Below are 144,179 nucleotides of genomic sequence, written 5' to 3'. Positions count from 1 at the left end.
GCCCCTATTAAATAAATAAATAAATAAGTTCAAAGAACCAAACGTATACATTTGTGTTATATGTACCAGTGTGTATGTGTGCGTGTGAGTGTGCGTTTGTGTGTGTAAGTGTGTATGCGTGAGTGACTGAGTGAGTGAGTGCAGGAGAAAGATGATGGGAGTCTCACAGCAGGGGGCGGGGCTAATGGACCCCCTCTGGCCTCTACAGAGGAGAGAGACCAGAGACCAAGTGTAGCACCCATGGAGTTTACATCAGTTCTTGAAATGAGAAAATATTCTAGTTCAACATAACACGCGGCATCTAAAGGCTAGCTTTGACTCAAATTTTGATACTTATATCAGGATAGGCAATGTGTCCGTTCTAGTACCTGTGATATTTGAGGGTTCCCTGATATTATTATTGGTCTGATATTGAAAATGTAGCCAATATTTGACACAGATATCTGTTTGTAAGCTGCCCTGAACTCTGTGTGCCCAGGTCAGTTTGTCGTTTGACACAAACATGACAGAAATATCCAAGATAAATAATTTTTTTTTTTGTTTTTTGTTTTTTTTTAAACCAAAGTCAGAAGATATATATTTAGATGCTTTTAATTTTTCTTTGCTACTTTACAATGTGAAAATGGCCTGTTAAACTGACATTTTTGCATACCTTTTAAAATTGTAACCCCCAAATAACTTCATACTTTGTGTTGGTACTTGTACAAAACTGGCTGTGTGTAAATCTCCATTTGTGTGGTCAGTCGGCCTATTGAAATGTAACATCCATCGTCACTCTGGGCTCAGTACAAAGCTGGTTGCCTGAGGCCTGCTGCACAGCTCCACACAGGCCATTAAAGCTACAGTGAGTGTGCCTGTCTGTGTGTATGTTAACATGAGTGTATGTCTGAAGGGAAAGACACTGGTAATGTTTGCCCGGCTCTTGAGTGGTCTAGCACTATTGACTCCTTACATTTTCCTACAAATAAGGGCCTAGCCTCTACAAGTGTATATCAAAACAATCACATCCAGGTTAAAGGGTCTGTATTTTTTCATTTTTCAGCTAATAGTAAATGTAAATGTAAATGTAAATGTAAATGTAAATGTAGTATAACTAAAAAGTAGCACTGTTAGTATTGTAGTTGTTAGTACAGTGGCAAAACTGTGAAACTGATGCTCATAATGCATCAAGAAAAATTAGGAATTATAAGACCCATTATAATTTTAAAAAATCCTGTTTTTAAGACAGTAAAGGTCAAGTATAGCAACTTTAAGTTTAAGATATCCTCAAGGTACTGTTCTCATAGGGAAGTTTGTCCTCTGCATTTAACCCATCCTTCAATGCTGCTGGGGCAACCTGTCAGGAGCAGTGAAGGACCCATCTCCAGATATACCACTTTAGTTGGATTTTACCTATTGTACATGTTCTTAAATTGATAGGAGAAAATTGAGTTCTCAAAGGAAACCCACTCAGACTGATAATGTCAGAGGAAACCGTATTTTTCAGTACATCTTACCTCTTGTATTTTCTCAATAAACATTTTCCTACAGACTTGCATATCCCAATTTCTTAGCAGCAGTCCATTCCCATACAAGCACATATTTAAAACAGACAGAAACATCTATATTTCCAGTCTAGCACCCTATCCACGTCTCCCATTGTTTGTATTCCTCTGGCACTGATTCCATTCAAATCACATTACATCTGAAATGAGCTGTACTTTATGTTACAGGCCCAGTGTTTGGTATTTCTCAGCCTATTACTTTTTAATATTGTGTGAATATTCCCACACAGCACTTCCTCGGCATGGCTGTGTGTGCATGCGCCAGGGGCCTCTCCCAAGGATACCAGGAGATCCAATATGGTTGCCTCCATTTAGACTCTGAAACATTGATGTCAGCCACACTCATGCTAGTCTATGACTGGTTGAAAGATTGTGCTAATTTCAGGTGAGTGTCATAATAGTATAATAATGAGGTTCTGTGCAAAAATGTATAGTTTTATTTTAGCTAACAGAAGTAGTTTTTTCAGTTGTATGTTTTTGAAGGAGCCATAGCAAGCCACCATGTTGAGTGTATACGTTTCTCCACTTATGAATTATGGACACCGTTAGCTCTTTTGTTTATGAATAATTACTGATGCTTCTCTTGCTTCTGCGGGATAGTCAGTGGAACAAATGCATTTACACTCAAAAACCCATCGCATTATTGCCCCTTTTTATTTTCGTTTCTATTGACTCGTTCGGGGTCGAGTGTGAAACAAAACAACTCATTTGAGAAACAGGCTTTTCATTAGGAGGAGACAAATGTTTATTTTAACAGCACTTTGAGAAGGGGCATGAATAAATATGTGGTTTGTCTCAAAGGTAAATAAAACAACAATGCGACAACTGAAGAAGTGCGCTGATTTTCTCTGCAGGCTTGTATCTTGGAAATACGGTATCATTCAGCTTTTTTTTTTTTTTTTTTTTTTTTTAATTATTTTATTTTGTTGAAATTTTGAAATTTTACATAACAAAAACAGACAAAGAAACTCTCACATTACACCCCTCTCTCCACACTCAAAATCTTTTTTTTTTTTTTTTTTTTTTTTGCTAGACTGAAGCTGCCATAGATCCTTTAAAATGCTATGTCATTGGGATGTTAAAATTTCGGGATGGATGCAAAAGCAGAGCATAAGTGAAATAGACCATAACTCAAATTTGAAGATTCATCAGATGTAAATGCTAATGATTTTGAAACTTTATAACATATAATATATAATTTAAGCAGCAATTTAGAATTTCCAGGGACGAAATGCCACTTTGCTATTCTACTGCAAAGGATGGATAATATAATAAAAAACAAGTGTAAACCCAAAAAATATTTTTTTGCTTCAGAAACAATTTAATTTGTGATGAAGTATGTACTATAAAGAAAGGAAGATGAGTGCTTCAGTGGGTCAATTAAGTATCAGTATCATTTTTTTTTTAGCTATCTGTAAGTATGTAATATATCAGAAGATAAAATATAAAACTATTCTTGGGTTAACATTGTTGTAATTATTGAGTAAAAGCCACAAGTATGATGTTTATTTTATTTATTTATTTATTTATTGGATCCCCGTTAGTCTTTACTGAGATAAAGACTATTCTTCCTGCTGATGTTGTCTTCATCATAAATGCAGCTGTCAATCATCTCCTATTAAACATACAAATAAAGTCAAATACAATTGTAAATGTCTTCAAACTGGGCTCTTATTTCAATCACATATATGTGAGTTAATCCAAAAATCGCCATTGAAATTGTATTATGTTCCACTTCACTTCACATCCATGCCTAGGTTATGAAATTTAGGAAGTATTTGTTCACAGACTTTTAAAGGATCTTTAAAAACAATCCTAAATGAAAAATATGATGTGCAAAATCGTTGATGGAGAGGGCGACTGTAGACAGGAAAACAAAAACAGAGTGGTCATGAATATGGAATGCGTTTTTTGATTTAAATATTCATGACATGACGATTAGTATGTCATAACGGCATTATCAGCTCCAGCAGCCCAAAGAAGAAGAGAAAACTCCGGCTTGATTGATCTCATCAGGACATCATCAATAATGGATAACTCCAATCATAGTGCGGCCGTGCGGGCACACAGACACACAGGCTGGCACATGCACACCTCCGCATGCACAAACAATTACAACACAATCCCCTCATTTAAACCTGCCGTTAAATCAGTCGCTCCCCTGTCCCAAACACATCATCGCAACAGGAACCACCTCTGCGCCTGAGAAGCAAGAAAATATTTATAAAAGATAATTCATTTGATCTCTAATGATTGAGCACAGTGTTTTCAATTACAATGGGGAAGTTGGAAAGTACCACACACTTCTCACAGTTAAGGCATTAAGGATAAGTGTTTCAAATACTACAAATGGAGTGTAAGTTTATATTGTAGTCCTTATAGGAGATATTAAACTTGGTGATTAATTCATCCATACAAGAAGGTGCTCCGTACATGGCTGGTGTTTCTGAAAAACTACAGAGGATTTTCAGACAACATGAGATCCCGGTCTATTTCAAACCTACGAACACTTTAAGACAGAAACTGGTCCACCCAAAGGACAAAACACCGAGCCACAAACAAAGCAATGTGGTCTACTCCATTCAGTGCAGTGAAGACTGTAGTGAACGCTACATTGGAGAAACTAAACAGCTACTTCACAAGAGGATGTACCAACACAGACGAGAGAGCAGCAGTGGACCTCAGTCTGCTGTACATTTCCACTTAAAAGCCATGGGCCACTCATTTGAGGACAGTGAGGTACAGATTTTAGCCAGAGAAAATTGGTTTGAGAGGGGAGTGAAAGAAGCCATTTTTGTTAAGAAAAAGAATCCTTCTCTAAACAGAAATGGAGGCCTCAGACACATCTATCTCCTATTTACAACTCCATCCTCAAACCTAATTCAAAACAAACAAGAGAACAACAAGTGTAGCCAGGTCAGGTCCAGAGGTGTAGAAGCTCCATTATGGCCATGAATTGTTATGCTAATTAGAACACACACCCTGTACAGGTCTATAGGCCTAACTAACTAATAGAAACTGTAAACAAGTAGGTGTGTTAGTTTCAGTTAGTTAACTCCTCCCTGCAGATATAAGGAAGTGTCCACCAGCATTCTGACTACAACTGAAGAAGCAGCTTGGATGAGGTGCGAAACGTCTTCAACCAAACAAACTAACAGAATTTTCTCCTCACCGTGGATTCTACCTGGACCACTGAGGGATTCTTCACACATCTCAATACTAAAACTCAATTTTGATACTAAGGAATTATGGGCATGATACTAGATCTGTTGATATCACATATAATACAATTTTAAAACATTAATAGTACTTTCTTTAGGTTGCCATGTGGTCTTATACTAGTTCTGATGAACTCAAGATCATTCTAAAACTGTTCAGGTACATTTGCATCAGGCTTCAGTAGTTTTAATATTGATTTGTATCTGATGTCCAATACTTTTGACAACCCTACTCTGTTGTAGTATCTCCAATAGAAGTTCTAAGAGCTGCACCTTTTTTAACACTGTTGTGAACACTGCAGTGTGGCTCAGTGGTAGAGCTGCAGTGCATATGCAGACTGTATGCTTGATGTGTGTCTCATTCTTGCTGTGTTTTAATTTTTTGTCAGCCTCTTTATCCAGACTTGGGACTGGCGCAATGGCTGCACAGTCCTCTCCTCTTTAATACTGATTAATTGCTGAAATAATTTCAGCAATTTTGTCAGTGATGCTGCAGACAATCATTGATTATGAGTTAAAGGTGCACTATGTAACTTTTTTGTTTGGGGTCTTTCACCTGCTTGTTTCTATGGATATGTAACTGCTCTGCCTGGAACATTCCACAGTATGACATTAAACAACTCTACCTTACATTTATTAAATTAAAGGTGCTTTTATAGCTCAAAAATACCTAGAAAAACAGGCATTCTGACTCTGAGCGGGGTTGCCTCTCTACAGATCTGACTTGTAACTTGCTCTAGTTTGGTCTCCAAGGGAACGCCATACTGTGAAACATTCTAGACTACGCAATCACATCTTCACAGAGAAAAGCATTTGGCAGACACTCCACCAGAAATGTTACACAATGCATCTTTAAGGCTAATGAAATTGTATTCTAAAGTAGTACCCATTTATCTGTATGATAGTGTCTCCTGCAGTACCTGTGGAGCTGCTCTCAAACAGGCTGATCATAGCACAGTTGTGTGTTGGACTTGGGTTGGGATACACTTGGTTCATTTAAAAGTGCTCCATTTGCCCACAGACATGTCTCTCTCTCCCACACACTCTAATGTCAACCTCTGTCTGTCTGCACGCCCCTCCCCCACAGGACTATAGGCACTACTGTACTTAGGCCTCATCAATGTTTAATGAACTCTTTTTAAATCCCAGCATGGAAATTTAAATATAAAGGCTACAGACAGAGAGGGAGCACCACAACACTGTGTTTATTTGGTGTTGAAATGGACTTTTAAATGGAACTGCACATTTTTGCCTGTGTTGCCCAAAGGCGATGGGAGTCTAGCCTCTCCAGCTGGGCCTTTCCACCACACACACACACACACACACACACACACACACACACACACACACACACACACACACACACACACACACACACACACACACACACACACACACACACACACACACACACACACACACACACACACACACACACACACACACACACACACACACTCTGCACTCTGGAAGTGCACATTCAAATTGGTCATCCCTCGGGAAAAATCTCCACAGCTGTAAGCCTCACCTCAAATGGCTCTTATTTAAAAAAGCTCTTTATTTTAGAGATATACCACACTAAAATGTATTTTTAAAGAAACAGTTTATTTTGCCCAAAATGTCTGAATTTTGTTAACAACACAATTCAAATGCACGGATAAAGATAATTACATTCAATCTCAAGTCTCTCTTGTAAGAATGATCTGTATTTTATCATCTATCTTTACAAGCACCTTCCACTGTGAGAATCGTTGCAATATCAAATACTACTTTTATAAACTTCACCGTTTCTAAAGGACATGAATATGCCAGAACAAGTACAGTTTACATAGAAAATATACTAGTATTTTACTGTACATTCTTTATAGAGTAACAAAAGACCAATACAGTATATAATATGTACTTGGTGAAACTGATTAATTAATGATTTCCAGTTTTGTTGCTCTACAAAAAATAACAACAAAGAAGTTGTTTACTTTTGTGGATTAAAAAAAACAGTCCCACCTGGAGTGTTGGACAAAGAGAAATTTTCAGCAATCCTCCAGTGCTCCTCACACCTTTGGTACAATAGTGCAGGTGTCCTGTCTGAGATTACCATGAGATTATCAGCGGGCCTTCTGCTGCTGCCAAATAGTGTATTAAGAAAAGTGTACATGCACAAGTTCACTGGCATCACTGTTACACCAACTCTATTCACTGACAATAACAAGGGAAGCTTCTTTTCCCACTCAGGAGCTATCATCTCTCTCTGCTTATGCTGCTTTTGTTAAGGACCATTATCAGACTGCCACTCAGATTTCCTATTCACAGTCACTACGATCCCACTGTACACATGCATCTCGCAAAATATTTTTTATTTACACCATATTTGTCTAGGTGTGGACTAGCCATGAAAAAAGCAAAATGTACAAGGTAAAAAACACGTACAAATTCCCAATAAGGTTGGGTCAGTTAACAGTACCGTCAGTGTGATTTTACAATACTTCCTTGATCTCCTCTGTCTATTGATAATGAAAGCATTGACATTTAATAGCACTGATATAACTGCTATCACGTCATGGTCACTTTTGTAGGATATTGTTGCACAGCAAGTGGCTGAAATCACAACCTTAATGTATCCCTCTGTGAATGAGTGTCCCCTGCCAAAATGTTGTTGTGGTTCGACCATATTCTCATAAAACTGATGTCACCAAACTCTCAAGTAACATGTCAGTAACAAGATAAATTATATATATATATTATTTTTTTTACAACTTAACTACATCTTAATTAGCCTAAATAAAGCAGAGACTTGAATTATAATGAACTAGTGCCCTGTTTATTAATTTATTAAGAATGATTCAGGCTTATTACTTAAGGGGTGAATCTAAATAAACAATTTGTTCATTAGGAGTTAAGTTCATATTTTAATAAAGCTATTCAAAGTTTTTATAAAGTGTTACAAACTCAGAGTCCTTGGAAACAAAATTAAGTACTTGAAACACATGAATACTGCATATATAAAAGAAACAGCATAACAATATCTACCTGATCATTTTCCTTAAACTGTAATAGGAACTGAGCATGGGCATGCTTCTGGTACCACTGACTCTGGCTCCAGTTCACTTTCTATTGAAAAAAAACATTGCCCCTCTCTCTGTAACTGCTGCTCTCTCTGCATTTTGATCTTAAAATGTCCGTATTAACCTCTCTAACTCTATACGATGTTGTTGTCTTTAATTTTGCTGTTTTGTCTGTAAATCAAAATATGAACATTAATAACAGACAAATCAAGTGCCTTGTTTCCCTGAGGTTGCTCCCATTAGCAGTAGCAACAGGTTTGATTGACAGTGTTGTTAACCTGCTCTCTGCTAAACCAGTGGTGCAGGTGGGAAGGGGCGTTACCTTCAACAGCCTTACTCCGGGTTGGCTGTTTATTTGCTAAGAGACTCATACTCATGATCAGAATTCCAAACATGGGACTCAGCTCCAAATTTGCTGCTATAATTTTAGGCCTCGATGAGCTTCATTTGACTGAAGCCAAACAGTATTGGTGACATCAAACTCACTTAGTTCACTTGTTTATAGAGTCTCTGATAGAAACATGTAAGTGCCATCCTGTGATATAACACATAGCATGTGTGTAAACATGCCCCTCTCTGTCTGGAGTGCTGTACAATAATAACAGTGTGAGTGTGGTCTGTTTGTTTGTTGTTCCTCCTCATGTCACTGTGTGTCATCAGTGCTCGTATCACTGCCACAGCGCCTCTACACTGTGACATATGCAGCCCCTCTGACTGACAGGCCGGTTGCCACGGTGAAGTCCAAAGGATGTAGGAACAAATCACTTCCTCTTCCTCCTCTGATTGACAGAGCGATGGCACTCCTCTTCCCCTGTCATGTATTTTGCTGTAGGACAAGTTCAGATGCCTATTACCATATTAACCTGATAATAACACATCATCACTGCAGCGTCCTTATGACTGGAACTTTCTATAGAATCCAAAGTGAACATGTGCTATTTCAGGTATTATAGTATGAATGAATCCAAAAGCATTAGTGGAACATTGGACAACAGCCTCTTGTTTCACAGGTGAAGTAGTCGCAGGTTTTAGAACTGTGGTGTACTGGTGATTAGTAATGATTTTGTCACCCCTTCCAAACAAAGATACAAATACAAAGAGTTTGACTGAATAGATGTATTCCTGTTTCCTCTTGGTGTTTACATGATTATTCTTTACTGTTGACCTGGTCAGCCTGAATATATCATAAAGTGGCCCTAGATTTCCTTTGGCGGGGGATATCTAAGTATGTAATGAATTTAATATGCAAATGCTAAATACATGTCATGTCTACCTAAGTGGAGAAAGTCAGTAAGCTTCTTCATCAAATGATGATGATGTTCAAACATACAGTTTATTTTAGTTTACATAAATTTGACAATTATGACCATTTATATTCTAAAATATAATTCTCTAGTTGGACAAACAAAAAGCTGTATGAGATTCACAATGTCTGTATACTTTATTTATTTAACAAAATACAGTTACACAACACTCCTCTTCAACATTCCTCTGCACTAATGGATATTTGTCCTCTCTAAAAAGAAAATGTTTATAAGGGAAGACAAAATGTCACCATCCTCACTCCCTTCTCAGGGCATAGTTAGCATTTAAAGCCCCTCCCGAGCTGTTTGCCCTAACATTTATGGGCGCAGAGCGAAGCTATAGGACGCACAGAAGGCTGGTTCCTCCGGGCCTGTAGTGGAGCCGTGGGGAACTTTTTAATTCCTCCACCCCTTATGGTTCATTTGCCCTCCAGAGTTAGACCCCCCAATCCCCCTCATGTGCAGCTCGCGATGACCGCTCATGTGTGCACTGCTGCTGAATTATTAACACAGAAGATGAGGCTACAGAAGGGGCTAAGCTAAGAGAGGACAGGGACTCGGAGTGTCTAGGTGATAGGAGAGAGGAGGTGTGGAGAGGAGGTGAGGAAGAGGAGGATAGTGATGGGAGGTGAGAAGAGGGGTGAAGGTGGGAGGAGAGAGTGATGGAGGAAGAGTGAGAGTGGACAGTGACAAGTGACTTATGGGTGTAAAACAAAGGCTTTTATATAGGAGCACCTCAAAAAAAAAAAAAAAAAAAAAAAAGACCAGTCAGAAAGTACACTACCAGTAGGGCAAATAATAATAATGAAAAGCAAATGTGCACTTTCTTTACCAACACAGAATATCACCTAACCACCACAAAGTTACTGGCTTCATTTTGAACCAGATGCCCTACCCTTTTATCTGTGTTAGGGAAAAAGCCAAAGCCTTTGATAATTGTTGAGTTCAAGTTTAAGCATATCCCATTGAAATGTTTATAAAGCTACATATGTGCATCTTGGCTGTAAATCAAATGTATAGTTAACATTTGGTAAGGGCTCCTTGATGTGAGGCCAAGTACACACATTGTGCCAGTCCGAATCTCAGTTAAACATAGGGCTACATCAGGAAGGCCATCTGGTTTAACCTCATGCCAAATTACCCCATCCGAAACTGATGATATACACCTTAATCATACAAAACAACCAAAAAGCAACTGTAAAAATTTTAGATTTTAATTAAATATTTAAAATAACTCCTATGGTGTTCTTTGGGGATTTATGAAGGATGAACTAATCTTAAGGTCAAAGGTCAGAGTCAAACTCAAAGTAATTTTTAAAGAGTGATGAAGAGGAAATGTCAAACAACTCAAAAGGTCAACTCTGGAGGAAGATGAATGCAAATGTAGATATTGTTGAAATACAAGCAGTGAAGATGCTGACCCTAAGAAGAGACTGTGCTTCCATCTCAATTCCAATCAGTTGTCATGATAAAACCTTAATAAATGAAACACATTTTTATCTAAAATCTAATAAACATTGCAAATATTATTCCTGTTTCTTTGTCTTCATAACATTTTAAGTTTTATTAAATGAAATGCATGAAACATTTTCTTGGTTTGTAGCTTATTTGTTAACAACATTACACCTTATATTTTTTATGCTAAATTTAAACCTATTATAATGTTCTTAATATTAAAAATTTCAATTTGAGTCTCGATTACCAGTACTAGCATAATCCATAGTTATTTATTGAATTGACCTTCAAGGTGCATTGTGTAACCTTTCTGGTAGAGGGTCCATCAAATGCTTTTCTCCATGGAAATGTTATTGCTTTGTCTGAAATGTTTTACCTTACAGGTTCAGATCTGTGGAGAGGTAACCTCGCTCACAGTCAGAATGCCTGTTTCTCTAGGTATTGTTGAGCTGTAAAACCACTTGTAAATTAATAAATGTAAGACAGGGCTGTTTAATGTTATACTGTGGAAGATTTCAGGCAGATTCATCGGCCAGTTTCACTTTATGGAAACCGTCTGACCTTGCAGCATTAGGATTCTTTCGCTTGATGGTAGGCGGATACTTTTTTAATTTAACCAGCCGCCACTATTTGGTCATGATGTGTGTAATGCACCACTAACGGGGCTAACTGGTATATTAAGCTTTTCCAAAATCCTGTAGGAATAAGGGCATTAACGTCTTTCCCTTTGATTAAATTCACCAGACATTCTCTTTGTTTCAGCTTTAAATCCTCGATCATGGGAATCGTCGCCAACACAGAAAGTATGGCTCTTCACTGACTGGCTGGTGCCAGGACTCGCACTTCCAGGGTTCTTGCAAACCATCTTGTGTATTCCAATTCCTGACCTACTCACTGGAGAGAAATGAAATTGAGCGGAGGCACTAGGTGGTGCCAGCCTGGCTAAAGTGACATACCCCCCCCAGAAAACTTACACAATGCACCACAAAATTCCCCTCATTTCTTTCCATTTACTGTTGTCATCCCAGAACCACAAATGCATTTTAATCTGTACTTTGTCTGATTGTTTAAAGAGTGAAACTTGACCGGTGGCTGTCCTGACCTAGTGCCTTTCTGTGCGTGCAGGTCTCATGTGTTCACAGGGATCACACATCTCTATTGTCTCAGTGGGAGAGTGGACTTCAGTAATGCACCGCTGTGAGCCATCAGGAGAACAGAAGTGGGTTAGAGTCATTCAACAGCATCAGCATGTTCACCAGCTATGTGCAAGACACCTCCTGTACTTTCCTTATAGAAGAGAGAGAGAGACAGCAGCAAAGTTAAGTTAATCCAAACTCTGAAAAAGTGTGAAATATGGTGACTAGTCATCTGCAGGCTTTTCTTTTAAATTCATTTGGGAGAGTTAAATCACATACTATATGAAAGTACAAGATGCTGAAAAAGAGACTTCTTTAATTTTTGTATAATTATAAGTTTGTAGTATTTCAGGTCAAAACATATTGATGTCTGTAGAAAACCTGCAAAGTAGTATATATTTATTATTATTTGTATGAGTATTGTATTTTTGTTGCAACATGGACAGAATTCTGGAACAACTTTGAACATAATGTAACTCGGCATTCATGGTATAGACTTTAACCCATTAAGTTGAAATTTCTCTGTTTATACAAAACCCTATATGCAGTTTTATTACTGTATTTTCAAATACATTTTAACCAAGCCTTTGATTAGCTCTTTGGCACTTATAGACTCGTAAACAACTAAGCACTCAAAGCTTATCAGAAAATACCATTCCCTTATTACTTTAATGTCTGCCTGTGCGTGCCATATACTTCTGTGAACGAGGGGGGCATCCTGAGGGAGATGTGTACCCCCCACACTCCACACACACCCACAAACACACAAACACGCACACTTACACACGTGTGCACAAACACACACACATAGATCCACAGTGTCTGGGGGGTACGTACTGTGAGCCCTGGTGGATTTGGGATTGGTGAGAAAGGCCCGGATTGTTCATTAATAAGGAAAGAGTAAAGGTAGGGGGTGGGGGCTGTGGGGTATAGAGGGTGGAAGAAATGCATGAGGAGGGGTGAGGTGTGGGGGGTATTAGACAGTAATTAAATAATCATCTGTGTTTCCCGTTTAAAGCCCCCCCTTTTACTCTACAGCGCCAGGGGCCACAGCACCTGTCACAACCCATCATGCTCTTATGCTCTTATTATACCTAAACTGTCTAAGTATGGACACTGATTTACAAAACTGCTGAATTTAAAGCCAATTGCAGACAATTTCAGGACTTTTTATTTTTTTGTTGCTAAAATTAAAACTTAATTTTAATATGGGTGTTTTATTGCACTAGAAATATTTTAAACTTGCATTCTTACTGTCAGTGTGATTGGCTCTCCACAAACCTGATCTGTAACTTGGCCTAATGGAGGGCATGCCACTCGCTTGTCTCTTTAGACATATTATTGCTTTCCCTGGAATGTTGCACTGAATGGCACAAAACTGAGCATAGAGAATGTACAAGTTTGGCTTTAATTTCCCATTTACGCAGTGTAGAACAGAGAAACAGAGGTTTAAGAGATTTAACACACATTCCTTTGTGTTATACAACTCTAATAATGATACCTTTCCAAAAAGATGCACAAAAATGAACAATGAATACAATTAAAACATAGAAAAAGAAGTTATTGCTCTAGTAGCTGAGGTTTTACAGTTGATTTGAGAGACTGCTGTAATTAAGTTACCCTGTATTGTCCATCTGGCTGTGTGTTAACCACGGGCAATCTGAACAAGCTATAATAATGATATGCCATAACCCCCATAGAAACCCTGACAGAGGAGTGCATTGCATGTAATTAGTGGGCCATATGTCCACAGGAGGGCTGGACACAGCACACTCAATATTGTGTCTCATTGATATAGTATATTTGGGAGTGATCCGCCGCGGGGCACAGACCGGGCACCACTCGTAATCTGGTCTGAGTTAATGAATGAGAGAAGTGTGGCTGTATGCAGCAGGAGGCAAACGGGACTGTGATTAACATCTGCTGGGAACTGCTCAATGATTTGTGTCTGTTTTGGTGCTGATTATAATGTTGCCGGAAACAACTCCTCCTGTTCACTTTAATACAGTCAGACCTTTAGACCTGCACTGGCCTATATTAAAACAACACACAACACAGGCGGCAGGGAGCAATGATTATGGGTTAGGCTCAGATACACTTTTTACACCCAAATGATGGCGCTCATATTAAAGGAGACATGTTATATAAAATCAACTTTTATGAGCTTTTAACTGTTAATGGGTTTCCTTCATCATTGTATTTTGTTTGTATTGTATTTTGATTGATGTTTTAGTAATTTTGCATTATTCTAGCTGTATTTCATGCTTGAGTGCTGTGAAAATGTCTCTATTCATGCTTACATCACAAACCAGGAAGACGTTTAGAAAGACGTGATTACAGCTTCCTACAGGCTTTGTTTGAGGTAGTAAGTCTGACAAAATCTAGAGAAAATAAGAAAATTTCTTTATCTCCATGTCATTCTAGTGTTTTGTTTTGTTCGGCTAATCAACAATTACAATCATACCTCAGTTTTCATAATTTCCCTACTGTTGCACAAACTCCGAGCACACTGGGTACATGGCATTAGAAGAGATGAGGGTGCCAAATGATTCCAAACAGCACATGCGTATGAAGTTTTCATTTTACTTCTGATCACATTTACTTCTGTCGGTTTTATCACAGTTGGTAGGCGAGCCAAATGTCAGTAACTGCAAAAGAAGTTGTCATCACATGTTTACAAATGTCTTCCTGGTTTTTGTAAGTGTGAACATCAATCCTCACACACAGCTCTTGCGAGAAAGTAGACTCCAGGTTTAAAAATCTGCCAATAAAAAAAAAAAAAAATATATATATATATATATATATATATATATATATATATATATATATATATATATATATATATATATATATATATATATATATGTCCACTCCTTGCAAAGACAAATTGCCATGTTACAGTTTATTTCTAAGCACCAGAAAAAGCAAGAAAACTATAATAAACATGATAGATTGTTGTAGCTCAAATGATATTATGGTCTGATTGATAACATTACATTTTCTGCCAAGGCATTATTTGCATTTGTTATTTCTTGGAGAAAAGGTACTGACACAATACACAAACATGTCATCTTCTTTTTCATGGGTAAATTCTATGCAAGCTCAAAACTGCACAACCCAAAAAGGGTTAACGAGAATTGTAAAAATTAACTTTAAACAAACCAAAAATAAGACAAAAAAAGAATAATTAGTCACATGAGACCGCAGTATTCTCCTAAGCATAATTGCATCACTGTACATTTTTTTATGTAATGAGCAAATGTGTGTCCCAGCATAACTAAGCCTTGTATTTAAATATGGTTACTGGTACTGAAGTAGTAGTAAAAGTTCTTTGGCAGCAAACGATCAAACAGAGTGATAAACACATTAAAAGTTACAGTGTAAAAACAAAAAAGCCAGGATGTGATTATTGGAAAGAATGAGCGTCTTCATCTGTAACATAATGAAAAGGAAATATTCATATTAGGGGAAAACAAACTATTGAAACGCTGCTCATTAAAGCTCATAAATAAATGCAAATGGTCTTAATTAGTTGGAGGACCTTGGGTGCCTCTCACTCTTGTTTGTTTTCTTGCTGTTGTTGTTGTTTTTGAAGTCCTTTGGTGTCCCCTCCTCCTCCTCTTCCTCCTCCTCCTCTCCTCGCTCTCTGCTCTCTCCTCCCTCTGCTGAGCCAGTGGAGTCAGAGAGGTGACCCAGGGCGAGTCTGTGTGTACCCCTTAGCACAGGAGAGGGACCTGAGCTTTTGCTGGAGGATGGTGAAGTAGGAGATGCAGATAGAGGGCTCTGGTGCTGCCTTTGGCAATGTTTAGACTACAGTATGGGCCACAGCCAAGTCATCATCAGAAAGATCCCATTAGGGAAAGAGGTATTATTTACAGCAGAATATATCTTCTAGCTCAGGTTTGAGGCTCACAGAAAACAGCAGTGTTGCAGGTTTGGATATATGAATAGTAACATGACAAAAGGCCGTGAGGTTAGCTCTAGAATATTGATCTGGAATAGCAGGGAGGAGGGACTCTCTGGAGTTTTAGCCAATCACAGCAACTAATTGCCATGCTTTGATAATAACACAGTACTATTTTGGATAAATGAATGTGTAGCATCATATCTACAGTTTTTTTTGTCCTTATTACCTTTTTAGTAATTATTACTAAAATGTTTTTATGTTCTGCACGGCATAAACTGGGAGCCATATGGATTCAGAAGTTTGAAATAATGAGTTGTTAAAAGTTATTTTTCTCTTTTGTTTTCCCTTTTTCTTAACATCAGATGCCCTTCCATGATTTATGTTGGACCCACTGTTACTGCAGCAATAACTATTCTTCCTGGGGTCTATTGACTTCCTGTTGTGGCAACATGAGGGCACTGTGCCACACCAGTTTTATTAGTATGCAGTGCTTAAACTTAACAACCTCTGATTGGCAAACCCTGTACACGCTTTGAACCTCTGTCTTTACATTAATATCACTAGACAGGATCTTTTTAGGAAAGAAACTTCTAATTTACATGCAAGTAAATGGATAAAACCATGATGGTGTCAGTGTTCCCCAGGACAACAGAGCTTTGGGTCTTATTGGTTGCCACGTGTCAGAGGTATGCACTGGATGGGATGTCTGTGCTGTTACTTACTACCTGCTGGTGTAAGTTTAGGGACACCTAATTGGTCTCTGCTCTATCTGTGATGTCTTTATGTCCGTCTAACGGAGCCTTTGGTTGGAGGTGACATGGAGAGGAACAGATAATTGGTCCTGCGATGTACACTGACACCAGGCTCAATTTGCAACTTACCCAGAAATCTGGCACCTCTCCGCTTTAACAAGGGACCGCTGTGAGCCCAGAGGAGACAGGGATGGATGCAGAATGCACTCAACGTGATGTGTTTTCATTCAAATGCTGCAACAACACTGACTGCGATAAAGGTGTGCTTGTCTCAAATTGGAAATGTACCATAGTTTAGCACCGCCTCCAACAGATTTCTCTCAACTGTCAGAGCAAGTTGTTACTCAGGAGAGAAAACAGTAAACATGAGCAAAAATATCAGCAACATATGCCTGGAAATGACATCTCTATTGGGCTTTACTGTGGCACAGGCAGCACAATATGTTACCTCTTAATATTCAGTTCAGTGCAAAAGATTAAGGGAAGTATGCACAAGTATATAAATAGATTATTTAGAGTTTATAAGAAGATCAGTGAAATACAGGTCTGGCCTCACAATCAAGACAGAAGCAATGCCTTGCAGAGACCTACAGTTCAAACACATACTTTTTTATTATTAATTTGATTTGACGTAATCCAGTCCTGATTGCTGGGTGGAGAGAGCAGTGATGAGACCTGCGGAAGCATTATGCAACATAATGAGAGGGTGTGACCCCTGGTGTCACTTACAGCGACCTACATACTAGCATGGGCCCCTGACACACACACACTGACACACATAAGACCTGGGCATGTTCAGGTGTTAAACATGTATGACCATCTCACCGTGAGAAAAGTCCACAAATGAAAGCTCCTGCTCTGATGCTCTGATGCTCTGCTGACCCTGTAAGCCCAGCTCTGGTCACAACAGGCACATGCTGCCTTCCAGCTGTTATGATTATTTCAATGTTACAAAACACCCAGTGGAAGGCTAATTAGATTAAATGACCAATAAGTCCCTTAATAAGAGCTCTCTGCTCTGTTCCTCATAGAAGGAGCCCTCTGCCTCCAACGGCACCAAGCGCTTGTGATTTCTCATGTTGTTATTCCCGCTACGATAAATTATTCAATATTTGTTTGAATAAATGAACATGAAAAATAATCTGGGATGGTTACAGAAGGCAATGGTTAATTGGAATTAAAGGAAAAGTTTGAGGCTGGGTTCTGTTGTTGTTGTGCTTCTTTCGCTCACACTCTTGCCTTTTATTCTTCTGTATTGTACCATTGGACTTTTTTCTTCTTTCATGTCAGTTCATTACATTTAATTTATTAATGTCCAATATTTAATGTGCCAAAAATGTCAGATTCAAACAGATGAAAATGGGGCATTTTCTCCTGTTACGAGGGATGCACAAGCTGTTTGCTGCTGCTTGTTGTGACTCTGGGGGCCGAGTGAGGGAGGGGAGGGGCCGGCGCACACAGGGAGAGAGGGAGGAGAGAGAGTCAGACCTGAAGTTTATCTTTAACCAAAAGATCCCAAAGCACAATGCTGCTGGTGCCAAAAGGCACAACTTTACACAAACTAACCTCAAAACAGGGCGAAACAACTTCATGCAAACAAACAAATGCAAAACGTGCACCCTGACTGTAACTCAGAGAAGAGCAACTTTGGGCAGACTAAAGTTAGTGCAGCGCAGTGGCACAAAGATGACTTTTGAAAGGTTTCACATCACTCTGACATGCATTTTTGATCAACTCATGTCTTATACAGATGCACTTAAATATGAAATGTTTTCCTCTAGAAGTGAAAAACAATGGGAGTTTGAAGCTGATGCACAAAGTGGCAGTGCAGCCATTGATCTCCACAGTTTGTCCTTGTGTTTGTCCCAGTGTCAGTGTGATCGATGTCTCATCGACTCACAGGGGAAACTCACACACAGTCACACAGATACACACAAATATACACATACAGACACACACACAAACACACACTCACACACACACACACACAGTCAGAGCTGATGGACGTCATCATAACTGTCACCAACAAACGAGAGGACACACAGGAACTTTGATGAGTCTGCTTTGTGTGTCAATGTTTTAGACAAGAGGTAAAAAAGTACATACATAATTACAAATGTGAATATTTAAATAGATCGGCCTTATACACTGGTCCTTGCACTTGCACTGTAGCAGGTGCAGGAATGTGTGTGTGCGTGTGGTCAGTCCTGACAGTGACAATTATTTGTGACTTTTAATGTGGTCATTACACACAATGGGCATTATCACATTAAACACCAATTTAAGGTTACTATGGCAACTCACACAATTGCTGAATGGACAGGAGGCGGTTTCTCGAACCATTTGCCAATTTGGTTAATTATGTCTTTGTGCCAGTGAATGGGCCCTGACTCCCCTTTGCTTGCCCTGTCACCCGCTCCTCTGCTCTGTCCCGGGATGGGTCTGAGCTAACACACACACACACACACACACACACACACACACACACACACACACACACACACACACACACACACACACACACGCACTCATTTAGTTTGGCCTAGGAGCTGGAATCTGGGAGGGTCTAATAGATGGAGGTAGACACATACAACAGCAGCCCTAATGAGCCACTGGCTGTCAGGAATGGTTAGCCCGCGAAGAACAAGAGGGTGGGCCACAGGGCAGCGCTGGGGCACATTCTCACACACATTAAATATACACACAAAAAGATTGGGAATTATTTGGTCAAGTAAATCTCCCAACAACCGCCACCAACAGTTACACAGAAAGTGAAAGAAGTGTTAGATCATTCATGAGTTTGCTATGGGATTGTGCAGCCATAAAAGTTATAAAAATCACCACTACTAATCACATGTTTCTTCAGTGACTCCTAGTGGCTGGAGTTAAAATGTTTTGCCCTGTCTTGCAATTATCAGTGGTGGAACATAATGAAATATAAGTAGTAAAGTAATGGACTTAAATATAAATTTGAGGTATTTGTATGGTACTTTACTTTTTTAAGTGGATACTTTTTAATTTTACTTCACTATATTTGACAGCAGATATCTGTACTTTCTACTCCACTACATTATTGAACAGGATGGAGAAGTAAAAGTATTTTTCATTATTGTTTGAGACCTGCTGAAAAGGCTGAGGCTTTGTTTTATTTAATTTTTAATTATTATTATTTTTATCACGTTCAGAATTTGAGCAAACAAAAATATAGAAACAGTTTTTTTTCAATTGTTTCTATTGAGCAATCCAAAACTTTATTATAATCAATACATTTGAAGCTTTATTATATCTGAAAATATGACTTAGACTCAGACTTAGACAAACTTACTTAAGCCACAAAGGAAATTACTTTGACACAGTAGCTCACACATCACAATATAATATAATAACAAAGCGACAAACAATACATTATAAATAAGTAGCAAAAATAGCAAGAGAGTGGTGTTTCTAAGGCATAATTATATTAATGTATATGTATAAGTAAAAATAAAATAAAGTAGAAGTAATAAAAATATCTCAGCAAAAATGTTTAAGTGGGTACTTTAATGCTTTTACTTACATTGATTTTTCCATAGGATACTTATACTTTTACTTGAGTAATCTTTTGCCTCTGTACTTTTACACAAGTAACAGTTACTTCTTTTTACACCACTAGCAATAAAAAAAAAAAAAAAAAGTATGTCATCCAAATTTCCCAACTCTGATTTTTCCTAAAGGAGAGTTTGAGTTTGAAGGTCAAATGAAACATCAGCTGTCCCCTCTCCCATGTTAGTACCTTTGTGAGAATTGTATTGATTTTTGAGCTGACTTTATGAACAGGCAGCCCTTACATGATCTCTGTGTGTGTGTGCTCGTGTGCACGCATGCGTATGTGTGTCTGTGTACGTGCACATGAACAGATGGCTGCCAATATATGAGAGCTGGTTCGCACATTCATGTAATAAAGGCAACAACTCACTGTTAACATATGTAGCAGACAGCAGAGCTCAGTGCGGGGAAGTGAGGACTTATGCACTTTTACACCATTCAACAAAAGAGAGATTAACTGTCTTTATAGACAGATAGACAAGATAAAATATGATAACATGCAATAACATGCTGAATACTGTGTTATAACATTTATGGCATATTTTGGTAAATCCTGGAACAAAAATATCAGGGTGTTTAAAGGGCCTATACTAGGATTTTTTTTCTGATCTATGTTATGTTGTTTCCTTTTCATAAACATACCTGGAGTTGTTTTTTGTTTCATTCACACATGTTTAACTGACAAACCCTGCCTATTTAGAGTTCTTCCCTCAAAAGGAATATACTCTGTTCCACCTTGTGATATCATGTGGCAAAACAGGAAGTGCTCCACTGTGTTTTTAAACTGCATACACTAGAATAATTTAGATTATTTCAGCCCTAGAATTGACAGTCTCTACTGATTTGAAGGTAAAAAGTAGCTGTTAACTTGAAAACTACCACTACATGACATCACAAGTTGGAACAGAGCATTTTGATCTTTGGAGATGTGGATAGACTAATAATAAAGGGACGTGTGAATGAAACAAATACATCTCCAAGCTTTTGAGGAGGCAACCGTATTATAACATGGCTCAAAGTTCACAAGAGTCAATTTTGTGTAATATAGGATCTTTAAAGGTGCGCTGTGTAACTTTTCTAGTGGAGGGTCCGCCAACTGTTTGTTTCCATGGAGATGTCTTTGATTTGGAACTTTCTACAGCATGGCATTCAACATATCCACAGTGCCAAGTTCAAGGTCAGATCTATAGAGAGGCGACTATGCTGACAGTGGGTGTGCATATTTTTAAGGTACTTTTGAGCAATAAAAATACCTGTAATTTACTTAATGTAATACAGATACGTTTTCTGGCATACTGTGGAGCATTACAGGCAAACCAGTAACATCTCCATGGAGACAATTAGGTGCTGGACCCTTTACCTGAAACATTACACAGTGCACCTTTAATGTCTAAATAAAATGGCTACTTCTCTGCATTTATGCAATTGTGAACCAAGCCATTGTGACTGAAAACATAACGATTACATGTTAATGTAGAAAGGTGAATCAATTCTCAAATATCTGGGGTCCCTCATTACAGCATTGCTCCTCTGTCTCTGTGGAGGTTGGAGTGTGTCTTGTCTCCGTCTTAGCAGATAATTAGTTGATTTAGTTTATTCATTGTGCTGTGCAGTCCTAACCCCTTAAGATCCACAGCTGTTCCTCTGTTTTACGCTTGTTTGCTGCTCATTATGTGAAAGTTGTTATTGGGTAATGAATATAGACTTTTTGCCATATTGTTTAGGAGGAGATTAGATTTTAAATTGTTCTCAAATTTATGTTATTGCCACATTTAAACAACAGACCATTCTGATTACAACACACAATAAAACTTTATGAAAATGTTGTATGCTATTTAAGTTTCAATATAACGCAATACATGACCTCCCATTCAAGTACTACATTTAAAGTTGTACTTCCTAGTTGGAAATCATCTTGCTAGAGAATTCCATAAGTGTTACCTAGCAAACATGGTCTACAGTGGTCTAAAACTCCTCGAATGTTCACAGAAATCATTATTTAACATATAAAAATAGAAGAAAACACAACCATGCTTAAAATATCAGAAAAATTTGTTTCTTTCGTATAATCTATAAATTGCACCTAGCTTTTGGACAGAATTCTGCTGAGTGTAATGTTATCAATAAGGGACTCTTTAAAGTAGAACTCTCTGCTTCCTGTAATTTTTAACATATTTTTCAACTTTTTTTCACAAATTGCTTCTTTGTGTAAAATTATCATTTATATTTATAACAGGTATTATCCCACCAAATTAAGACAGAATTAGTGAATCATCAAAACCAATCAGCTTTACAATACTTTCTAAGAAGGCCTGTTGTCGGAAATTTGATGGGCCGGGACATGCGTCCGCCTCTAATATAAATTAATAGGAAGAGGGTCCAATTCTGGGCCCCTAAAACCCTGGGGCCTGGGACAGCAGACCCCTTTGTCTTCCCCTGTCTACTGCCCTGTTTCTAAGATCGAAGAAGATTCTGCTTATTGTACCCTTTTCTGTTTTTACTCCATTGAAGTGAAGGCTGCATCAGGCATGTTCTCCTGCCTTACGCTTGAACTGCCCTGGAGAGCAGCTTCAGTGATTCTGCCTGATATGTCACAGAAATTTCCTCCCTGTTGAAATAAAGGTGTTCACAGCTTTGTTTCTATGTTACTTCATACAGTAACAGCAGACCATGTTAGTTTGCTGTGACATATCCAATGGTGGAAGGTAAATAAGTACAAGTAGTAAAGTACTGTACTTAGAGGTGCATTGTGTAACTTTTCTGGTGGAGGGTCTGTCAGATGCTTTTCTCAGTGTAGATGTAATTGCTTTGTTTGAAATGTTTCACAGTATAGTATTAAACCTTTTGAGACCAGACCAATTTATAGGTCAGATCTGTGGAGAGATGAGCCCACTCACAGTCAGAATGCCTGTCTTTCTTTTTGAACTATAAAACCTCCAGTAATTTAATGTAACTGTAAGGTGTTTAATGTCATTCTGTGGAATGTTCCAGACAGAGGAAAGAAGCAGGTGATGGAACAAAACTGAGAACTTCATTCACCACTGGACATAACATAACTGTGAGTGGCAGCAGTAGACTGATGTTAGACTGTACTGACTCTCCTGGGGGCTGTAGGTGACTGCAGAAGATCCCGGGATGGGACACTTCTTTGTGAGACAATGGACAGTGAACACCAGTGGATTAAGACCAGGAGACAGGCTGACACCAGGAAGCCCTGTCAGAACCACTGTGATAATGATGTACAGATGGCCCATAATGCAGCCCTCCCCTCACCATGTAATCTAACAAGAGACCAAGATGTGGATTACCGTTGACTCAGATTAATCTTTAACATGGTGCCGAATATGCGCCGATGACAACAACTATTATAGTCATTACCATAATCATTTAGTGCGTGGGGGTCACGTGGCTCATCCAAAATACTGTACCACAGAGGTTTGCTATCAGTTCATTTGCATGGAGTCTAGACATGGCATCACGTCATCATCCTTTTGTTTTTCATTAACAATATGTAATGACCCTGAGTCAGACCACACCAACATGTAACACCAGCTACAACACAAACACTGCTCTGTCCACCACCAGTGAGGAAAAAACACAACCAGGAAGTTCATTTGGAGGTATTTAGGAATGCATAATGTGGAGAGGAGGAGGAATTATGTATAGGACTCAGGAAATAAATTAACATAACAAAATAGAATTGGATTACCATGAGAACTGATTCAGTAGAATTATCATTAATCAGTGCATATAAGTATCAGGGTAATGTTTTAACTGAAAATACACATTACACTGAAGGGACTAAAATCTGACAGAGGCTAAAAGAGAAACTGTAATTTTTCCCAAAATTGTCAAGCAAGCATGTGTGTGTGTGTTGTGTGTATGTGTGAATGTGTGTGCATGTGTGCGTGTGGTGTGTGTGTGTGTGTGTGTGTGTGCGTGTGCGCATGTGCGTGTGTGCAGTTTGGGGGTCAGGCTGAGTCAGACAGTGTCTAATCCCCACATCCCTTTCTCTCACAACAACAATAACACACAGGAGACACAACATGTTCATTCACTGAAGGTTTCAGTTGTGAATAAAACCTTTGTTTATACTGCTCAAACATTTATACAAAAACAGACTTTTGCTTCTTATAGTTTCTTATAGTTATGTTTTACTATGTTCCTTATGATCTTTTGCATATGGTTTCAACCTCATAGTGCACTAGCTTGTATATATCATTGGTTATTTGTTTTCCAGGACAGATTACAGTTAATATAATGCATATAATATATAATGCTACTTAGTGACACCTCTGGGTGTCTAAAAAAAACTGTCACTGCTCTTGTGTGTCTGTCTGTCTGATAGTGTATGTGAATGCGTTTGTACAAGTGTGGGGACTCCCTGTTATAAGCTGGTCCTGAAACCGCGCAGATTACCCCAATTAAATAGAGTTCCCATCAGCCCCTGGACCACAGCATCCGTGAGACGGTTGTCTCGTCTGAGCAGACGGAGCGGACAACCACACCACACAAACTCACGTGCTGATATTGTTCAACATCTTGGCTTTAGATCAACATATTATATTACTGTATGGAAATATATTTCACATCTTGACCTTTTCAACTTATTCCCATGACCCTTGCACAGAACACATCTTGGACAGTGCAGGTTTCTGGGGTCAGTTAAGGTAAAAAAAAACAAATCTCTCATCATCATTGCTTATAATATGACTTAAATATCTTTAAGATGTTCTGTTTCTATGGATTTATTATGAAAGCATTCTTAGGGAAAGAGTGATACTACTGTGATAGTGTTTTATTGTCTTAGAATCAGGAAGTTCCCTGTTAGCATACTAGTTTTTGTTGGTTTTACTGTGAAGTTTCTGAAAGTTGTGCTTATGAACTCATCTCTGTGGATAATGCTAGAGTGCTAGAAATACATTCAGAAAGTGAGGAAAAACTTTGGTCCTCTGACAAAGTTTTAGAATTAACTAATTATGTTTTTCACATTTCTAGGAAATCTGGTGCTTAAGGTCAGTTTGATTTGATCAGCCTTTACTTTAAAGCACACAATAGTGCATTTGCTCTACGTACAAGATGTTTTACACCAGCCAGGATATGAACTTGCAACATTTGGTTTCCAATTTGAACATTTAAACTGTTACACTGCTATATCAAGATATGATCTTGCTATGGTAAGAAGATTTGCAAGACTGGTAAGAATCTCTGCCATAGCCCTGTTCAGAGTACATCCTCCTCTCACACCAACTAACCTCATCTACATTCCACAAAGGTACAGTCCAACATCTGGATGGTCCTGTCAGCCTCTTTCAGCTATGGGCATCCACAAGTCAAAACCCCTGATATTGAAAAGGGTTATAGATGAAGTAAGACTATTATTGTTGAGGCTGTGTTAATGATGCCAGTTTCATATAATAAAAATGTGTGTCTTATTCTGTTACATCTGTACCTTTCACACAGACAGAATTGCAATGTGTGCAAAGTGTGCTCTATAAATATATTTGCCTTGATTTGGCATGTAGCGCTGGTGTTGTCTGGCTGTCACATCCTTTTCAGCAGAGAAGCCAACAGTGGGCACATCCTGTTTAGACAAGTTCACAAATATTCAAACCTTGCCTAGTATCCAGAACTCACACTTCTTCAATACTTATGAAGGTCACAGTCTCTCTCTGAGTTGAGTTTAGATGGGTGTGATTGACAGATGGATTAGCCAGTCAGATGGTCCATGGTCCACTCATGTATGGCTGTTATGAAGAAAAAAGTATCACAGGGGACTAAGAAATATCACAGATTTCAAGTCAATGAACTCTGTTAATCTGAGGTGAGAGAAATTCATGTTTTTTCTAAATGATGAGTGACCAGTAAGCTCCTTCATTTAACATCCATCACTGAAACAAACAAACAAGCACATCTAAAATCTGTGTTGGACTGGCTAGAGTTGTGGAGGAGGGCGAGGGGATCAGACTGATATAAAAAATACAGAGAGATAGCATTCTGTCCTTCCTTTTCTTAGACAAGCATGTAGGCCCATTGGGAGAAATATAGGGGCCTGGGGCAGGAAGCTTCAAATGGGCCCCCCTAATTCAAATGTCTATACCCCCCCTGCCAACCTTATTATCTTTGTATTTTGATAATCTATTATTCACTTGACCTGTCAGTGATTATGATGTTACATCTTTTCCTATCATTTTTCTTGACTCAACTTTTTGGAATCTTCTAACATATATTTTGGGTTTTAATGTTGAAAATGATTTAGTGCTTGAAGCTACTGTCACGGGGGTTCTGAGCTGTTGAATTAGATTAAGTAAAGCACAACAATTGCTGGTGGGGATGAGCTGGCGTTCTTAGCACTGTGCCATGGTTAAGGCTTTCTCCAGCAAAAGAGGCCTGATACGTGAGCGGTGTGGCTTTCAAGGTACAGGGAAGCGGAGAGGAACTTAATGGCCGCTCTTTTGTCTCACACATGACACATCTACACTTGGATGAATGATAAAGCCAGATAGGTTTTCTCATGTCATGTCAGCAAATGTAATTCAATGCAAAGTGGCACTATGTATTGTACTTACATGACGATTTGATAAGAGATGGAGGGATAGCAACCTTTCACGATTCTATCATTACCTCTGACAGAGATGTTGTCTTATCACCTGCAGGAATTGTGTTGTTGTAAGATAGGGTCAAAGATACATACTGCAGCCTCGAGGGTTCAGTAAGAAATATATACGTTTACAACAAAGGGAGATCACGTGGAAGGCAACATAGGCAGTTCTATCCCTGCTTTCCTGTGAGTCATTAGGCAAGATATCTAACTTATTTTTGTCCCTTATAGCTTTTATTGGGCAGAACATTAAGCAGTATAGAATGCGGGTGAAGAGTAGGGAAAGACATCCAATATCACACACCTCCACTTGACTACCGACAATCTGAGTGCTGTCTTTTTAAAGGTTCACTCTGTAACTTTTCTGATGCCATTACATGCTTGTCTCAGTGGAGAGGTTATTTTTTTTACCTGGAATATTCCATAATATGCCATTAAACATCATGACATCTATCTCTAAGGTGACAAGCAGACGCTGTAACATCACCAGGCCAAGTTTCAGGTGAGATCTGTGGAGAGACAAGTCAGCTCAGAGTAAGAATGTATGTTTATAAGGTGTTTGGGGGCAATAAAAACATTTTAGTTGAATACTATACTGTGGAATTTTGAAAGTATCAACATCACAATGAATAAAAGCAGGCGGTGGACCCCCAGTAGAAAAGTTACAGTAAATTCCAGACTGTAAGTCGCTACTTTTTTTTCACACTTTGAATCCTGTGGCTAATAAAACGATGCAGCTAATATATGGACAGGTTTGTTTGGCACATTGTCCATTCATATATACGGTCTGTGGTTTGGTAACACGGCAGATATGTACAGCCTGAGTGCAGAAAGCACCATTGTTTGTGCAGGTAACACATGGATCTAAAGTTAACATGAAGTTGCTACACTAGCTAGCGATATTGTCAGCGCACTCAAATAGTTTACTGCTGTGCGAAAAAATTAGTTATGATGCTAAATTAACATGTGAGGAGATACGTCTCACCCGTATGCGTAAATGACGAGAAGAAACGTCACAAACTTAAGTAGCTGAACATCCGCTCATACCTGACTGTTAGAACTAGCCTAGCCCCGGGAGAGACAGAAATCTGCTGAAATTCTACAAGACACTGACATGATACCAGACAGGACAGCGGTTCTTTCTGCAGGAAACATGCGCAGAGCGTGGGGGGAGACGGGGGTGATGTGCTGAGCAAGATGCTCATTTGATTGTGTTTTGAAGAGTTTTGCGCTTCATGCACACACTCTCCTCATGGAAAACACACAAAGAAATGCAGATGAAGCAGCTTTTAAGTTAAAGGCGATTGATGTGGCTGTGGAAGAAGGAAATAGAGCTGTTGCACGTGAGCTCGGCATCATTGAGTCGATGGTGAGATTTAGGCAACGGCAGCGTGACGAATTGACTCAAAGCAAAAAGATGACAAAAGCTTTCAGAGGCAATAAAAGCAGATGGCCCAAACTTGAAAACCTTCATGAAGATATGGACACCTGCAGATTATATTCAGGTGCAGCCTATATATCTACAATTTAAAAAATGTTGTTAAAATTTAGTTGATGCGGCTTATATTCAGGTGTGCTCAATAGTCCTGAAAATACGGTACACTGTTACTCTTTAAATCAATGAATTTGTTTGCATTTTGTTTCAATTGTCACAGCATTTACCCATGGATTTGATCATTTCTTTTTGGACAGCCCGTGAACTTTATCTTCACCCTCTGAAAATCGAGCCCTTGCTTTGTCAAACATCTTCTAGTGCTTCTAGTTTGAAAGCGTTTGTGTACTGGAAGTGGTGTTTGGTATGTGGAGAGTCTGTATAGTCAGTGAAGCGTGTGAGTTCATATAGCTGCCCATGTAGAGTGCACTTTGGATGTTTGTGTGGCAGTGACTGATCGGGGGAAAGAGAGGACCCCATTAGGAGCACTGGCCCCAGGCTCCATCCCACTACAGACAGACCCCTGCACTCTCCAGTCCGTCCATCCTCCTCATCTCTCCATCCAGGCCTATGTGCTCCAGCTACTGTCACTGTGCATCTCCTGTTCACTAAATCACCAATCACACATATTTTTACTGGTGATCATCATGACTGTATGTATGTGTATGCTGAATGTATGTATGTTTATAGGAGCGCCCATCACCTGCTTGTTTTTATGGATATGTTACTGCTCTGCCTGGAATGTTCCATCACACAGATCTACCTTACATTTATTCAATTGCAGGTGATTTTATAGCTCAAAAAATACCTAGAAAAACAGAATGTGACTGACTGTGAGTGGGGTCGCCTCTCCACAGATCTGACCTGTAACTTGGTCTGGTTTGGTCTCCATGAAGATAGAAAGGTTTAAGATCATACTGTGAAACATTCCAGACAAAGCAAAAATATCTCCATGGACAAAAGCATTTGATGAAACCTCCCCCCAAAAAATTAGGCAAAGTTGAGTTTGGTCTCCAAGCTTTCATGTGGAAACAACATAATAGTCCACTCTCCAATGAAAGATGTTTTAATATTTAATTTAAACAATTTGCCTCCGTAGTGTTATAAAGGACATTTTACCTTCAAAGGCAGTTTTCTGAAAATGCATTTTTTCCTCATATCGACATAAAGATCACCCCTCAAAGTAACACCTATACACACCAAACGTTACAACCTCGTACTGATTTTAAGAAACATACAGATGGATTTTTTGATCTCTAATTCCAAGTCTGGTTTATTCAAGTTTTAAATCCAAAAAAATTAATAAATGAAAAATGAAAAATTTAATTTTTAGAAACAATTTCAGCCAGATCTCAGATACTATCCAAAACACCTCTTGCCTTAATTTAGGCTTACACTTAGACAAACTGTATTGATCCACAAGGGAAATTATTTGAATACAGTAGCTAACACATCACAATGTATATTCTAAAAACAAAAAGCAAAAATATAAACAGTAATAATAATAAAACACACAAGTAAAAATAAAATATAGAACTATAACAATATAGAAATATAACAATACAAATATATCTCAGCTATATACAAGAGGTCATAAGGAGATACAGTGCTAAGATGAAATAGTGACAGAAGGTTATCTGTTACGTAAGGGTGAGTTGTGCAGTTGTATGGAGTATGAATGTAGTCCTGTATCTCTCACTGTTTATTAACTTAGTCTTAGGCTCATGTAAAAGTGTGCTAAAACATCAATTTATTGGGATACTAAATTTAGTGATACACTATTGATATTGGACTGATATATCACCAGTATGTAGTATTATTTTAATATATATTTTACAAAATTATTTTGTGACAGTGCTACAGTTGTATTGTTGTTGTTGTAGAAGAAAGAATGCTTTCATATTTCAAGTTTACGCCAGTAGTGATTTAACAAAGTAATTCTGTTACTAAAATGTAATTGATTATTTAAAAAAAAAAAAAGTTCTATATTGCAGAATCTCCATATATTAAGAATCATGAGGGCTCCTCATTCCCAGCTCTATGAATGTCTATTTCATCTTTATGTTTGTAATACGCACAAAACCCTGTAGTGGGTGGCACACTCGGTACAAGGCAAATTTACTTTAAAAAATGTAGATAAAAAGCTATCTTGTAAGTTTAAAATGAAAGAACTGCCTATAACTGTTCACAATAATTTATATGATCCTTGTGAGGCAATCGCTTTAGGCCCAGAGTTGCTTGATAACTGCCAAATCATCAAAAATAGGCAAAATAAATTGAAAAAACAAAACAGAACATAAATGAGTAGGGAGTACATTTTATGCTGAAATTGAAACTCTCACAGGCACACAGCTTTTGTGTGTCAATCTCAGTAAACTTTGTAATTATTAGTACAATGTGTAACAATGTTGATAACCACGTGACTAACTCTGTAAGAATCAGATTGAGTTACATTAAAGTCTGTGGGGAAATGCATCTTGGACCACAGAATGGCACAATACCACAGAATGGCATCAATACAGCAATGCAAACAAGCAGAAATGTTTCCCTTTGGTTATACTCATCCACACTAGACCATAAAACTTATATTTCTTTGGAAAATGTTCCACAGTATGCTTTTAACTTCCTATTTCTATGGAAACATGCTCTTGCCACCTTGAGAAAGTGGCATACTGTACTTTGCATGTAGTAGAACTTTGAATGGACCATTCACAATAGAGTCATTTGTTGAATGCAGTATTTATAAATTATACATTTTTCAACTGAACTATAAACTAAAATTTGCATCTGAACTTGTTGACAGTAGCTTATCGACCTATATTATGGGAGATGTAGATATAGTGTTACTAATTTGATTTTTCCTCTTTATGTTAAGTCTAAACTTCACTCCTTACGATATGGGATTATGAGAAACCGGAGAACAGAATAGAGCAGGTTTCTTTTCAAACTCTGCCAAAGAATGATTTTTCATGAACTACTGAAATGAATATGGGTAATATGGACATGAGTTGTCTAAGTAACAATAAATCAACAAATAAGAAAATACATGAATAAATACTTATGCCCTTTAATCCAGTTACTAACAATTAATTCAAATGTAGGTTTAAAACATCTGTATTTGAGCACTGCAATGCACTCACATTTTAAAGATAGCCTACATTTTTAAGATGCATGGGTAAACTTCCTGGGAGCGATGGATGGACTGATGCCTTTGGAGATGTGCTGGCCTCAGTCAGAGGAGCACAGAGCTCTGCTAACTCCCCCGTCAACAACTAGTCCTGACGGGTTGTCTGCGCGTGAGACCAGCCACGTGAAGCAATCCAAACGATAGCCTCAAAACTGCCTGACAGTGGGAGAAAGTGGGGTGTGCGGCCTGAGCCTTCTCCTGTCCTGGCCCTAATGCTCCAAATGAGGCTGTTTGTACATGGGAGGATGGGGGGGGGGGGGGGGTCTCAGCTCAAAGACAGGGGGCTCAAAGACAGGGGCAGAGCTAAGTGAGTCAGCCTCAGAGCCATATGAGCTGGCAGCTTGTCACATCCACAGACATCACATGGACCCCACCACTGCACGTGTCACTGTACACCCAAATAGTTATGACCAGTGTGGATTTAAAGATAGAGATGTGTACACAGAAACACTTTTTATTGTTGATTTATTGATTAGAACCTGAACATAGTAAGAAACACCAAAAATCATATTACATAGAGGATGGAACTGTCTGTTAAACCTGTACTTTTATTTTGAAATTCCTGCTATACCTCACTAAAATAGGAAGCTTACTGCCACATTGATCTGCTGTGCTTGTGTAAAGAATAGTGTAATATATATGCAATAATGAACACAGGCTGTTTACATTGGCATTTGCAACACACACTACAGCCTCTCATTGGAATATTCATGCCAATTAAAAATGAGAATCTAAAAATAGATGGTGATTAGGTTGGAGTAGGATGGTATGAAAATGAGCACTGTGTTATATTAACTATTTATTCTTTAAACATTAAGGTCCTCAGAAGGGCTGACTGTGGAGCTAATGCCCAAATGTGAATTCATGGTGTTTTAGAAGAAGCTAATTAAAAACTTGACTGCCATCAAAATGGAAATTGCATTTTCTCCATTAAATGCAGGGGATTATGATTTTTGAAATTAATATGGTAATTTTACTCGTTTTACTGAAACAGAGAAATCGGAAAAGACAAATATAATGCTGTGTGACTATTGTTGTTCTCAAGATGTCAAATAATTCTTCCTTGAATCTTTAACACTGCTACTATAGGGCTATTTCTAATCATCGTTCATCTTTAGTAACCCTGACCTTTTCTTGTGTCTCAACATTTTCATGTATGTTTTGTGTTCAAAGCCATTTGCTCTTCTGACTGAAAAACACATAATCAAAATCACACATGTGCTCTGACTTAGGTAAGATGCTCATTTCCTCAAAAGCTCTTCATTGTGGGTGATCATACAGATGATAACTGAATGAAATAAATAATGAATAATGATCTTTGATATCTTGGCTTTGTTTCCTACTGTCATTCTTTCTCCTGTCTAGAGTGTCTTCTGTGCAAGAGTAAATACAGGTAGGGATTCCTTGACACTGCCCATTCCCACAGTAGAGCTCAGGTCCTGTGACATGGGTGCTGTCACAGGTAACAGATCTGGCCATTTGCAGTGGAAGAAAATACTGGGCTGCTCCGCTCTCTTGGGGCTAAAGTTACTGTTGGTTGTTGTTTCTTAAACCTTAACACCTCAGTCCATGCATCTCTCTGCACTTCTCCACTGAGCTCTGGTTTCAGCTCCTGTCTCTCTGTGAACAGTAGGCACATGAATCTGACAAGAGCCAAATATGCATTTGATCAGCTCAGTGAGTGCTCAGCTTTGACACAAGATCAGCTGCAAGGCACTCAGTGTGGGGGCCCTGAGCTTGTCCCATGAAATGTTTTTTTCTTTGGCTTCAATATTCCATAATATCACATACAACATTTCCTTCTTTATGGAGAATGTTCCAAAGTATGGTTTTATCTTTGTATTTCTATGGCATCATGCAGGTGATGTTCCACCTTTAAAACTTATAGTGTTGCTTAAATCTGAAAAGGTCCCTTGGCAGATGGTCTCAGTGGCGTAGTGTAGTTGCACAAGGCCTCGGTGCAAGCCTGGCACTCCCTCCAACTAGGAAACTGTGAACTGGGGGGAAGGGGGGGTTATGTTGTTTATGCTGACAGTTGTTTATACTGAGTCAGTATTGGGGAGGGGGGCTAATCCTGCACCGTGATGGGCCCACGAAGTGCCTCAAGGTGCATTGCACTAGGGGCACTGCCGAATGCTAATACTACACCACTGGATGGTCTGAACATGAGTAGCTGTTATCTTTCCACTCAAATATGGGCACGCCCATGACAAAACTGTAATCCTGGTCATTTTTTTATTTCATATAAAATAATAACATCCACATGTAATGGAAATTTCCTTCCCACTCCTTTTCCAATCAAAAAAGAAGCAGTGAAGTATAAAACCCCATATTGAGTCATGTATAGGATGTGAAAGCTATTAGAGAGGCAAAGACAAAGGCCCGATCTGTGGGAAGAGCTGGGGACGATCCTCACTCAAGACACAGAGAGCGGTGTCCATGTCTCTCTTTCTGCAAACAAACAAAAAGTAAACACCAGCGGAGGAAACTACAGTGACACATGATGCTGCCCATGGCTCCTCCACCTGCCCACTCAGGTTTCCCATAAGGCCATTCTGCCGGCCATGGGACAAAAGCAGCGCAAAAAGCCAACACCTCAACCCCCCCGAGGTGCCAGCAGACAAAGGAGCGAGGAAAAAAAGCCATACAGCGTCTTTGTTTGCTCAGATTAAAACATGTAGCATTCCCCGAGCGCTCCCCTCACAGCCTCTCACCAGCTCCACTCCCCAGGGGAAACTCAGGAGAACTCTGCATGCCCGCCTCCATCCTTCATCTCAAAAAATCTGTTTGTTTGTGTATAGTTGTCATTGGGTACATTTACATGACCACAAAAACAAAACAAACAAAAAAACACTCGAATCAGATCACCCAGTGATTAGATCTGATTTTTGGAGTGCGTTTAGAAGTTCAAGATAAACTAGTGCATTTGAAAGGCAAAGTACAAAGACTTTTAAATACCTCTTTTTATCTTTCACATCTGACCATCTCATCTCAACATCTGTGTGACTGCCACATTAGCTTGAACTTATATGCATCATTTGCCTTGACAAAACATGCACAGGTGTGAACAACCAGAGAGAAAATATATAACTCACATCAGAGGTAGAGTTTACAGGATGTCAATAATCTGAACTCCAGAAATCAGATAATGATCCAAATTCTCTCCCACTGAGAGATCAAATGTATCAGTCAAAAAGGCTCTCTGCATGTAAACATGAAAAATAAAACACTGCAATTTCCAAATACAAATGATAAAAGCAATTATTATTAGTAATTAATTAAGTAGAAAAAAATGCATACAAAACCATTTTAAGCATTTGTTATTTCCTCACATAAAACATACCGGAACTTGTATTTTGTTTGATTTAGTAATTATTTATCCATTTTCCATCTATCTTTGCAGAGCTCCAAGTCTCTTCCAGCATGTTCTAGTATACACTTTTATAGCGCAAATCACTCAGATCATATGTCCTTAAAAATCCATTTAAATGCACCTAGAATTAGCACCAGTTTGTACAAGCTGATTTAACTTCCCAGTAAAAGTTTGATTCAGCTAAAACATTTTGTTTTGTTTGCTCAGAACCTGGACTTGAGCTACATCTCTGGAGCAGGCACATGAATGAGGAGCATCAGCATATAGTGGCCTTGCTGATTTTTGGTGACTGAATATGGGTTGCCAAAAAGAAATCCTTTAATCCATTAAAATGAGAGGAATTCATTCATGGAAGAGCTGTGTGGATAAATAACTTTGATAATGTGACATTTTGAGAGCCATATATTTACAACAGTGGACAATAAAAACAGACTTCCTCATGTTATTCCCACCTTGACTCAAAGTTAATACAAGAAAACAAACACATCAAATGCACCAATCTACCACTACACAACAATGTATAGCGTGACAGAGAGGAGGAGGCCCCAGAGACCTGCACTTACTCTGCGGGGGTTTTAGCCAATCTGGCAACCGCAGTAGGAGGTCCCACTCTCATCAGCCCTTAAGATCCAGACCACTTGACTATCTTTTGTCACTCTCTAGTCCTCACTGGCTTGTTATTAAAGTGTACATGTGATGTGCCTGGAGTATGTCATTAACTATACTCTTTGGATTTCTCTTCTAAACCTAACTACTTCACCACACCACAATTGAATAATAATACAAAAAAAAACATGCAAAATATCTTTCAAAAGTCTGACAATATCAGAAAAAACACATTAATGTAAACTTCAAACAACCACAATACTTAAACTGTAATCAAATAGTTTTGTGAATTTGTCTTGATCTGGTATAAATTCTCATGACAATAAAAAACTAATATTTTGTGTTGAAATGTATATTTTATTGCCTAAATTTATTTTCAATTATCATTATGATCTCAAAATGAGTACTATTTTGGTCAGTAGGTAGTGGTAACTAAAAGCTTTTTTGTTTTACTCTCATTTCTTTATCTTTCTAAATCCTTCGAAAACAGTGTCTTCTTGTGACCAGTTAGACTAAAACATACAAGTCCATGTTTAAAGTTCCTCCCTGCTGTACAAACATGCATTAAAATAAGCTCTGAGAAAGTGTGAAGTGGAGGTGTATTGAGGGGCTGTGTAAGCTGGGCTAATCCCCCTTCAGTGCATTTGTTGTGTCATTAGAGCTGTATGGAGCAGGGATCCTGTGACACGGGTCCTATTCACTCCCATAGCCCTCAGCGACTTCACTGCGCAGCGCCAGTGTTGTGTGGAGCCGCTTTATGCCGCGGAGGATTTTCAAAGATGGGATCGTCCCTTTAAGACCACACAGGACCTCTCCCTTAAGAATAGAAAACACAAGAGCACACAAAGGTAAAAAACAACAAACAAATTTTCAAGTTGAAAGTTAAGCTTTATTTTTATGCTTCACCCATCACAAAGGATGTCCTCTGCAAGTAGCTTACTCTTTTGTCCAGTAAACTACAGAATACATTATGACCACCAATAATTTTATGGTAACATGTCTATTATCCAGCACTATGTGAAACCATCAGCATTCTTTCACTACATTAAGACTTATTTATATTTTATTTTAACAGGGACCAATTGCAAACGCATTCATCTCGTTACAGAAGAGATGCTTTACACCAGATTTGGCTAAAGCTAGTTTCCATCTGCAGTTCCTGGGCAGGTTAATAATATAAGATTTGAGCAATTTAACAAAGTACAGTACATCTCAAACACAGTTTCTCTACAGTTATCAGTATCAGTCCAAGCAACATATTTTAAGATTACAATCCAAGAGCTGGGACGCTCTACTTCAGTCGCCACTTTTGGAAGAAAGATGGTGTCAGAATACATTTTTATATACACAGGTTTCAGCTTCCTGATTCAAAAGAGTACCATTTTATATTGAATAGGTTGATGTCATTTCAGATGAAGGGCAGGGGCCTATGCAACTCTATGGGAGATTCACTGGCTTGAAAAATATCAAAATGATCCACAAATGTTAAACCTTATTGTTTGTCAGAAACTGCCTCACCTACTGTCTGAGCCATATTAATGTTATGGCATAACGCTGCTATCAACAGATCGCAGATTGCATTTGTAAATGAAGAAATCCTCCATAAGAGAGACATAAGAGCTGTGCTTTGCAAATAGTACCCTCCCATTCAGTACAGTACATACAGTAGCTGCTGAATTTAGTGTTCCAGTTACAGCAGCCATTAACATGAAAAGTGACCTGATACTGCACCACAGTGACACTCAAAGACAGGCCTTGGCTTTCCTCCCATTCAAAGTGAGAGTACACATCTTTTACATTCAGGATTCTCTCTGTAAAAGCGTCACATCTGAAGTAACATTTATAGCCTGCAGTACAAATTTATACAGCATAGTACCTGTAATATAGCAGAGAAAAAGTTTAACTGTGCATCATCTTATTTTCAGCAGTAAATTAAGTGTTATGGATAATGGCATTTTTGAATGGCACCATGCAGTATGTAAGGCAGAGATACAATGTTCTGAGAGATGCATGTAATAAAGCATAATATATTGAGATGTGAGAACCAAATGAGCCCAAGGAAGATTTTGGCGTATCTATGAGTAGGGATTTTCACCATTTTTATTGGCACAGAGACAATGTTGTGTTTTCTTACTCATCAAAAAGTAATTTGCAAGTAAAAAAAAACAAGTTAGTATACCTAAAAATGTTCCACAAAAACCTAACTTGGGCCCATTTAGTTCTGCTTAAGCCCTCTAAAAATAATCAGTGCTACTACTCAAAGGCTTTTGTCATACATTAATAATATTTCCACACTATTGCCATCAAATCACATAGCAACCACACATCACCATCACCCATGGTACAGTGTATTGTACCCTCCATTGATTGTGTGAGGTAGCATCAATTCACTGTAAACCAAACTTAAGACATAATACAGTACCATGTGTTAAAACAAACATCTGAGAGTAGCTGTATTGCTGTTGCCCGCTTATTGCTGGCATTTTAAAACATAAAATGGCTCAGTGGATAAAAAAGCTTTGAGACTATTCACTCTTACAACAAGAGCTGAGTGCTACTATTAAACGCAATTTTCTCTTTCATCATCAAAATAAATACATTACCTCTTTATGCATTTGCCCAGACAAACAAGCAGCCTCCATGTCACTCGCTCATAAATAAGGCTAGGGAGATGAGGAGTTGTGCTAATTGTGCGGTAAAGTATACTAGTAAATATGGCCATCTCCAAACAAAGGATGTGAATGGCATGGCTAATTCCCACTCAAGAGGGCTCAAGTGGGGTGAAAGAGACCAGCATATAGGCCCTCTGTTCATTTGGGTTGGTCTTTTAGCTGGTGTTCCCTGAGAGCTCCAGTGAATGTGGCGGTCCACACGTGCAGGGCTGTAGCGGCCGACAGAGTGAGGAAGAAGAGGAAGGCCACTTGGAAGCCGAACCAGTCTACGACTCCACCGGCCAGAGCGCTGAACGTCAACTTCCCCAGCACCTCCAAAGTCGCCAAGAAGCTGTAGTGCGTGGCCTGAAAGCAGAGGTGAATAGGTCAATGTTTGAATACTGTCACACAGAGCTCAAATGAACTATTATTTATTCTAGTTGCTTAAATGTGCACTATGTAACTTTTGGGTTTGGGATCCATCATCTGCTTGTTTCTATTGATATGTCATTTCTCTGCCTGGAATGTTCCATAGTTAAACAGCTCTGCCTTATATTTATTCAATTACAGGTGTTTTTATTGTTCAAAAATACCTAAAAAAACCCAGACATTTCAAGAAGATAGAAAGGTTTGATACCATACTATGAAACATTCCAGATAAAGTTACACTATTTCCATGTAGAAAATAATTTGACGGACCAACAGAAAAGACTTTGAAAATCTTTGATCTAACAATTAGGTGTTTTATTAATCTTTTTTTTTTTTTTTTTTAAACTAAATTTGACCCAAATGAGGCTCAAGTGATGCTGTTTAAGGAATATATTCACAGACAAAATAGCTTTTTCTTCAATACTCAATTACAAGCAAAGTAAAGGTTACGTTACAAATGACTTAACAAACTTGATGTTGTAATGATATCTGTAATCTACTTTAGCTGTCAGTGTATTCATTCAGGTGGAAGGTAACTTTTGTCACCTTAGGTCAGGCTGGGAGAAACGTGACTGCCATTCTATCAGAGGAACTCCAAAAGAACACATGAATTCTTATGGATGGGTAAGGTGTGCTGCCCAAGGACATCTCAACAGAAACCGGAAAGAGCAGGATTTAAACTGCTGACTTTACAATTACTAAACAACCACTACATTTTGGACTAAAACAGTATATGCTCAAAATACATAAATGAAAACATACCTAATTAACTTCATGACAGTAACTTAATAATTATGTTACTTCTACTTGGTAGAAAATAGAAAGAAAATAGAAAGTATTAAACGTGAGGTGAAATCAGATCAGGGAAAGGAAAGGTTGGGTAAAGAAAGACAAACATTGTCAGAAAAGGCAGCGTTAGATGGAGAGAGAGATTATGAAGCAGAAAAACTTAAAGAGTGGGGATTGATTCCTATCAGTTGTGCTGCATCACGTGAGCGATACTGAACACTGAAAACAGTTAATAGAAAATGTGTGAAAACTTTAGTTGAAAGCCCCAAAGTGCAGGAGGACACAATGGAAGAGAAGAATAAAGAGGATAAGACACCTGAAAGAGAAAGCGTGAGATCATGGCCCCAGATGCTGGAGAGGCGCCAAGAGGAGAACAGGATCTGCGCAGCCTTTGGGCTTTCCACAGAGAGACAGAGATTACCTAATGTAGCAGCAGGCCTCCTCCCTGTACCTGAATGCACCATGCACAAAATACACTAAATGCATAAAATACACCAAACGAACACACTCTGAATGGACATACTGATTTATTATACTTACTCAATAAAAACAAATCGGAAACAGGATCTGCAATTCATAATTACACCTTTTAGATGGCTTAGAATCTGAATCACAAGAAAAATAATGTATACAAATGTATAAAAATCTATTCTAAGAGCTATCAAGTCTTTCACAAAAAAAACAACAACAAAAAACTGTTTATTAGGTTGGTTATACACAGGTAGAATTATATATATTTTTTAGAATGTAAGTGCACAAAAACATTTTGCTTTAAAGCCTCCACATACCTTTTTAGCCAGAAATAGACATAATTAAAAGCATGCAAGAGGGGTGCAAGTTTTTAAGTGCATCTCCACCTGCTTGTCTTCCTGGAAATGTCCCTTTTGCTATAATATTCCACAATATGACATGACATATTATCTTCCAAAGTACAGTTTCAACTTTCTATAACTATCTCCATGGATTCATGCACATGATGTGCCACCTCTATAATCTATTTATCATAGATCCAGCCATCTCAAAACAAAAATAATATTAGAAATTAACCGCAATTTGTGGCTTGTGGTGTAACTTGTTGTGTTAACACAATTTTTGTCACCGTTTGTTACCGTTTGTCACTGATGAATAAAAACTAACCTCAGAGTGAAGTGGTGTGAGACTGCAGTGGTGCGAGGTGTGAGGCTGCAGCGGTGTGAAGGTGCAGTGCTGCATTTGGGCCTAACTGGAGCCTAGAGTATGGTGTGCAGACAGCAGGAGGGGGCGCTGAGAGAGGCCTATGTGAGCGACCACAGCTAAGTGGAGTGCCTTTATTCTGAGCAACTTGTTTAACAGATTCAGTTTCTTTCTCCTGGGGATCGTTAACAAGCACTCACGCTATCAGCTTTCAGTCACTGGATACACTACCTTCAGTACACACACACAAATGCCATCTACACATGCTGATTCACACACTAAAACGCACACAGGAAATGTGTTGTGAATGCTTCTCAAATTAACCCTGGTTCTCATCATGGCATGTTGTGATTGCTGCACATTTCTCGATAATTTATTTTATTAGTAACAAGATCCTGACTGCTGTGATCCAAGCTGTGACACCCCCTCCCCTTTTCTTTTCATTTTAAACTGACAGCAATTTAGATGATAATTTGTCACTTTGGGAGATTGACAGAGGCAAGTCTGAATGGGTGCGTTAACAGCTCACCCCCGGGCACTTACAGCCCAGTTACAGTCGGGACAAAAGAGGGGGACCGCGGAGGAGGAGAAAGTGTTTAAAAGAATAGAAACAGAGGTGCCATGACGAACAATGGTGAAACATACAGAATCCCCCCATGAGAAGAGCTAGTGGTCTGCAGAGATTTTCCATGTGACAGTGACAGGTGAGGCGATGACAGGCGAATAGGTGACGCTAGGTGTGGTACTGTATGTTCTGTTCAAGCTCCCTTTGAAAAGACATGACCTAATCAAATGGCATGATTACAGAGAGGGAAGGAAACCATTACCGATTACGACATCTGCTTGAAAAAAGGTTTAGACTCATAAATCCGTCAATGGTGGCTCCAGTTTCGAGCTTTTGGTCCATTAAGATGCATCAAACACTATATAGATGTGTGTGTGTGTGTGCCTATAGTGTGTATATAGTATGTGTAATAATATATATACATACATACATACATACATATACATACATACATACATACACACACACATACACATACATACATACACACATACACACACACACACACACACACACACACACACACACACACACACACACACACACACACACACACACACACACACACACACACACACACACACATACACATATATACACACACACATACATATATATGTAATTAGGGCCGGGCACGTTAACGCGTTAACTTTGCGTTAACTAATCAAGTCATTAACGCCGACAATTATTTTAATGCCATTAACGCAGTTTTTATTATGTTTTTATTATTCATTTATTTTATTGTAAAAGCCTGTTTCTCACTGGCTTTTATTTTGAAAAAGTCCACTGCGAGCGTTTCTTTAAGTTTGACGTCTTTTCTTTACACTTTTTTCACTTTTTTCTGAGCACGTGAGATGCAATGGCCGCGGGCTCTGGCCGCGGGCTCCGACTCCGGCCGCGGACTCAGCCGCGGACTCAGCCGCTTGCACCGGCTCTGAGCTGAGCTTATTTCTTTAGTTCAGTGCTGGAGTAACTGATTTACCCAGATACCATTGGAAGAAAAAAATGTGATTGGTCCATTTCCATTCCATTATATTAACCCTTTGTTTCCTAAGAAATATCAGTCCAAGTTCAGTCCAACACTGATCTAGAAATTATTACTAGTGTAGTGTTCATTACTCACAGCATAAAAAATATTCAATAAATATATTAGTAGTACAAATTCATTCAATATTTTTTCTTGAGCCTTCCCTGAATACCTTGAAGGCTCTGAGGGTTTCCCTGTGAAAGAAATGCTGTTTGCGCAACAAATGTATGTCTCTTTCATTTACATTTCCAATAAAAGAGCGCTATACTCTACTTTTTAATTCATTAATTGGTTTTGCGTATAACATGCGATTAATCGTGATAGAGAGAGAGAGAGAGAGAGAGAGAGACGCACACACACACACACACACACACACATACATATACACAGTCATGGATACAATTGTTGGTACCCCACTTGAAACTGATAACTAAATAATGAAACTGGCATGGACAAAAATTATGGTACCCTTAACTTAGTATTTTGTTACACAACCTTTTGAGGCAAACTCTGCAAGCAGATGATTTCTGTAAGTGTCAATGAGACTTCTGCACTGGTCAATAGGTATTGTGACCCATTTCTCATGAGCAAAACGCTCTAGTTGCCTTAGGTTTGAAGGGTTTCTTCTCCAGACATCATGTTTCAGCTCCTTTCACAGATGTTCAATAGAATTGAGATCTGGGCTCACAGATCGCTGTAGAACAGTCCAGTGTTTTGTTTTTAGTAATTCTTGGGTGTTTTTAGCTGTGTGTTTTGTTATCCTGTTGGAAGTCCCATGACCTATGACTGAGACCAAGCTTTCTGACACTAGGCAACACCTGACACCCTGTGTAGGGACAGTGTTCTTTTCTTGGTGTGCTTCATTTTTGCATTTGTGAACATAGAGCTGATGTGCTTTGCCAAAGAGCTTCAGTTTTGTCTCATCTATCCAAAGGACATTCTCCCAGAAGCTTTGTGGCTTGTCAATATGCACTGTGACAAATTCCAGTCTCACTTTTTTATGATTTGCTCTCAACAGTTGTGTCCTCACATGAAGTCCACTTTGGCTCAAACAGTGACGGATGGTGTAATCTGACACCGATGTACCTTGCCCTCCAAGTTCACATTTAATTTGTTTGGAGGTTGTTCTGGGCTCTTTGGTTACCATTTGTATGATCCATCTCTTCAATTTGTCATAAATTTTCCTCTTGCGGCCACATCCAGGGAGGTTGGCTACAGTCCTGTGGACATTAAACAGTCCTGTGGATCATGGCAGGACATCCCCCTACATGGGGCGTACCACTGGAACATAACTGAAGTGGCTGATATCAAGAAATCCTACCAATGGCTTGAGAGGGCTGGTCTGAAGGACAGCACAGAAGCACTCATCCTGGCTGCACAGGAGCAGGCCCTGGGCACGCGAGCAATAGAGGCCCAGATCTACAACACCAGACAAGACCCACGGTGTAGGCTGTGCAAAGAGGCTCCTGAAACAGTCCAGCACATAAGCAGGGTGTAAGATGCTGGCAGGGAAAGCATACATGGAGCGACGTAACAAAGTGGCGGGCATAGTGTACAGAAACATCCGTGCAGAGTACGGGCTGGAGACCCCAGGATCAAGGTGGGAAACACCTCCAAAGGTTGTGGAGAATGACCGAGCCAAGATCCTGTGGGACTTCCAGATACAGACTGACAGAATGGTGATGGCGAACCAACCAGACATAGTGTTGGTGGATAAGAAACAGAGCAGAGCCGTGGTGGTTGACATCGCAATACCAAGCGATGGTAATATCAGGAAAAAGGATCACGAGAAACTAGAGAAATACCAGGGGCTCAAGGAGGAGCTGGAGAAAGCCTGGAAAGTAAGGGCATCAGCGGTGCTTGTGGTAATCGGAGCACTTGGGGCCGTCATCCCCAAACTGGAAGAGTGGCTACAACAGATACCGGGAAAAACAACAGACATCTCAGTCCAGAAAAGTGCAGTACTGGGAACAGCAAAGATACTGCGCAGAACTCTCAAGCTCCCAGGCCTCTGGTAGAGGACCCGAGCTGGATGAGACCTACCACCATGGAAGGTGATAAACACACAGATATAAAGATATATATATATATATATATATATATAAATAATACATCTATATACATATACATATATTATACAGAAAGCAATGATATAAAAATATGACCAGCCGACTACTAAAATAATTGTTAGCCCTATACTGTAATTATATGTTGGAGGATTTTTAACCATTTCAATTATAGAACTGCAGAATAGTTTTACTTTTAAAACTAAATAAAACACATTCAGATTTACCTTCATTGTAATTTCATAAAGTCTTTATTAAAGCCTTTATAAAATGAATGTATAATTTTACTAGGGTGTGTATTTTTTCCTACTGAAACTGGTAGGTTATTGCTGCAGATCTCAAAGCGTCGAGGAGAGACCTACCTGGATGCTTTCCTCAGCCCTTTGAGTACAATGCATCATGGTCGTGAAAGTGAGCGTGGTGATGAGACCACCCAGGAAGTGCTGAACACTCATACTGAGGACAGCCATACCTACAGAAACACAAGAGCCAAATCAAAACCTCACACAAATAACAAGTGGAGCAGCGCTGACTTAAACAATGGGAACTAACTTCTCTTTCTGCAGAAAACTATCAATTTGACAATATTCTGTGCACAGCGCTGCTCGCCTCTGTACTGTATGTCAAAGCAGAGACAAAGCAGTTGGAAACGGTGAGCTGCTGAAGTGTCTCTAACTCCGCTGTTCCCCAAACACATGTAGTGTATCCTCTGAGGGGAAGTGGCAGAAACACAAGAACCACAGAGCCCGGTGAGCGCTGAATTATTCACCCAAGCTGCAGACTTTCTGCCGAATAAGAGTCTTCAGTCAGACACGAGACGAGGAGCCACTGATCAGTCTGGAGGAATGCGCAGTGTTATCATGTAATATTGAAAAATAGGAAAGTGAATGTTTTGGGTTTTTACGCCTGGATCTTTGTACTGTATGTAAAGTGGCGAGGAGCTAGGCCTGAGCTTTCAGACTGAGGGGCTTGATTGGGGAACAGACAGCTCTTGCAGAGATAAATAGCATGGATATGAATCCCAAATGTTTGCGGCTTGCTGTGCAATGGAATAAGACGTGTCATTCAGACACCACTGAATGGCTCTCTGGAGAGACATGGCACCTGTCTATCAATGTCCCAACTGTAGTCCACATTACTACTTAGAAACAACACATGAACTTTTACTTTATTTTAACTTAAAGAATTATATATTTGTTACTTTTTTGGTTTTCAGTGTCACCAGTAAAATGTATTTTGTATTACCAAATCATCTGAAATTTGGGCAAAAGTAAATCCTAAATATATTTTCACAAAATGAAACAAAATCACACATTTAGCTCAACTTTATGACTACATTGTTAAATTAAGTAGTAGGATACTAACAGTGACATAGTCATTTAAACATATGACATACATAGAGAATGATCTAAACATTGTACAATTGCTATTTGTTCAGACAGTGTGGCCTCACCTTTCATGAGAGGTGATGGCTCCAGCACAGTGAGCAGTGAACTCTGAAAGACCATGCTGACGGTTCTCAGCACAAACACACGTCGCATCAGAGCTCCGATGCTGCAGAGACCAACAAACAAAGCACCAATCAAAAGACTCACACTTCAACTTCTCCTGTGCAATATCGATGAGAAGCAGTAGTATCCACGGCGACAAACTTTAAGGCACTGTCAGACGCGCACACATACACACAAACGCATGTGCACGTGAGCTGGTAAACAAGTCTCCAGACACTAATTGATACCCCGTTAGTGCAAGAAAATGGTCCCCCTGTGGGTTTGCTTCATGACGTAATCAATAACCTAAGGAGATCCCCAGCATGAGAGGGGTAATTAATCAGAGTTAAGAGCGCACACACAAACACAACACATACAGGGCTGAACAGTGCCAATCACTCAGAGGACGCCTGCCACTCAAACACTACTGCGTTTGTTTACATGTTTTTTCTATCCAATTATTTATCTGTAAAAATGTAGTAAGAGCCGGGGCCTGTCACATAGAACAATGCCAGGCTTATGCATTAAAAGTGGCTGTAAGTCTAGGACATTAAAGTGAAACTAAGGGTTTATCAAAACAACTAACACCACTAAAGTATCAAAAGTGTATCTATTCTATAACCTTATCATTAAGGTCCACTATGTAAGATTTCAGACAGTGAGTAGGCAACCTGCTTGATCCATATTTTTAGAAAAACATCGATTCTTACTGTGAGTAGTAGGTGACCCCACCTATCAGAGATCAGACTTTTGAAATTTGCCTGGTGGCATCACCTGCTTGTCTTCATTGACAAAGACATGTTGAATGCCATACTACGGAATATTGTAGGCCAAACAATACCATCTTCAAGGTGACATCTGGTGGAGACGACTTTTGTTTTACTCAAAATAATGATTTATATTTATGGGAGAGAAGTGCATGCAAGGGACAAAAAGTCAACTTTTCTAGAGGTAAGAGTGGACTGCATTTTCTATAAAGATATACAATAAAAAAAATAGATATTTTTAAAAATTCAAGTTAAATTGTAAACCTGTGATAAAAGATTAAAGTCAGACTCCTCCACCCCAATATTTTTATGAGATCAACAGGTGTTTTGTCTTTTCCTAAATATTTTCTGGATTTGGATAAAGCACTATGGTCATTCTGCGATATGCTCTACTGTTGACAAGCATTTAGTATCTCGGTGTAGTTTCAGCCACTCTTATTTTCAATCCACCTCCTCTCTCCTCTCCGTGTTTCTCTCGGCCTTCCCTTGCTCCACAGTGGAAAACCAATCCTGCATCATTCACATGCTAAAGACATTCTCCTCAGTGCTGCCTTCTCAATGACACTCTTTCATATCACGCACTCCGGGGAGATGCTGCTGCGGTGTGTGCATTTTAACTGTGTGCGTGTGTGTCTGTCTGTGTGTATGTGTGTGTGTGAGAAAGAGAACCTGCCTGGCTGCCACCTCACACGGGCCGGTCCCAGATAAGAATAGCCTTATTCTCAGGTTGCCACTGGTGGTGGTTGTAAAGGGGGGGGGGTCGCTCACTGACCACTCAAGCGCTTCTGATGGCGAATGGGGATTGGGATAAACCTTCCAAATGAGCTTTTAAAGGTGGGACCCAAGCCTACTTCTCTTTTAGTTCACATGCAACCACAACTCTATTGTATACAATTACAAAATTGAGATTAACAAGTTAAAGCTATTGAAAATAAAATACCACCTAATGTGTCCATACTTAACTGGTCTTATACTCTTACCTCATTTGCAAAATGTAGTTAGTAGTTACTATAGTTATAAAAATAAGAATGACTTTCAGATTTAATGTCATAAAAATACACCATGCAGACTTAACAGAAAAACAAACAAACATGTATATTCTTTATGCAATATGCTTATTTGCCTAGCCTATCTATGGCAAGAATTAAAAAAAAAAAAAAAAACTAAAAACACTTCAGAAATGCTGGATCAAACACTGGACTTTAAATCATCATTAAAAGGTTCATGACAAGTGTTTTTCTCTTTGTGAGTATCTGAACATTTTACCATCCACCAAGTCTTTGAACCGAGATGTGTAAAGAAAGTAAAGAAAATACAAAGCTAAACTATGACAATGACATCTTTTCAAAGCCCCTATTCCCTTAAGAAAAACAGGTCTTTAGAGACTTGCACTGTGTTTGCCAGTGTCACTTTACAAAAGAGAGAAAAAAAACTCTGGAGTCATATGAAAACATAACATGGGACAAAAAGCCTGACACTCGAAAGAGCGAGAAGGAGCAATCATACATGTGAACAAACCAAGAGAACTTACAATTGTCAAATTATGCACAGAGTAACAGTTACATTTTGTGGAAACAACTTCATTTTGTGGCAAATTAAACATTTGCTCAATCAGTCACAAACTTCTAAACAGAATATAATGTTAGATATAAAATGTTAGACAATAAAATGGCCTCATCTAACTTAAGACAATGAAATCAAACTAAGATAGCTAATTAGAGAGTCATACTCCCACCTGCATTTCTGCAAATTTACAATAAAAGTATATACTGATTATTGCATTTGCAAGACCTTTATTTTTTGTTTTATTTATTGTGAGGTTAATAAACAGAACTGACTGCATAGTGCACATGTTTTCTACTACACTTTACAGATCATAAGAGATAAAAAAAAATAAAAAATCTAACTGTAGCTTGCTCCTTTTTCATATTTCCATACAAAACTGCAAATCAGAGGCTGGTCACACAGTATGTAAAGTATAATGTAAGACTCAAACCACGATGCTTCACGATGCTATTGTCGTTATTTTTAGCAAAGCCTTACATCACACTGGCCATAGGCAGAGCTGCGCTATAATGTGATACTTCTTAAAGCAGATGTACAAATCTTACGCATCTCTTATGGAACTAACCGTACAATACCAATAAGCTCAGGGGGACAGGGGAACAGGTAAAACTGGAAAGCATAAATTAGACAGAATATAATGCTAGGAGAAGACTAGGTAATACATTGTCATTTGTAAAAAATTACAAATCTAATGACAATCTAAAAATAAAATAATAATTGCTGCATTAACTACAACTGTTTTAACGTACAAAATTCTACATGTTGTCTACATGATGGGTACATCTACTACACAAGCTGAACTCACTCTCGACAAGATGCTTAAGATCTCTAAGTACTTTGTGTTTAAGTAATAATATTATACACTTACACATATAGTCCACACATTGCAGAAAGTGCACATAAAAGATGTAGAAAGTAAAATGTATGATGTATAGTGTAAGAGCAGCAGTGGAGGGAAAGCAACAATATTATTGAGTGGATACATTTTAACGAAGCTCTATACAACTTGACAGGACAGAGGAAGCAGGAAAGAGGAGGAGGTGATGATGGACTATCTGATGGGATGGAAGTAGTAGGTTAGGTGCTATGCAGTTCTATTCAATGCGAGCACTCGAGGTCTAAGGCTGTCCCTACACACGTATATTTAACATATTTCTCACCATCCATATCTATTTTATGTAATGTGTGTCTACCGTTTAAATCAGTCTTTCTTGAACCTCAACTTAGGGGTACACGAGTTACTGGGTGAATCACTCAGACAAATAAACAGTGTTGTTTTACCCCCTTTCCAATACTATGATAGGCATTTTTACTATTTTACTACTCAGAATAGGTAAAGTTCTGAGGACCCCCAATTTTTGTTTGCAATGGTACCATTTTAGTGCATTGATATAAATGTATATTTCTTACATGTTACAAGTTATACATTTTTTTCTTACCTTGTAAATGATTATTATTTCTTGTATCTGCCTTAATTCTGAATCATTTACTACCATCTATCCTATCTGATTCAAGGGCTGTACCTGAACTGAGCGAGCAGCAGGCCTCCCAGAGATGAGCCGCAGATGGAAAATCCCATGGCAATGATCCCGTTCCAGAAGCCTAGCTCCCGGGCCGTCATGTGATGGTCCAACAGGAAGAGGGGGAACATGGTGACAGCACCCTGCTCACCTGTGTATGAGATTACAACACATAGGCCAAGGTTTAGACACACTTAATTTACAGACAATACACATCAAACAGATGGGGCCACAACACAGATCTGTCTTTAATAACATGTAAAAATCTATTATTCTAACAGTAGACAGGGGGACAAAGGGATCTGTTGTCCTGGGCCCCAGGGTGTTAGGGGCCCAGAACTGGACCCGCTTTCTATTCATTTATATTAGAAGGGGATCCATGTAAGGTTTGTTGCTCCGGGTCCCCAAATTTCTATCAACGGGTCTGATTCTAACAAGATTCTCTTCCCCCTTTTCCTCTCTCAATCTCTGTAATATTTTTCACTGCTTCTACAAAATTGTTATGATAAATGTCTCTGTTTCAATACCTGTTATGTTGTATATGATCATAAAAGCGGGCTACTTATGTGATACGTCTCAGAACAAGCACCAGTTTACAGTACATACAAAAGAAACAATGTGACTTTGAAGAAGGTGCAGTAAGGAAGCTGTTACCTGACGGTTTAACCTGCACGACTAGCATTACATTCTGGAGATGACGACAACAAAATCAAACACAAAACACTTGGGGTCTATTCCTGGAAAGTGTCAATAATAAATGTCTGACAAGAAAAAGACTACTCTCCGTCACTTTATCAAACAGAGACCTGGTACTTTTCCTAAAGCAGTGAAAGAGAAACACAACAAAACACAAAAAACTCGCATAAGATGAAACGGGATGCACAAAGGCCTCTCAGTCAGAATGAAAAGTTTTCCCCGAGACTTCCTGTGTGTGGTGATGAGTGCGGGGGTAATGTTCTGCCGAAACATTACAGTAAAATATTCAGCGTTGTCGACTAGACGCCATTATTATATTAATGGAGAGCGACTTCACAAAGACAGTGGGACCAAGGAGCTGCGGTGACTGACAGCTCGGTTCCCAGACTGCTGTCAAAGTCGACGCAGCACAACCAGCCATCCACTCACTCTGTCAGCCAGGAGACAAACAAAAATAGAGGAAAGGGGGAAAAGAAGACACATGAAACAGATTGGAATAAAAAAAGAGGAAGAGAGAGTCGGGGAGAGAGAGGAGATCCTAGTGATGGGGAGAGTGGCAGCGAGACCGAGGGTGTCATAGAGCGAACACTGGTGTGACAAGCCAGCAGAAAACACAGGTTTTCTCTGTGTAAAACATGTACAAACATGCTAAAGCTGCAGCAGTGGAGAGTGGTGACTTAAAACAATAAAAAATTAGCTACTACTTTTAGAAAACGATTACCAAGTGGTCCAATGATAAGGTATATTTTATTACCTCCACAGGTCCACAGTTGAACCACAGAAAATTATTTGTAGATTTAAATTACATAATCTGGAGAAAATGTGGAAATGATATTAGCAAAAAAATATCAGCAGAGTTCCTCAGCTATCGGTTTCTCTGGATTTTGAACAATTGGCATTGGCCATGAAAAAAAACATATGTACTTCATAAAAGAAAAAAAAAGGTTGTCCAATGTCTTTAGTTGCCAAGACCTAAAAAATGACTAATAAGGATTGAAATCATAGTACTTCCATAGCAAAACACTATACCCGTGTGTCATCCTCTGTAGTAGTCTGCAGTAATCACATTAGTCATAATAAAGTCAACATTGTCGACTCTGGAGCCCATGCTGCTGCTGTTGTTTACCCATGATTCCCTGCTCCTGCGCCTGTCTGCCTGTTGTTTAGCTCAGAGCGTTCACAGTCCTGTCTTCAGCTAATTATTTCTTTAAAGAGAGGGCTGTGGGGAGGAGGCCGTGTAGACAAACACAAGCAGGCTGATTATTCCTTTCTATAAATATTCTCAAAGCAACAATTGTCCATTTCAGTGGGGATTTCATTAGACGTCCACAAAGATTAAATAAGCAGAGTGGAGAGGAAGAGGAGAGGTGTTAGGGGATTTGAGAAACAGGAAAATGACATAAAAGAGACATTATGGTGACGTCAACAATGAGGAGAAACATCTCGCATCACAGGTGTATGGGGAAAACATAAAGGATGTGACACTGTACAATCCAAAATCCACTAAAGCAATTAAGTGAAATTAGGTCTCACCATTGCTTATATTAAAAATCAATTCAGTGACATGTACTGTTAATGATTTATAGATGATAAAAACAAAGAATTAACATAGCTTTAAATGAAGCAGGGCAACAATTTGAAAGATTGCCACTAGCTGCATTTCGGCATGCTGTTTACATATGATGTTTCTCATGAATACTTGCATTATCCAAAACCAAAATACACAATCATTATGATGTATAAATATCTTATATACATGTTGTATTTATATGAGGTGCCATAATAAACCTATAATATTTCAACACTGTTTCTTGGGTGTCCAAACAGTAACGACCCCACTCACATTCAGAATCTATGTTCTTCGAGGTATAGTTTTTACAATATAAAGCCCTGTAATTCAATACATGCTAGACAGATTAGTAAATGCTATACTATGTAACATTCCAAGTAAATCCTCAACATATCCACGGGGGCAAGCATGTGGCAGATCCCCATCAGAAATCATATAATATTCAACTATTTGTGCAGCACATACAATAATTCCCTGATCCCGACTGATTGAGTTGGAGTTGCAGAGTTGGAGTTGGATGTTACAGAGGGAGTGGATGGATGGTATAGAGTGGGATCAGCAGGAGGCGAGGGGGTGAGGGGTGTAAGGGGGTGGCACTGAGGTGTTAGGTCGATGAGGACAGTGGGTTCAAAGTGCACAGATCACAGAGGACAACCAGGACAACCTTATCCCTGCCTGCCATGGTCCTCCCAGTAAACAGAGTGCGCTTCATACATACTACATGCAGCTACACACAGCCACCACACACAGAAGGAGGCACACAAGCACGTATAGTTATCAGCTCATCAGCTCCCCTCAGGACAAAGCCGTAAACAGAGCCCTCTCTTCACACGTTTCCAGAGTATCCTATACATTTGTGGCTTCAGAGGCACGCACACGGCATAGTGAGGGTGCTGCTAAAATCAATACATGTCAAGGGTTTTCTCTTCTCCCCCAGGGACTACAGTAGTCTAAAATCTTCAAAAATATTTGGATCAACTTGAGCCTATTTTGTAAAGTATGCATTTTAAAATCCACATTGTTGTAAAAAAAAAAAAAACTGCCATTTGTGGTAACTAATACCACAAGTATAAATGCCAGGAAGGGCAGGTGGTGCAAATAAATATGTACTTTTTAAATTGTGGATTGCCAAGTATTTTTTTCACTACAACAAAAGCCAAGAATCATCTACCCCAAAGAACATAATTAACACTGGAAAAAATTTTAGGAAGTAAATGATAAAAATATATATTCTAAAAAAGAATTTGGATTTGACCCACATGAATAAAGTAAATCATAAATTCATCATTAGTTATGATGGTTTTTCGTTGGTATTAAAAGTATGTAAATTCCAATCCAATGAAAAAGCAATTTTACACTGTAATGGCATTTGACTGCACGTTTGTCTTGACATGGTCAAATTAATGAGCCATTGCCATTGTACACGTTGTCTTTGTTAGAGCACCATGTGGTGGTTGTTCATTAATTTATTTGCTCCTTCAGCTCTGCTCCCTGCAGTCTTGTCTTTTCCCTCTGGAAAATACTGCCTCTTTTCCAACTTAAGATTCAACTTTTTTTTATATCTCCATTGTCCACTGGACCATGCACCAGCCAGCCATGAAAGAGGTGTGCAGTTTTTCTAAAATCTTTTACCATTACCAATACCAATTTTCTTTAAGCATAGTGTTTCATAATATAAATGGGCAGTAGTACTAAAACACAATCTTAAAACAATGAAAAGTGCGATGTACTACACATGTTTTCAGGATACAGGTAAATTAGTTAAGTAAATTAATAGAAAATTACAGTTGGAACTTGCAGTATGCTGTGTTCTTCAAACAACGCTACATTCTTGACTACTGAGCTTCTGTGTCCCCTGTTGCAATGTTATAAACTTCATGAAAAAGAAAGATGAAAGGTGAACAAGATCTTTTCTGTTTATCTATTCTTCAATGTGTCCAGCTGGTCAATTCCCAGAGAAAGGCAGTACCGAAGCTCACCATCACTCATATCTCCTGTCAGACACTGTAGAACTAATGATGAAAAATGGCCATCTTGGAAGCGTGCAATGGGGCAGAGTTCAAAGTGAATAGTGAGCAATAGATTCTCCGATTAAAAATAAAAATATAACACAGAAATTACACAATGATTACTGATTAACAATGTAACCTTTTTACAGCAAAAAATAAGCATTTAGGGGCCTATTTTTACCCTCCTTCCCTTTTTTTCCAAATATGTCTGTATCTCCCTATCCCTGTAGAGTAAAAAGTCTATTAATTCAAAAATATTCATTAGCTCGCGGCCTTGTGCAATAGCTTAAAAGAGGACAACTACCATTTAAGTAGTAATGGGGTGGTGTTGTTCTATGCTGTACTTAGATTAGCTGTAAGATAATAATACATCTAAAGATAGGTCGTATGACATTAATGTTGTGCAATAATGATATGGACAACAATTTTCTACCAGTGTTTTTTTTGGTATTCATATTTTTATTTAAATAAGAATAGATTAACATATATAGGTGCAAATTTCAGTGAGAAGTTTGGTAATAGTGATAATAGTGTAATATCAGCCAATCTTTTCTTTTAATTTAATATACCTTTTGACTACCTAAAATAATGCAAATATGAAATTTATTGCATTTTTACATTTTAATTGTATGTAATGAATCTGACTAGTGATAAGGCAAACAGAAATCAATGTACAAGAAATATGGTGCTGTAAGCTTTAACTATATCTCCTCTTTTTCGTGTATTATTATCAGAGATTACTCTTCCTCCCCCCTCACTCTGTCTGTCCCTGGAGGCCAGACAGTGCTCCCATGATGCCCCTGCCCTCAGATGGCACAGAGGTCGTAGTTCAGACGTGAGGCTTTCACTGATTGGCTGCTGCGTTGGACACTGTGCAAACTCCACTTCATTAGGGAGAGATCCGGAAGAGGGTGTGTATTGGGAAAGGGGGAGCAGCAGACACCCTGATCACCAGTCGCACACAAACAAAACGCTTGGACAAAAACAATAACGTCTCACATAGTCAATTATGCTGGCAACATTCAGATCTCTTTTAGAAAATTACACAATCATTTTGCTCCCTAAAGGTGGAAAATATTTAGACTTGAACACCAGTAAATGTTAGCAAGGGACAAGGCTATTAATGACTAGTTAGTGAAAACACAAGCAGTAATTATTTTTAGCGGACGGATGAGTGTGTGAGCCCATGCATCAGGGAGAGTGCTTGTTGGGGGGATGCTCTTAGTCCCTAGACAGATTAGGGGTCCAGGCAGGCTTCATATTTGTCTAGTGTACAGTCGTCTGCTGGGACTCATCCGATTACCAGGCCACCCTCACTCAACACTCAAACACACATTGACACAGACACACACACACACACACATTCTTAAAACAAAGGCCATACATTCATATACAAGCTCCAGTGAAAGCTATGCAAATGTGAGGAGACAATTATATTCCCACCACCCACATAAACATCAATGTGGTGCACTGTCTTCTCCTGCAGTTTGTGAACGCCACAGACACAAAGAGACTCTAATCCTTACATAATCCCCTTCTGCTACCAAACACCAAACTCTGGTCATATCAACTCTCTCCCACACATAAACAAAGTAAGAGTTATCCAAAACTACTTTTCTTAAGAGATGTACAAACAAAATACAAATTCAAAACAGACTCCGGGAAAGATTTAAACTTAAGTCTCACAATAGGCATTATGCTAGCAACTGACTTGTACTACTGAGACTTGTATTTTTAATTCCCACAGTGAAAAGCACACCTGCCAAACTTGATACAATGCCTTACAGTGATGACTTTCTTAACAGCACAAATACCAGTCAATCGACAGTCATACAAATACAAAATCCAACAGAGACATCTAGTGGTATGCATGCGCCTCTACATCAAGTGCTTCAGGATATCGCATTACTTTTGGTGTAAGAGAGCTTTTATCTAAAGGAAATCCCAGATAGAAGTATCATTCATGATAATAGTCTTATAATATACCTCTGCTGATACAGTATCATTCATGATAATAGTCTTATAATATACCTCTGCTGATACAGTGCTTTCGTCATACTCACCAAGTTTATATGTTAGCACATACAGGATGGTCCAAGGGGTCCCAGGTACTGCAAGCATCTTTCTCCACACTCTCCATGGCTTTGTAGCTTCTGCTGCCCTCTTGCTGCCATCTGCTGCCTGCCCCTTTACGGTCTCCTCATCCAAGACAGGGGCTCCCAACACAAACAAAGCCACACCTGCATAGACAAACATGAGCAGCACAAACATCCATCCCCATCCTGCTACATCGATGACAGCCAACAAGCCACCTCCAGCGAACACAGAGCCAGCTTTGTAACCAACCACTTGGGCTGTGTTCCCAAGACCAAGCTCTCCACGACCTTTAAGCAAACTCACAGCAGCCCCGTCTACAGCTATATCCTGGACTGAGGCAAATGTGTTCATGGTCAGCAGCGTTGCTGCTACTCCCCATATGTGTGCTTCTGGGGCAAGAGCAGCACTGGACGCACATGTGAGAGCAAGACCAGACACAGTCCCAACAATCCAGCGGCGCTTTGTGCCAATGCGGTCTATAAGAGGAGCCCACAGGACCTTGAGAACCCAGGGGAAATAGAGGATTTTGGTAAAGCTGATGCGGGTGAGTGAATGGCCAGCTCCTCGCAGGTAAACAGGAAGCAGTGAAGACTGGAGGCCATAGGGGATGCCCTGCACAAAGTACAACAGGCCCAAGAAGACCAGCTTGTCATTCATGGTGTGTTCAGTAAGGTGACCCTGTGAGGGAGCCAGTGATGCAGTGTGATGGTCAGGTCATTGTCAGAGACTGTGCTGGTGTACTTCATGCACACCTCTTGATCCAGAACCCTGTACACTCCACTCTTTTCTGAAACACACAATAGAGATGAACAGTTAGAGGCTTGTTGGCACTGTACAGTGTAACCTTGCTGAAAGGATGAGACTCCTGCAGAATGACTGCTTTACTGCTCCAGCTGAGTTACTTCCATGGAGCTAATATTAGCAACGTCAAACGACAGCACTAACCCCTATATCACATAAAGAGACAAACGTACGAGTGTGTTATTTTTTACGTTTAAAAACAACCACTGAAAAATTCAACAAAACAAAACAAACAACCCAAGGTTTGGCTGCCAATGAGTAATTAGCTACTGTTAGCCACTAGCCTATGCTAAACACAATAACACAATCTGTTAAATAGAGCATTGTTACATCGGGTTGGCATTAACATAGGTTGACTAGATTTACAAAGGCACTTCTTATCTGGTTGAAGATACACCTTGACATTCAGCAGGAAAGTTCACTGTGATGCGTTTGCTAACCATATGCTCCGCTCGTTGTAGCAGTGAACTGGGTTGCCAGATCTGAGTATCATTTTTCAGGACCAAGGGTGAAAATACTCAGCTTCATAAAGGGACCTGTATAACTGGTATATATAAAAATAAATAAATAAATAAATAAATAAATAAATAAATAAATATATATATATATATATATATATATATATATATATATATATATATATATATATATATATATATATATACAGTGTTGGGAGTAATGTATTACAGTAATGCGTTGATTTTTGCTGTCACGCAGTAATGTAAGGCATTACACGGGGAAAAATTGTAATATTTTACTCGGTACAAATGTAAGTAACGCGCGTTACAATGCTTTTTTAACCTGGATTGAAGTGGTGGGTTTTTCTTCATAGAAATTCGCTAAAATCACCGTGAAATCAGCAGCGGTGAAACGCCGGAGACGCGGCCGGATAGACCTTCAGTTAACCGCGGGTGAAAGGACCTAACTCTACGCTGTTTAGACCTGGTTTAGACCTGGGTCACTTCTGGTTTAGACCTGGTTTAGACCTGGGTCAGTTCTGGTTTAGACCTGGCTTACAGTCGTCCCTCGCTCTAACGCGATTCACTTTTCGCGGTCTCGCTGTTTCGCTGATTTTTAGAATTTTTTTTGTGTGCAATTTTGCATGCCTTTTGTTTTTAGTGTATGAACACGTATTCCTCCCGCTGTGTCCTGATCGGCTGAGGGACTCCTGTCTCCTCTACAGTACAGAATATGTTCAGCTGCCAAATTTAAATACATGTTCAATCTCTAGCAGTGTGATTCTGAAGTGCTGTATGTCTGCAAGTTTTCTCTCCGACAAAATCCACAACGTCGACGAAATGTTCTGCACCGACAAAGTCTCCTGCGCTCACACCCAAAAGACAGAGGACGATGCAAACCATCGCACAAAAAGTTGGACTTCTGGACACGTTGAAGGAAGGTAGAAGTTACGCGCTGTAGCAGAGTTTTGCACCGGGTCTTGTACCCGCAAATAGTTGCTGAAATCAGGACCGTGAGCCCGAGCAGCAGGGTGTCCATAAAGAGCGATCGGGCGACAGCCGCTCTTACCTCCATGAGGTGCGGAGCAAAGCCGGTCCTTTCTCCTGCGGTCACCTTTGAGCCTGTCCTGACAGTGAGTCCTGTTTTAGTCCTAGTTCAGTTCTGGTTTAGTCCTCCTCTTCAGTCCTGGAATCAGTCTGAGGTTAGTCCTGTTATAGTCCTGGTTTAGTCCTGGTTCAGCTCTGGTTTAGTCCTGGTTTAGACCTTGTTTAGTCCTGGTTCAGTCCATATACGGCTCAAAAGTTCAGCTTTTTCGCAGTTATTTTGGTGAGAGTAACTTAAAGTAATGCAATAGTAATGTAATGCCTTACATTTTAAATGCAGTAATATTGTAATGTAACGAATTACTTTGAAATGACAGTAATAAGTAATAAATAACGCATTACAGTTTTAAAGTAACTTGCCCAACAGTGTATATATATATATATATATATAAACACTTAGCCCACGTTCAGTCAGTTCACTCATTTATTTGGACATATACATACATACATTTAAATAGAAAACAATTATTTAAACATATCAACGAATCATGTGTTCCTGAAATATTTTGTGTCACAATACAGGCAACTTCAATCATTACACATATTTTGTTTTATGTTTACGTTATGGTTTAAAAGTTTTTTAAATTAATATTTTTAAAACACAATTTTTTATTCTAATTAAATATTTTAACTAATAATGGCAATACATAGACTTTGAATCATGCAAAATGCCTCTGTTTAGAAATCCTGGGTTTTATTTCACAAAAATCACTATGAAGCCTACAAATGGGCCTTTGCTAAAGTACTCACCTTAAAACACAAAAATGACCTGACCATATTATGTACAATTGTATTAAGAACATTAAAAGAAAAGTGCTAATTGTCAATAATCTGCTGACAGAAACAAATACAGCTATTTAAATTAATAAGTAGCTAAAAAAAATGAAATAAAATATCGATAAAGTATAAGAGGTCCGATGGCATCAGTGAAGAGAGTAACTATCAGAGTCCCTTAGACTATACTGTGATGTTGTTCTTGTGAATGGCAGTTCTACCACTACAACTTCATTACTAGGGACGAAAAAGCTGTTGAACCACAAAGCCTCACACTCATGAAAGTGATGAGGCAACCTTTTAAAGTGCACTACGTAACTTTTCTGGAGGAGGGCTTGCCTTTTTCAAATTTGTTTTTGAGCAATAAACACCCCTATAATTGGAAAAATGGAAGATACATAAGTTTAAGTCTATACAGTGGAACATTTACAGTTGCATAGTTACATAGTGCACCTTCAAGTAGGTTAAGGCACTGCAGAATCAAAATTATAAAAAGATTATGAGATTATGAAAAGACATTTTTGGCTGATAAAATAACTATTTCTTCTAATCAGATATGTAATACATTACATTGGTAACTCCTTTATAGTCTTATTGAGGGGGCTTGGTTAGTCCAACAGAAAGACCAACAATTAGAGCAACAATGGCAATCAGGATCAGTAGGACAAAAGCAAGGATGATCATTTTCTGTAAATAAAAAAATACATAATAATTATTATATATAATATATATATAGACACAATTTCAATTGTATGGATGCATATGGATTAAAGAAAGTAGACTCACCCTCCTGGACCTCTTCTGGTATCTCACTGCTTTCTTTGTCTCCTCTTTTGCACGACAGATATATTCAGCTGCATTGGCAACATTCTTCTCAATATTGTTCACCATATCTCCCTTTGACAGACCAAATAAGGAAATTTGATTAACTAGCCTATAATGATAAAAATGTTGGAATGCGCTCAAAAAACGTCTTACTTGAGTCTCTACTAGCATGGCCATATCCATAAACATAGTGTGAAGCTCTCTTATGCTTGTCTCCAACCGTATTATGTCCTGATGTCGTGATTCTATTTCATTTAATGCCTCATGTGTTATTTGTGAATCCATGATGATCTGGAGAATAATACAAGCATGTATGAGAACTTTTACGAACATGTTTTTAGGGAAAATAACTTGTATCGTATTTGCATAGTACGATATCTTACATCAGATGTAAAGATAGTTGGATTTCCACTTTCTAACATGTCCTCCAGTTCTTCATTCGTGGTCACTCGCCCAGCTAAAATGAATTAAATGAAAATAAAGTATGTAGTAGTATAATTTCATCAGGGAATAACAATACAATAGTTTTTACTAATAAATATTTGGTTTTACTAATAAATATTTAAAATACTTTAAGCCAAACTTATCCCCTAGGTATCGCCATATCTCCATAGTGCTGATATTACACCAATAATATTAATTCACCCAGGTGGTCTCTAACCACCAGGTGGCCAGGAGGCTAGGAATCTGCATCTGCCTAAAGAAGAACTTTTGACTTTTCCTTTTATTTTATTATTATTTAATTTAGAAGATTGAGAGTGAGAACATAATTTCAATTCTCCATATGTTCATATTGAAAATAATAAACCTTTTGAATCTGAATTGAATTAACTTGAATTTAACTCAATTTTAAAGAGCCATATCTAAATGAAGTCATCCTTGTTGCTTGCTTGTTTTTATTTTGTGGCTAGCTTTCTTAACCAAAATAGGAACAATGTGAGCTACAAAGGAAGGCTTGACTCAAAGAAAAATGGCTGCTTAAAATCTATAAACAAAAGTCTTTCTCTTCCTGCTGCCGCCGCCCCCTCCTCTGCCTGCCCTCCCCAGAGAGACAGATCTCAGTGCAGGTACTGCCACACTCCTCCTTCGGTTTATTCCTTAGAGACACTGAGCCAAACACACAAAAACACACTACTGTAGGAGATTAATAAATGCATATTGCTACAGGAGACACTAACATGTTCATCTACTAAGGGATTTCTGACATACATAAAAGTAAATATAGTAGACATTATACCACTCGGGTATCAAATGAACAAGTTAAAAGGTGGTGAATAGTGTTACTGTCACCGGGGCAACACAAACAGAGCCAGGCGTCTCTAATATCAGCTCTTTGACTGCACTGAGCTGGGTTTCTCATTAAAGCTGCCACTGGTAAAAAAGGAGAACTGTTCTATACTATTTGGCCTGTCTATGCTCTGATTGAGTACTGTTCTGAAATATTATTCCTTCTGGATTTAAATGACTTTGAGCTTTTGTGTGGGCTTCTGACCTTCCTGTATTTATATTTTAAAATTAACTTAAAAACAAATAAAAATATTATTTTTCAAACCACTACATTAGGATAAATTTAACAAAGAACGATTTTTGACTAAGTGTATTCATTTGCTCCTGTAAGTATAAAAGTGATCTTATTACTTGCTGTTATTTATGACTTACTTATCTCCAGTTGTCTCTGTATCCGTCCTTTGCTTCTCTCTCTGAAGGACACTTGTGTCTCATTGTACTGGGTCATGACTTCCACAAACTTCCTAGACAGTACTGTGTGCTAAGAGAACACCACAGTACACCAATGGCACAGTCAAAACAAAGCTCACTTCATCAACAACTTTGATTATTGTTGTTTTAACATGGAAGTCATATATATTTTCCTCATATTGGCTGATCACAATTTTCTAATTGTTTTATTTAAATGGAAAACAAATAAATGGCTTTGAATATGAATTTCCTGAACATAAACAAAACAAATTGTGAATTTTATTGCCATTTAACACAAAAAGTAGTCACCTTTTTGCCTCCAATCCACACATGCTTTTACTCACAGAGAATTGGTTGTAAATGGTGATAATAGATGGCTAAAACTCTATCACATTTGATTAATGCCACTGTCTTACTTTCATGGTCATATTACAGTTATAAATAACAATGGGACTTTTGTCTGACCTGTGTCTTCTGGATCCTGAAATCAACAGAGGACCGATTTACCACATCATCTTTGGGCATACTTTGTTCCATAGCTTTAGGGTACAGAGTAGAGGGAAATATGTGCATTGGCAAACAGTAACAATATAATAATATAATAAACAATTGTGTAATAGCTTCAACTTACTTTTTAGTTTTGTTCGTACAACATTGGCATTGCCTTTAATGTCGTTGGTGAGTGCAGCCAACTGGTCCTTTGTTCCTGTAAACAGAGAAAAACATTACCTATTGTTTGCTGAAAAAAAAATACATATATAAATGCAGCATCTCACAATGGGCCCCTCCACCTGGCTACTGTAAATATTGATTTTAGTGCCCATCATGTAACTTAGCAACACATCTTTATACATTTTCTACTGACAAAGCAGAAAAATCTAATTCTTTATTTCCTGGCTTCAAACAACACATTTCTTAAAGTTTCTCAAAACACAATGTGCAATAATGCCCTATTTATGTAGCCTACTCTGATGACGCTACTGAATTAACAATGTGAAAGGTTTTGACAAAAACTGAAAATGCAATAAAACGAAATGCCCATATAACATTCTCGGTAAAAGATAATAAACTTACTGTCATCAGGATTGGGTGCTGAAAGGATAGTGCTGTGAATCTTCCTCACCTCATCCACTTGATAGGAGATTTTATCAATAAGCCCTCTAACTTCCTCCACCTAATGAAAAGCGACATAACACCAGACTCATAGTTGTATATAAGATTCATATTAAACACGTGTAGGGTACAGTTACCCTTCTGAAAAAGCTCTCCATGAAGCCATCTCTCTCCACTGAGACAACATCCTCGTCTATCGGTGTCCTATTCTGCTCAGGGGAAAACTGCAATTGAGTCGCTTTACATTGGCGTCAATAGTTTGGACATTATTATTAACAAGTTAAAAACTTTCAGTGGATACTTACAGCGGCCAATTCAGCTAGCCGATCCTTCATCACGACGCTTGTCTCCGCTAATTCTGGTAAAGCTGTCAGGTCATGGCGAAAGTTTCCATACGCGCAGCGCCATTGCGACACCTGTTAATTAGCGTATACAATTTATAAGTTAAAATGATGGACCACACAATAAAAACAAAGATTAAAGAGTGTTAATTGGGTTGTTTTGGTTCTATGTTAATAGGCCGCACCTTACAAACGAGAAAGAAGAGATGCGTAATGAGTTACCGGGATACGCCTCTTTTTCTCTCCTTCCTATTGTCTTCACTTTACCCATGGGAAAAGACCCTTATAGACAATGTAAAAATGAGCAAGTATTCATGAATGTTCTGGAAAAAAAAAACAACAACAAAAAAACAAAAAAACTGTAATGATAGAATCAAATATATAAGTCTAGGCCTACACTTGCATGGCCTACATTGGCCTACATAGTCCATATTATTAAAGATGTATTTTATTTGGAATCCCTAGTCATTTTACATGCATCGAGTCTGGTCCCATGTCGAGTTAATTTCATAGGCTTATTGGCACAATAAGTTAATTTGCCTTTGAACGAAGGTTGCCGCATAGGGGCGCTGTTCACTCAAAAAAGCCATAAACCCGCAAGTCTTGGGATTCTTTGACTAAACTTTGGCGGCATTATCAGGCTTTCATCACCTACGAGAATCATCACTACGCAAATTTAATATGAATACAAAAAAGGAAAACGCGGGTGCTCGGTAATTTGCGAAGCCACTTTTTTTTACGTCTTGGAAAGGACGATTGGGTCTCAAAATCCCGTTAGTGCCCATAATAAAGCTAAACGTAGAGAGAGAGAGAGAGAGAGAGAGAGAGAGAGAGAGAGAGAGATATGATCCAAGATGCCCTAATGATGTGTATTCTCTTTAATTTGAAACATAATTAAATCACTACTGTAACGCCTGATCTCATTCAGACCCCGTGCAGTCTCCTAGTGCGCACAAATAATGCCATTTACGCACAGCTCTGACGCCCCTCCTCAGAAGATCCAGAAAAGTGACATCACATTTTGGTATTCCCACGTTCAGAGCCACAACTTGGAGAGCTCGCCTCCTGCTCAAAGTTTGTGTGCCGTGACCAGGGCTTGGAGGCACATTGTTTCAAACTCATTCAAGAAAAAAGTCAAGATCTTTGGATTCTTTGGATTTCACTTCATCATGACAGAAGTCTTCGGTGCCTGATGCTTGAAGAGTATTTTTCCCTGTTTTGTGTGAATATTTTTATTGACTAAACACATGGACTAAGCCCTATTTTAACTTTTTTGGAATAATGCATTTATTTTATTGGATTTATCTAAGCATAATCAAGTGTTAAATAATTCCAAACGTTATGGAACTTAATTTGAAACTTCACATTTTCTCTGCTTTTCTCTCATGTATTAAGGTAAGCAACTGTATTTTCTTTTATATATGTGTGTGTGTGTTTGTCTGAAATGGATGCTTTCAGTCTTTTAATGGTTTTACCTGTTTTCAAAATCATCACTACTACATGGGGACTCTTTTTTTTCTCAACAGGTTCATGCTCAAGTGTCGCAATGGACGCAGCATCCAGGTATCTTGATATTGCTTATCCTGGTAGTTATGTGATTCACATTTGTATTTGTAAGCCTAACTAGACTATTTTCACATTATGATTTTAGATTTACATTATAATTTAATGATTAAAACCATTAACACATTATATTTCTATTCTATCACAGTTTAAACATGCTACTCACTAAAAGTGCTTTCAGTCAAGGTTCTTATAGTAAAACTGTTTACCCATGAACCACAGGCTTGCAGGTGTTGCGCAGTGCTGCACATTATTGGCCCCTCGATGATGTGAGTGGAATCCATGAGCTGTGGGACCAGATTGGGAAGCGAACAGGTTATGTTAACGGCAGTAACATAAGTATGTGTTTACATTATATCACAGTATATGTTTGTGAATGTGCACTTTCAGACAGAGGAGGGCAAAGAGACTAATCAGTGTTTTCTCATCAAATGTGGTTCCAATTGGATTATATACACATTTTATAGTTTCAGACATATCTATGTACAGTACATGTCTTTATATTTGTATTATTTTAATGGGCTGCTAAAATACAAATTTCTTTGGGGCAAAGCGCATCTGCATATATAGTGTATTTATGCACACTGTGTCAGACTGTTATTTCTGTATGGAAAAGTGTGCCCTAAAATAGAATGGGTAAAATAAAGTGAAATATATAGATCTTTGTCTATTGTATTTACACAAATTTGACACGTTCAGATTACACATTCATATGAATTGGTTAAAGCCTAAAATATATCTCTGGTCCACTTCTGTCTATACATGTCTGCATTAGTTGCCTTGAAGCCATATAAATGTTGGTAATTGTTGAGGGATCGGGTATGACTTGAGTTTGATGCATGCTTCTTTCGTGCACCACCATTCACTTTAAGCATCAGTTCTTCTCATACCTGTGCACCATGTCCCTCCATTTGTCGTCTTTTCACCTTTCTTTGTGTCTTGTGTCAGTTTAGGATTGAATCACTGTATGTTTTTGTGTTGTCCAGCACTAAGAATCCACAACCATACTGTGCTCCCCTCCTCCCATAACTCTTCTTATGTGTATACCAATGACTCTGCCTACACTAACATTTCTGCGACTGTAGGTGAGCATCCATCACTGTTGCCTCATTCACCGCTGGCTTCCATTATCATCCCCTGTATCTGATGTGCGTGTTGTCATTTATGACACCCGTTTATACCAGAGATACATCCTCCTTAAAATTATGACATATGCTAACTGTGTTTGATATGCAATGAAGGAACAGTAAACATATAAAACTGAATTATAATTCACCTCTTTGATAAGATGATGACAGAAAATGCTTACACATGTACAATGCAATATCTCTTATCTGTTGCAGACATTGTTGAAGGAATGGTAAACAAAGGCATCTTTTTGAATGGAGATAATGGTGGTACTTTTCTCCACTTTGGAACATTTCAGAACACCTGCATCAGTGATCCAATGCTTTGTGGCCCAGAGGGTTAGTACTGACACACCAAAGAGTCATTCATGTAAATATTGAAAGTTTTAGTTACTGTTGTTTGTAATTGTGTGCAGGGATTACCTTCTCCTTTTTCTGGAAAAACCATGAACCTTCAGCACGGTTTGCTGTTGCGTCTGGAGGAAAAGTTATCTCCAATGGTTTCTCAGTCTACACTAATCCTTTCAGAGGATACGTAGAGTTTTACACAAGAGGGAACAACCATAGGTGGAAGGCTGACATCAGCGTGCCAGGTAAAGTTTATATATAGCGTCCAAATAATTTTCTAATTCTTCTTCTTTCTAAAACAAGTCTTAATGATATTTTTTTTTCTAAAATAAAGTGTATTTTGTAACTTAACATAACCCATAGGTTCTAATTTCTATAGCAGAAAAAACAGACAAGAACAGTATTCACAAAATAAACAGAAACTTGAACTGCTAAGAAGTATGACTAGCATAAGATGAAACTAAAACACAAAGTGTGTTTCCTCTTGCTATAAAATGTTTTTACAAAATTGCGCCTAACAAATGAGACTGTAAGTTAAACAATTACTGCTTCTCAAATATCCTGTGTAATCAGTGTTTTTGCAGTGCTGAGTTAGGGCAGGTCATTGTGTCATAGCCTACGTTAAGTCTGCGTCCGGTTACACAAAATCATCTGGTTTTCATATGTGATTGTGACATGCCACATTTGAGGACATTACCTCAAAATCTGTCCGTCCTTACTCAGCGTAACACAAATGATGAAATGCTGTTTACTTCAGCGATGTTACACAATGTATTGTACCCAAAGTTTTATTTAGATTGATCCAATAGAGAGAAGGGAGTTGGTATCTATTTTTAATTTTACTTAATGTATGCTATATATTGTAGATGTTTATTCACTACTGAAGTAAAGTAAATGAACTGGAGGTGCACGGTAGGATGGTGATTACCTCTCCACTGTGAGTTTTTTGTTGATTTTTTTTTTTTTTTCTTAGAATGCAATTTTATTTAGTTTTTCTCCTTGATGAATATAAGAAAGGAAATGCCATCCGTGTTTTCCTGCAACAGCTTTGTCTGGTCATCGTCCAGTTTGCACAAACCATCTCAAACTGACAATTACTTGGATTAAGCAGGCTATATTAAACAATTAAAGCATAAAAACGATGCACCCATTTGTAAATCTATAATATGATAGTAGTTTTGTTAATACTGGTTGATTGTGCTTAGGAGGAGGGATGTTAAAGGTCAGACTTGACACCAAATTGACTCTTGTGAGCTGTAACCCATTTTACAATGCAATTACCTCATCAAAATAACTGGATTTCAGTTTTGTTTCATTCATATATGTTTGAGTAATCCTTTATTATTAGTCTGCCTACATCTGCAAAGCACACCTTGTGATGTTAGTAAGTGGTAGTTTTCACGTTAACAGCTACCTTTTACCTTTAGTTCAGTAGAGATTGGCAAATCCAGGATGGAAATTATCCAAATGATTCTAGCGAAGATGTATTGAGTTTAAAAACACAATGGAGCACTTCCTATATTACCACATGACATCCCAAGATGGAACGGAGTGTTTTCCTAAATAGCCTAAATACGCAGGGTTTATATGTTAAGCATGTTTGAATGAAACAAAACACAACTTTACGTATGTTTCTGATGAGGAAACAACATTATACAATAGTTCAGAAAATAGTGTAATATGGGCCCTTTAAGCACAGATTTTTAAGGCCTTTAAACAACTCAGTTAAGATTTTGACATACGTTTGAGACATCCATGACCTGTAACGAAGCAAAACTGAAAAAGATGAATAATGCTAATACTTTTTTTCAGGGCCCTATTGGACTCACATTCTTTTCACCTGGACAAAAACTAAAGGTCTGGATGTTTATATAAATGGGACTTTGAATGCCCGGGACGAGGTGGGCAGTTTTTCCGATCACTATGGTGACCTCTATCCCGACTTGGTTATCGGGACTGGCAATGGCAAACCACACGGCCATTATGTTACAGGAGCCTTTGATGAGTTCATTATCTGGGAGCGGGCTCTTTCCCCCAGCGAGATCCTGCTCTACTACAATGCAGCTACAGGTAGGACATTGCAGCCTTCCGCACTTCCTGTCGTTCTGTGAAATCTTATAATGTGAGGAAACAGGGTTAAAAAGCCATTTCCGTACTTTCTGTTTGTAGAAAATGAAGATATTGAATAATACACCTCCCTTTGTAACCTTTGAAGCAACAGTGTCATGACCTGTATCCTCATTAGTGCACAGACTTGCATAGTTCTGCCTTATAAGTATTTTTCAAAATGTATTATGTGAGTGGTTGGGGACAGATGAATCCTATTTTAGATGATATTTCAGATGATGATGTCCCTGAAGTCTGTTACTTTTTTCCTTTTTTCATATATTTATTAGAGAACAAGGAAATAATATTTTTAAAAATGCGCTGTCACTTAAATATATACAAGTCCTCCAAGGCAATCCATGAATTACTAAAAAGAATGATTGAAGGGGACGGTTTTATGATAACAGCAACAACTAATGTAGTATTTTCCTTCTTGGCATACTATTGAACTTTCCTTAATAAATTCATTATAGTCACACCACAACAATTCAAAATTGTATCCTCCTTTTTGCCTTTAGCAAGAACATAACCTCAATGGTAAATGTAATTATTAAGTCAAGCTTTCCATTTAAGCAACAAACAATTGTTTTTACTGCTGCCTGCATCCAATTTCTGTAAGTCTGAGGCTGATTATTCATATTGCAAAAGGTACATTAAATTAGTCCCTGTCTTGCGGTTTATTTTAAGTTGCTATATTCTTGAGGCTGTTTATTTCTGTAGTTAGTAATTTAAATCTGGAAATGGTTCTTGGTTACTCGGTGATTAAGTGCTATTTACTTATTTGAAATATAAAATTGGGCCCTGGTACCTCTGATGTAAAGCAGCTTTTATTGATAGCTGCTTTTGCACAATCCCCCATCCACATGTGTGAACTGCCCTGAGAATAAACTAAAGAGTCTCACGGACATGAATCTCACCCAAAGTCGTAACCCAAAAGCAATATATCCACCAGCCATTACCAGACACAAATACTCTGACTGTTATGGTTACAGAAAAATATTTTTACCTCCACAGAGCATGCATATAAAACGCTTCATTGAACCAAAGAAGAGCAGGACTGGACCTTCAGACTGACATGCGTCCATATAAGGCCATTTTAACATGACCTGCTTTCACTAAATACTAGCAAAGACATAAACGTGTATTTTTAACTTGCACAGAAGCACGGTGACACTTTAGTGAGTTGTGGCCTGTCTTAGTTTTTGTGGTTGTAATCCATCTCCTTTACACCACTGGGTTTGATCCAGACTTGTAAAGCACTTCAATTGCAAGCACATAGATTGCAGCTTCAGTTTTAGCAGCCTGTCTGCGCTATGTTCAGCTAATAATAACTGCACCTCAAAGGCTTTTTAACAACATTATTAGCATCTATAATACCATTTTTTAGCATGTGTTTCTTTTAGGTCAAGATATAATGACTCTCACAACACCAAGTGTCCCTAAGGAAGTTTACACAACATCACCAACAGTGGTAAGTTAACGCAGCTTTACAGAATTGTACTGTATTATTTTTTCAGCATATTCAAACACAAACATTTTTCAAAATAAATTTGGGAATAATATTGTCTAACTGAAAATAGATTATTCCAGCCACAATGTCAGAAACCTAGAAAGAAAAGTTATATAAAGGGCATCTAGCATAAAAGTTATTCAAAATCTTCAAATTTTAGATGCTTTGAGGCTTAGAATTTCCTGAGTTGTTTTATTTTATTATAATAATGTATTCATATTAAATGAAATTTAAAAAAGGAAACACTGTATTTGTGATGTGTGTCCTCTTAAAATCCATTAAGAACACGTGTGAATATTTGTGCTCTATTCTTACTCTATGTATTGAGGAACAGATAGAGACAGGGAAAGTGAAGACAGCTGTTTAGCACCACACTAAATTACTCCCTTTAGATCACAGCGTATGAAAAAAACTCCACACTAAGTCATCTATCCAACAAGTATTTCCGAACTTAGTCAGACTGAACTTCCTGTACATGTTGTTGTTCTATAGAGAGCTGCTGAAGTAAGTCCTCCTGGGGTCAAAGGTGAAGATGTGCAAACTCAAACAGACCAGGATACCATGCCTGTACTGGGGTTCCTACAGGGACTGCCCAATCGGACCATTTCTCAGAACACCGCCAACAACCTCACTCAGGTACTAAAAGCTAGAAATCAAAAGAAATATAATAAGAGAGCAGTGAAATGTATTCTTAAAAATCTATACCTGGCAACCATCCAAGGCTGGGATGATTGCCATGGTCATTTGTGTTAAAGCTCTTAACACAAATGATGAAATGCTGTAAACCTCAACAATGTTATACAATGAGATACTCAATGTTTTGTTTAGATTGACCCTATAGAGGGAAAAGAGTTTACTGGGATCTGTTTCTTTTAAATCATCTATTATATGCTATGTATTGTAGATGTTTACCCTCTACTGAAGTTAGATAAATCAAGTGTACCCCGCACTGTGAGTTGTATTATTTTCCTTTCATAGTCCAGAGACTATTGAGTTTAGGGATTATTTTAACCAAATGCACAGTGCAAAGAAGCCATGATTATAGGTCAAGTTTATTCCACCAAATACCGATTCCTTATGTTCTCACATCAAAACATTGTGAATGAGAAATCAGTCAAGTTCAAATCAGTCAAGTTCAAAGTCCAACAATGCTTAAAGAGTGAATGTATGGTTCTTTATTTCACCCATAAAGCCATCAGTATGGTTTGTTTGTCCATTCATTATGTTCTATCCCAATGACATATATATTTTCTTTCTTTCAGTCGTTTCTCAAAAGTGTAGAAGAGGTGTTGTCCTCTCCTGGGCTGCCAGAGGTAAATTAATTCAGTATGTTATTATGCAATGTATAAATCATGCATTTTTGAGCCTATGTCTTAGATGGGATTTCCTACTATAGTCCCTTCTTCAGATCTCACATGGTTGTTTTTGTAAGATCAAACAGAAACAGATGTGCAAAAATGAAAGCTAATAATTTTGGGAAAAGCAAAGCCCCCAACTCCTCAAGTGTCAGTTTTAACCGCCTATTATCACTTTACTAAAGAGGACATCCAGTACATCTTATTAGCACACCCAATTGATCATGTTTAGAGTATAAGTTTGATTGACTATGCGGTAAGTCACTTTTGCTTAACAAACACTCACATTTGAAGAGCTCTGCTGGCTGCTTTGGTGTTGCAGTACTTAACCTCAGCATCCAACTCACTTTAAATGCAATACTTGTCACAAACTTGGCAATGGTAACTGTAGATGATCATTTATGAAAAACAACACATGGATTCAGCCTTTTTGCATTTATTTTACCCCCAGCATGAAACGTATGATTTATTTGCTTATTTGGCGTACAGTGCCTAGTGCAGTTGTGTTCTTTCTCAAGCATTTTGTGTATGAAATGTGTTTGTAAATTTTATTGTTGATGGTGAATATTAGTTATAAAAGTTGAGCAGTGGAATCGTATTTGCATCATATGACTTTTGGGTCCTCACTGTTTTGCTTTTAATTTTATTTTATTTACTGATACATGATATTTAAACATACCTTTAAAGGTGCACTGTGTAACTTTTTTGGTTGATGGTCCGCCAGGCTTCTTGTCTTCATGGGAATTATTACTGTTTTGCCTTGATTATTCCACAGTATGGAAGTAAATTTGGTAATCACAATGGAGACAGGCTAATGGTCAGATCTATGGAGAAGCAAGCCTGCGCATGGTTAGAATTAATGTTTTTTAGGATATTTTTGAAATATAAAACAACTGTAATTGCACTGATGAAAGGAATATTTGTTAAATGCCCTTCTGTGGAACTCTCCAAGCAAACAAATTTCCATGGAGACAAGCAGGTAGCAGACCCTCCACCGTAGAAGTTACACAGTACCCCTTTAAATAAGAAACATATTAGTAACGAATACAGGACTAACACAATTGCTGCCTTTGGTTTACTTTGCCTCTAACTTCCTGTGGTGAAGCAGCAGTCGTCATCAGTGGTTGGTGGGCTCATAGAGACTGTGGACAGAGTGATGGAGCACATGGCGACCAACCTGGAGCCGGGCCCTAAATCTCTGGTCTCTCTAGGCGGGACGTCTTTTGTAGCAGGTCAGTGTCATGTCACTGTAACAGTTTGCAGTTTGTTTAGACACGCTTCAGGGCTAATAAGATGAAACTTTCAGCTTTTACATCATTAGTTTTTGTATTGGGAGGCCAAACGCAGATTCACTTAGCAACAAACCACCTCCATCTGTCATCCCAAGGGAGCTTTTTTTCACTTCTTAGATAATTTATTGATTTTCATGCAAGATTTGTTTTTGCAAATTGGTTAGTTCTTTGGGTGTGATGTTAGGTGATTGTATTCACAGCAAAAAAGTTTCAACAGAACTTGCATATTTGTTGTTATAGTCATAAAAAAGTGCAAAACGAGTCTCTATATATATTAGACTTGCTCCAGCCTTATTAACCAGAGGCTGAGGGGTATGGTGCTTTTATGATGTTGTATAAATATACTTTACATTACTCTGTGTGTTACTCCTTCAGATTATTCGCTGACGAAATTCCCCCAAAACTACAACCTCCAGCATTACCGCTTCCCAATTCAAGGCAAGAACTACATCTCAGTGCCCGGCGAGGCTTTCACCATGCAGTGTGAGTGAACATATTACAAATGTCCTCTTAGACCTTTTTAAACTCAACTGTTCTGCAGCTTTTCTAGGTTAAGTGTGAACACTATGCCATTAGCCCTGTGCTTTTTTATGCCAGGGGAAAACTGTGCCTCCGGGAAGCTTTTATTATTAGGCAGTAATTTACGATGCTCAGATTTAAGACTATGAGCACAGACAATATACAAGAGTACCACATTGAGGGCCTTTGTTTGTCTTTATAACCAGCTATAGAGACTCAGGCATGACTTTAGAGTTTTCTGCCCAATTAATACTAATGTGTAATAAAAGACATTTAAACACCCCCAGCATATGTATGACTGCCAGTCTGCCATAACTGTTTTTGTGTTAAAGATTCTCAAAGTAGGCAAATAAAGGTGATATGAATATACTTTTGTTATAATGAGAGTCACATGAAATATCTTCTGATCTAATTTAAATTAACTGTGTAAGTTTTCTGGTGGTTGGTCAGCCACCATAACGATGTTATTGCTTTGCCCAAAGCATTATTCAAATGCACTTAGAATACCTTGGAAAAACATGCATTCTTACTGTAAGCGGCAGGTTCACCTCTCTCATTTGACCTGCCTGGTGGCATTGACTGCTCCACTGAGATGGATAAGTAAAATGCCATACTGTGAAACATCCCAGGCATGTCATAATGTCTAGAAAAGCAGATTGCTTTCCAGCGGAAAAGTTCACCTCAAGTGCACTCACTTTAAAGTAACCTTAGTCAATCAATATGTATTTTGAGCATATTGAATTCAGAAAAAAAAATAAAATAAAATAATGTCCATCAATCAATTTTCCTGTTATATTTGGGGTCTAAATTGAGGGATACATCATGGTTTAATATTTTAGACAGGCAATCTTATCTTGGGTTCAGTAACTGCTTCCAACTGAAGCCTGAAGATACGGCACAAAACTTTAAAGTTTGTAGTTTAACTTTGAAGGTAACTGTTCATGTAGTTATTGACAGAAGTTTAAATATATATATATATATATATATATATATATATATATATATATATATATATATATATATATATTATATATATATATATATATATATATATATATATATATACATATAAACTCATTGTTTTAAAACCTTAAAATGCATTCTAAATTTTTTTTTCCTGCCAATTTTATTTGAGTGAAAACGTATTACAGTCTGCATACCTGTGGGTTGTTTTATGCCCTAATTAGGTGAAGGCGAAGAGTGAACTCTTGCATTGCTAATACTTTAGGCTTGACATTTCTCCAGCCCTATACAAAGAAAACAGGCTGAAGTCATGTTAAAAAAGATGATGAAAACATACTTTCTTTAGTGTCAGTATTTATCCAACATAGCTGAACCTTAGGATCACAGGTCAAAAGCAGGATTACCTGTTTGAATGGTGAAGTCACAGAAGATCTCAGCTTGGAGCGTGGTCTGTTCCTCTCTCCCTGGCACCCCTGTGCGACTAAAGGGCTGTGCTATTAGCCTGTCTGTGCCAGCGTCAGACGGCACGATGGCGTTAATTAACTTCTAATGTGACTGAGTATTTTAACAGATTCCTATCACATTCCTCGCCTCCTGTTCATGATTTTGTCTGTGTTTTTATGCGCAGCTCAAACTACAGTTGTTGGCCTCTTCTATCACAATATGCACAAGTACTACAAAGAAATCAGCCCATTCAAAACAAGGTAAGATCTATGAACTCATAACCCATAAACGTATTTAATAGTTTGATGTATAAATGAATTTGATTATGTTGGAATGAGTATATTTAAAAGAAAAAAAATCTAAATGCAAATGATCAAACTTTGAATTATCAGAGCTTTTTAGATGCTTAATAGAATAAATAATAGTATAATATAATGAAATAGTCTAAATAATAAATAGTAGTAGTATAAATAATAATATTGCAGTACTCCTATATAGCACTTTTCCAGAGGCTCACATTTGCAATGCAATTTGGTGCATTATTTATTCATTCCATACTGCCCTGAGGTAGACTGACAGAACAAGGCTGTCAATCTGCCCTTCCAACCACCATCAACACACAGCGGCTGTTTTGCCCCAACATGGCACCTGATATTCACAATGATCTCCCAACCAGGCCCAACCCTGCTTATCTTCTTGACTTGGAGGTTTCACCACAAGTACATTGGAGTATTAACACATTAGACTTAAATTTATGATGCCTGACATTTTGCGCCAATGGTCACTCAGCGGTCATAAGACTTGTTCTTTACTTGATAAAGACATTTCAACTATCTGTATTTATTTATTGATGAAACAAACAACTGTAAACATCTCTTTGTACTTCCTGTGCGGTAAGTCCAGGCTCTTGCATCCTGAAGTACAAAACAGCTAATGTCCCGGGCCACTAGCTTATCTGTCCCTCGTCCTATCTGCCATCTCAGCACCCAAAGGCCTGACTGATACACCCTGCTATTAGAGCTGTGTCCACTGAAGCATGGGTACCCCTCCAAATCTGAACTGTTTATACTGTCCCATAGAGACATGCCCAATTATAAGACACCTTTGATTTGATAATTTCAGTTAAAATGTTAATTGGCAAGGTTTGGGGAAATTACAGTTAATGTCTAGTATATTAGATACTTTTCATTATGTTACATACTTACAAAAGTGCATCAGCAATATTTACCAAATATATCTGAATTTATCCAAATTTCACTTTGTTACTTTCCTCTATACAAGTACAAGTTTTTTGTAATCTACCTTTGCATGATATACAATGTTGTTAAATAATATTGTGGGATTACATGCCACATTCCCAGTCCACTGCATTATAATAGAGAGGTGATGCTTGTGTGAGGCCTGTGCCACATATCAGAGGATCCTGAAAAAGTACAGATACTATTGCTGACTGTGGAAGTATGCTCTCAGAAAGGCCCTGCTGTTGAATCGTGGCTCATGTGTTAAACTCATGTGTCTAGTATGTGTTTGCCAAACAAATTACCTTTATTTGTATGGCTGTAAGCAGTTCAGTAATTCTGGCCAACGATGAATGCATTTGATCACTTTTAGTGCTTGATCAACTTGTAATGGCTGACAGTAGCTCTTGTAAAATGCCCCTTTTGTTCTTTTGGATGCACTACTTAATTCTTACCAAGTCTTGCATACGGTAGATGTAGTTGGAGTAATAATGTGCAGTATTAACATAAACAAAATTTATATACTGTTGAAAACATGACAATTTCACTCATAAATAAAGTCACTAATTACTTTGTCTTTCACTAGTGGTTAACTGGCTTTTCTCTTAAAGGATTTGGGAACATACACTATATATGTCACAACAAAGCTTCAAACTCTTAGAATATTTTATGTATTCACTATTCCAGAGCTGTAGGCCTTTAGTCGTTCATTTGATCTGTTGCTTGATACATGAGTTTTAACTCACTGTCAATGACTGATAAGTTTGTGTTTACACTAAATGTATGTTCATTTGATTTTGTGTAGGATCAATGAAGCCACGGACTTTAAAGATCATAAGATCCAAGTTGCAAGTAACCTGATATCCCTGAAAGTGGAGCCATCTCCTGCCTTGTCAATTAACCTTTCCGGATCCCCGCTAATCAAAATCGTCCTCACCCACACTCTGGTAAGAATTAGGATTTAATACATGTAAATGCAATGCTTTTTATCTGCACAACGCAAAATATATTCTAACGCTACTGTTATTTTAATTTAAATTTTTAAGTATAAAATCTGTGATGAACGATGAACTTGAAAAGTGATTTTCTTTCTCTCAACAAGTCATCCTTTCTTTCCTCATTATTATTTTTGGTACACATAGGTCTAAACATATCGTACTCCATACAGACAGCATTATGGCCATCCCGATTTTTGTTACAGTGGCAACTATAAACCCACCACACTTTAGGGGCGTGAGAGACCAGTCTTATCTAAGGGAAGCAGGGAACTATTTGCTTGTGGCTCTTGTACTTGTACAGCCCATATAAGAAATCTGACAGCTTCTATTTTGGTGGTCATCTCTTATGCAAGAAGTGTCTATCACTGCTTATGCGCTTACACAGCTGGGTTCACACAAGTTGAAAAAAAAGCCTACACTTTGGTTTGCTAGGCTGAATTAGCTGGGCTGAATTTTCCTTTGTAGAGCATGTGGCCTCCAGAAAGCAAATTGATTATGGACTTTGAAAAACTCTGCATGCTTGGGGGCAGTTTGTAAGGAACAACAATATGCTATTATATGAGTAACATATTTTCTCTTTTTTAGTTTATGACAGGGGCTGAGGCAGTTTTCCATGGGAACTCCTTTAATGAGAATCAAGTTTAAAGTCTGTGTTGCATTTGGTTTTGTTTTAAAGTGACTATTGTGCTTTTGACAGCCATATGGTTTAGCAAGTGCACAACAAAACAATGGCAGTGACACAATCATATCAATGAATGGTGCATTGTGTTTTAGTTAGTCCATTTGTGGTAATTAAAAGCCAGTTCCTATTATGTTGTGTTGTTACATTCACAATGATACAATTAGAGAAATCTTGCATTTTGAAATCATGGCAGATTTCTTTCTGTTTTTACAAGAAGGTAAAGCTGCAAATATTGTGTTGGAGCCTGTAAATGATGTACTTTTAAAAGCCAAAGCAACAGGAAAGATTTTACAACTTTATGGGATTACAGGCTCCATAAAATCTCTGTAATGGCAATGGTACTTTTAACTATAATATACATTTTTCTATGGCCCAAACAGACAAGAAAGCAATTTTCCCTTCTAGCTATTGTGTAGCACATCCATTCTTAAAATTGTGGCACTTCTTGCCCAGTACAGTGAATTTTTCCTCTCACATTAAAGCAGTGATTACTTTTAATAAAGCATGGTGTAATGGCTGCACATGCCAAAACTTTTATGCTTAACTTTGCTTCATAACTTTGATGATTTATATTTAGGGGTGGTACAGTCTTTTGGCGTGCAGTTATGTGGGTGAGTATAAGTCATAGAAGTTTGTAGTGGTTTGCTCCATAGACCTGTTGTTAGTCAAAAACAGACTATTTTGGGAATTTTAATGACTTTGGCAGCTGGTGAACACTTATCACCTCTCTCAGATGGAGCCAGGGAGTTTAGTACATGCAGTACAGTATGAGGCAGACCTTTTCTGTCATTGTTTATGCTGCTTTTTAGTGTCTGCACAAGAGTGGGTTTAAAAGTGTCACTCCTGGCCTCAGTTGTGTGCTGATTTGCAACTGTCCTGTCAAGTTGACTTCATTAAAAGAGACCTATAGTGGTTTGTGGCAAGACACCCTGGTTACAGTGACTTGGGGGTGTTGTACAGAAAATACAGTGTCCTGCAAACATGTATCAGCAACACAATGTTAGCATAATGATATGTATAGACTAATAAAAAAAACAACATAAAACTACTCAAATGGTAAATAGACCAAGACCTCTGCATTATGTCATCCCAAAAACAATTTCACTGAAGACAAAGCTAGATGATGTTTTGAAGAAGTGATTACAGCTCTTTATTTTGATTCAGATAAATGTTATGTATCTGTACTTTTGATTGTGCAGATACATAACAATGGAAAAATTTATAAAAATAGAAGACTAAAATTAGAATAATCAAAGGGGATAAACTTTGCCAATACACCAGTCCTAACAGTGTTTTGAATAATGTTTTCATTCCTGACCTCAAACTTTGATCTATGGATAACGGCTGCATTTTAACAACTAATTTTTGCACCGCACAAAAGATTTGTACAGAACTGTACTTCTCTAATCTTTTCCTGTATCTTGACACCTGTCTTGATAACACACATCATTATATGAATTGATGGAGGTCACACTTGTAGATGCAGTGTCCTGGTGGCCTCATTTTGTTGATGAATGCCCAGTTTTGGTCAATGAATCAAACCAGTGAGGTCAGGCCATTCCCAGCTGGTTGACTCACCCGTGTCTCTGTATGTTTGATATGCATAGTTTTATCAAGGCAGCTAAAAACTCACAAGCTTTCTCACGGCATTGGCCTGAGGTGTTGATTAGACCCTGGCTCCATCAGTGATTTATAGCAGCTATCTGAGTTTCGAGATGCCTAGAGAGAAGAAAGAGGAGTTTGGGAGGAGTTGGTGGTCTGTGGTTAAACATTACATACATTGTCCTCCCTGTCTGTGCCCCATCACACTGAAACTCATACTGAAACATACTGAAAAAGACTGAATATTTTTTTGATATTGTGTTTTATTAAAATGTCTCAATGTTTTTGGCATTGTAGATCAGACATGGTGCTAGCATGGATCTATAATAAGAACATGGGTGCCAGGTATATGTTTTTGTTTACTTCATTTTTATTTTTATAACTTTTTTCTATTTTATTTGTAGTTGTACATATGCATTTATATAATCATGCCTTGTTTGACACCAGTCTCTTGCTATTTTTGCTACTTATTTAGAATTTATTATCACCATTTATATTTTTTCTCTTTATTGTAATATATTGTGATGTGTGAGCTACTGTGTCCAAATAATTTTCCTTGTGGGTCAGTAAAGTTTGTTTAAGTCTAAGTAAGTCTAACTTTGAATAAACACACTGTAGTTTGCTGTAATTTCCTGGTACATTGCATCATCACAATTGTTTTTTCCTTCGGTTTCATTCAAAACACCTTCAGTGGACTTTTAACTTAATTTACATAAATTCCAATGTTTCTTATATTTACCGTAGTTGTTTTTTTGTCTTGAATAATCACCAACTCTGACAGTTTATAATGATTACATGGTTCAGTGCATAAACAGTCAATTCTAATGGCTGAAATTATTCTGGTCATAGTGATGTTTTTATCTGCAAAAAAAAAAAAAAAGTTATTATTTATTATTTTTATTATTTAGTTATTATTTAGTTAAAGTTATTGTTGGTAATTTTCAATAATAACACACTTAATAATAATACACTTGTAATATAAAATAATTCAAGCTGGTGTATCTAATTATGAAGTACCTTATATTATTTTATCTAATTTGATGCAGCATGTAGGTGAGCAATTTAGGCTTAAAGCAGAAGCTGTGGTTCCTGAATTATAGGAGAATGTGTTGTTTTGGACATACTGCACTTTATTCTTAGTATTTACAGTAATCTCCCATTTCCATACATTTTGCAGTATCTTGTGGCATGAGGGGAAATCTGGTGGAAGGAAGGGAAAAGGTCAGGCCTAGACACATCTCTTTGTTTCTGGTTTGTGTTTACAAAAATGTCTAGACTTGTTGGAGCTCTTTAAAGCAATACATTGATATAGTAAGATTTAAAAGGTTACAGCACATTCTGATCTTTGAGCTTTAATCATTGTGTTGTGTTTTTGAGAGCCAATAAGATATCAGTTCATTTTGCCACAATAATAAGCACTTTTCATTGGCAGTCTTTTTATAGCTTGCGGCATACGCCCAGTTTAGATGTTGTGGGCAATGGCTCTCCTCTGCTCTTCTACCCCTGCAGACCCAGCATGCGTACAGCTATACACATGCAGCCAATGAGAGCCAACACCCTGATCAATCACAGATGGAACAGAGGCAATGCCAAAAGAACTCTACATTTGGACTTCATCTCTGACCACTCCTCCCATTTAGCACCCTTGTCCCATCACCACTCCAGGACCACCATCTTCTGCTAAAACAAAACAGATATTAAGTCTTGGCCCATTGGAAAATATTTTGTCTTATGCTTGAGTGAAAAGCGTTTAACATCAATATGCAACTACAGGCGGATCAAATTTCACTGGCTCCATTTTACGCCACAATGAGTAATCAAGACGTGCACAAAAGGAAAAGTAATGTTATTTCAAATGGCTAATGACTCATGTAGAAATAAAAGTGACTCTCCAAATAATTTCTTCAATATTTAGTAAATAGACTTCACAAGTTCTGAGTTACTATGGAAAAATGGGGACTTGGGAATTCTTTTAGGTGTAAAGTACTTTTGACAAATAAACACTTTGCTAACATCATACTTTTACTCATACTGGATTCATATATTTTGCGCTGTACAGTACTCTTACTTGAGTAAAAGTTAACAAAAGTTTTATGTTGTAAATGTGATATGATTTTAACATTTGGCTACTCTACCCCCCTCTGTTTATCAGGGCTTATTGCTAACCCAAATCAATAACATTGTTTTCATGTGATATGTGGGAAACGTTTTTCTCCTTCTGAATACCACAACTTACTAAGAAGTTGGTGTATTTCGACCAAAACTTGTAAAGCCTTTATGGACAAAACAAAGACTATCCCTTTATATGTTTATAAAATCAGATTAGCCATAACCACTCACCTCCATCAAAACTAACAAAAGTGCAGCGGTGGTCGTCCCATTGTTTTGAGTGTGTACCTCCAGGACGGAGCGGACCACAGCTGCACCTCTTATGACTGCTCCCCTGACACCATGAGCTCACTCCAGGCTCATATTATTGCTCCACATGTTGTACAGTAAGGCCCAAGTCTGAATGAAAAGACATGGAGGCCTGGACTCCGTCAGGGGCACCTCGCTTGGTCACTTTGGTGTTCAAAACGTGTGACCCACAAGGGGATTTAAGCATGTTTTTTATAAGTTTGAGAGTTGAGTACTGTTATACTGTCTGCCATTGTACCTACCCCAGACATAGCAGTAAAGCATTTCCTTCTTTTTCTAAATTTAACAGAGGTTTACGTAACTTTTGGAAATCTACCTTTGGCCTTTTTTTCTGTGCAACAGTATCACTATTGTGCATCATTGACTACACCACTACCAAGTTATTATTATTTAATGCAACTAATGTAGAATTTAAAAACACACAAAAATGATTTTATGAAAAGGAAAAGCGTCAATTCTTTCATGACATTTTCTACAACCATTACTGCAATAGGGATATTGATCTTAACTTGTATTGCAACAGTAATATACACCAGTCTCTCTTCGTGTAACTCGCATTTTTACTTTAACACAGTACTACTACTATTGATAACTAAGCTTCTAAATATTGGTATAAAATATTAAAATTTACCTAGTAGGGCCTATCTTCTTTCAATCTTATTGTTCCCCATTGATTTAATATTTGTAACAGAAATAAACTGAACTGAACTCGTAAATATCAGCCAACTCATAAATATCAGTCAACTGATGTCTGTACACAATTGTTTCTAACAATGTTATAAAATATATTTGACTTGGTTGCAAATCAAGTCAGCTCCAGTCCCACCAGGCCAGTAAAGAAAGAGTGTTTGTAGTAAATTCTATGACTTCATCAGTTCATCAAACCCCTGTATACATACATTTGTCTCCCACAGTCACTAAAAACATTCACCTCTAAAAAATTAACTCCACATTTGAGTCAGACCTGGTCACTCAATTTCATAATGTGCTCAATGCTTCTGCTGAAGTTAGCTTCCTCCAGAAAGTTTGTTGTTGTCTTTACCTAAAGTCCCACCTTCTTCATTCAGTCCACTCCAACAAAAACAGTCAGTTTCAATTGCTTTGGCGCATTCTCTTAAACTTGTTATAAATCTGGCAAATCTTTTGCACACAGTAAAACTATTCACACATGTTTGAAAAAGTCAACTTTGTGAACAAAATGTAAAAAAAATAATAATAATAATTTTGTAAAAAGGACACTTGGTGGTCAAAATGTAAACAGACACTGACTGGAGAAAGCTCCCACACTTTTAGGCATGTAGTGTGAGGGAGAGAAACCTATAAGACTAGTGTCACACTGTTTCTGATGGTTTGAGGTAAATGCTGTAAATGTGTGTCAAATATTACACAATCAGTTAGGAACAGTATTCTTTTTAGCAGTTGGTATCTGAACTGTGTCAGACAAGCATCTAAATGAAAACCTGGTTCACATAGACTTTCACTACAGAAGTTTTTAAATTATTTCTACATCTGTCTATCTGTCTAATCAGATTGATTCTCGTGTGTTCAGTTTGGTCCTTTGTGTCTTTGGTCTATGGACTTTGTTAAGAGTGTGCAGTATTTAGATACACAGATCACATATAGAAAGAGTGTTGCAATTTGCATTTATTTGTGTGATTGTTGCGTTTTAGGTACATATGTGTTATGTTTTATGTTTTAGGTACATTATGTGGTATGTAGTTATGTAGTGTAGTGTTATGTAGTTTTGATATGCATGATTGCTGAAGTTTTAGTCTTTACAAGTTTTAAAAATTACTTTAGTCACATTTACCTATGTAAAATATAAAAGCAGCTCACACAAAATCCTAAAAAGAATTTTAGTTTTCCTAAACATCTTATCTCACCAAAATGCTGTTTGTTTGTTTTGTCATACAAAGCTGACTGATCATCCTCCAGAAGCAAGCAATTCCAAATGAGCCAAAATCCAAAAAACTGTATGTAATGTGTATGTGTTCTTATACACATTACATACAGTTACATAGCATATATACATAACATTAACATTAAATTTGATATACAGCATACTGTATGTACTATATCTCTATATTCATTCTGTATTGTCTGAGACTCCTCTCCTTGTTTTATGTATGAAATCCTTTGTTGATAGATTTTGGGTCCCCACAAATTGTAGTTTTTGCTGTTATTTTTCTGTTTTGAAAGTGACAACGTGAGGGCCAGAGTACTTCACCATGTGTGAACAGACTTATAGAGTTGGAAAAAAACAACAAGACAAATTAACTGATTATGCATGTTTCTGAATGAGAGCTGTGTCAAATATGCTGAGAAATATTTTGACGGTATCCTGTCGATTTGAGCTACTTGGCACTACAGTGCATGCGCACGACCTCTACCCGAGGCAGAAGGGGAGTAACAAGCAACATTTTAAAACTATATTGATTGTATTGTATGTTTTGATCAGTTAAGCATGTAAGCGACTGCATGTGCATGTTAGATTTGCTGCAGAATGCCTACGTTAGATGATTGAATAGTCTGGATTTCAGAAACATGTTTGAATTCAACAATCACACAAACTCAAGTTTCGAAACATGTGCAAAAATTATTGAAGTTTCCTGGGTTTCATCTCAATTTACACATTTTCCAACAACTATAGCTGCCATTTAAGATCTTGAGAAATTTTGCATTTAGTACAGCTGAACAACATTAGGGCACTAGCCAACTCTGCTACTTTTTTGAGAGTCTAACCCTGACAGACACTGTACAGAGAAATGTAGTGAGATTTCTTCAGTTGTGATGCATTTGCATGTTTACTTCCCTCTTTTTTTGTTCCACAATGGTTATTAAACACCTGAAGAAAGACATTTGCTGTGGTTTAGATCCCAAGATTTACCAGAACGAGCCAGCTAGTGTACCTCATACATCAGCTGTGAAGACAAATGTTGGTCTGTTAAGCCCAGGTGTATGGCGATCAGAAAAGCTGCTATGAACTACCCTCCCCATAATGCTAAACATATTGCTCTTATGTAAGTCCCTATCACATAACGGGAGTGATGGTGAAGCTAATCTGGTCCATGCAGGTTGTATGTAAACATCAGTTGCTTGAAACTGAAGACTTAAGTGTGCTGTTTAAAAGTGCACTGCATAATTGTTTTCTGCAGGAGGGCCTGCCACTTTCGTATTATTGTATTGAATGTTCCACAATGCAGCATTAAACATGTCTGTCTCAAGCAGAGGGCTCACTGTTAGAATGCATATTTTTCAAAGTGTTAAATTTAACACAGTGAAAACACCTGAAAAGTGCATGATAGATAAGTTTAATACCATACTGTGGAACAGTCAAGGCATAGCAGTAACATCTCAGCGAGTCCTTTCACATTTTGCACCCTCAAATGGAAATAATTTTAAGTTTATAATGGATATATATTTTGATGTATTGTTAAAGAACTTTGTGTGTGTGTGTGTGTGTATAATATATATATATATATATATATATATATATATATATATATATATATATATATATAGATAGATAGATAGATAGATAAATAGATAGATAGATAGATAGATAGATATAGATATAGATATAGATATATATAGATATTTTATTATTATTATTATTATTATTAATTTATTATTTTTTTAATGACGGCATTTAGGAGTCATGAACAATCTCCCTAATAATGGCCTCTTTAAATCCTATTGGTTCATACTATGCCACAAATATGACTTCTCTGAGGAAAATGTGTAATTAATCTTCTAAGAGTTACTGTACAAAAAGCCATTGTTTTCAGACTTTGCAAACCTTCACAGCTTTTACAAATGGGTTCCAAACAAAGAAACACTTTTGGTATCTGAAACTTACCAGCATATATCTTGTCTCCACTCGCCTGCTGTCACTCTACATCACTCACCCATCACACGATATCACTGATGTCTTGTTGTCATACATAGGTCTTTCATAATTCTCTAACCTTTAGAAACATTTCAAAGGTTGTGGATGCTTTTTGGTCCTTCTGTTGCTAATAAAAATCTGGAGTTGCAATTGCAGATTTGGATAATAGTTGTTACAAAGGCCTCAAGGAACAACAAAGAGTGCTGAGCCAAAATGTATTTCAACACTACTGGATTGCACATGCAGTTGTAAGGAAGTTTGGTACCAGCATTGCTCACATGTGTAGTGTCAATGTATATAACAGGCTGGATCTGGTCCCTATCACAGGGCAATGTTTAGGGCTTAATGTGGATGATTAGTTTTCTTCACAGAGACATTACCGGTGACACTGTAAGACTGCAGTGTGTGTGAATTTTCCCTTTCGACATTCACTCATTTTGCCATCTGTTTTCATTTACAGCCAACAGGAAAATGTAAGATACATTAGTCCATGGTCCTGGGCTGGTTTCAGCTTCTCTTTGTGGCCGCATTCACAGTGTCGTCAAACATGGCTTTAATCCAATTTGTTCATGTCACTGTGTCAGGTTCATCCCAGTTCAGTATATTTTATACTCTAAAAAGAAAACTACTATCTTAAAATGCAAAACGGAGTGTTAATTGGAAATTGTATTTGTCACAAGTGGCTGCATCCACAAGCCTATAAATTATAAGAATCAGCATTCAAATTTCTTAAATAAATACATGCAGGGCTGGCTATCATGTGACCTACCCAAGTTCCCCAGGTTGTCTCTGCTGAGGAGCCAGGGACAAGTGCCTTATCTGAGCAAACCAGTGTTCATAGTCATAAGTACTTGACTGGTGGCATGCGCCTGGGTAATTTTGAGATTGTGAAAGGAACCTAATACCCCTACACTAAAAATGTGGAAGGAAAGTATGATGGACATTGCTCCATTTGAAAAAAAAATGATGGAGAGGGTGAATGAGGAAGACTGAGCAGTGGGACAGTTTTTGTTTGTCGTTTGTTTTTAAATGCTCAAGTGTGTTCATTTTTATTAGTTTTGTAATGTACTCACCACAATTGTTTCTTTAGTATAAGGGAAAAAATACTTTTAACTGGGTAAACTGCCTGTCAGTTGTGTATGTTTAGAGACTCATAATGCATGCATTTTAGAATTTTACAAATGTTTATTTATCTGTTTATTTTACCATCTAGTTTTCAGCACTACTTCCAAAGCTACTAGTTCATTCTGTTGATTGGAAGTTGGAGTACATGATGGCTTGAGCACTTGCAACAGACAGAATGAGAGCATGCGTTTCCTTTGTAATCGGAGCCTATAGTCAGGACAGCTCGACTGTCAGCTTCACTCACTTTTTCCAGAAGGAAATCGTGCAGACAATTCATGCACTTATGTAGTCTGAGGAGTCGATGCTGGAGGAGGAGTAAGCCTAAGAGGTGTGTAGTTTTCTGTACACACCCAGACTGGCAATTAAAGTTTTTTGAGAGGAGTGATTGAAGAAAAAGGAGGGTAGTGGTCCGAATTAAAAGCTGAGCCAAACCCTAATTACTGCATTCTTATACTTTAGCCATTAGCTCACTGTCTCATGAGAGTCCAAATTGTATATGCAGGAATGACATGGAAAGACTGACATAATCAAAAAAGATACATGAAGGCTGCTGACAGCATTGCTTTGTAATAGTTTAAGTTATATTCCATTATCTAAATAAAATGCTGTGTCCCTCAAGAGCCAAAGTGTGCATCCAAATCTTTGAATCTCTCTAGCATATGGAAGGAAGGAAAGGCACAGGCCATTAAAGAAAGTATGCAGTATATACGTAAGACATAATTGCCTTAGATTTTGTTTCACTCAAAATAAACAAGTTGTGTTCTAAAGGGACACAACTTGTCAATGTAAATGTATACAAGCCAATTCTGTGATCTGTTCCTATCATATTGAAAGAGGGAAAGGTCTCAATTTCTGCATGTCATCACTCTTCCTCAACCAATTTTATTCTGTTTTCTAACAACAAAGCAAAAAGTTTTAATAGGCTCCATTTAACCGTGACCAGCCAAGCAAATGTTTTCCTACATCACATCATTTCACAGATTGGATTACATCAATTTTATTTTTCTTTTCAGACAAAGGAGCAACAGGATCAAGTCTTAAACCAGAGCAATAAAATCTTCCTCTACTGTGCTTTCCTGGACTATAGGTGAGTCATAATTTACACAAAGCTGTTTTTATCTGAAGTGATGTTTTTTAAGGATATGCTGTGCTTGGAGTGGTCAACATGGGAGCAGTAACACTGCTTGAGTTGGATAGGTGTATTTCCTTTTAAACCAGAAACATGTGTTGGTATAAAATATATTCTCTTCAAAATCCCTTTAAATCAGTAAAATGAGCCAAAACACTATTAAGAAGAATAAATTGTATTACTCAACCCCCCCCCCCCCCCCATTGACTGTAACTCTTCAAGGATGACAAATTGTGTTGCGTTGTGTATTGCAGTCACTCATTAGTTTTATATTTTACATTTTTCAGCTCAAAAGAAGGAGTATGGTCTAATGAAGGCTGTGTCCGCTCAGACGGGAACATGACGTATTCTGTATGTCTGTGCAACCACCTCACCAACTTCGCCATCCTCATGCAAGTCGTGCCAATAGAGGTGAGACATAGCTCAGGCATTTTCATTTTTGATAACAGTTTGCAATACTACTACTACTACTACTACTACTACTACTACTACTACTACTACTACTATTACTACTACTACTACTACTACTACTACTACTACTACTACTACTACTACTAATAATAATAATAATAATAATAATAATAATAATAATACATTTTATTTATAAAGCACTTTTCTAAACACTTAAAGATGCTGTACAAAGAATACAATTAAAAAGAGTACATACAAGGTAATAGACAAAATATAGGCATGATTTAAGAGCAGGCTAAACTTTAAAAGCGGTTCTAAATAGATGAGTTCTGAGCAATTTCTTGAAGATGGATAGTTCAGTACAGTCTCGGATTTGCTGAGGTAGAGAGTTCCAGAGGGTGGGGGCAGCAATGGAGAAGGCTCTGTTTCCCCACTACACAAATAAATACCAAATAATAATATGTTAATAGTAATTAATATTACTAAAGAAAGCCTCAAAAGATGACTCGCAGCTAACCCAGTCTCAAGCCTGAAGAAATGCCAGAGATGGAAAGTTGGTGAATATACCAACCAATGCTAAGTCCTGTATTCATTGTGTTTTTGGTTATTAGACAAAGATGGCTTTGGGTCTTATAGCTTGTATAACTGTGTTAAAAAGTGTAAAATTGGTTTACCATTTTTGGAGAGGAAATTGTGGTTTGGCACACAGATTCTGATTAACCACTCCTCACTCTTTTCACTTAGCTTCAGTAAGATACAAGTAATATTTTACTAGTGGCTTTACATGCAGACGTGCGGACAGCTATGATAAAATGTGGCTATTTGGTGTTATTGCAAAGGCCAGTGGCCTGTCTCCCAAACCACTTGAAATGCCCTTTTTTAACATTTGGGACTATAAAATGTAAAATTCACATTTGTTCAAGATTTCGGACAGTATCCCTGACAAGACAAGTTTTGACCAAAATGAAGTTGGCCACAGATGTATTTTAGGAACACCAGTTTATTTGATGCTATACTTTGCCTCAGCCACTCTCTAATTAGTGGACTGCCGTACACCACAGCTGCAGCATCCCACAGAACACTATTCTGGACCTCAGACTCCTGGCCTCATAATGACAAGGCTCACATGTGCATGGGCAGAGGAGAATAGCTGCCAAACACTTGAAATATCTGAAAAACTACAAAATCACTATTACTCACTGTATTAAATAAATGTTGTAATTTTTAGGGCTTTGCTATGAATAATATTATAATCAAATCAAGATCCATAGTCAGAGTCAATCTTTTAACTGACAGGCCTGCAGCCATTCCTCTGTCAGTCTAAGGATGTGGTTTAGAGGAATAAATAATGTCACTATTTTGTATATTAAATACCTGTCTGTATTGTACACAATAAAGTCTGTGTTGTTGATGTTTATAAAAACGAAATTGGAAACCATAGTTAGCCACATTTGTTTTTAATAATAATAAATAAAATCAATTTGAAATAGCAGTTGCTCAATACAAGGCTATACTGTCCAGGCCTGAATTAAATAAGACAAAAACAGTGATATATTATATTAAAATAAAAAGACATAAATAACATTTCTTGTAAAAATTGCTTTACATAATTTATTGAACTATTATATATATATACTATATATAACAGCACTAAACCACATGTTATAAATATTATAATTTTTTTGTGATTGTGTTTTGTTTTATTGTTTTATGACACAAAGCTCACCACTGGCCACCGGGTGGCACTGTCTACCATTGGCTATGTTGGCTGCTCAATATCCATCTTCTGCCTTGCCATTACTTTGGTCACTTTTGCAGTCCTCTCGTAAGTATATCTGAACATATTTGTGTTCTCATTAATAAGATAATTAAGATGATAAGGCTTTTTCATTTTTTTTATTATTATTTTTTATTTTTAGTTCAGTAAGCACCATCCGCAATCAGCGCTACCACATCCATGCAAATCTGTCCTTTGCCATTTTGGTGGCTGAAATCCTCCTACTCATCAGTGCTCGGTTTGAACCAGGCACTGTAAGCATTGCCAACATCCTTTAATCAATGTAAAGCTAATCCTATTCTTGCAGATAGGATATAACGATTCCTCTTTTTCTCTCTGTCTCTGTAGCTGTCTTGTAAAGTCATGGCTGCGCTGCTTCACTTCTTCTTCCTGAGTGCTTTTGCCTGGATGTTGGTGGAGGGCCTCCATCTTTACAGTATGGTCGTCAAAGTATTTGGCTCTGAGGGAAGCAAACACTTTTACTACTACGGCATTGGCTGGGGTATGTCTCCTAGGAATAAAAGACTGTATTTTAACTTTTACATGTATGAGGGCCTGTTCTTGAAAACAAGGAGATTACAAAGCACTTGCACAATTATCCCATGTATTGTAAAAGTAGGGCTTCAGAATTTGAGAAAATACTGAATTATGAACTGCTAAACTAATATAAGAATTTCAGAGCATGTTTGTAGGGGTCTAAACTACAAGATTGTTTTATAAAAACACCCACAGGACAGTTTGTTCTTTATAGTACAGAGAATATTCTTTTATAATTGCAGCCTTTGTGATTTGATAATTGTGCCTACTCAACTTACAATTTTTACTCTATTGTGCTATTGCGCTATATTGTTCTACTCTAAGTGAGATAAGAGAGTACACAAGCCCTAAGAGTACACAAGAGAAACATGTGTGGTGCCAGTCCAACCACTGATTTCACATCACCTTTTCCAAGCAACCTCTAACTTGACCGTATGGCCGCATTTATTATGACTTGGTTAAATATTCCCTTAAAGCAAATAGGACTGACCCGGTTACACCTGCTTTAACTCAAGTTACTCTATAACAAATTTCTTTATGTTTATGTTTTTGAACCACAGCTGAGTGACAGTTTTTAAAAATACAGATCATATTTCTGCCATGTTTGTCTGTTTAGAGAATGCACTCTCTCTCATTCACATGTTAAACCAATTAGTACAAAGGATATGCTTTTTATGACTTTCCGTTCTTCTAGTATGTTTGATGTGGCCAACTGTAAATAATGTGAGAATTATTTTTTTCCCCATTACTGGCTTTGATAATTTATTGGTAGTGATGTAACGATATCCAAATCTCTCGGTAAAATTTTTTCTCAATATGCATCTCAGAGTTTGATATTTATGGCAATATTCTGAGGAAGCTAACAAAACTGTGAATACGCTACTTTTTCCTCTTGAAATGCCATGAAAACACTTTGGTTCTATCATAATCCAAAGAATAAAGCACTGTTTATTTATTTATTTAGCTATTGCTGCACCATAACTATTAATTTAAGCAAAGAGACTTGTAATTTGATCTCTTGTGATAGTCCGTGATATTACTAGGAGTCGTTTTATGATACGATATTTCTGTTATTGTTACATCCCTGGTACTTAAAATATTTTCTTTTGTTGCCTTAGATAATTAAACATATAAATCTTGAGTAAATCTGTCTTGCAGTGCATTATTCGTAGTATTTATGAAGTCTAGACAAAGTTGCAGTGAAAGTGAATCAATCCGCTGTGCAAACAATGAGTTGGGCACAGCGATATTTTGCCTAAATTTATCTCCACCATCTGTGTTGACTTTGTGTGTGCCATCAGGTTCACCGCTGCTGATCTGCGTGGTGTCCATGACTTCAGCTTTAGACAGTTATGGAGAGGTGGATAAGTGAGTATGGCAAAAAAAAAATCCATGGAAAACTTAAGTGGAATTTATTGTGCTTTGGGCTAAACTGTGGCATTGCATGAATGTAACATCAGCTGTGGACTGAAATTGGAATCCTGGCTTGGTGTGACTGGAAGCTTTAACATACTGAATGATGTAATACATATATCAAGAGAGAGAAGAGAGAAAGAGGTGCGTTATTGATCGCAGAAATTCAAGTTGCTGCAGCAGCATTAATACTTCTCAGTTACCTTTGTGTCTCAGTCAAATGTCTCAGTGCAGTTTAACAGGAGGACTGGTCAGGTAGGGTTAGCAGGCCTGTGTCAGGGCAGTTTGAGGAGAGGAAAAGCCAAAAGTGTCCCTACTCTGTGTCCCACAGCATCACTACAGTGTCCAAGGGGAGCCAGGTGAACACAACAGTAAAGTCCTCACTCTTACTACACTCTGGTCTTTGTGTTTGTGATGAAATGGTTCATTCCTTCAAAGAGTTTCTTCTGGAAGCTCTTCTTTGATATTTGCTGCCGCATATGGTGCAAAAATATGCAGCATCTCAAATATCTTTGGCTAGGTCCTTAGCTAGCTCCTACCTCTAACATAGCAAAAATCAAAAGTATACTGTCTGAACCAGACTTGGAGAGACGTATTCATGTATTTGTCTTCAGTAGGTTAGACCACTGTAACAGTCTGCTCACTGGTCTCTCCAAACGAGCTGTAAGACAGCTGCAGTACATTCAGAACACTCGAGTCCTGATTCTGTCCAAGAAGTACAAGCACTTGTGTCCTGTGCTCAGGTCTCTGGCTCCTGTGGCTCAGAGAATATACTTTAAAGCAGCAATGCTTTCTATCCATGGTCTAGCACCAGAGTACATCTTTGACATATTAGTGCCATATGAACCATCTGCACTCTGAGGATCTCAGGGACCGGCCTCCTGCTGGTGCCCAGAGCCAGGATCAAACGTGGACCAAACAAGAACTAAACATGGACTAAACATGGTCTCTGGGAGGCTGTGTTTCATTTTTATACTGCTAAAACCTGGCACAGTCTTCCTGAAGATGTGAGACAGGCCTCTGCTGTGACTATATTTTAATCCAGGCTCAAACTGGCTCTGTTTAGCTGTGCTTGTGACAGAAATATTTTTATTCCACGCAATCTCTTCTCTATTAATGTTCATTTTATGATGATTATTTATGTTTTGATTTGTTTGTATTGTGATTTTAATGTCTTTCTTATTCTGTAAAGCCCTTTGGAATACTTTGTGTATGAATTGTACTATACAAATAAACTAGCCTAGTTTGCCTCCTTGCACGGTCTCCATGGATATGGGAAAAACAAACAATTCATTTCACACAATCCAGCAGTCCCTTACTTATCTCCCTTGAGCTGCACATACTGCAGTTCTTAGTTGGTTAAAATCCTATGATATGATGTTAAAAACTGAGCTCAAAAACCAAAACATTTCGAAAACTGCTCAGTGTGTGTGAGCCAGGTGCCACTAAAGCAGCCAACCACTCTGTTGCCATGGGAGAGAAGGACAGGAATTTAAACAAACAGATAAAACAAAACACTCTTTTTTTGTCAATTCATAGTAAATAAGCGAATCAGCTTTGCTTATTTTTGTTCTTATACTGGTATTTTCAGTTTGAGACAATTGATTGCAAGTTGTAATATACCTCATTAATATTTTACTAAATATTTGCCTCAATCCCATATTTATTTAATTCTTCTTTTACACCCCAATGATTAGTTAACTTAATACTGTTACTACTTAACTGACTGCTTCTTGATTCACAGTGATTTAGAGTTACCCCTTTTATACTGATGGATGTGTATTTTACGTTTCTTTTCTGTTTTCATAGCTGTTGGTTATCATTGAAGAATGGTGCCATCTGGGCATTTGTCGCACCAGCACTCTTTGTTATTGTGGTAAGTAACAACAAAAGATATTGTCAGGTTTTCACAGCTCACAGTTTAGTTACAGATAATAAACTAAAATGTGTTGTGTTTTCTTTCAGGTAAACATTGGCATTTTGGTTTCTGTAACAAGGATCATATCTCGCATCAGTGGAGAGAATTATAAAGTTCATGGAGATGCTAATTCAGTTAAGTGAGTTCATTCGTTAAAAAGTACTCACCGATTTAAATAAAGTGATGAGCAAAGTCAGCATCACCAAACTGTCTTTCTTTGGTTTAAGGCTGACAGTAAAAGCAGTGGCTGTACTCCTGCCTATTCTGGGGATATCTTGGATCTTTGGTGTTCTTGCTGTCAACACACACTCTTTAGTGTTCCTATACGTCTTTGCTATATTCAACTCATTGCAGGTAAGTGACACCTCACGTAAGCTCTAATTGACCAGACAAGAAACTGTTAATCTAAATCAGTTTCTTCACATTTTCTGTAGGGATTTTTTGTCTTTTTGTTCCACTGTCTTCTTAACTCTGAGGTATGTTTTTTAATTTATTTTAAATGTGTAAAATGTTTCATGCTGTAATTTAATTCAGCTATACAAATGTGCTATTTTGCAGGTCAGAGCAGCATTCAAGCACAAAACCAAAGTGTGGTCGCTAACCAGCAGTTCAATTCGTAACATCAATGTAAAACCCTTTCACTCTGATATTGTGCGTTCTCTTTTAACTTAACCTTACTTAACTTATGAACACTTAAAATACCCTTGTGTCTTTTCTTTATTTTTAGATCAATGGAAACAAAGATGGTGTTATTCCCACTAAGATGAACACATGGGACAAAAGTGACAATTCGGCCAATCGCATTGATCTCTCTGCAGTATAGGTCTCATAGATTCTCAGTTTGTCACTGAAGGACTATCCATTCAAAGAATAAAGTGAGAATACTAAAGTAAATGTACAGAATCAATGTACTGTGCCTTTTAATAGATATTTGAATATGTTGTGTGTTTTGTGACTTCTGTGCTCAGTTCAATCCATTTTGTTCATATAGAGTCTAGCATTTAAAAAATATACAAATTTAAAAAATCATCAAGGGTTTTTTATGTTGCTTAGAAAAACAACACTGTCAAAAACATAATATCCACAGCAAATGTGATGGAAGCTTCTCATTAAATCTGTATTTTAGTCCATTTCTGTTGCAAAGAGGAAGATTGCTTTAGAAAGATCATCATTAACTGCTAATCTAGGTAGCCTTAGCTAATGAGTTTTTGGCTAAAATTGTATTTATTTATTATGTGACGTGAAATCTTTTCCTCTTTTCTATGACGTCTGTAGAAAATGTCATTTGTTTATTTTTGTGTGTCATATTTTATATAAATCAACTGATATTTTGTTGTACCTCACTTAAAGCTGCATGCCCTGTCCTTGTGGAGAAAGGTAAATGATTGCTGTGAAGGTCCTGTGGCTATTTGATTTTCACATTTTAAACCTTTGTAAATAAATCTTTTGGTACTTCGGTTCTTTGGTTACTTTGCCAGACTGTTAATATTGTGTGTTTACTGTGAGGAAAGGGACTTATTTACTTATTAAGGCTTACTGTATCAAACAGGCTACAATATCAGGATTCATTCACTGTGACTGTACTCCCTTTCATGTCATACGTATTTGCTTTTTATTTTGAATACTTTCTCATGTCACCATGTTCTTTGCTTTCTTGCTATCATAGCCATTAAAATGTTTGGACTAAAATAGTTTTGACGTTTTACTTTGAAATGGTATGGTCTTCTCTATATTCAACATTAGAAAATAGAAATATATAGTTATTACGTGGATATGTATGTATATTGTAGACTGTATATTTAGGCAAAACCTTTATCTAGGATTAGGCAGCATAAAAATCATTTGGAAAAAATGTATTTAGCAATTTCCCATAGCTGTTGTTTAAAATAGAGCGCTGCTATTTTACGACGCGTCCCTAAAGGCACCGACGTAAAAATGTTGCGCATGCGCAATCGAACAAGTAAATGTTTTGGAAAGGTGAGCAGCGGCTTCCAATATCGGTACAGACTTTCTTAAGTAGTTTCCATGTTGAGACGGGCGAGTATTTGTGGTAGTGTTTATAATGCATTTATTATTCAACAACTGATAAGATTAACTTAAGATTTAAACGTGGGTACAATTTCATTTGTTTACATTTTAGGTACGTTGCTAACTTTCTTACTGTCAACAGCCTCTGTGAATTTTTGTCATGTTTTTCGTGGGATGTTGTGTTTTTCATCAGTGAAATGGAATCAGTCAACATTGTGAGAGTGTCGTGGGACTGTGTTCTTACTTTTCTTAAAACTGCATCCCCGTAAGCCTGCTGGAAAACTTTCTTTGCTATGGAATCTATTGGGAAGTTTGAGTTCAGTAGGAAAGACCTTATTGGTCATGGAGCCTTTGCTGTCGTGTTCAAAGGCAGACACAGACAGGTAGGTTTTTGGATACTTGTGCTACTCTAGCTGTGAATTGGAGTATTAATATTTATAATCTATATTACAAGAAGCGTCATTGGGAAGTTGCCATAAAGTGCATCAACAAGAAAAACCTGGCCAAGTCACAGTCACTGCTTGGTAAAGAGATCAAAATACTAAAGGTAATGTATTTTTTCCTATTTATATATACGAAATGTGTTTGATTGTATTGATGTTTAACTTAAGTTATTATTTTTCCCTTATTTCATTCAGGAGCTTAAACATGACAATATTGTTCGGCTATTTGAATATCAGGTAGGACATATTTATCATCACACACACATTGCTATTTTTTTCAAATCATCAAATTTAAATTATTAGGTAATAAAATGCCACAAGCAAAATCACTGCATGTGTGACTGGTGTTTTTCCCACTTCTCATCTTTCTTAACACTTGCCAAACAGCTAAACATGCGTGAGCTAATACAGCATGTTGCAAACAGGTGACAGCTTGCAGCCGCCCAAACAACAGCTCATAAAACACTTGAATTTGACACGGGTACATGGCAAATGGAAATAACGCAAATGACCTACAAAGGAGACAACTTCTGTATATCCTAGTACACAGTATGACTAGGCCTACTGTGCAAATTATTGACCATTTTAGAATTATAGTGAAACATAATTATGCATGATGCAACCCCTTGTGTTTTTACACATAGTGGAACTGACAGCTCAGGTTGCAAACTTATTCACCCCTCCTTCTGTCACCTCACACTTCGTGTCTTTTTCAATGGAAATCTAGTGCCCTGTTAAATTTAGGAGGGGTCACAAATGACACAGAGGACAAAATGGCGTTTGGTTTCAGACCATTAGTATAACTCTTGTCACCAAGAATCACTGGAAGAGCTGTCAGTGAAGCTCCTGGAAGTTGTTGTTGTGTAACATGATGCACCACAAGTTTACAAAGGATATAGAGTAATTACTCATCAGGCATTATTATCACACAAAATCAACTGTCTATCATTGTAACCACTAAATGGTTTGTTTGATTCAACAGGAGATTGGAGGCTGTGTCTATCTAGTTATGGAGGTTAGTTAAAAACATATTCATAATGGTGCATCCATGTCGCATGTGTTAAACATTGTATTGTTGTTGTTTTTTTTTTTGTTTGTTTCATTTTTTTAGTACTGTAATGGAGGAGACCTCGCTGAGTACCTTCACTGTAAGAGAATCCTATTACACAAGTTTTATCTGTAAAAAAAATAAATAAATCATGCTTTCTCTCTCATTTGCCTTATATAACAGTACTGCCATATTATCACTTCATTACAGAGAGGAATAAGTATACAATAATCACTCAAAACCTGACTTGATGTTAAACAAAAAATATTGCCCCCATCTTAAACCTTATGATATTTATGTACAGGCTAAATTTGTTTTCTTGATGTCATTGTAACCCATTTGTCTTTACCCCATCTGTTGCCAGCTTCTGTCATTACACCAAGTTGCCCAACTTGTGCCATTGCCAAGAGGCACAGAGCAGTTTGCAACACAACACTCAGTCACACTTAGCAGCCCAAAAGCACCCATATGACCTTAAACAACTGCCTCCCCACCCCTCCAGTGTGGCAGTGCTAGATACAAAATTTTGTACTATAGCAGAGAAGTACAAAATGTATCTAAATGTTTTTTTTTTTTGTATATATATATATATATCTAGCAAAGGGCACCCTAAGTGAGGACACAATCCGCATTTTTCTTCAGCAAATAGTTCAAGCCATGAAAGTCCTACAGGGTCAAGGCATTCTGCACAGAGACCTCAAACCTCAAAACATTTTGTTGTGCCATGGTGAAAGACGAAGAGCAAGCTCTCTCAACACATGCATAAAAATAGGTAAAAAAAAAAAAAAAAAATATATATATATATATATATATATATATATATATATATATGTATATGTGTGTCTTATGTGCCTTTCCACACACTGATGTATTTCTTCTTTGGTTTACAGCTGACTTTGGGTTTGCTAGGCACCTCCAGACAAACACTATGGCGGCCACTTTGTGTGGCTCTCCTATGTACATGGTAAGTATTTGTAAAGTTTATTTTTTTATGCCTTAATTTGTGATAACTATGTTTGTGTGTATACAGGCGCCAGAAGTCCTCATGTCCCAGAACTATGATGCAAAAGCAGATCTGTGGAGTATTGGGACCATTGTTTACCAGTGTCTGACGGGAAAGGCCCCATTTTATGTAAGCTCTAAAAAGAAATAAAAATAATATTAGAAATCTTCCACATGAAAATATATTATTAATCCAAAACTATAGGCATGTGTGTTAGTCTTGTATTTAGACATTGGTCTCCGTCTGTTATAGAACACTTGTTTTCCATCAACATTTCATAGTGTTGTGTCACAAGTTCACAACTGACCATATCACTTTCTGCTTTTCACATGGGAGCCGCATCACGCTACATTATTCCTGGAGATCTTCGGGTGGTATTTTTGTTTAGACAGACCACACTGCAGAGCTGAGCTGATCTCTTTTGGCCAGGCTAAATTCTATTCCTTGCTGACAGCTGGGGAAGAACCTGGAATATTTTGTTGATTTGACCCTTTGCAGCTAATTTATGGGATATACTTTGAATGCCTATTCCCTGAAAAGGAAAGGGAATGTGTCATTAGTGTTTCTGTGAAACATTGTACTGAAAATAATGTTTGGTTAGTTTAGCAAATCAGATACTGCATCTTTTGTGTGTAATGTGTAGAGCATATTCCACAATGAAATATTTTCAGTCTGGTATTAACATATCTACTGATTTTGCACATGTTTATATTTTAGGCCAGCACACCACAGGAGCTCCGTCTTTTTTATGAAACCAACAGGACCCTCTTGCCCAGGTTGGTGCTTTGCAAAAACAAACATTCTAACACGTGCTACAAAGATGTATTTATTACTAGGAAGTTGTCCACATATTGTAATGAGTGCCTCTACCTATAGGCTTCTCAGTTTACTAACGATCAATTTACCATGAACTCTGTGACACAAGGAAATGATTAGCTTGGTACATGATCACGTGTCAAACATGCACACAACATGCATGCACATGTAGGGTAACATATAGAGTTTTCAATACCCTATTGTTTGCATGCCTTTATTTCATTTTATTTTATCATAGTTCATATTTACTATTATTATGCATTGTTTTACGTTGCACCATATTGCAGAAGCAAATTCCTAGTTTGTGAATTTTGCTCACTGACAATGACAATAAAACTTATTCTGATGGCAACTGACAAGTGGCATTACCCTACTTACCATAGGAAAATGTTAAAAGGGACCTCTGAAATGTGAACATTAAATAGATCTACAGAAACCATTTAGAGACAATATTGAAGCATTGCGGTATGATTTGCATACATTGCCAAAATACTGGTAAATCCGTAGTTTGACTGGACATTATTTAAGGTAGTAAGTCTGAGAAATTTCTCATTCATCTGTACATAGATGTTTTTCTTTGATAATGTTGCCTCTAGTTATCTTGCTGAAAACAAGATCTTATGATGTTTAAAATAAGAAATAGAGGGAGTTCAAAGTGAAGCGTAGATTGGTTCCCTGCTCTTAATGACTGCTGCCCAGACTTATCTTTGGAAGAGATAAAATTTGTTGTATACCCCTGTTTGTACATGTGTTTGGCCAAGACCGTTGTTTCCTAATCATTTCTATTTATAACCTTTAAGAGCTGCGTGTTAGAGGTTAGTGCAGCTATCGCTTTCCACATGACCCACATAACTCCACACAGACATAAACATGTATCGAGTTGTTGCTCATAGTGCAATAGAAAATGAAGCCATACATATTCATAAAAATAATAGATTTGACAAAGTATGGCAATAAATGTATATGTGTTTTCATAGTATACCAAAGGAGACCTCTAGTAATCTACGACATCTCTTGCTGGGACTGTTGCAGAGAAATCCTAAAGACCGGATAACTTTTGGCAAGTACTCATATCGAAGGGTACTTTTTATTCTCTTTCACCCAGGTCTCACACATTCTTCACCTTTACAGATGAATTTTTCCACCATCCTTTCATGAAAATGGACTCATCATCCAGAAAAAGTAGGCACAATATCTTATAATCATTTTAGTGTAAATCAGTGCCTTACATGTATACATACTGTATTTTTCAACAGGTGCGCCAACAGTGTTGTCATGCCCAAGCAGTGGCTCCTCTAATTGTGGCTCCTTAGCCTCGCATCCTGCCTCCTCTCCAGTTAGTTTCAGACAATTGTTTGTATTCTTTCCTATTTAAATAGATGTGATTTTAAATAAAATGTGTTGAATGGACTTTCACAGGATTCTTCAGGATTTCCATTAACAGAAGGAGCTGAAGATCATAGGAATGTCTCATCCTTCACAGACGAATATGTCATGGTGCCTACCCAATCTCCCAGTAAGACTGAACATATTGAACACGTTGAACACATTGAACATGTTTTAAAATGATCCCTATTTCACTTACCTTAGTCTCTTAAAGGCTGTATAGAGGATTTTCCAAGGAACGAGAAATCCAGCGACTGTTTGTCCTTTTTCAAATGTTGCGCATGCGTGAAACCACCCCCCCTCCCCTACAGCTCCCTACGTAGAAACGCCTCCTCCCGCCTCCTCTTTACGCCAGAAACAGGTTTGTTTACAGCCGGTGCGCTGCACATGACTTGTAAACAACTAACTACAGTGTTGGTTAGGCAAGACGGAGAAGTGAGGAGCGGGGGGAGAGCGGGTGTGCGGACATTTCGTTCGCGGACGAGAAGTGAGGAGCAGGGAGAAGAGCGGAGCAGGGAGAGGAGAGAGGAGAGGGGAGCGGTGCGCGGAGATTCCGTGTCCGGAGAAGTGAGGAGCAGGGGGAAGAGCGGAACGGGCAGCGGGGACAGGAGCAGGAAAGGGGTGCAGAGAAGGTTGCGCGGAGATTCCGTGCGAATGAACTAGCTACAACACGCAGCAGCAAGCGGACTCTTTCTTTGCCTTGAAAATTACGTTTTCAGACATAGGATATCGCTTTTGTGTCCTGAAAAACGTTTGACTAGCTCTTGGAAATAAAGTACGTTTTCATAATAAGCAGAAGTGACCTGTCCAGGAGTAATTTGGCGACCAATGCGTCAGTCTTTAGACCCTGCGTCTGCTTCAGTCGCGCCATCGCTGGAATGAATCTATAAGAATCACCTTAGTTTGGCTTCGCTGCTTTTCCCCTTGTCTTCTTCTTTCAGCGACCTCAAAAACGGACTTTCTTTTGCGGCTAACTGCTCCTGGATTCTTGTCTGCCATTGCAACAAACTTTGTAACTGCAAGGAAGATATAGGTCAAAAAAAGCCGCTAAGAACTGTTGCGTTGGTGGAGTAAACAGCGTCTGTGCGGCTTGCGTCTGTGGACTGCGTGACAGGCGTACGTAAACCACGTACCGGCGGCGCGCAGGCAAGTCAGTTACGCTAGAACCGTAGGGAGATTGATTGACAGCCTGTCAGCTAACAGATAACGAGGCAGTGTCGTTATCTATTGGCAAATGTTTAGCTGGCCCCACCACGTCCAGAGTTGATGAATTTTTATTCTCTTTTTTTTGGTCATCATAATTACAAGGCTACTGCACCTCTATAATGCTATCATTGACAACTTGAAACAAAAAAAAATCCTCCATACAACCTTTAAGTGTGTTGACGCGTATGAATGTTGAGTGTTGTATGATGCCTCATGTAGGTCCATTTACATGCACTGTCCCGTCCAAACTAATTATAGTAATAATGTACTGCCGTGTACCAAGTCATATATTTAACTTCTCAGGTGAATACACAAGTGATGCAGAATCAGAGTCACCTATTGCGAGTTGTCTGATCAACAGTGGGTGAGTTTCACATATACTGTTCACAATTCTATATAACTAGCATTATCTGAAAGATATATTATTACAGAGGCTCCTTGGTGTTAGAAGTCAATAAAACAACAGTAGGCATGACACCACCACACTCTCCTCTCCTTTCCCATCCTTGTACTTCTGACAGGTAAGAAAGCATCAAGTAACTACAACTGCTCTTGGGGTATCTACAAACTCTTGATTGTCTATTTCCTGCTTCTTTTTAATCAGCAAAGCTCTAACAGCCTCTTCTTGCAAGGGCAACCGTTCCTTGCCCATTCCTGTGCCTACTCAGATCCACAATTATCAGCGAATGGAACAGAATCTGCAGCCGGCAGGTTTGCATGGCTCTACCAGGCATGTGCCACCCCATCAGCTATAAAGTGTATCTCTCCTTGTAGTTGGTATGTTATTTAGTTTTTTACTTTTTTCTTTATGTTCTCAAACTTTCAGAGTCAAGCTTTGTTGTGCTAAAAATAGCAGTCTACCTTCAGAGTTCGCCACAGGAGGGGCAAGGCCACAGCAATCGTCTCCTGAAAGTGTGTTAAACATAGTAATGCCTTGCACAGATTTAGGACTCAAAAAGCCATGTCCACTTTGCTTTCAAATTATAACATAAAACATCTTGTTGTAGGTGGAGCTACACCACAGGTCCCTGAGCCGACATTACCACTCGGCACCAGGACATTATTGCTAACTGATATAAAAGATGGTCTACTGGGGGTTTGTATTATTAGTAGAATTTGAATTTGTAGAAAGTCTATGTCAAATTATTCTGGGAAATGAATTGCTTTTGAAAGTAAACTTGTATGTTGTTTCATTTTGCTGTCTTTCATCAGGTCCCCAGTAACTTGCACAAAAGGAGAAGAACAGTTGGGGATTTGCCATCTCTTCGCCAGTTTGTTCCCTATAATAGCAGCAAAGGTCATATTAAAAGGTCAGGGTCAAATATGCCTAATACCTTAGTTCTACAGGCCTTAAATTTACACTAAACAACTGTCTGAATCATTTACAGAGCAATAAGCACTACCAGATTGTCTGATATGCTTCTGAAAGCAGCATATGAAGCTACTGTTTTGGATGGAGGATCACAGGAGAGCCTGTGTGAGACAGATATGGGTAAGAAATGAATCTAGTACCATATGTTAAAAGGACTTGAAAATAAATGGCACGTTGAACTGGTTTAGCACCATCTTGTGGTTAAATGATTTTATTTTTTAACAGATGGCTCCCCTGTAACTGTGTTCACAATAGAGTCCCCAAGACGAGGAAGTGTTCCAGCAGACACAAGGATGCTACCTGGTATGTTTACTGTTCACTGCTATGTATGCTTTTTTGCTTATTATTTATTATTTACTGTCATTTATTTTAGCTGGCTCACCCAATTATAAGAGCTCTCCCTGGATCAGCAGTCGCCCCCTTCAGAGAGGAAATCATAAAAACAGTGAAACTGAAGCTATGGATGACAGTCCTCTGACCAATGTGGTGTTTCATCCTCCACAGCTTCCTGAAGATACACTGATGGAGGTATACAACCATATTTGTTGTACTGAAAGTACTACAAATATTATATTGCTCATCATTTCATTGTTTAAATTGTACTTTGTAACTACACTATGGACATGACTGTATTTGTTTTTTCCAGCAATCTCATACAGATTCGCTGAATAATCTACGTTTTACTCTGGCTTTTGTTCACTGCATTATGGAGTTAGCAATGTCAAAAGATCCAAGTCTGAATACCACCAGCAGCCCTGATGTTTCCTTTTTGGAACAAAGCATGTTGACCGATCAAATCAGCCTTTTAAGTCGAGAGTGGAGGTATAGTGTATATTATGAAAATAGACACATCTTTTTCCTCTGTGCTTTTTTTTTTTTTTTTTTTTTACATATTATTTTGATGTATCTTTGCAGTTATGCCAGTCAATTAGTGCTATACATGAAGGCTGAAGATTTTCTTTCCTCATCCTTACATTCTGCCAAAGAAGATATCAAACAAGGCCAACTCCTCCCCTCTGCAACAGTAAAACAAGGTAATAATGACGAAGGCATTTGAATATGCCTCTTGATTGGTTCCACGTTTATATTTTTGGGATGTTATGTTTCTTTTAGTAATTCGGAGACTTAATGACATGTACAAGTGCTGTGTGTCCAACTGTCGCTCACTCAATGATCAACTGCAAAACTTCCTTCTTGACAAACAGAAGCTCATTGATCGCTTCAATGGATTAACAGCAGAGAAGATCATTTATAGCCACACAGTTCACATGGTAAGCTCATACTGTTTTGTAAACATTCAACACTTTACATGACTTGTTTTAACATTGTGCTAAACGTGTAGGTGCAGTCTGCTGCCCTTGATGAAATGTTTCATTATGGGCTAGCTTCGATACAGAGATACCATAAGGCCCTTGTTCTTATGGAGGGCCTGTCAAGAATCCTCACAGAAAAAAATGACATTGACAGTGTTGAGAAATGTATGTGTTACGTTTATTGTCATAATATATACAATGTTACCTGTTTATTCTCAGCATTTGATTAGAACCTTTTTTTTTTTTTACAGGTAAACAGTGCATTGAGAGGCGGCTGTCAGCTCTTCACACCTTCTGATGTTCTATGTGTATGTCCAGAAATATTTACCTTTTTCTGTCCTTTTGCTGATTGAAGCACTTTATTACAGGAGCTGACCACATGTAGCATCTGTTTATTTCCCTTTTTATGGCTTTTGATTTATATTTTATTATGCTGGACATACTTGAACTCAGCTGGTGTAGCCTAATTATTTAATTACTAAATATGAATCAGGTTAATTATTGTGCTAGATTTGTGTTTAGCATTTTGCACAGGCATACATCTGAGAAAGTTTTCAATGGGGTTTACTTGAAACAAAAATGTTTATTGTACAGTATTTATTTTTAACTGAATTGAGCAGTGGAATTGTACTTGATTGTGTGATTGACTGTGTGTGTTGTCACATTCAAAGTTTGGTAAAATTCAGGTTAACACTGACTCGGGTGGTGTGCTGTTATAGTTTTGTTTTTTGTTTTTCTTACTCTGAAAAAAATACGGTGTATGTGTGTGAAAATAAACACTTTACCCATATTTGTACATTTTCCAGTTTCTCTGTTTGGTATTTAGTTTAATAATTGGATAAGTTGGGTGACAAGATTGGGGTTATCAAAAAGAAGGACAGCGAAAAAATTGGCGATGTTTGTACTTTGTAACCGGTAATTTCTGTTCGTTTTTGAATTTAATATTACAAATGTGTGTCTGGGGTTCTCACCTTGTTACTGTATTTCATTACTTTTTAGAGGTCTACTAAGCTATAGCTCAATAATATAAACCAATGTAACCTATATTTTTAATGAGTTATTTTCCTGACAGTCTATGTCCCCTGTCCCCTGCTCCACGTCACTTCTCACAGACAGGAGGCTTCAGTCTGTGATTGGGAGCAGGACGAACATTAAAGATATCTGGACGTGTGAACACGTTTTTATCTTGTATTTATCATGAGATACCGCTACTGGGGGTGAGACAATTCCAGTTTAGCGTGCCCGCGCCGCAGTTCGGTGCGTCTGAGTTTGCAACAAACTTTGAGCGTGGGATTTATGAACGTATCTCCACCAATATGAGGTCAGTTTTCATCAAATAAGAAGTGATGTGGAGTTTAAGATATGAAGAACTGCGTCATGATCATCCAACCTCCACGGTAGCTAATATGCATTGGTAATACGTTTAATGAATGTTGGTGACTTTTCTGATCACGCATGGGAGCGAGGAGAGAAAGGCGGAGTTCAGACGCACAGTACAGGAGAAGTGCCTGTCTTGTGTGGAAGTGTAATAAGATTTTACTGAAGATCCATGATTGTATCTGATGAGATGAGCAAAGACTGCCTCCAAAACGAAAATAAGTGTCCAACTGATCAACTGATGACATTTGGCATAATTTAGAAATTCTTCCAGAACGTTTTTTGTTTTTTTTTGTTTTTTTTTTGGGGGGGGGGGGGTTCTGGTCACTCTAAGATAGGCATTCACACGAGTATGAGTATTTGTCAAAGCAGTAAAAATACAAAGAAAAGTAAACACAAAAAACATCACAGCGTGCATGCAGAACTACTTCCGGGGTTCACAAAAGGTCGATGCGGTCGCCATGTTGCTGAATGAAATTAGCTTCAAAACATTAGGTAGCCGCTAGCAATATCTTTATTTTATTCAATCTCATAATGACGCTTGTTGCCTCAAATACTCGTGTGTAAACATGACTTGGGACATAAAGAAAGACTAGAAAACTCCTTACTCTGTAAGTACGTTCCCTTTGTATTTTCATATTGCCTTTATTACCCGTTAGCAAAAAACAAGCTAACATCCAGGGCTCTAGTTAGCACGCGCCTGGATTAGGGTTATTGTTTTCAAAAATTTTGAAAATTGCCATTCACCATGCTCTGCCGTGAATTTCAACTGCCTTATATCACGAATTTAGGATTTGTATTTGCATACAGATCTACGACTTGTTTATAAATGTGTTTGAATCGGTTATGTAGCGGCGTTAGCTTATACACCCCCGAGCCCATACAGAAAACGGCAATGCCGTATGATATTAGAATATTCATCGGCTGCAGAATGCTTTTATGCATAAAATTCAGGTTATTTAAAAATTGTGAATGATAAACTCAGTTAATGACATCAATCATTTGTTCAGTTTTTATTTGCGCTGACACATTTGTGAGGTTATTTAATAATTAGCTAGTATTCCGTAAATTGCTTTTGTCTCACAAAGCTAGTAATACACGATCAATAATCGAGAAAACCAAATCAATAGACATTTATTTATTTATTTTGCTTGAGTACATAATTTAGAATATCAGCGTTGCAAAATAGTTGATATGTGGTCAGTTATTTTGTAATAATTAATTATGATAGTGGACTTTCGGTTTATCAAATGCCTGATAAACGACTCTTGAGACAAGTTGCAATAATAAATGACAACATGTGTTGTGTTTAGCACGTTGTATTCAGTGTTGATACTAGCCTATGTTGCAAACTAATGGGAACTGTACTTCTATTTCACAGTTGTGAATAATCTTTACAGCACCAAGCAATGCACCATGGAAGTGGATCACAGAATATTCAACGACAACTTCAGAGATCAAAGTCAGCAGGTGGATCTGAAGCTGAGGAAGCGCCACCGCAGCAGCAGCCTGCCCTGGCAGCTACACAACAGCAGGCTACAACTAATCACCCTCAGTCCCCTGTGACCACATTTACCTCTGCTGCCAGCCCTTCAGCACCCCAATCGCCCAATTATCAGATAATCATGAGCCGAAGCCCAGTTACTGGCCAAAACATGAACATCACTTTACAAAATGTAGGACAGATGGTGACTGGAAACCAACAAATTACTCTAACCCCTGTGCCCCTTCAGACCCCTGCTTCCCCTGGTTTTCAGCACACTACACCACAGTGGAGGTTTGAGCCTGCACAGTCCTCTTACATCCAGGTCACTTCACCTGTGCCTCAGCCCATTCCTCCTCAAAGTCCTACCCAGCACAGCCCAGTCACAGCAGTGACACGCCCTGGAGCTCCGGCAGCAGCCTTAAATGTTTGTGCACAAAGCCCCACTCGCTTTGTTGAAGCTGGTATGCTAGTGCGACAGATCAGTTTAGGCAGTCCTTCTGGAGGTAGTCACTTTGTTTATCAAGATGGAACTGGGCTCGCTCAAATCACACCGGCAACAGCGACTCAAGTGCAGCTGGCTACAGCAGCTACACCAGGCTCTGTGCGGGAACGTCGTCTCTCTCAACCACACTCACAGACAGGAGGCACCATCCACCATCTTGGACCTCAAAGTCCTGTGGCAACAGGGAGTGCTCTCCCAACTCTGAGCAGCCCTGGGCATATTACCACTTCCAATCTACCTCCACAGATCAGCAATATCATACAAGGACAGCTAGCTCGCCCAATGATGTTTGAGAAGACCCCACAGGGTGTGGTTGCTGGTGTAGGTTCCACAGTCACAACGTCTTTCAATATACCACTTCTATTCCACCATCAAGCCCTTCCCTCACCAATGCCACACAAAGTATTCCCAGCAATCCCTTGGGATCCAGCGGCATGGCTGTGGGGGCAATAAAGAAGCAGGCTCCTAAGAAGCTGGAAGAGATTGCACCATCTACTCCTGAGATTGCTCAACTGAGGAAGCAGTGCTTGGAGCATCATACAAAGAAAATGGAGAACCTGAAGGATGTTTTCAAAGAATATCTGATTGAGTTATTTTTTCTCCAGCATCTACAGGGAAACATGATGGACTACTTAGCTTTTAAGAAAAAACCTTGTGTTCCCTTGTATACATACTTGAGGCAGAATGACTTGGACCTTGAGGATGAGGAGGAAGATGAAGAGCAGTCTGAAGTCATAAATGATGAGGTAGTAGTTGTTTTGTTTTAGTGGTTTAGTGTGTGGAAGTGTTCTACATAACTTTTTTTCTTTCAGGTGAAGGTCGTCACTGGAAAGGACGGTCAAGCTGTGACACCAGTTGCCATAGCAACACAGCTTCCACCTAACGTTTCTGCAGCTTTCTCTGCCCAGCAGCAGTTCCAGGTGATAAAGATGTTTTGAAGAAGAATCAATCACAAGTTGTATAAGTTTATATTTCATTCATCTAAACCATGATTGCTTACAGGGAACTGCTGCTGGGGGCATTGCCAGTGCTGGAGACATGGAAGCCTTTAAGAGGCAGCAGGCAATGGTGCAAGCAGGTAGGGCAAGGGCTGCTGACTCCTGTGTCTCTTTTGTTGCTCTGTTTCCTCCCCGTTTGCTTTTTTTGTTTCTTTTTTTCTCCCCTCTAATTGCTTCTGCTTTTAGAATTTTGGCATCATGTTTTAGCGTTCAATTTTCAAGTCTTAACTGGAGGAAGGAGAGGTGACCTATGTGGTCTCAAGCCGGTCATTGCCTTATACCTAGTGCTTTTTTCCGTTTTGAGGGTATTGTGTGTTTTAAATCCCAGATCAGGCTAAGAGGTCCCGGATTGACGTTGGTCGCCATGGGCTGATTTTCCAGCATCCTGGTGTAGCTCCTTTAGGATCACCTGGCGTTCCACTCCAGCAGCTTATGCCAACTGCGCAAGGTAGGAGTGCTACAACCAGGCCACTCTTTGTTCTGCCCGATGCTGCTGGACACATGCCCCCTAAAATCAAAGAAGATCACAAACTGAATCACAGTGTCCTCTGCTACAAACAAGCATCAACAGGCAGATCCCAGCAACAGCTTGAAGTCCTCAGCAGTTCATTCAGGTTTAGTTCTACCAACAGAGTAAATTGGGAAGAAGATAATTCCAGTCTGAAGAAGAGTAGCCTCTCAATGGGAAGATGCCATGTCTTGTGATTTTTTTTTTTAAGCCTTTTTTTTTTTTTCCTCTGCTGATCATCAGTCTTATCCATTTCTTCTTTATAATGTCTTCTTTCTAAGTCTTCTTTTTTGGACAGACCTTCCATACTACTGGACCTTCATCTTTTTTGTGGAGCGGGATCATTGAAATATTTGGAAGCTTTATGGAAAAAAATTAACTCAAACGGGTTAAACCTTTTTCCATTTTATGGTATCATACTGCACATATAATAATTTGGTTTTACATTGTCATCCATTCTCTGATCATTTTTATTCCACATGTATTTTGTAATATTATCAAGGATTCAAAATCCTCATTATCATCATTTGTCTCTCATCCTGCGGATTTTTTCATGTTCATATTTAGTTTCCTGTTCCATGTTGGTCATGGCATTTGGTTCTGACTTGGCTTCTTTCCCTCAGTCTAAGTAGGAGGGGAAACATGTGGAGGAGTTGTTCACGGCTCAGGGTTTTGGATTGTGGTGGTTGGGTGAGTCAGGGCTGTGTTGATGCCGTCTAGGCCAGGTGAAGTGACGTTCAGGGAGGTAAGGCAGGCGCTGCTTTAGTGTGCACAGCTCCGCTCAGGCCTGCTGTCTGCAAGACCCCATGTGTGTCTTTGCTCACCTCTGTGCTCTGTGGCTCTGTGAGGCATTTACATGCCTTGATATTGCTACATTCCTTCATGCATGCTGAACCACATGGTCTTTTAGTGTCTGCTTTGTATTTTCTTTTTTCCCTTTCTCCTCCCTGTCTGTTACTTGTGCCATTTTCCTATGAATCATTACTATTTCCTCCTCTTAAAATACCTTTATTATTGCATGTATAGTTTTTGATGTTGAATTACATTTCTCAACATTTAAAATGCAATATTTTGGTTTTCTGCATTAATCAAAGTAGTATTTTATTTGAAAATGTTTAGATGATCATATTAATTTAATTTCTTCTGTAATCATTGCTGTATGAGTTCCATTAATTTTTGCTCGGATCATCAGAAACTAGTACTTTGCTGTTTATTCATATAGTATTCATATCTATTTCATTAAAGCAACATCCTGAGGAGCTCTAAACAGTCAACAAAAAATCATTTTCAGCTATTTAAACCTAAAATTATATCAAGGGATCAGTATGAAACATTGTAGTAAACCATTTTAGATAATCAGACACACAACAACAAAAGTAAATAATATTACTCATAACTGATTATTTCTCTTTGTGTTACTCTCTTTACCATCCCTATTCTGCCTATCATTTTATTACCTATATATAGGAGGGATGCCACCTATTCCTCACCTATTCCTCAAGCAGTACAGATTGCAGGGCAGAAGCAGAATCAGCAGCAATACGACCCATCCAAAGGACCCCCAGTGCAAAATGCTGCAAGTCTGCACACACCCCCACCCCAGTTACCTGGCAGGCTACCCCAGGGGACCCTTCCTATGGCAAGCTTGCCTTTGGCCCTCTCCCAACAGGCTCAGTTGGTAGATGGGACTGGCCAGCCCGGGGCTCAGCTCCAGGCACAGGTGAAGGTGCAGGCCAGTGGGGCTGTCCTGGCACAGATGAATCCTCACGCTCAGCTTCAAGCTCAACTCCAGCAGCAAATGCATCTTCAGATGCAGCCAGGTCAACAGCAACCCCAGGCAATGCTGCAAACAGGACAGGCAGTAAGTTAAACAATAAAGAACGTTTTTAAACTGTCAAAGCAGTGGTTTTCTTTTCCTATATATTAAAAATTATTTCTTTCAGACTGTGGCGCTTGCTCGTCCAGCAACAGAACCCAATCAAGTCCAGCGGATTATGGCCAACTCCATGGCCAGTGTGTCACCTGTTCCACTGTCAAACGCTGTTTCTGCTGCTCATAATGCAGTCACTGCACGGCCACTCAGCTCAAGCACAAACCCGAGCTCCCAGTCCAAACTCACTGGTACCAATGGCATTTCATCAGTGAAAATGGGAGGTTTTTGTCAAGGTGGTTCTATGCAGACATCACAAGATGGTTCTCAAGACAAGCAAAATGAGCAGGCCAAATTGGTAAGTTCAAAGACAAAACTTATTTTATAGCCTGAAGAGAAGTATGCTAATTTTCTTTTATCGTCCCTCAGGAAAGTCAAGTGCATCAGCGCATCTCTGAACTGAGGAAGGAGGGGCAGTGGTCCTCAAGTAGGCTTCCCAAACTTATGGAGGCCTCACGACCTAAGTCCCAATGGGACTACCTTTTAGAGGAAATGCAGTGGATGGCAGCAGATTTTGCACAGGAAAGAAGATGGAAAGAAGCTGCTGCTAAGAAGGTAGGACATTTTTATTTATGTTCAATAAAGATAAAGCACACATGCACTAACTAAATTGTTTATATCGCCACAACAGCTGGTTCGCACTTGTGCAAGGTACCATCAGGAGCAAAAGAAAACAGAAGAACGATCAAAGACCAATCAAGACATTCACCTTCGTCATATTGCCAGTACCATTGCCAGAGAGGTGGAATTTTTCTGGTCTAACATTGAGCAAGTAGGTTTTAAATTAAATGTGTAATTATAGAAATTGATAATGGCTGAAATTCTTATTGGGTATGTGCTTTTTACTGCAGGTTGTGGAAATTAAACTCCAATTTCAGATGTATGACAAAAGACTTAAAGCATTAAAGTTACAAAATATGTCAGCAAAAGGTATGCTGTTTACCTGTATATTCTTGGAATTATTTTTATTTATACATGCACAAATGGACTTAACTGAATACTTTCCATTTCACAGTGTCTAGTCAACAAACAGGAGAAAATGCTGATAAAGAGGTGGGAAGTGCATTTCTGATTATGTTAAACCTATTGCATTAAAAGATCCTAAATTTCTTTTTTCTTTAAGGAAATGGCATCATCACGCCGGAAAAGAAAATCAAGTTTATCTTTGACAGATGAGGATGGTAAGAAAAATCATGTAAACTGTATTTTATTAATCTGTCTTGTATTTGCTTATTAGTTTGTAATGACAGCATTTTTTTGACTTGTTTTTTTTTTTTTGTTTTTTAGTTGCTGATGAAGAGAGCACTATAGAGGAACAGGAGGCCATGGAGGGCCATGCAGACCACAAAACTGAGCTGGGTGACTTGGCCAAAGAAGGTATATATATGATATATGATATGCATTTTTTTACTATTTACATACATATTTTTGTCATACTTTGTATTTCCATTTCCATTCTACTGTACATAGTTTGTTTGGAATATTATGAAACACCCTGCATTTTTACTTTTCTAGCGGAAATGTCTTTAGATGCTTTGAAGAAACAGTATGCTGGTGCATATGCTGATGGCTTTGAGTGGCCAAAGCCAAGCCCTCCAAAGGATGATGACGACACAGACTCTGAAGGTGCGTTTCTCCTCACCAATGTAACTTCTGCTTTTTTGTCTTCATTTATTTACATTTTTCGGTAGAAACAGAATGTGAAGAGGGCAGTCCACCTGAAGCTGTGGTGATTGACTCCTTGTTGAGTGTGGAGCAGTATAAAGGTGGTGAAAAAGCTGCATCAAGCTCTGATGGAAAATCTGCTAAAGACATTGCTGAAGTAGCGGCTGCTACTGAACTTTTGCTTCCAAAAGGCAGTTTTAGAACCACTACTTCTGTAAGTACTTCTGTAAGACATGTTTTTTCAGTTATGTAGATTTCTAAATTATACAATTTGTTAATATATCTTTTGGCTTTAGACCCGCAGCCCGGCTCCCATTCTATTACATGGGTCATTGCGAGAATATCAACAAATAGGGGTTGACTGGCTGGTTAGTCTATTCAAAAAACGCCTCAATGGGATCCTGGCTGATGAGACTGGCCTTGGCAAAACAGTACAAACAGTTGCCTACATGGCACACTTGGCTGGGCAAGAAGGTACAGAGTATTCTCTGTTGTTTTTCCTCTTAAATGTTTAGATATTTAAATGTAAAATTAACATTCTGTATTTGCATAGGCATATGGGGTCCTCATCTTGTTGTTGTAAGAACAAGCAAGCTGCTAAGTTGGGAGGTCGAGTTCAAGCGTTGGTGTCCTGGGCTCAAGATTCTCTTGTACCTTGGCAACAGACAAGAGCGTAAATCTTTAAGAGAGGTATCTCATTTGTATTTAGTTTAAACATTTAAGCCACAAAATCGAAGACTTCGAGCTTATAAGTGTTGGTCTCTCTTGTACAGTGGTGGAGTGAGGCTAACAGTTTCCACGTGTGCCTGACATCATACAAGCTTCTCATGGCTGACCACAGCCACTTTCTGAGAAGAAAATGGAGACATGTTGTTTTGGATGAGGTTCAGCTTATTAAAGAGATCACTCAGAAACACTGGGAAACCATATTCTCTATCAAAAGGTGGGTTCCCTGTAATAGCTAACCAAAACAACTACATGTATGGTCTTGTGAGTATTTTGAATATTTTGTTTTCTATTAAAACAGCGATCAAAGGATACTCCTCATCAACACTCCCCTACAGAATACCTTGAAGGAGCTTTGGACCATGATCCATTTTCTTTTGCCAGGAATCACACGACCCTACTCAGACTTCCCAGTGAAGGCAGGCACAGACCAAAACCAAGACTACTGCCACAAACTGGTTATTCGTTTACACAGGGTGGGTTTAGTTGCCAGCATTTAAATAGTAAATTTTCACACAACTCCACAGTAACAAACATGCATTGCTTTCAAATGTAGATGATTCAACCATTTATACTGAGGCGCTCTAAAAGGGAAGTGGAGAAACAGCTACCCAAGAAATATGAACATATCCTTAAGTGCCGTCTTTCCAATCGACAGAAGAGCCTGTATGAGGATATCCTCACTCAGTCAGGGTAACATTGAGCACATTTTTCCTACTGATATTGGAAAGTGATGTCTTATACATACCTTGCTTATGATTGATTTTGTTGATTAGGACCCAAGAAGCTCTCAAGACGGGTCACTTTGTTAGCGTGCTACAGGTGCTGATGCAGTTACAGCGAGTATGCAATCACCCCGAGTTGGTGTCTCCCAGAGATGCCAAAAGTTCATTTTTCTTCTCAAATCTGCAATTCAGTGTCCCATCTTTGATTCTTGGAGCAATACAGAAAGATCCAGATATGGTAAATGCTTAGATTTTAGTATGTTAATACATTTTATTGTATTTTTCCAACCCTCTGTGTGTTTTCTTTTTAGACTGCAGACATATCCATCTTTAATTTAATCAACAATGAGAACAAACTGACTCGTTATCAGACTGAAGAGGCAGTACCTAAACTAAAGCTCTCACAGCCACTTATAGAAGAGCTTTACACTGGCCCAGACCAACCTTCTCGACCGAAACCATGTCCCATAAAACCAATGAGGTCTGTTGTAACATAATTTTTGCAGTACTCTAACTTAAAAAAAATGAAATTTCCAATTTTTAAATTGTATGAATTGTGCTTAGATTGTTCCAGCCAGTTTCATATGGGACCAAGCCAGAGGGGCGTCTTGCCTCTTTTACAAGTACGACCAGCCAACGTCCTGCCTTGAACTCTTCTGTTACTTCTGTATCCCCCCCCATGGCAAACCCGGCTGCACAACCCAGGGGAAAGTCCCCTGTCACCACTGGAGCAACTGCCCCTACCTCACATGGTAAGGTTTTTTCAAATGTGGACACACAAATGAACAAGGACAAATCTTCCCCTCTGAGCCTATGATTAAACAGAGAACAAACTGATACTTTGCATCCCACATACATACAGTATGGGACAGAGTTGGGCTCCACTGATGGTCTTGAATGGTTGTTTCAGTTTGTATGTCTTTTCATTTTTAACAACCTCATTAATGACCAGAATTAATAATTAATAATAATTACATGGATAGCTCCAGGATGACAATGCTGCTGTGTCCAAGGTCCCAGGTCTCTTGTGCAGTTTTGAAGGTGTTCTGATGAACATTTGAAGATGAATTTAAATTTATCTAAATTATTCCTTCACCCCATGGTAAATTTCTATCAGTTGTCAAAATTTGAACCTACACGGAAAAACTGTAGTCCTGTTTTTGGTGAAGTCAGTCTTTTTTGTGTGCTTGCTTTATACTGACATCAGTGACCCTGCTTGTGTATTTTCACCCAGCATTTGACCTGCACTGAAGTAAATTATTATGGAAACCTGATGATTTAATTGCCCTTACCCCTAACATGTAGTGGCGTGCCCAATTGCCTTGTTCTTCACAGTGTTTGGAACAGCTACTCAGAGAGCCCAGACTACCTCTCCTGTCAGCAACAGCAACAGCACTGCCGCCTCCACTGTGTCTGCCACTGTGACCAGTGGGCCTGGACAGCATGCGCTGGGGGTTACCTCTGTGCCTTTGGGCCAGAACTTGGGCCATACAGTTGTGGGATCCATGGCTTCAATGAGCCAGCCTGGGGTCTCACAGGTGGCCAGACCCACACTAGCCCCCAGTCATGCCCTCCAGCCCAACTTGCTGTCTCAGAGGCTGGTTCTTACATCTCAGGCCCAGGCACGGTTGCCTAGTAAGTGGCCTCCCCTTCATCCCTTTCAGCATTTCCCCTCTACCTCTGCACAGCAGTATGGGCTGCTCTGATCTGAGGTTTTACTTGGGGCACTGCTGATATGTTGCTTAGGTGTGTTTATGGTTAAAGCAATATCACAAACCAACATGGTACAATATTACAGCAAAAAACTGCTGAAAGCTGAACCTCCATGGAAACCCCCAAATTATATAAAGTCATATCAGCAGCATCTCCACAGCCTCAGGAGTTCCCTGTTTCTTTCTCAAGACCTGCATGTTCACTAGAAACTATATTGTTTTACTGCACTTGGCACTTGAGTTTTTAACCTTAATGAATTTATCCTCCCTTTTTAATAAAGCTGCCTCCCAAACTATTACTAATATTTTTTTCTTGCTTTAGCCCATCTGCAGGAAGAAAGCAACCTGAAACCTTGTCTTTCTTTGTTAATATTATTTTTTGTTTTAAGCATGGGAAAATGGTCCCACATTTTGCGAGTTTTTCTTCCACCAATGTAAACACAGAAGCCTTTTCAAGTTCATGATTTAGAAACCCTGAAAAAAGCCTTGTGTTATTGCTTATTTATTTATGTTTTATGTGTGATGGTATTTTATTTCTTTTGTTATGGTTTTCTATTTGACTTAATGATCTATTAAACCATTCTGAACAATTCACATCTTTTAGAATGGAAATACCATGTTTTTCTTTTTGTTGCCAGCATTTTAGATGATTTAATGGCTTTTATCATATGTGTATTCATCCTACTCTGTTTTACCTGAGGACACATGAAGCAGTTTCTTTACCCCTGAAGGTTCATTATGTTAAGATGCTGTTCTTGTGGAGGAACTTTGCCTCTTTCACATATTAATACACCTTGGTTCTGCATGATACCCTTTTCACTCTTAAACTAACTATTATATTTATTTTACCCTTGTATGTTTATATTGCAGAGGTTCTGGGTTATAGCTTTTGTTGTGGGTAAAGTTTTATTTTCTGTTTTGAAGGTGGTGATGTGGTGAAGATTGCTCAGCTGGCTAATATAGCTGGCAATCAGACTCGGATCTCTCAGCCCGAGACCCCAGTGACCCTCCAGTTTCAGGGTACCAAATTTACATTATCTCCAAGCCAGCTCCGCCAGCTTACCACTGGACAGCCTTTGCAGCTTCAAGGTACACTCGGTAATGTACTTCCCATCATGGCCATCTGTTTTTCTTTTTTTACATTTTTCACTTTTCCACTTTTTTCTCTTTTACACCATCATTTTTGCATCAGACTCAAAAACCCACCCATACCTTTTGATAGATTTCATTTTGAATTATTTTATTTTTTCCAGGAAATATCCTGCAAATAGTGTCTGCCCCAGGACAGCAGATCATCCGGCCACAGAGCTCAATGGTAATGCAAAGTGTACCACAAACTGTAGCTGGCACTAATGCCACATCCACACCTGGCACCACTCAGTCCCCTGCTTCAGCACAGCAAGGTGTTCTTTCAAATTATCCAAATTAATATATATATATATATATTTTTTATTTTTTTTTTTTTTACATTTTATGACATGTTTGCTTTTCCAGCAATGGGTGTTAATACAAATTCAAATGCAGTTTCCACAAAGGTCACTTCAGTCAATTCAACTCCTCAGGTTAGTAATTTTTCCATGTTAATTATACTAACAACAGCCAATAAACTAAATGGCAAATGCAATTTTTTCCCCCTCATATACAGGAGTCATCAGAAGAGAAAAGCCAACAGTTGAAGGACCGTTTGGGCCGCTTGTTTGAAGCCAATGAGCGCCGCTGTAACCGCAGTGTGCTGTATGGGACAGACCTGGTACAGGCCTGTACAGTAAGTTCTGAACCAGGTCACTCTGCTCTAACCGCTGGGGGCTGGCGCTGGGTGGGACTGGAGAGCTGCCTCCGAGCAAAGTCCTCCTTAAAGGGAGCAACATCTGCCTTGAGGTCATGCTTGTTGTCTGTTGAGGATCGCTTGGATGCAACAAAAAGCCTTGCTGCAAGGTAAAATGTTACATGCGCAAGAATAAAATAGTCCATCTCTGACACTCTAAATAACTAAATGCATCTTTATCTTTTTAGGCTGGCATGTGTGGTACCTCCAGCTGTAGCTCCGCCCCCTCACATATATGCAGTCAATCCAACAGTGCCATACCGACTCAAACAGAAGTCCTTACACCGTCAACTGCTTGAGGCCACCTCCTCCCACAGAGCTGATATCCAGCATTTTGCACCAGCACAACTTGTGCAGTTTCCTGATCTGCACTTAATGCAGATGGACTCAGGTGCATCAACATTTTTATTTAAATTCCAAAATATATACTTACTTTTCTTATTGTTGAAGCTTTTTAATATTCTGTAACCATGCTTTGCTTTTCTGTAGGTAAATTAGAAGCATTGGCCATTTTGCTCCAGAAGCTAAGGTCAGAGAATCGGCGCGTTCTCATCTTTACACAGATGGTGAAGATGCTGGACATTCTGGAAACATTTCTGGATCATAGACAGTTGTCTTATGTTCGGGTGGATGAAAGCTTTACTCCAGATGAAAGACGGGTAAAATGCCATGTGTGAATTATTATAGAACACTCATTTCATTATATTTCAATTTTAAATAAGTCTGTATATCAAAGGAATCTGGTCCCCAACTTACACCAGGGCCTCTTATGAATGGAGAGGTTTGGTTTTTAATGGGGTATAATAAACTACTTTCTTCCCTCCCTGCTGGATGCTATTCCTTTCAGGGCCTACAGACAAGTGCACATTTATTATTGTTTTTTTTTTTTTAAATTGTATTTCTCTATAATTTTTTCATTTTTCAAAAGTGTGTCCTCTTTCTGTAGGAGAATATGAAGAGATTTAACAGGAACAGGCAGTTGTTCTGCAGCATCTTGACCAACCACTGCTGCTCCTCAGTCGGTACTGTGTTTGATGCAGACACTATCATCTTCTATGACACTGACCTCAATCCAAGCATAGACTCTTGCACTCAGGAGTGGTGTGATAAGATTGGCCGCTCGAAGGATGTGCACATTTACAGGTGTGTATGGCCTGCTAATTGGATGTGATGTAAATATCAACTGTATATCCAACCATGTCTGACCATGTTTAGGTTAGAGAGTGGAAACTCAATTGAGGAGAAACTGCTGAAGAATGGCACCAAAGATCTTATACGAGAAGTGGCTGCGCAGGGCACAGACTACACTCTGGCTTTTCTCACACAGGTGACCTAAAACACACACCTAGGGTTACCAATAATGTATAGGTTAGGTGGTCGAGATACTCACAAACCTTGTTTGCACTTTTTGCTAATATTGTATTGCTCACTATGTTTTCTGGTATGATTTTATATTTTTAAATAGCGGACCATCCAGGATCTGTTTGAAGTGGAGGCTGGATCAGGAGAGAAAGTTGAGGAATTTGTGGTTCTTCATCAAGAGCCTTCTGCCTCTGAGGCCATCTCTCCCAAAGTGGCTCGACCGTACATTCAGGCGCTTCACAGCATAAACCTGGATGATCTACATGAGGAAGACTACCAACAGATGGAGGAGGAAATTACAAATAAAGAGTCAGCAGAGGAAGAAGAAAATCCAGAGGATCAAATGGAGCCTGCCCAGATAGAGGAGTTGAATGCTGTCATGGAGCAGGTCAGTGGTGATAAAACAATAGGAAAAATGCCTACATTAGTGATGCTGAAGTCTATATTTGCTTCTTTTGCAGCTCACACCAATTGAAATGTATGCCCTGCATTACCTGGAGTACATTCACGTCAATGACGATGAGACAGTTGTTAAGGTAATGGAGTTTTTTGTACGCATATGTACACGTAGTTGTTTGTTCATTTAACTCAACCTCCTGTCTTTGCCCCAGGAGCGTTTGGAGTCATCTAAAAGAAGCTGGGAACTGCACCAGCTTCAAAAACTCAAAGTGGACGAGGAGGAGAGGCAGATGAGGGAAGATGATGAGGATCTGTTCACTTATACCAGAGAGGATGCATACAACATGGTCAGTCAGGACCTGTCTTTATTTACTGCTCATGAAAGATGCACACAGCCCAAACATGTTTTTTTTTCCTACTTTGAATAGGAATATGTATTTGATGCAGAAGATGGTCATACAGAGATCATGCCGGTAAATACTTTTTTTTTTTTTTTTTTTTTGTAGCTTTGCTTCAGCATAGTAGGTCTGTGGTAATATGTCAAAGTCTGAGTTAAAATTTTCCTGCACAGATTTGGACTCCTCCCACACCACCACAGGACGATAATGACATTTACATAGACTCTGTCATGTGTCTTATGTATGATACAACACCTATTCCAGAGTCAAAACTGCCTCCAATATACATTCGCAAAGAGCACAAGCGTCTCAAGATGGACCCTTCAGGTATGTTGGGATACCTCTTACCTTTCGCATTTTTTCCAATGTATTTTAAAAGTGTTAATGTCATGTGATTAATTTTGTTAGCAGCTGCTAGAAAAAAGAAAAAGGGCCATGGAGAGACTGTGATTCCTCCACGGTCTCTGTTCGAAAAGGCCAGCATGCTAAAAGTACGACGTGAATGCAAAGACCAGAAGAAGAACTTCTCTCTGAAACAGCAGGCTCCTTTTGCCAAACCCTTGCCCTCCCTGGCTAAGCCTGCCATGGAGAGCAGCCAGGACAACCCAGAGTGGCTCATCAGTGAAGACTGGGCACTGCTTCAGGTACAAGACAGTATTCACATCAGGCATTTGGAGCTCCATGGAAACAAGCCACAGTAGAAGTTACAAATGTTCATGTTGTGTCTAACTACTGCAGGCTGTGAAGCAGTTGTTGGAGCTACCTTTGAACCTGACGATAGTGTCCCCCGCTCACACACCCAACTGGGACCTGGTCAGTGATGTGGTCAACTCATGCAGCCGTATCTATCGCTCTCCCAAACAGTGTCGCAACCGCTACGAGAATGTCATCATCCCTAGAGAAGAGGGCAAGGTGGGCATTGTCTGCTAGTTTTCAATCCGAGTAGCATCATGAATATTTGATCTGACTTATCATTTTGCTATTTCAGTTGATGTATGAAGCAAATCCCAAGAAGAAAACAAAAAGCATATACAAGGTGACTTTTACACACAGCTCCTGACATTTTGTGTGTGTGTGTGTGTATGTATATGTGTGTATATATATATGTATGTATGTATGTATGTATATGTATGTATGTATGTATATATATATATATATATATATATGTGTGTGTGTATATGTATATAAAAAATATATAAAAATAATAGTGCTTGTTTTCTGTCTCGTTTTAGTCTAAGAACAGTCGTCCTCTGAGAACCTGTCAGATTTACACACAAGATGACAATTCAACACAAATTCAACTCTATAACAGTCGATTTGAGCTTATGAAAATCATTGCCAGCAAAAGGAGCCCACCAATCAAACCACTGTGAGTACCTACCAGGACCAGATGAGGAAGACCTTAATATAGGCTAATAGGATGTTATATTAATCCACAGTATTAATGTTTTTTTGTTTGTTTATTTGTTTTAATTCAGCCTTGGAATGAATCCCTTTCAGAAAAATCCTAAACACGCCTCCGTTCTGGCTGAGAGGTCTGTTCATGCTAATGTTTCTATGACACTTGTCTAAATCCTCAACAATACCTCATGTCTTGTGCTGTTGTTCCAGTGGGATCAGCTACGACAAGCCCTTGCCTCCTATTCAAGTCGCATCACAGCGTGCTGAAAGGATTGCAAAAGAGAAAAAGGTGACCCATCAACACACAAATTTTAGTGTATTAATGTTGTACCTTGGCAGCATTGTGCCTAAAGTAATTTCCTTCTTTATTGTATGTGCAGGCCCTTGCGGAGCAGCAGAAAGCCCAGCAGGTGGCACAACAGGCTGGAGGCCCTCAGACCGCAGTGGCAGCTCCAGGCCAGGCCCAAGTAGCAGCTCAGGTCCCCCAGGCCACGGCTGTCACAGGAGCCGCAGCGCCTAATGCTGCTGTTCTGGTACAGACTGGCAACTACCACTGCTAACATGGTTTTTTTTATCATAATTTAATAATGTCCAGTCTGACTGATGTGTATGTTTTTACAGGCTGGAACCATAAAAAATGCCACAGTGGGCACAACAATTCAGACGGGTATGTTGTATGTGGTTTTCATTACAGAGCTGCTCTAGTGCAGTGAATAATTTATTTATCCCTGTTGCATTCAGCCACTGTAGCGGGCAATGTGATTGTCAACACAGTAGCTGGAGTCCCTCCAAGTCCCTTCCAGGCCAACAAACGCTTGGCATCTCCAGTCATCTCTGGCACCCTTTCGGTGAGTTATGCTCTTCATCAGTTCTTCTTGCTTGGTGCTTGAGACTGTGGTATTATTAGCTTATTGTTGTGCTGTTGTTGCAGCCCGCTGGAGCCCAGGTCGTACATGCTCAGCAGAGACCTGCTGCCGCGCAGGCTCCTGCCGAGGTGGTTGCCATTGCAACAGGGCAGAGTGTTCGAGCTGTCACACCGATGACAGCATCTGCTGTAGTGTCTACTACTCTGAGCCCGGTACAAGCCCAGACCCGCCCACTAGTCCCCCAAGTTACTCAAAGTATGAACAGGAAGTAATTTTTTTTCTTCACTTTGACTGTGTTTTGACAAATGTGTGTTGTGTGTTCAGCCGCAGGAATTACACTGCCGCAGGGCAAAGCTTTGGCTCAGGCGCATCTCATGTTCAGGCAACAACAGCTCCAGCAGCAGCAGCAGGCTGCTTCTCCTCAGATCAAAACGGTGGGGAAATCACAGGTACAGGCATCAGGGCCACACTCGTACACTGCTGTGGTTAGGGCTGAGGATAGGGCTCTGGATGCTTTACTCCTCTCTGATTTTAAGTCTAATTTTGTACATGTTTCATCCATAGGAGCTGCTGAAGATGCACAAGCACAAGCTGCAGCTCCAGCAGCAGCAGCAGGTGGCAGCGGCAGTGGCAGCAGCTCAGGGTCAGCAGACAGCAGGGGCCCAACAGTCCACTCAGGTCCAACCGGCCCCCAGTGCTCAGGCCAGTCCTCAGCTGACCGCTGTAGCCACACCACGGCCCGGAGCTGTGCTTACCGGGACTACTGTGGCCAATCTGCAGGTGGCCCGACTGGTAATGACCATGAGATTGATTATAGAGCAAGGGCATTATTGACTGTTATAGGGATCTGAACTCTAGTATATTTTCTTTAGACCCGAGTCCCAGCTCAAGGCCAGGGACCAGCTGCTCAGACAGCTCAGGTGACCCTCACTAAGCCTCCAGTGGTGTCTGTCCCTGCTGTGGTATCTTCTGCTGGAGTCACTACTCTCCCAGTCACTGTTGCAGGCATTAGTGTTGCTATTGGGCAAGCGCAGAAGACAGGTGTGTTAGCATCACTGTAACCTATAGAATGATTTGTCCTGTGATTTAACATGTGGCTGTGTTTTGTGTGTCAGGGGGCCCTGTGCTGACCCAGTCCTTCCCACAGATGCAGGTGCAGCAGGTGCAGCAGCTGCTGCAGATGAAGAAGCAGCAGCAGGCGGCTGTTCAGGCTGCAGCTGCCGCGCAGCAGAAACAGCCTCAGCAAACACAAGCCACTGTCCAGCAGAAGGTCTGCTACTGTTTACATTGGCAACAAGTGACAGTCTTTGTTATGTAATATGAAACACAACCAGATACATTTTTAGATTGCCTGAAAACTCAAGAAAACAAGAAGAAGGGGCGTAACTAAAACATTTGGCTAATGCTGGTTTGTGACCAGATTAAACTCTGTAGTGACAGTTGAAAGACATTAATATTACCCTACTTCATGAACATTCCACAAGTTCTTTTGAGTTTTTAAATAGAATTCATTTCAAAATATTTTATTAGAAGCTTGGAGGTTACCTTCATTTATCTCCATTTTTAAAAATGTATTATTTTATGTTTTAATTATTGGTGTAGTCATGGTTTTTTCTCCTCTTCAGATTGCCACGCAGCAGGTAACTGTGCAAGCTGCTCCAGCAGGCCAGCAGCCTCAACAGAAAGTAGCCTATGCCGCCACTACACAGCATCCGTCTGGGATAAAGACTCAGATCTTCACAACCTCAATCGCACAGGCCCAGAAACCTGCCGGAGCTCAGCAGATTCAGGTGTGTATGCTCCCCTGTTCCTCTTAACACCAAACCCACATGAGCTTCAATGGCCAAGAACTGTTGTTTATCTGAGACTTTCTTGTTTACAAGGTTGCTAAACTCCCACAAATAGTGCAACAACAGCCGACTGTGGCCAATATTCAACAAATAGTGTCTTCTCCTCAACAGGTAAAGGGAATCGTTAATTTATCATTGGATTTGTTGTTTAGCTACATTGCAAACTTTTTAATATTTAAGTCTCATATCCTTGGCAGTAGTTTGTGGTAGAAGAAAATGTGATTTGTATCCTCTCAAAAACAATATGAATAATACATATTCAGTGCGTCAGTGTAAAATGTAAACTGGGACCGCTTGGGAAAGGAGTGGTCCACAAGTAGCTCTGGAAATAAAATTCCTGATTTATTTAATTTAATGTTTTTATTTTTTTACGTCTTTTTGAAAAGAAATAAGATAATGGTTTTCACAAAACATATCTTATTTAAAAGATAACTGAAATGGTTATTAGCCCCATTTATAAAATGTTCTTCAGCATTAGCAATATTTTCAATGATTACATAAAAAAAAAAGATTATGAAGGATTCAGTGTTTTGTTGCTGATTTATAAAAAAAAAAAACAATAAAAAAAAAAACTGAATTTAACATTTTGATAATACAAGGAATAATCAATGGGGTCTTGTTTTTTTTTTGTTTTTTTTTTGTAAATTTTGTGAATGCCTGATTCGTAAGAAGAAACTGAAAATGTTGCCTATAGAACAGTGTTCACAGAGTAAAATGTTTGTTGTTTGAATGTCGTGGTCAGATCCAGCCTCAGACCGTGGCTCTTACACAGGCACCCTCCTCGGCTCAGGCTCAGGTGCAGATGATCCCCGCGGGCACGGCAGCAGCGCAGGTCGTGCAGCAGAAGATCATTCAGCAACAGGTCGTCACAGCAACGGCAGCATCACCTCAATTCCAGACTCCACCTCCTCACAGCCCAGCCCAACCACAGGCCGCCCCACCCACCACCTCAGAGTCCCCAGTGCAGCAACCTGCTCAACCACAGCAAACCACCAAGGGCCAGGCGAGGCAGGGCAATATCCGGGCCAAAACACCGGCCAAACCCAGTGGAGGAAACACATAGACAAGCATCTGACTCAAAGACAAAAGAAAAGAAGAACCAATGTTAGTAATTTGTAGCCCGCTTAATTGCTGTATTTTTGGCAGAGGAATCTCAGCATTTCTGCTCATATACTGGGGTCTGATGTAATGAACCATCACTTTCAAATCTCTATCTTTTGATCAATGTGTAATTAACAAATAGTCTAAATATTGTTTCCACAGCTGTCAACATAAGAAAAGACATTCATGCATTCAAAGGCATGAGAACTGAGACTGAGGCTGCCTCTTAGATTAAGTGTATCCATTCATAGTCCCTTTTATGTATAATTTCCTTGTCTATAGATGCCATACCAGAGTAATGCACGTTCCTTTAGTCCTTTGTTTTTTATTGCAGCAAACACACTGTAAACATGTACTTTAGTATTTTGTGTTTTCTCATTATTGTCTTTTTTATTAATGTCAAAAGAAATAACTGTAAATATCAATGAGAAACATTTGTACTTGTAAAGTAGTTGTGTTTTCATTGGGTTTTTCAGCCTAATTGTAATAAAGTGTTTTGTTTTTATACACTGAATACATCGTTTTTCATTAATATTTTATTTATTTTCAGCTTGCTCATTAAATCCCTTGTAAGTATTTTGGCTTGTTGATTTTTAATTACACATGGATACACAGGGTGTTTTCAAACTGCAGTGAGAGTACCATGCATGGAACCCACAATGTTTCACTACATATACATTACTGCCTAACTTCAGAAATTAGATTTGCTTTTATCAGTGAGTGCTATTTTTGCACACTTCTATTCCTGTATTTTCCCAGCTCTATTGATTTCTCTGGCAGCAATTGTAGACTGATGATTTGACACACAGCAGACGATGTATTTGATGGATCTTGCCCCTGGTTCTAAGAGAACATTAGGGACCAGAAAACCCTCTCAGCACTGTCTGGACTTGCTGCTGACACTGGTGTTTGAGTGAGTGATTCTTCAGCAGACACAAAGTAAGGATGGTGATTGGGTGTTCGAGTCCACACATTACCCTTTATTATTTCACCTTACTCTTAATTCCAGTGGTGGAAGGTAACTAAGGAAAAATAGTAAAGTTCTGTACTTAAGTACAGTTTTATTAGAATTACCTGTACTTTACTTAATTACATTTTTAAAGTGGATCCTTTTTATTTTATCTTCAATACATTTGAGAGCAGGTATCTACTTTCTACTCCATTGCATTTTTGAACCAGACTGAAACGTAAAAAGTACTTTTCATATCATTTTAAGGGACATTTTTAAACAAACACAGAAAATTCACAAAGAAAATTAAACCGATTCATATCGCAACTGCTAGCCAAAATATGTACCATTATTTAAATGGTAAATAAAATATTTTTACTTTTTACTCTTAAAGTACCTGTTTAAAAATGTACTTTAATACATTGACTTAAGTAGATTTTTTTTTCATGTCATATTTCTACTTTTCTACTTTTGTCATATTTCTACTTTTATTAAGTAAATGAACAGATACAGAGCCAAATGTTACTCAAGCAACAAAACTGAGTATTTCATCCACAGCTGCTAAATTTGTATTACTTTACAACTCCCTGTTCTTCCACATAGGGGCGCTATTGTGTTGTATTGCCATTTGTGAAGACTCCCTTGAATTAGATTTTCCATCTCATTGAAATTTCCTATCTGCTCTTTGGTGCACACCCTGGTGTCAGTGTCCAATCCACATTCACATGAAGAAAAGGCGCCTGCTTGGCAATAACATTTTTCAAACCCTGAATCGCCAAGGATGCCAAAATGAGAAGCACAGTCAGTGTCCATCGCATGGGATCTACTTCCATGCTTCATTGACGTAAAATAAATGATCAGATTAGAATTTGTCTTGAATATTAGAGCTTCAGACAGAGCAGTGCAACCAGTTAGCTTTACCTCGCTACAAATATACTGTATATTATAATTAGTTAAAGACGCAATGGCGGTGTTAATACCTGATGCACAAGGCATCTCCTTTTTCATCATGATTTAGCACTGGGTGAAGTAGCAGCAGAATCAGAGCATTGCATTGTAGATGTCCATGAATGAACCAACTTGGAGCCTCATTGCTCTCATCCCGCCTCGCTCAATGTATTTAAAGTAAGAAAATGTAAACACTTATCATTTCAGTGTGATTTCATGCTCTCACTCCAACACTGTCTGAGCAGGCAGCCTGCCCAAGTGGCTATAAACACTGTACGTCTCACCTTAAATCTCAATAAAACAGACTTGAATGCAACTGAGTAGATTTATATGCATGCTACAGCTGAAGAGTTTAGAGAGCCCTCATTGCAAAGATTTCAGAGATGCTCATAGTTTGATTTCTTTATTTCTAATGCTGCAAATGTGAATCAGAAAACAGACTGTCTGAGCCAGAGGGTTTTATATGTACTAGGACCCTCAGCCCTCTCTTCAGTGAGAGCTTTACCTCGGGAGGGTCTTCAAAGCCTCTTAAAGTGTGTCAAATACGTGATGTGGGCGGCTGCTGCTGTTGTGTGTTTTCCTCCATTTGCACAGAACCATGAAGAGCCCAAAGCCGGAGCAGCAGGAGCTGTAGGAGCGTGAATGACAGGCTTTAGAGGGATGATACAATCACCATGTGTTGACACAACAGTGGGATCGGCGTGGGATGGCTTTGTTGCCTCGGAGCCAGCTGAAAGCAGCAGATACACAGGTGTGTTGTAACAGTGTTCAGTGCTCACTACACATAGGCCAAACCTGTCTGTCATTGTGTCTGCACACTCTAATGTCCCAGCCAGGCACCCATCACAGCCCCAGGGGCCGCCCGCTAATGATACTCCTCCAATGATGCTCATGATCACCGCTGTTGGAAAAGAAGCAGGCCATCTATACTGAAAGGTTACCATGGCAACCCACAGCGACCCCTTTAGTGGAAATCACAGAGCTGGTGAACAATGGTTTATGTAGCACACTGGCAGTAAAGCTCTTCAGACATGGTCTGCATCAAATGCTCTTAAATAGTGCTGCTGTCCCAGCATCCACCATCACTGAGCTACAGACGCTCTGCTTTAAGATACTCAACACTATTTGCTCTCTCCCACTTGGCCTAAATGCTCATGGTATTTCTGAGGTGTCCTTGTCTAAAATCTCCCTCCTTCACTGAGGATTCCTCTGAATAATAAGTTGCGTCTCTGTTGGTTTGAATGAATTTGGAAAGAGGATGCAAATCCTTACTTTTCTGATTCTGACATGAACACCCTCTCTCCAGGCTTGGAATCTTCTCTAAACACATGTGTTACAGACTGTATATATAATATATACATATGCCCTGTATATGTATCTTCTTTATAAAGGCCATGGTCAGGATGGATATTATGAAGTGGGATGGTGATGGCAGTGATTGTGGGATAGGGTGAGAGGGCACAGGAGTCCCCATGCTCCACTTCTCTCCTCATTGGGATCTGAAGTGTCACTATGCACTTTGAAATGCACTGCACTGTAAGTCTGCCCCTCTTTTCTCTGTCTCTGTTTCTCTACATTATCCTGGTGTTTATATTTAATTGGAGCCTATATGGGTGATGTCACTCTCTCTTAGTTCACTTCTTAATATTGTCTATGAACTTTCTTCAAATCTTAGAGACAAAACTATTTTCCAAACCTGGATTGTAAGCTCATTGTTTGGCATTATTCCTGCTGTATGCCAAATACAGTAATCTGTAATTAAACAAATCCTCTGCATCAGCACACTGCATAAATCATCATCTCATTTCAATGAAAATACTTCCAACACTCTTATACTTTGAAAATACGTGAATGCATTTTAAGATAGGCCTGCCACGGCAATCACTATATTGACTTATTGTTCAGTATATGAAAACTGGAACAATATTTTAAGGGAGTAAATATTGTGTATACATTTTCTTTGCTCTACTAGGAAATGTATGGCTATTTTTTTTGGCTATACAATAAGATTTAAGCCGCAAACGTTTGAATTAATACTTTTGACACACAGATGCAAACTAAGTACTGTGCTTCATTCTGCTGTTTATTTTTTGCAGCTCATGATTTTTTTAAGCAATATTTTACATTTATAATGTTTTTTGTGGTTTAAATTTGACACCAGTCTCTTGCTATTCATTTATTCCCCCCCCCTTGTTATTGTAATATAATGTAATGTGTGGGCTACTGTATCCAAGTACTTTCCCTTGTGGATCAATAAAGTTTGTTTAAGTCAAAGTCTAAATCTGTCTGTTTTAACACTGACTCATCTTCTTTCCAGAATGTAATCCATTTTAACTCTTTATCTCTTCATCTCTCTCTGCACCAGTCTGTACCAACGCCCTATGCACCGGCACCTCCAGCACCTCCAGGCCCCTACCCCCAAAACAAACTGGCTCACATGCTGAAAGATGAATGTCCAACAAATGGAGGCAAGAGGTGAGTGAGGGCCCCATATGAGAGCTGTATTGTGCAGCCTGGATGTCCCACCACTACCACCCCCCTCGGCAGTAATCAAGGGGGCTCCCACAGTCTGCGGGACAAGGGCCGGGAAGGGAGGGTGAGGAGGGATCGTGAGCTGGGATAGGAGGAGGCAGTGGTTGTCTCGCTAGGATGTTATTTATTGGCTTACTTTGAATCTCAAGCTCCCGGGTGCACTCACTGTCACCGCCATTGATCTTTTTTGAGGTCCGCCCCCTCCCCCCTCCTCCCACACACACCAACGTCCTGTCTCCTCTTCCTCTGCACTGTGTCAGAGAAGATTTTGTGCTTGGACAACATGTACTCACTTGGGGTGTAGATTATTTTTGTTAATTAAAGGTGCACTGTGTAATCTTTTGCTTGGGGGTCTGTCACCTGCTTGTTTCTATAGATATGTCATTGCTCTGACTTTAAACAGCTTTACTTTACATTTATCCAATTACAGGTGGTTTTGCTGCTAAAAAAAAAATCTTAGAAAAACAGGTATTCTGACTGTAAGGGAGGTTGCCTCTTCACAGATCTGTCCTGTAACTTGGTTTGGTTTACATGACGATAGAAAGGTTTAATATCATACTGTGAAACATTCCAAACAAAAGAATAACATCTCTATGGAGAAAGGAATTTGACACACTGAAAAATTACACAATGCATCTTTAATAATAATTCTCTTCACACTATAACTAACTAAACTAAAAAAAATAACAATAATAATAACTAACTAAATGAAAAATTACAACTGTGGTCATTTTAAGAAGGAAACGGAAGCTATTTGAATTTGTTATACATTACCAGTCAAAGGTTTGGAAACACCATCTCATTTAAATTTTTTTTAATAGTTGCTACTTTCTACATTTGATAAACAAATATTTGAAGGATATATGGCAGTAAAGAAAAAAAAACTGATATAACTAACTAAATTTTAGATATTATATAAAATTAAACAGCTTATTTAGTTCCATGGAAACAAGCTGGCAATCCCTCCAAGCCAAGGTATAAGTCTGATCTGTGGAGAGGCGAGCTCACTCACTGTAGAAAGGCATGTTTTTCGTAGTTTTTTGAGCAGTAAAACACCTGGAATTGAATAAATGCATTATAAATAAGTTTAATGCCATATTGTGAAACATTTCCAGCAAAGCAATAACATCTCCATGGAAACAAGTTTGTGGTGGACCCTGTGCCAGAATAGTTACACAATGCGCCTTTAAACAACTCACAATAATATTTTAGTCCATACATTGTAACAATAACAATTAGCAATTAAATGAATTATCATGACAACCTTACTTTGTACAGTCTATTCTAGCAACTAACCAGAATATTAATTCAGTAATATGTTGTTGGTTTTTTTTGTTTTTTTTTTTCATGTACAGACGTTGAATGGTATTGAGTTTGAAGCCTATGAGTAATTACAGCAGCCTTTCAAAGCAGCCATGCCTTTTGTTGACTGTGGATTATATTACACCCTAAGAAATTTTTCAGAGATATTTTTTTACTTAGTGTTTCAAATTACCCCAGAAACCCTCCGGGCTCAAGATCCCATGTGTGAAACTGCCTTTGAGTATTATTGTAATATTACTAGAGTCTGATCTGTAATTACTTCCACTGAGTGACAGTAAGACATAGATACCAACTGAAAATAAAAATGCGTATGTGAATGTATATGTAATTTTACATTTTCTTTTCCTGATCCTCAACTGTACATTTAAAGACTAGTTTTAGCATATTTTTATTGGATCAGCATTGTTTTGTCAGTATTATATTTAAATGTAAATAAATATTTATACATAAAAAAACATATAAATACAGAGATATTTTGTCATTATTGTCTAATTTACAGAGGCATCTATGAGAGCCTATGTAAACTGAGTAGTGTTTCTTCTCAGGTTCGCCAAGCTAATGTACAGCTGCTAGTCTGAACAGAGAACATATTTCTTTACCTTAAATGATCCATAGTATGGCATTAAACATATCAGTCTCCATGGACACAAGGTGGTCTTTCCACGTTAAGTTTGTGATCTATAAAAAGACAACTTTACATGAAAATAAGTGTTCCTGTCCTAAAATTCTGAACATTTTTTTGTGGGAGTTTGTGCTTTGTCCCTGCGTACACATTTAGTAAGAATTCTATGTAAACTTTTATAAATGTGACCCCATGGTGACCCCACTAACATAAAGAATGCATGTTTTCTAAGGTGGTTTTGACCATTAAAAATACCTGTGTGGAATAAATGCAAGGGTGGCGCACACAAGAGGCAATGATGTGTCTGTGTGTGTGTGTGTGTGTGTGCGTGTGCGTGCGTGTGTGCGTGTGTGCGTGTGTGTGTGTGTGTGTATGTGTGTGTCCTCCACCTGACTGCACACGAACCAAAATTTATGCAGGGCCCAAAATGCTGGACCCCCAAAATAATCATATAATCTATGATTAAAGGCTCTAAACCGATCCAGAGCTGGTAAAATGTGTGATCAGAATTTAGTCTTAGTCTCAGTCTTGGACATGGCAGAGCGCGTGCTGCACCCTCACACACGTTATACACACTTTCAAATGCACATGCGCATGGCCGCCAGCCTTGACAAGGTAATAAAGACAAACTGTAGCACTTGAGTGTGTAAACTGCGCTTGAGACATAACATACATTATGTTCATTATCTGTAATCATCAAAATGTTAAGAAAAAAAAGCTTGAAAGCTTCACTTTATAATATATGTTTTATACTGTATGTGGCTTTATGAAATACATTTTTAAAAATATAGAACTTTTTCATGATATTCAATTTTTTATTTTTTTTTCCGATGGTCTGGATAGGCCTACCATGGGCTGTAGAGAGAAGACGGAGTACAGGCCTTAGCTCCTCATGACCTGTGCACTGGATTAAAGTAAAGGTAATTATGAGATTAAATTAAAGAATTGGCCAAAGATGTCTCAAAACATGGAACACAATGTTTTGTGATTGCAGATGTAATAATGAACTCCATGTTTAATAAAATTATGTATTTATTTGTTTAGGTGTCACCGCACCATGTGGACTGGAGACCAAACATCACCTCTGTAGCTGGCTGCGTTCCTCACTAAAAGTATACTGTAAACTAGGTTTCAGTTAAAGGTGAGCATGTCATTAATGTAAAGGTTTAGTGATATTAACTTTCTGTCATTAGAATAGCATGGACCACTATTGTTTTCTGTGATTATAGGTGCATTAAAGGCATAAGTGTCATTGTCATCTATAATATTAGTAAAATGTCACTATGTTAGATCAGGTGAAGTCACAGCTTACTCTTATACTGAAAACTGAATATCCACCAATGTATCTGAGCTGGTTTCTTCACTAAAAGCCTCATGCACACTGGATTGGTAAGCATGTCATTAATGTACAGATTTAGTGATGGGATGCTGAGGTCATTGTAATAACACTGAGCACAATTGTTTTCTGTTATTCCTCTCTGTGTGAATACTAATGATGTATTAGGTGTATTTCTAATGATAAAATGTGATTGTTTTGTTTGGGTCACCGGGTGTATACTGAGCACTGATCAGTAAAGACCAGATCATATTTCAGCACTGTCTGAGCTGAACTCACTTCAGACAGTTAAACTGCACGTCATTAGATTATCAGAGTGCTGTTACCACTTTTAATTCATCTGTATCTGTGATTACAGGTGTTTCATGATGTGAACGCACTACAGGGCTGGAAGGAGCCTAAAGGACTTCAGTGCAGCTCACACAAAGCTGAATGATCCTCGCATCTCTTCTCTTCAGGCTCTTTATGGACTTTATACATCTGCTCATGTCCAACTGTGAGTCCGTTACATGTGTCTTTAGCTTTCTTAAATTGTTTCTTACATCATTTGTTTACATATTTTAATGTATATTTATGTTAACAATTTTTTTTTATAAATGTTTGAATCAATTTTAAACTCTGATTCAGTTTATTCTTATGACAATATGTAGGCTAGCTGTATTTTAAATTACAGGAAATTATTGGTTTTGGCATAACCTGCAGAGCTTTTATTTACTGTATACTTCAAACCAATGAATAACTGTAAAAAATACTCCAACAAAAACCTGTAAACTGTTCCCATCTCCTACCTGTAAATATGATTTACAGTAATTTGCTGAAATATTTCAGCAAATACCTGGCAACAAAAAGAGATTTGTTACAGTGTAGCTGTTATATGACATTAAAGGGCCCGTATTACAGTACTTTGTCTTCTGATCTACTTTATGTTGTTTCCTCATACATCGAGTTGTATTTTGTTTAACACACAAATCCTGCATATTTAAGCAGAATTTTTCCCTCAAACAAAAAACACTGTGTGATGTCCTATGGTCATACAGGAAGTGCTCCACTATGTTTTTAAACTCCATACACCTTCACTAGAATCATTTGCATGATTTCCACACTATAGACTAGGATTATTTTCAAAGAAGAGAAGTCCTAGAGGTAATTTTTTTTAACATAATTTGAGGGTGCTGATTCAGAATATTTTGTTTTCCAAGCTGAATTTTGAGTTCTAAGCCTTCTAATTTGCATATTAATTATATATATATATATATATATATATATATATATATATATATATATATATATATATATATATATATATATATATATATATATATATATATATATATATATATATATATATATATATATATATATATATATATACATATCTCCATCCATCCATTCATCCACGTTCTCCGGGGCCAGGTCGCGGCGGCAGCAGTCTAAGTAGACTTCTTTCACCCCAGACACTTCATGCAGCTCCTTCAGGGGGACCCTGAGGTGTTTCCAGGCCAGTCCAGAGACATAGACCTTCCAGTGTGTCCTGGGCCTCCTCCTATTGGGACGTGCCTGGAACACCTCCCGAGGGCGGGAGTCCAGGAGGCATCCGGAACAGATGCCCTCCCCTCAGCTGCTCCTCTCCACGTGGAGGAGCAGCGACTCTACTCCAAGCTCCTCCCGTGTGACTGAGCTCCTCACTCTATCTCTTAGGGAGTGCCCAGCCACCCTGCAGAGGAAAATCATTTCAACTGCTTGTATCCGCGATCTTGTCCTTTTGGTCATTACCCAGAGCTCATGACCATAGGTGAGGGGAAGGGACAGAGACTGACGCTAAATCGAGAGCTTTGCCTTTGGGCTCAGCTTCCTTTTTACCACAACAGTCCGATAAAGTGACCTCATCACTGCCGACGCTGCACCAATCCACCTGTCAATCTCACGCGCCATCCTCCCCTCACTCGACAAGGGCAAGACACCTTTTTCCGGTCGAGAACCACGGTCTCAGATTTGGAAGAGCTGATCTTCATCCCAGCCACTTCACTTCCACTGCCAGGACGGAAACCACACTGCTTCTCTTGGATCCGAGGTTCAACTATTGGTCGGATTCTCCTCTCCAGTCCCTGGTATAGGCCTTATCAGGGAGGCTGAGGAGTGTGAGTCTCCTGGAGTTGGAACACATCCTCCAGTCCCACTTCTTATACAGAGGGACCACCACCCCGGTCTGCCAGTCCAGAGGCACGGTCCTTGACCACCATCAAGACCCACAACATCCAGAGACTTAAAATACTCAGGACGAATCTCATCCACCTCCGGAGCTCCCTCCCCCCCCCAGCCTTTGCTTCCTCCTCGGTAGACGTAATGGTGGGATCGAGGAGATCCTCAAAGTATTCCTTCCACCACCTGACAACGTTTTTTTTTTTATGGGATGAAGGCAACAAAGCAGATCGCATATGGGAAAAAAAGTCTTAAACTGGAAATCAAACTAAGAATGGATATGAATCCAACAAATACAAATCAAATTTATTTACAACATTTTTAGTTTAACAGAACTTGCTTCTCCCACTCTACTAGGAGACACTAACCATTATCCATTTTCCTTAGAGTCACTGCAAAAATCACAAAAGGTCACACATCAGGATTTTATGTTGTGTTTAATGTATGGTCTTTTATGTTGTGTTTATTGTGTGAGATAAGGAGTTTAGAGAAAGAAGTGCTAGCTTACTTTAATTATGGCTGTATTCTTAGTCTGTACTGGCAGCATTCTGGCATGAATGATCTGGAATACTTTGACATTTGTAGCCATTTATGCAGAACAGGCCAGCACTGTGACAACTGCACTTGCTTGTCTTACAGTCATACTTGCATCTGCAGGTAACGATCAAGTTGCAGGTTTCTGGGATTGCATCAGTTTGGGTTCCAGGTTTCCACTGATTACGTTTCATTACAGTTCTACAGCTGGTAGAACTGGATTTGTTCTGTTCGATTGTCTCTGTACTAGAGCTTGGTAATGTGCTCTTCTAATAGGCCATGAGCAGCAGCACTTTAGGGGGTAGAACTTCAGGTCCCTGACATCTGAAAAAAAGAGTGGCTCTTGCATCTTTGCGGCAGTAGCTCAGTTGGTCAGAGCGTTCTTCCACTGATCCGAAGGTTGGCAGTTCGAATCCCGCTCTTGACATAAATATCATTGGTTGAGTGGTCAGAATCACTGACCCACAGGTTAGGGGTGTGATTCCACCTCCCACAGGTGAATGCTGTTGTGTCCTTGGGCAAGACACTTAGCCTGCCTCGCAACATTTACTGAAATGTTGTGATATAATACATATGACTAGTAGAAATCTGAATCAGGAATTTGTTTCATTTCTGCTAATCAAATTAAAAAGTTGTAGTATAGCCTTGTTTTTATTTCAGTATTCTAATTAGGGGTCATGCGGTGACTTCTATCTTAGTTATAATATTTACCTGATATACATACAGTATACTGGTATTTGTTTTATGGACTTTTTATGAATCCATTCAATTAAAGATAACTTTAATTTGATTAGTGTTAGAATAACTGTATATTATCCCATATTTTCTATGTATTTTATTTGTGTGAATTTGAATAATCTCTTTGTGCTTGAGAAACTGTATGCAGTGACCTTCCACCCGCATGCACAATGCATGCACAACGGCTGGCGCAACGCTCTGCTGCGAAGGGACAGTTCTCAAGGTTGCAGGGAAGGAACTGTCCCTACAACTCCCTGACTACCGAATGCTACGTAGTTGCATCTTGCCAGTCACCTGCTGTTGATCATACATATTGTACAATGAATAATGTTGTCTGGTGTTTCTGCTTTTTTCACCCCCTCCCTTTAGAGCAAAGAAACACCCATTGTAACTAGGGACCACCCTAAGGAAATAAAAGGAGGAGACGGCTCTGAGTGTATCGGAGCGGGTAGCGACTGTAACTGAATGCACTCTCTGTCTGTTCTCCTTGCAAGTAAAACCTGATTAATCTCTTGTCTTTCTTCTTGTTTTTACAATGTTTAGGTGGGTTTAAACCTGACAGTTAGCCTGGCGTTTATGCTATTATGCTAATTAGCATTCTTAAAACTCAAAATTCAGCTTGGCAAACAAAATATTTGGAATCAGTGCCCTCAGATTATGGGAAATAACATGTTTACTGACTTTTCCTCAAATTTGCCGATAGAACTTTTTCTGAACATATTTCTTAGAACTATTCTCAGTCTACTAAACTTCCCAGTCTCTTCTGAACAAATATAAAAAGGTGAACTTGAAATCTACTTCATGATATAACAAGGTGGAACAGAGCATTTTGAATTTTGGAGATGTAGACAGACTAATAATGCAGGGTTACTGAATGAGTGAATGAAACAAAACACAACTCCAGGTATGTTTTTGATGAGATAACAACAGTATAACATGCCTTAAAGCTCACAGGAGTCAATTTTGCATAATATAGTAGCTGTAATGTAAACAAAAATCATCAGCAAAATGAATGAGTGAATGAATGAATAAAAATAGAAATGTTATTGTTTTCTTCTGGCCACCGCAGACCGGTAGATTTCCAACCAGTCTGTGGTGGCCAGCGCCCTGTACTTCGCTGTGGCCTGCTGAGGGAGCAGCACCAGTAAAAGGGACATTGGGCAGATTGACAAACTGATCCGTAAAGCTGGTCACATGATCGGCTGTGAGCTGGAGACATTTGACACAGTGAAGGACACGAGAACACTGGACAAACTGCTCTCCATCATGGACACTCATGCTCACCCACTGCACCAGACTATGGAGAGACAGAGGAACTCATTCTCCAACAGGCCCTTACAGCTCTGCTGAAACAGTGAAATATACAGGACTATATTCATAACATACTCCATACAGATGTACAATAACTCACCTTTATGTAACAGATAACCCTATGTCCTGTCAATCATCATATCATTGTTGCACTGTCTTTTTATGACATTTGTAGAAAGCTGATGCCATTTATATTTTTTACTCTTTCTTATTATATTATATTGTGATTGTTAGTGAGCTACTATGTCCAAATAATTTCTCTTGTGGATCAATAAAAGTTTGTCTAAGTCTAAGTCTAAGTTTTATTTCCAGGCCTTAAATCTGCTGCTATAAACATTACTTTTTCCAGGTACAAAGGGGCACTTATGAGTTTCCCTGCATGCCTTTGCTTTGAGTCCTTTGCTGTAAGGGGAGGGGATTTGTGGTTAGACAATGTGGTTAGAATATCAACAAACTCCTACTTTTTGGTTATATACTTGGTTGCACTTTGGAGCTATTCATGGCCCCTGAACTATTGTAAAAGAATACGGTTGTTAGGAGACATAAGAGAAGTGCACACCGCCCCGGGGTTTAGGCCTCTTAATGCAGACCAAGCAGCTGACTGACTTGTACGGTCCACGTGCTGTATTTGGGAGATTCTGTGACAGGGAATTCCATTATCTCCCACCAACCAGACTTCATCCCACACATATGGTTCCTATCAGGCCCGGGACGGTTCAGGTGCCTGGCATTCCTCACAAAGAGAAAAAAGGAGAGGAGGGCTAAAAAGAGGGAGAGAAAGAGACAGATACTAAACATACAAGAAAACTTACTGGCATCAGAGTCTATATTAGATAACACTGATGCACTGTTATGGAGACAGTGAATGGGAAAATGTTAGGAGTTAGCTTATCGCAATATTACAACTCTTGTCAGCTTTAAGCCATGTTATAAAGCTGTTACCTCCTCAAAAACATACCTGGAGTTGTGTTTCGTTTCATTCACACATGTCTGAGTAACCCTTTATTATTAGATCAAAAGGTGGAACAGAGTGTTTTCAGTCATCCTAAATATGCACAGTGTGAGCTTGAGTAGTAAACATATGTGAATGAAACAAACACAACCACAGGTCTTTTTTTGAGGAGACAATTACATAATAACATAGATCACAAAATACCTTAATATGGCCCTTTAACCATGTAACTATTAAATCTGTATGTGGTTTTAGCTCAGTGAATATATAAAGTTTGTATCCACAAATCTGATCAGGCTTTTTACTAGAGGGTGTCTCATTTGTAGAAATAGCCCGCACTAAGCTTTGGTCTTTACTGTGACAGAGCTCAGGAGATTTATTTCACTGTGATAATCTTAGATGAGTCTCTGGAGCCTGAAGGCACTGTAGGAGTATTGTGTAAGTGTAGCTTTTGTTCATGCTGGCTGGAGACTTGCACCAACACTTTGTAAATAGATATGTATTGAGTAATATCAGCCAGATTCATACTCAAAGGAATTTTTCCTTTAGGCATAAAGTTTAATATACCGTATGTGACTCAGTTAAAGGGACACTATATAAGATTTCCTGTCTGTGTCCCCAGGTAAGTCAGGTAAATCAAATATAGCTATAATACTTAATTACAAAAACATCAGACATTATGCTGAAATTTAAAATAAATGCACTTTCTTGTCTTGCTAATGTCAGTGGTGTCACTGAATAATCATTAAAGGTGCTCTATATAACTTTTCTTTTCTGTGACCTGCTTGACTTCATGAAGATGTCACGGCTTTACTTGAAATACTCCACAGGCCAAGTCAGATCTGTGGAGATGTGACCCCACGCAGTTAGATTGCATGTTTTTTAAGGTAAATTTGAGCAATAAAACGCTTGAATAAATATAAGATAGACAGGTTTAATGGCATACTGTGGCAGGAAAAGCAATAACATCTCTGTAGAGACAAGTGAGTGGCAGACTCCACACCAAGTTACAAAGTGCATTTTTAAATCTTGATGTTTCTTCTCAGTATTTAGCTTCATATGGGACCATCTTTAGTACAAAGAAACCAACATGACAAATATAAGATGTACAAATGAGCCTGATGAATCTTTAGACCCACAGCTTATAATTATAGGGATATATAATGCTACTATTTTCTCCTCATTGATCAATCCATATTAACCACATTGCACATTTTACCCTAAACTGTACTGTATAGATCTATAGTGTGTCTATACACATGAAGCCCGCTCCTGTCCTGTAGCTGGGACTGTCGATAACAGCACTGGCGTATGACATAATCATTTAGAGCCTGGAGCGCCCCACACCAGAGAGGAGAGAGAGCAGCTCCTTTAACCCACTTAAGCACGAGCGATGTGTGGGTATGCATTATGAGCCTCCTGCCAGATCCTTCACTACAACTATGTAATTGTGGGCCACCAGAATCAATGGGATATGCAAACAAAGTCAAAACTGTGGAATACATTTAGGCAAACTATATTAAATAGCTCTGATGAAATATGGTACAAGTCTCACTTTTTCATGATTATTATTATTTTTATATATATAGGTGCGCTATGTAACCTTTCAAGTGGATGGTTTGTCTCCATGGAGATGCTATTGCCTGGATCGCCTGGAATATCCCACAGTATGCCCATCAAATTTGCATTTAATAGTTTTTATTGCTCAAAAATACCCCTGTGAGCATGGTCACCTCGCAAACATCTCTTTGGAGACACACAGACAGTGTCTGCGTACACTGGTGTATGAATGGGTGAGTGGTTCCTTGTTGTAAAGCGCTTTGAGTGCCTTGAAGGTGGAAAAGTGCTATAGAAAAATGTGACCATTTACCATTACTGAAAGCATACTTCCACAGTGAACTTTGTGTTTTGAAACCAATACATAAAACTGCCTGTGAAACTTTTTTTTCCTTTTAATAATTAGTCAACTAAATCTAACAGGGTAACTGTAACTTATCACCTCTGAGGGTTCAGGGGGATGCTCTTGGGTCTGTTTGCTCATGTCAGCGTGTGGGATTTAAAGCATAAAAGTGCATTCTCAGGTGATGGGTCTCCCTAGCACCTGCCCAAATCAGGATGGAGGACAGCTCTGTGTGTATACAGCAGAGCAGACATGACAAATGAAAACAAGCCTGTTACTCTAAAAGGTAATGCTTTTAACTTTGGCCTGGGCGTGTGCTGTCAACCTAAGAGCTATAGCATAGTTCCACTGGCCACTGTTAATTCTGTTCAGATGTGGTGTGTGAGTTATTCTTGCAAGAGTAACAACAGCAGCACTGCATGTTTAAATTTATGACTCAAATGTATCACTTCTACTTTTACACAAACTTATTTGAAGTATTGTTTAATTCGAATAATCCTTTACGGTTAATACCATATGTGCAATTGAAAGAACAGTTCACTGAAAATACAATACCTGTTATCACCCTGTTGCTAAGGGCTGTGCTGCTAATTAGTCATTTCAACATGCTTCACTCCCCTCACTTTCCAACAGAGGGTGACAAACATTTAATCCAAGCATTTTCTCTGTCATACCAGGACCCACACCTCAAAGTAATATTTCATGCACAGACATTCTCTCAATTTATAAATAATGAAATTCATTGCATGTCCCTATTTCAAAATATCAGATTTTTTTTAGTACCACTCTTTGGTCAATTTTGTTTAAAGTGTATATGACAAGTTTTCACTTTTATCTGATTATTAATTTGTTTGTTGGGAGAGTAGGTCTACCTGAGTTAAATATCAACAATTTTTACAGTCAAGTGTCAATTTCTGAAGAAATATTCAGACAGTACACAACATTTCTTCCAATATGCATGGACATTTTCTAATAGTTTAATCATTCATGAAAAAAATAAAGGTGTTGTCTTTCATGGTCCTTTATTGTAAACGTAAACGTTTGGCCCTTGGTTGCTAGGAAACAGTTATGGAATTACCTCTATGCCACATGCTTGTGTCCAACCAGGAAGTAAAAAAAGAAAACACACATCAAAAAACTAGGCACAAACCCTGGCAACACCTTAAATATAATGATGTTAAGTATGTTTTAGCCAAATGGGTATAACCTGCACTTTAACTAACCAGGGAACCCCCTGTTCCCCTTAGTGCATTTTTAGACTGCTTTGTTGGCCTGCAGAGTGGTGGTACAGAAGGAGGGGGGTGACATGGGCGTAGGGGGTACGGCTGTAACCCTTCTAGGCCTGGACAAGACACATAAATCACATACACACATACACCGGCACTGCTATGTCACGTAGGCGATGGGCTCTGGTATCTAGGACAGGGGCCTCTGTACCTTAAAAAAAGTACAGAGAGAGGAGAGGGGGAGGAGAGGAGGCTAGGAGGTAGGAGACAGTGGAGGAAGGAAGAGGAATTGAGGAAGGAAAGGAGGGAGGGTGATTCACGGTTATTGGGGATTTTCTGCTACGCATCATGTACCAGACTTAGCGCTGTGGTGGTTTCCTCTGGTGCTTTAGTTTGAGCCTCTGTTTACATGGGCCCCCCTGGATTTGTGGCATAGGCTATATATATTCTTACTATTCTTATGTTTCAAGGAACTTTCCTCACACAGTTGTCAGCCTATCGCCTGCTCGCTGTTACTTGCAGTGATTTACACCAGATTCCCTTTCAGATTGTAACTTGCAGTCTGTTTTTTGATCTGTTTTTTATTTACTGTATTATATTTTATTGTGCGACTATTAATGAATTACTGCAGCCTGCAGGCCTATCCTGTTTGCTACCAGTACTTGGTTGTTTAAACGTGGGGAAATTACTTTTTGGAGTTTTCACCTATGTCATAGTATTGTTCCTTCATCCAAAACATGCTTGAAATAGTTTTATATGTCATCAGTGTTTGAGTAATCTTGCAATCTCTCCTGGGCCCAATTCATGCTCCAGCATGGCCATTTCCTACAATAGGAGGACACAAAACAACAACTTGAGAAACCTGAGATGTGCAGTAGTTTGATGAGGGGGATGCACCCTGATTGTGTTGTGGTAGCACTCTGAAGGGGGAGTGAAAATGGAGGAAAGAGGAAGGGGAAACTGAAAACTGAAACTGAAACTATTTAAACACTTCAATATGCTGTTTTTGACGACTATAGAATTAGATATTGGTATTTAAATGTATGCTCATATATCAACATGATAAGCAATTTCATTAAATTCCAGCACATTTTACAACCACAAATGTGCAAGCTCACTGTTCCTGGAATGACAAATAAAAAGGCTATATGTTTGAATTTGTTGAGCTGATTATGCAAGATAAGAGTTTCTGGTTACTATCAGAGCATTAAAATTACACTGTGGCTTGGGTTCATAAATATTTTACTTTGTCAGTTCAGTACAGAACACCCATCTGCTTTATTTGAGTTGCAGTTGCACAATAGTAACTTTATCTCTTAAGAGAAAAAATTGGAGTGACTGTACTACTGTAGGGATCATTCTGAGAACAGGGTGGATTAAAGGGATTTTAGTGACTGGACGACCCATAAGTGATTTAAAACAAGCAGGAACTAGGTGTCATCTGCATCTCAATCTGTGTCACAGAGCTGTATATTCCAACCAAATACGGTGGGTTATGAATATACTCAGATACACTGTAGTAATAGAGCTTTTGACCAACCTTAGGATCTGTGGTTTTCTAATTTGATATTTCTTATAAAAAAAACTAAAAACTAAAAACTAAAAACATTTGTCCACTGTCCAGAGAACAACAATAACTTTGAAATTCCACTTTTCCACTTTAACCCACTTGAGAAAAAAAACACAGCATGGATATATGTGTGTGTGTGCGTGCGTTCATGTGCGTGTGTATTGTCATATATATCATAAGATGCAGATTACTGAACTCAAAAGGGAAGGGCATATGTGTGATATGTGTGTGGGGGGGATGTGCTCTGTGCTCCAGCCTGGCTGCCCTTAGAGACATTGATCTTCATAAATTCTGTCACCATTCCCAGACTGACAGGCCCTGCTCTGCACCCCTCTACCCCCATGTCCCCCCATACTCCCCATACCGCCTGACTCATCCTCTTCTTCACACCACTCTACAAACATCCCACATTTCAACAGTGTAAATATGTCATCAAATATGCATAAGCAGGCCCGCAGAGTCCTTGAGTGCACGGGTGTAGCTGACTGTGATGAAGGAGAGAGCAGTGGTTGACATTTACCTGCTAAAACATGCATTCAGAGCAGGTATGCAGGGCTCAAGACAAAGCCTATAAATCTTATGCTGACGCCACAAGCATTTATAGTACTGATCAAACTCACTATACCAATGTTTTCTTATTTAATAAAGGTGACATTTACTTCAATTCACCAAAAAAGACTCCACTGCTACTTATACTGTATTGCTATTATTGATGCTTTTACATCTGTAATTTCTTTAACAACTAAACAAGTAACATTGCAGCCATACCATGGATTTCAACAAGTATGGTACTGCTCTGCTAATATAATTCCTGCTTTGTCATTCCAGACCTGATGCAGTCATCAGTTCAACAATATCACAACAAAGAGACAGTGCCGCTTCAAAGGCCGCCTAGGTAGTGTTTTGGCCAAACTGAGTTTCTATCTCATAATAATCTTCAGAGCCTGCTAGGTGTCACTGGCTCCATCCTTGACCAATCAAAAAAAAATTGTTAGAGCCAAAAAACACAAACTGAGAAAAAATAGAACTGAAATGCAAAACCACCAATTTAGCACAAACAGCCTACGTCATTTGTTTCTGTTATCAAATATGGCTGCGTGTTTTCATGCATTGTTAACAACTCTCACAGAACTCACCATTACAGAAACCAAAAAATATTCAAACTCTCAATTAAAATGTGTTTTTATATTTTCCCAAAAACCTTGAAAAAAGACTCTGGCAAGCACAAGTATGCTATAACTAATACTATTTCTTCCATCACTATTCTTTCATATTATAGGAAGCATATTACACAATTTTTTGATCTGTTATAATGTTGTTTAGCATGCACACCCTACATATTTAGGCTGTGATGTCAAGTGGAATTGCCAGTCTCTCCTGAACACAAGGTAAAATAATGCTGTGAAACAGCATTTTGAGCTTTGGAGATGTAGAAAGGGTTACTCAGACATGTGTGAATGAAACAAAACACAACTCCAGGCATGTTTTTGATGAGGTAACAACATTCTAACATGGCTTAAAGCTCACAAGAGTCTTTA

At 38.6% G+C, this 144,179-nt stretch overlaps 5 protein-coding genes and 1 non-coding gene across 15 annotated transcripts; 4 read left to right on the top strand and 2 right to left on the bottom strand.

Annotated features, from left to right (window-relative positions):
- Window positions 1-36,029: 36,029 nt before the first annotated feature.
- mfsd3 (major facilitator superfamily domain containing 3) lies at window positions 36,030-56,865 on the bottom strand. 5 transcript variants are annotated; one of them, XM_055161606.1, is made up of 6 exons: window positions 56,819-56,865; window positions 55,544-56,364; window positions 49,209-49,356; window positions 45,316-45,416; window positions 44,225-44,334; window positions 36,030-38,179 (listed from the first exon to the last, which is right to left on the bottom strand). In XM_055161606.1, the coding sequence occupies exons 2-6, from the start codon at window positions 56,232-56,234 to the stop codon at window positions 37,973-37,975; spliced, it is 1,257 nt and encodes a 418-aa protein (XP_055017581.1). In that variant the 5' UTR covers window positions 56,235-56,364; window positions 56,819-56,865; the 3' UTR covers window positions 36,030-37,972. The 5 variants fall into 5 exon arrangements, with proteins under 5 accessions (XP_055017581.1, XP_055017580.1, XP_055017582.1 ...); XM_055161605.1 differs by having other exon boundaries at window positions 56,776-56,856; XM_055161607.1 differs by having other exon boundaries at window positions 56,745-56,851.
- Window positions 56,866-59,305: 2,440 nt separating this feature from the next.
- On the bottom strand, window positions 59,306-62,758 carry stx2b (syntaxin 2b). Its single transcript, XM_020935379.2, has 10 exons — window positions 62,656-62,758; window positions 62,488-62,559; window positions 62,312-62,411; window positions 61,869-61,943; window positions 61,703-61,776; window positions 61,199-61,307; window positions 59,923-59,996; window positions 59,693-59,830; window positions 59,501-59,611; window positions 59,306-59,401 (listed from the first exon to the last, which is right to left on the bottom strand). The coding sequence occupies exons 1-10, from the start codon at window positions 62,683-62,685 to the stop codon at window positions 59,306-59,308; spliced, it is 879 nt and encodes a 292-aa protein (XP_020791038.2). The 5' UTR covers window positions 62,686-62,758.
- Window positions 62,759-64,032: 1,274 nt separating this feature from the next.
- On the top strand, window positions 64,033-94,691 carry adgrd1 (adhesion G protein-coupled receptor D1). The gene is made up of 27 exons (XM_020935558.2): window positions 64,033-64,086; window positions 64,218-64,254; window positions 64,477-64,593; window positions 65,241-65,339; window positions 65,598-65,720; window positions 65,798-65,974; window positions 67,542-67,819; window positions 68,999-69,013; window positions 69,280-69,306; window positions 69,838-69,981; window positions 70,608-70,658; window positions 71,809-71,932; window positions 72,368-72,475; window positions 74,103-74,178; window positions 75,962-76,103; window positions 86,884-86,957; window positions 87,287-87,410; window positions 89,132-89,235; window positions 89,330-89,441; window positions 89,536-89,689; window positions 91,026-91,092; window positions 92,947-93,013; window positions 93,103-93,194; window positions 93,283-93,409; window positions 93,490-93,531; window positions 93,614-93,706; window positions 93,783-94,691. The coding sequence occupies exons 1-27, from the start codon at window positions 64,033-64,035 to the stop codon at window positions 93,876-93,878; spliced, it is 2,724 nt and encodes a 907-aa protein (XP_020791217.2). The 3' UTR covers window positions 93,879-94,691.
- A 318-nt stretch (window positions 94,692-95,009) lies between these two features.
- Window positions 95,010-104,460, top strand: ulk1a (unc-51 like autophagy activating kinase 1a). Of its 6 annotated transcripts, none has more exons than XM_055162016.1 (28): window positions 95,010-95,032; window positions 95,277-95,466; window positions 95,538-95,630; window positions 95,722-95,763; window positions 96,509-96,541; window positions 96,638-96,674; window positions 97,173-97,346; window positions 97,465-97,538; window positions 97,605-97,706; window positions 98,295-98,353; window positions 99,371-99,453; window positions 99,525-99,575; window positions 99,650-99,729; window positions 99,813-99,909; window positions 101,289-101,349; window positions 101,417-101,506; window positions 101,590-101,715; window positions 101,812-101,897; window positions 101,993-102,081; window positions 102,198-102,295; window positions 102,374-102,477; window positions 102,583-102,660; window positions 102,731-102,885; window positions 103,004-103,179; window positions 103,273-103,391; window positions 103,471-103,628; window positions 103,700-103,835; window positions 103,922-104,460. In XM_055162016.1, exons 2-28 carry the CDS (start codon window positions 95,377-95,379, stop codon window positions 103,966-103,968), a joined length of 2,538 nt encoding a protein of 845 aa, XP_055017991.1. In that variant the 5' UTR covers window positions 95,010-95,032; window positions 95,277-95,376; the 3' UTR covers window positions 103,969-104,460. The 6 variants fall into 6 exon arrangements, with proteins under 6 accessions (XP_055017991.1, XP_055017990.1, XP_020791150.1 ...); XM_055162015.1 differs by having other exon boundaries at window positions 95,022-95,055; XM_020935491.2 differs by having other exon boundaries at window positions 95,027-95,164.
- Window positions 104,461-105,477: 1,017 nt separating this feature from the next.
- Window positions 105,478-125,008, top strand: ep400 (E1A binding protein p400). The gene is given in 56 exon segments (XM_055161411.1): window positions 105,478-105,658; window positions 106,429-107,390; window positions 107,393-107,781; window positions 107,848-107,955; window positions 108,038-108,113; window positions 108,362-108,481; window positions 110,009-110,028; window positions 110,031-110,402; window positions 110,485-110,769; window positions 110,841-111,026; window positions 111,103-111,243; window positions 111,323-111,401; window positions 111,487-111,524; window positions 111,595-111,652; window positions 111,759-111,848; window positions 111,987-112,097; window positions 112,163-112,350; window positions 112,433-112,610; window positions 112,690-112,826; window positions 112,910-113,079; window positions 113,164-113,338; window positions 113,419-113,555; window positions 113,639-113,825; window positions 113,899-114,068; window positions 114,152-114,339; window positions 114,923-115,222; window positions 116,224-116,397; window positions 116,553-116,702; window positions 116,794-116,861; window positions 116,945-117,234; window positions 117,313-117,515; window positions 117,614-117,783; window positions 118,071-118,267; window positions 118,340-118,451; window positions 118,590-118,874; window positions 118,948-119,022; window positions 119,098-119,232; window positions 119,314-119,358; window positions 119,457-119,610; window positions 119,695-119,927; window positions 120,022-120,195; window positions 120,272-120,319; window positions 120,516-120,652; window positions 120,762-120,818; window positions 120,895-120,973; window positions 121,065-121,217; window positions 121,306-121,351; window positions 121,426-121,532; window positions 121,616-121,805; window positions 121,875-121,999; window positions 122,115-122,342; window positions 122,423-122,591; window positions 122,666-122,820; window positions 123,176-123,340; window positions 123,434-123,511; window positions 124,143-125,008. Coding segments are annotated over 55 exon segments (9,360 nt in total). The 5' UTR covers window positions 105,478-105,658; window positions 106,429-106,456; the 3' UTR covers window positions 124,464-125,008.
- On the top strand, window positions 117,868-117,993 carry LOC129411398 (small nucleolar RNA SNORA49). Its single transcript, XR_008633289.1, has one exon. It is a non-coding gene; the product is annotated as a small nucleolar RNA SNORA49 (small nucleolar RNA).
- Window positions 125,009-144,179: the final 19,171 nt, after the last annotated feature.

Source organism: Boleophthalmus pectinirostris, unplaced genomic scaffold, assembly GCF_026225935.1.
Source record: "Boleophthalmus pectinirostris isolate CB_2022bp ecotype Guang Dong unplaced genomic scaffold, ASM2622593v1 HiC_scaffold_4, whole genome shotgun sequence".
Taxonomy (NCBI): Eukaryota; Metazoa; Chordata; class Actinopteri; order Gobiiformes; family Gobiidae; genus Boleophthalmus; species Boleophthalmus pectinirostris.
This window is presented reverse-complemented; position numbering and strand designations above follow the sequence as displayed.

Bases quoted from the DNA above. Each gene is read 5' to 3' on its own strand.
- mfsd3 (XM_055161606.1), bottom strand. From the start codon at position 56,234: ATGAATGACAAGCTGGTCTTCTTGGGCCTGTTGTACTTTGTGCAGGGC. The intron at 49,357-55,543 runs GTGAGTATGACG...TCTCATACACAG, and splicing joins TGTGCTAACATATAAACTTG to GTGAGCAGGGTGCTGTCACC. The intron at 44,335-45,315 runs GTGAGGCCACAC...GTGTTTCTGTAG, and splicing joins GCCATCACCTCTCATGAAAG to GTATGGCTGTCCTCAGTATG.
- stx2b (XM_020935379.2), bottom strand. From the start codon at position 62,685: ATGAAGGATCGGCTAGCTGAATTGGCCGCT. The intron at 62,560-62,655 runs GTAAGTATCCAC...TCCCCTGAGCAG, and splicing joins GGCTAGCTGAATTGGCCGCT to AATAGGACACCGATAGACGA. The intron at 61,777-61,868 runs GTAAGTTGAAGC...TGTACCCTAAAG, and splicing joins TGTACGAACAAAACTAAAAA to CTATGGAACAAAGTATGCCC.
- adgrd1 (XM_020935558.2), top strand. From the start codon at position 64,033: ATGGAACTTAATTTGAAACTTCACATTTTCTCTGCTTTTCTCTCATGT. The intron at 69,307-69,837 runs GTAAGTTAACGC...GTTGTTCTATAG, and splicing joins ACACAACATCACCAACAGTG to AGAGCTGCTGAAGTAAGTCC. The intron at 76,104-86,883 runs GTAAGAATTAGG...TTTTCTTTTCAG, and splicing joins TCGTCCTCACCCACACTCTG to ACAAAGGAGCAACAGGATCA.
- ulk1a (XM_055162016.1), top strand. From the start codon at position 95,377: ATGGAATCTATTGGGAAGTTTGAGTTCAGTAGGAAAGACCTTATTGGT. The intron at 95,631-95,721 runs GTAATGTATTTT...TATTTCATTCAG, and splicing joins AAGAGATCAAAATACTAAAG to GAGCTTAAACATGACAATAT. The intron at 103,836-103,921 runs GTATGTGTTACG...TTTTTTTTACAG, and splicing joins CATTGACAGTGTTGAGAAAT to GTAAACAGTGCATTGAGAGG.